This window comes from Panthera pardus, unplaced genomic scaffold (genome assembly GCF_024362965.1).
Source record: "Panthera pardus isolate Hobbes unplaced genomic scaffold, ASM2436296v1 HiC_scaffold_23, whole genome shotgun sequence".
Classification (NCBI taxonomy): domain Eukaryota; kingdom Metazoa; phylum Chordata; class Mammalia; order Carnivora; family Felidae; genus Panthera; species Panthera pardus.
In genome coordinates, this window is record NW_026526799.1 from 292,600 (window position 1) to 423,467 (window position 130,868).

The window sequence follows — 130,868 nt, forward strand, 5'->3', positions numbered from 1 at the left end:
CTTTACGGGCCCTTCAACACACGGCCAGTCAGCCTTCTCCGTGTCCTTACCAACCGTCATCCTGCCAGCCTCCACCGTTTTTGCCCCCCTGGGAGGGGGGCTGTTCCCACTGGGGGCAGGCCAAGCATGGGGACAGGCATCGCGCATCGCACGTCTCAGAGAGGAAGAGGCTGAGAGTCAATGGGTCCACGAGAACAGCCACGTGTGACCTCGAACATCACACTCAGGTTAAAAGTCGACGAATTGTTTAACGAGCCCTCATAGTAATTCACCTTAGCCAGTGAAACACAAAGTGCTCTTAAAGCAAAGCGGTCACATCGACCGCTGCGATGAAAGCAGTTTCCGGCGGATTCCATAACTGTGGTCCGCAGCCTGCCCAGCAGGTCCCTGCGGGTTGCCTTGGCGACGGAGTAACAGTGAACCCCGGGGGTCTGCCGTCCTCTACGTGGCGCTGCCTATGGGGGAGGGCAGGTGGGCGACGGCCTGCATCCCAGCCCACTGGGAAGAAGCCAGGCTTGGCCCTGTTTCGGGACAGCCTCCTGCCCTGGGTCTTTCAGACCTTCCTGGCTCACTGCCCCCCACCCCAGAGTCACAAAGGTTGGGGCTGGTTCCACCCCTGGTCCAGGATCTGGCTGGGGGCCAGATGCCTCCTGAGGTTGGTGTCGGGGCAGGACCTTGCAAACTATCAAGTGCTGTAGGCGGCAGGTTAGGTGGGGGGCAGTGTGGCTCAGTGGGGGAGGCTCCAGTCTGGCTGTTCAGTGGCCTAGTCTCCCCCACTTAACCAGCTGGGTAACTTCAGGAAGTCTCCTCCGGCTCTGGGCCTCAGTCTCGCCATCTGTGAATTGGAGCTTTGGACTTGACTGGCATTCCTAAACCGTGTCCACAGAGGCTCAGCATGCTCCACGGCAAAAGGGCTCCGTTGCCCACGCCCGGGAGACCCTGAACATGGACACCCATATGGCCCTGGAGGCCCCATCAAAGGTAGCATTTAAGGGTTCTGAGCCACCTTGCAGGAAAGACCCTCGGTATTTCCCAAACATCTTTGGCTTTGGAACCCTTTTTCTGTGGAATGAATACCATTTTAACATCTCCGAAATCAAGGATACGTCTCACAATTGATGTATCTTAGCGGCTTTGAAACACGGTTTAATAACAGCTAATGTATGTCAGCTAATGTAGATGCTGGTACAAAATATTTAACATGTTTTTATTTACTATTCCCAGGGATCCTGTCAGTTAGGGACTACCGTTATCCCCGCTTTGCAAACGGGGAAACGGAGTCACAGTTAAGCGGCTCACGCAGAACCACATAGCTAATAAATCGTGGAGTTGGGCCTAAGCCCTGGGGACCCTGAACACTTAAACACAGGTAACCCTGCCCTCTCAGGTCCCTTTAGAATCAGGCTGTGATTCAGTGCCCACGAGGGACATAAGGCCTGGGAAGTACCCTGTCCTATTAGAAAGGGCAGAACCGTATGCGGGTACTTGTATCGCAAGGCAGGACAGCAGGCCCATGAGGCCCTCAGGTTAGTGTCTGAGTAGAAGGAGCAGAAAACATGGCGGTGGCGGGGGGGACCCCGATGGGGCCTCCCAGCGAGGGGCGACATGAGGTGACCTCGCAGGGCGGAGGCATCAGGCACCTGGCCTACGTGACTCGAGGATCGCATCCTACGCTGTGTCCCGCTCTGAGCCGGCAAACTGCTTCCCACCCTGATGGTCCTAAACGCACGCCCACGAGGGAGCGGGCAGGATTACCGTCACCCACGAGAGGTTGCTGGGCCCCAGGGAGACAGAAACTCAGAAGTACCTTCTTGCCACTGTAGTCCAGGGGCGCCTGCGGGACCCTGTTCTCCGGAGTCTGCAGAGAAAGCGCGGGTGGTACTTCACCTTGGGAAGACAGGGCCGACCCGTCCGTGAAGACGGCCATTGCAAGGGCACACACTTCCCTTCCTCTCTCTCTCTCGCTGTCTTGTGTCGCGGTGGAAGCTGGTGACTGCCACTGGGGTCCTCACACCCTGCTTCCCGGAAAGGACCCGAGAAGGGCCTCCGACTCAGATCAGCTGTGTTCCTCACGTGAGGGGGAACCCGCGGCCCGTGGTGTGCGTACCAATCCTGCAGGCCTTGTTAAGATGCAGAGTCTGAGTTTGTAAATCTGGGTGAAGCCAGAGATTTCTGCACAGCAAGCTCTCAAATGATGCTGAGGCGGCTGGTCCCGTACTCTGAGTAGCAAAGGTGTAACGCCGGCCGGAGAGCCTGGCGTCGATGGCGGCCTCTTCCTTCCCCTCAGCTGACTTTGGAGAGCCACCCGCTTCTAGCCTTACTTTTTCCACCTGTAGAATAGTAAATATCTATCAGTGTTCAGTAAATACCAAAATATTAGTGGAAACCTAAAACGGCAGTACCTACCTAAAGGAATTGTGGGATGAATTCAATGAAAACGCACATACGGGGCACTCAGCCCGGAGCCCCGCACATATCGACCCTCACAGACAAATACCAATCCGAGGCCCCTGTTAAAGGGGGTGGAAAGGCCAGTCTGGTAGAATCCCCAGCTTGGAGGGGGATGGGGACGAAAGAGATTCCCTCTGGTGTCGTGAGGGTGAGACGTTCCTATCTGCTGGGACACCTCTCCTGTAATTCATCTCCGCTGTTCTGCTGAATGGGACCCTGGGTCACCCTGGGCACACCTGACGACGGGTCGGGCCGCCCGTCTCTGCAGCTTTGTCTCCTCATGAGCGTCTCCGCAGGGGGCACTCCGGCCTGCCCAGCGCCCCCTTAAATCACCCCGTGGTGAGGGCTGAGAGCAGCCCCCCCAGCCGGCCCAGCTGGCCCCGTGGAAGGGGAGTAGCACCCGTTGGGCTGTTTGTCTTACCGCGACCTGCTTTCTGCACAGCGTCTGCATTGGGCATCTTTGCAGGCTCAGAAGCCATCAGGGTTTTTGGTTGTTGTTGGTGGTGGGGGGGGGGGGGGGCGGTTTGGTGACCCTTTCTGGGAGTGAACTGGATTCATGAAGATCCGAGGACAGCTCTCGCCTGCGTCTGGAGAGGCATGGTCTCCTTCTCGTTCATCCTCGTGTTCCTGTCTCTCAGACCCAGTCACGCTCAGACCAAGGAAGCCCAGGGCCAGAGCTCAGGGGCGGGCCTTGTCCGACCAGAAGGCACATGCAAACGCCCTGAGGTCTTGTCAAACTGCAGAGTCTGATTCAGTAGGTCTGGGGCCAGGCCTGGGATCCTGCATTTCCAACAAGCTCTCGGGTGGTCTGACGTTGCTGGTCTGTGGCCCACACTGTGAATCGTCCGTCGGTTCTCCAACGTTATCGCATGTCAGCATCACCTGCTGGTCTGTGTGAAACACGTATCGCTGGGTCCCACCCTCAGAATTTCTCATTCTGTAAGCCTCAGGTGGGGCCAGGGAATCTGCATTTTTACTAATGCTGTGGAGCCGGTACTGGGATTCGCCGAGCTCTGTGACTTTTCCCAGAGGCCTCCAGTCTCAACTACCTGCCATGGTTCAGTCCTGCCGGGAGCCTCTGTTCCGTCGTCTGTGATGCTGGCAGGGCCCCAAATTTGGCCAAACACACCCTTGTGTCCCTTACACTCTGGCTTGACTTGCCTCACACCCTGAAAGTTGCTGGCCTCCTTTTCCCACGCGCAGCCTCTCCTGGTCCTGACCCGGGCCCACCACACACCTCCCGCTCGGGTCTTCGGATCTGTGTCACCGCTCTGCTGGCCCCAGACTCCCGGCCATGGCTGCCCTGGGCGAGCAGTCCAGTCCTGCCTGCATGCTGGCCCACTGCCCTGGGGGACCCTCCTCTTTTCCTGGTTCCTCTAAGGGCACCAGGCAGCTGCCGGGCGCCTGGCATGCACGGCTATACCCGAGGGAGGCAGTGGCCATGGAACTAATTAAACCCACATGGACACAGGGTCCCGGAACTCAGGGGCCTGCCCGCTCCTGCCGCCCCCAAGTAGAGCTCCCGAGCTGGAAGGAATTAGTTTGACCCACTCGACTGAGGCAGTTAGTGAGCCGGTTGTGTAATGCTTTGTTTAGCACGATTGGCTTCTGGCCCCGGCCCAAGGCCCCGCTGGACTCCGGCCCCAGCCCGCCCGTTCCTTGAGCCTCACGCTGGCCAGGGCCCCCTGGACGCCCCAGGCTGGCACCTTGTCGCCAGCTGCCCCGAACTCCTTCGCCTCCCCTGACAAACCCAGGGGCAATCCCTCGGACCTTCCTCTGGAGCCCCATCTCTGAGAAGCTTTCTGTTTTACAAACTGGGTCTTCCTGCCCGGAGACTCTGTTTGTATAGTTTGAGCAGAAAGGAGCAGGCTTTTCAGGGCCCTGCCCAGCAAGATGAAGGGACCGCCTGAGGGCCTGGTGGCCATACTTCTGTGACTAAGAGGAAGCTTTGCCTCAAAGACGCAATATTCTCCCATCCTTGCTAGAGTTCCCAAAGTTCCTCCTAACCTTGTACGACAACTCCTGCCTCAACTGTCCCGCATCACCTTCCCCGAGCCCCGCACGCTGGGAGGGCTGAGGCTTGGGTGTCTGGCTGGCCTGGGTACAGATCACAGCTCCACTGCTTTCTAGCTTTGTTACTTTGGGCAAGTGACTTAACGTCTCTGAGCCACAGTTGCCTCACCTGCAAAATAAAGAACACGGTTCCTAGGACTAGTCTAGGGGGTGAGAGGTAATGGCCCCAGGACAGTGACCGCACTTAGGGCTCTTACCGGTTACCCCCACCTGACCCAACACCCAGCAAGGGGCTTCGGATGGCTCAGCTCTTGAGATGGGGAGTGAGCGCGTGGGGTTCCAGGCTGGCTTAGTTCTCTCGTCACTCTAATCTGAGGGGGTGGCAGGGGGCCTGAGACCTAGGCCTGGCCGAGTCCCCCCCAGCCTGTGTGACACCAGGCAGCCCACCCTCCCTTTCTCTGCCCTGGTGGTCGCACCAGTAAGAGACAGCTTGACTGTGACGCTCAGGTTCTCTACAGCCCTCTGGTTTTAGAGCAGACACCTGATTGACTCAGTAAGCACAGCGGGGCTGCTGCGGCCTGTGGAGGCCCCTGAGTCCCTGCCCTCCCCGCCCCCCTTCCCGCCTGCCCCCGTAAGGGCCCAACAGGTCTCACCCCAGGGCCACCGAGTCTCCATCACACGACTCCCCGGCCTGACCCATCTCACCCCAGGGCCACTGTTCCTGCCCCGTCTCCATCACACAACTCTCTGGCCCTACACTTCTGAACTGGGCTATTTCGGAATCTGTGCTTTTCCTCTTTCTCTTCTAAGTGCAGCTTCCTGGTGAGCCCCACGAAGTCAGAGCAGCCACGCCTTCCAGAACCGGTAGGTGGTCCCTCCCCAGTGGGCTTTTAATCACTTCCCGGATTCCAAAGGCTCATTATGTGAAATCCAAGCTGGAGGGCCCAGCGGGTTTTCTTCCCCTATCTGGGCTGTCAGCGGGGGCTTGAATTGTTCTGGGGCTGGGAGGCCTGAGGCCTCTCCCCATCCTGCCCCGCTGGGGTCTGCCCTCTGGTGCACCTGCCAGCCTCCCGGCTACAGGGTGGAGAGTTTGACTTGGGCCTGACCCTCCCATTGTGGGTGGGGACTGTGGGGCAGAAGAGGGGATCCATCCCGGGAGGACTAGTTAACAGCTTGCTCACAGGACCAGAAATGAACTTGAAATGGGTGTAGACAGCATCCCACCATCCCTTCTAGAAAGAAACACCAAACAGCTCCTGCAAACACAGAAGAGGTCTGTGGGGGGTTCAAAGAATCCCGCCCATAAAGAAAGACAACCTAGAGAGGTTGGCAAATGTCATCCTCTGTTCCTTCCCTCTGTTCCCTCTGTCCTGGCTCCGAGCCCCTCCTCCTGCCCTCAAGTTCTGGATAGAAATGGGTATCTGGTGGGGGGGGGGCACGTGGGAGGGCTGAGGCTGAGGAGGGCTGTCGTGCTCCTACTCCCTCCTGCAGGCTGGTGCTCACGGATGGGAAACACAGCCTCCGCCCTGGGGCCACACAAGGCCCAGCACACAACTGTGAGGGTCTTTGCTAAGTGCCCCCCCAAGGTACGGAGCACCAAGCAGGGGCTCGTCCCTCCCGGTGAGGGTACCAAGGGTCCTCCCCAGAAGCCCCAGGGTGCCTGGAAGGGTGGAGGTTTCTGCAGCTGGAGATCAAAAGGAGGGAAGGATAGGTAGTGACAATGCGAGGGAACAGGATGTGATCAAGGAACAAGTTCGATACGAATTAACCAGGACAGATTCTCCTTTTCTTAATAGCTGTGTGGTCTTGGGCAAGTCGCTTAAGTTCTCTGGGCTTTCTTGCTTCGGGTTTACAACGCAAAGAAGGCAGAAAGCCCCTGCGAGGTCCTGCATTCGTAGAGCAGTGAACAAGACAAAGTCCCTGCTCTTGGGGGACCTCAACCCTCACCCTAAGGAAGGGAGAGGAGACAGTTTAAAACAGGAGATCGGGGAAGGCCTCACTGCTAAGATGACAAGTGAGCCAAGACCTGAAGGAGGTAGACGTGGAGCCATGCAGGTACCTGGGGGAAGGGCCGTCTGCACAGAAGGACTAGGGAGTGCAAAGGCCCCGGGGTGCTTGCGAGCATGGTGTGTTCAAGGCGCAGTGAGGAGAACCACATGGCTGGAATGGAAAGGAAGAGCAGGGGGTCTCCATGGAAACTGGCTCCAGAAGGATATATGAAGCTGGCCTTTCCGCCAGGGCTGAGTCCCATTGTGTGACCAGAAACAGCTTGATTAGGCTGCTTAGCAGGAAGCACATTCAATGCCGCCATCAGCGTCTGGCCGAGGGCCTAGGGTGCCGGGTGCACCTGCGGGCAGTGCTTGGCTGGAGCAGCTGGCTAAGCCTGAGAGCATGCTTCCTGACACACCGTGGGGGTTCTCAGGTGCCCCTGCCTCTGACCCAGAGGGCTCTGCCGGTGTCTCTGGGGTGGGCGGGGTGGGTGGGGGCTGTAGCCCTCATACCTCTATTCCCGTGACCAGGCCCCCACCCTGGGGTCGAATCCTCAGCAAGGTGGCGCGACAGCGTGCGGGGAGAACATCAGACATCTTAACTGGGTCCCCGTGTCCCCCGTTCCCGACATTTCCTTCTGCCCCTCGACCCCCACTCCGTTCCACCGCGGACAGGATGTGTCCTGTGCTGCTCCAGGGGAGAGATGACGCACCAGAGCCCTGGGGACAAAGAGGGCGAGACCCCGGGGGGGTGACTGAGGGGTGGTCTCAGCTCCCCCGAGGAGAAAAGACATCACGGCAGCGGGGTGGGTGGGGGGCAGAGGGAAATGAAAACTGGGCACTGGGGGCCCACGGACGGGAGCCCGTGCTCTGCCCCTTCCAGGTCAAGTGCCCAGCAGGGACTGGGTGCGTCCCGACTGGGGTCCGGGAGAGCCTTCCCCACACTCTCTGCGGCCACCGCCCCACTGTCCCGCGTGCCTACAGGTGACCTGAACAGGACCTGGCGTCTGGGAACCGAAAGGCCAGGCCGCTGGGAAAGGGTGCAGGTGGGGGTGACCCCATCAAACCCGGGCACACAGAGGAGTGAGTGTGGGTCACACGCAGCATTTGTCCCGAAGCACTGCACGCGCAGCGGCTCGTCGAGCCCTCGCAGCAGCCCGGTCGGGCAGACGCGACTGCTAACCCTCTTACAGACGAGGAAACTGAGCCTGTAGGAGGCTAACTTACTCGCTCAAGGTCCCAGGGCCAGGAAGGGGACGCTGGGAGCCGAACCCAGGCAGCCTGGCTTCAGGACCCGCTCTCCTCCCCACCCTGCTTCCCGCCGTGTTGCCAAGGCCAGGCTGCCACGGAGATGATGCCCACGCGGACCCTCGACCGCCCTGAGGGCCACACTGCGTGTTGCACCCCAGCCCCGTGGCTCTCCAGACGCTTCCTCTGCTTCGGTGCGGTCGGACAACACAGGGACGGGAGATCCCAAACTGACCGAGATTACGCTTCCATCGCCTGCCAGAAGGAGGCTCCTCAGTGAAATTTAGTTCGGCTGTAGATTAATGAAGAGTTGGTACACTAAGGGTCATTCCTGTTGAAACAGCCACCCAGTACTTACGTGCTACTTCCTGCTATGCTGCTGCTCCCACCACAGTCACCACCATCGGGCCACTCATCCTGGCCATGAGACGTGCCAGGAAAGTGCGTCACCGTCCAGGGGTGAAGAACAAAGATGGACCCACGACTGGGCACGTGGCTTCCTCTTCCCCAGTCAAGGGTTTCCAGTTCCTGGATTGAGCCATTCCCGTGGGTAAGGCCCCGTCAGAACGGCTGCGGGCATCAACACCCTGCTCGCTGACCCAGCCCGGCCTGTCGTACGCTCTCATCTGGAAGGAATGAAGGCAGCAGAGAACTCAGGTCGCCTGATGCAAACCCTTTGTGCAGTCAGAAGGAAACGGGCATGACTTTTATGGACATTCCACTTCTCGTGCAAGAGGCCAGTGGCCAGTCTGGAGAGAGCAGATCATTTGCAGAAAAGGGGCATTTCCGCGCAGGCGGGATTCATTCATTCTCCCGTCACCATCCCTGGACCTCCCCGGGACCCTCAGCTCCCTGCAGATGGGCTGTGTGTGTCAGCTCAGTGGTTTTAGAAATTCCAACGGGATGACTTGGATGCCACCTTCATTCCTTTTTTCTTTTTCTTTTTTTAATGTTTATGTTTGAGAGGGAGAGAGCGTGAGCAGGGGAGGGGCAGAGACAGGGAGACACAGAATTGGAAGCAGGCTCCAGGCTCCAAGCCGTCAGTGCAGAGCCTGACGCGGGGCTTGAACCCAAGAACTGTGAGATCATGACCTGAGCTGAGGTTGGACGCTTAACCGACTGAGCCCCCCAGGAGCCCCAGCCATATTTATTTCTTACAGGGCACGGCCACAGACGCAAGGACACATGTGACACATCAAGGAATATTGGAAGGGAACTTTGACAGTTACCACCCTGTTTCAGTAGGTGTGAACTCCCAGAGGCAGGGGCATTGAGCGTTGGCCTCCACCATGTAGCACAGGGGCATCGGGGGCAGACACACAGTCTCCCCTCATCTCCCTTCCTTCTCTGTGCCCCTGACTCTGCCATTCAGCCACCCTGGTCCTTCCTCTGCCCCCGTGGACTGCCAAGTACTGTCCTGCCACAGGATCTTTGCACACGCTGTTCCCTCAGCTTAGCTGGTCTTCCCTCCTCCTGCGTTTGCCTGGTTAACTTCTCAGCCCAGTCAGCACATCCCTTGGGGAAGTGGGCCCTCCCTGACTCATCAGCCCCAGGACAGATTCTCATTATTCTCCAAAGCTCTCCTTGTTTCCTCTGTCACAGTGGTCATTTCATACTTTTTCATGTGAATGTCTGTCCCCCTCTGCACACTGTCAGCACCACTGCCTTACAAGTATGGAGCCGGGGGACTGACGTTCATCGGGCACCTGCTACTGTGTACCAAACGCTGAACCACCCTGAAAAATAGGCATGATCCTCCTTTGGCAGTCAACTGAGGCCCAGAGAGGAGAGGAGCCTTGCTCAAAGCCACAGGGCTTTGAGAGTGGTAAGGGCCAGAGTCAGGCTCTTCTGACGTGGGCACCAGCTGCATACCTACTGGTTAGTGGAAGGGTTAACCTTACTGTGGGGAACAGACGGCATGGACCTTGCACGGGAATCCACAGACATCAGGCTCTTGTGCCAATGTGTCTGCAGAGTCTCCGCCCGCCCGAGAAAGGAGGCTGCCAGTCTGCAGCCTCAGGCCAGCCCCTCACTGCTCAGCCGGACAGGGAGGGGCCCTGAGCTCTGAGGCGGCCAGGAGGGAGCTTCCTGGGCCCTGGGCTCCGTGCGGGTTCCGTGCCTCTCCCCGTGATTGCTACAGCCGGCCCCACGTTCGCCAACTGCACGTTGGGAAATCGCCCCGGGTCCTGGTTCACAGAACTGCCGGGAAAACGACAGCTCCGGGTCCACATGAAAGGCATTCTTGGAAAACCTCCCCACCCTCCCTCCTTCCCCTGCCGGAGCTCTTTGTGCTGTGCAGGGTTCGTGGGGAGGAGGGGGCCGGGGTTCTCTGCTTTATTTGTCCAATGTGTGCAGAATCAACTCTGAAGAAGAATTTCCCTTCTCCCCACCTCCTCGGGAATTAAGATGGTCAGAGCAGTGGAAGCAGCAGACAAAGGGCCTGCGAGCTCCCCTCCATATTTCCAGACCCCCTAGCAAAAGAGAGGGGGAGGGGAAGGCGGTCGCATCCCCACACACTGCTTCCCCCCCCCCTTGCCTCCCACACTTCCCACCGGCACAACTCAGCAAGATGCACATACAGCAGTGAGCCTGGCCTCGCGGAAGAGGAATAAACCCGCGCAAGACCGAGGACTCCACCTGCACAGAACACACATGGTCCTCAAGCATTTGCTGCCTCGCAGAGTTTTGTCTGCCCTCGACCACTGCAGGGGAGCTGGGACCGAACACACCACACTTCGGGGGTTAGATTCCCACACCTTCACCCTGGACAGCAGCGCTCCACGAAGCTTCCTGGGATGATGTTCTGGACCCATGTTCCCTCTGCCACAGACCCTGGCCACACGTGGCTGCTGAGCCCTGGAAATGTGGCCAGTGCTACTGAGGAACGGAATTTTTTATTTCATTTAATGTATTTAAAAATGTTAAGTTTACTTAATTATTTTGAGAGAGACAGAGCGAGAGCAGGGGAGGGGCAGAGAGGGAGACACAGAATCCGAAGCAGGCTCCAGGCTCCGAGCTGTCAGCGCAGAGCCCGATGTGCGGCTCGAACTCACTGAGAGATCAGGACAGGAGCCCAAATCGAGAGTCAGACGCTTAACTTGGCTGAGCCATCCTGGTGCCCCTAATTTAATTTAAATACCCACCAGTAGCTAGTGGCTGTCGTGTTGGACAGGGCAGTTCTGCAGTTACTCGAGGTGTGGTCCCGGGACCACAAATCAGCATCCCCCCCCCCCCGCCCCCAGAACCCCAGACCTATTGAATTAGAAGTGCAGTTTAACAAGGTCCCAGGTGATTGCTATGCAGATTTTAACCTTTGAGAAGTGATCTCTGGAGTACAGCCAAGAACAAAGGAGGGAGGGAAGGGAGGGAAGGGAGGCAAGGAGCCAGCTGGTGGGGGGGGGGGGGGTTGTGGGAAACAGCTCTCCTGAGCCCTCCAACCTCACGGAGGAGGTCTGTCGGGCTTGCAGGTACTTACTGTGGACCCAATTCCAGCTGCTTTGGCTGCGGGACTGGCTTCCAGCCTGCAGACTGAAAGCAGCTGGATGCAGATGAGAGCGTCTGATGGCACTTATTCAATCAGCACGAAGTGCCACGTGAAGTAAAAACGTGGCTGCCAGGACCACTTTGGAAGGTGAGGTCCAGAGCCTGTCTCCAAGGCCGCGCTGGAGTCTCCTTGTGGGAATTCTGCAAGCCAGGGCAGCGTTCCAGAATTCCGATTTTAAGGACGCGTCGGTGTCTGCTATAATGAAACACACGCTACAGACCGATGAAATTTAACGTTCGAGCTGAACGATAGAAGGTTTTATTTATGGGCAAATTTTACGTCTCCCTGCAGAGATGAGTTAGCACACAAGCCCTTCCCACTCCTGCAGGTCTGACATCGCAGGGGACGAATGGGGACGAGGGAGGTGTTCGTCTCTCAGCCTGTGGCAGGCTAGCAGAGAAGGGAGTTAAACAGGACCAGCTCCTGAGGTTGACTGATGGGGAGGGCAGCATTCGAGAATTTTTTTTGGAACTGTCAAGAGACCACGGGCAGGTCTGGCTGTGCTGGGGAGGGTGCCCAGTGCTCACAAACGTATCCTTCACTGATAAACTTGCTCCATTAATTCAGGAGCCCGTCGGCAAACAACGGTTGAGCTCTGTGTGCTGGGCATTGTTCTAGGTGCTGGGGGTTGAAAAGTACAAACCAAATCGGAGGGCTTGCCCTCAAGGAGCCTGGGTCCCAGCGGGGCTTAAAACTGCACACTAGGAACTTCCAGAGTGAGCAGAGAGGTGTGGCAGTGGTCAGAGAGGGCTTCCTGGAGGAGTGACATGAGTGAGTGAGGAGGCAGGTCCTGAAGGCCCCAGGAAGGAATTCCAAGGAGAAGCAGGGGGCTGGCGTGGTGGGGTGGTGGGGTTTTATTCCAAGCGAAGCAGGAAACCAGTGAACGCTCGTGTCTCCTGAAGAGGGGTCTTTTCCAAGGCTCACTCTGGCCGCCACGCGGAGGAAGGACAGCAGCTTTGGGGAGGAGGCTGTGGTCTCCCAGAGGCCGGACGATGGAGGCAGGGAGGGGGTCAGAGGGGAGGTAAGAGAGGGAGCGGACACGAATGCGCGGGCAGAAGCGGAGCTCTGTTGTTGGAGCCACCGGTGACCCGTGAAGGAGGAGGGTCAGGGCCGGGCAGGCTGAAGGAGATTTAGCAGTATTTCTGTAATCGGTATTTCTGCAAGTTGGAGATGCCGCTTCAGTAGGCAAGACGAACATCATTTAGGAAGGTGGGTAGGGTCCGGAGTTCTTGGACTGGAGTTCTGCAAAGGTGGTCATCAGCACATCGGCACACGGAGGGTGTTTGGGGGCTGCAGGGATAAGACTGACGACGGCGGTGGCACAGCCACTGCTGAGTCTTTGAGAAAGCTGGCCTTCGGCCCCACGGAGGCCACAGTTTGGGCATCTGGTTACGGCACCGATTCAGAACGCTGCAGCTGGTCCAGGACGGAGTGGGCGGTAAAACACAAGAGCGGGGACATCAAATCTAGATGAGCTCTGGGGACGTTTTGCTGGGAGAGGGGAGACAAATGGCTTGATGTGGCGTCGAGGAGAGCAGCCCGGCCGAGATGGGAAATGGTAGTGCAGGATGAGAGCGGACAGTTGCGGGACGGCGGGACGGGAGCCAGGAGGCGGCTCATCTCGGGGGCAGGAGCGCCTGTGGGAGAAGACGCTGGGGGGGGGTCGGGAGGAAGGAACGTGTGACGGGCGTCCAGGGAGCTGCAGATGTCCTAGGGCCGCAGGGAAACGTTTACTTGGTGACACTGAGGGCCCGCTGGACATCTGGGGTCACAAGACTGAAGTGTGATTACTGGGGGAGAGGGCGGCTCTGGGAGAAAGGGAGGTGGTCGCTTCTCTCTCTTGGGCCCGCCTGCACGTGGGGGTCTGCCCCGATTCTTCTTCAGCAGAGAGAGCGCGTGACCCGTGCTCCTTTGGCTCCTGGGTGCTGGTGGTGGTGAGGGTTGGGAGGACGGAGACGCGTAGGTGGGACAGAGCTGCAACTACCAGGCATTTAGAGCAGCACCTGGTAGCAAAGGCCTGGCTGGTTCTCGGAGGAGCTGCTGGTGATGGGGTGATGGGACGGATGTGGATTTGGGGTGCTGGCTTCAGACGTTGGCACTGGTTGGCAGTGAGAGCAGGTGGGTGTTGGGCGTTGGCACCGGGCTGTTGAAGGGCCAGGGGTTGCTAGGGGTGCGCAGAGCGTGAGTGGCCCTGAGGGACAAGAGGGCTCGCACTGTGAGGAACCACCCAGACTGGGTGATTAGAGGGGCACAGTGAAGCCGGGCTTCACCGCAGAGACACGACAGACCAGTGCTTGCCCGGGCTAGCGGTGGGACTGGGGATTAGGAGCAACCTCGCCCTTTGGGGTCACAGAAGTGTCCCCAAAGGCGATGGTTCTATAACTCAATATATTAAAAACCACTGAATTGTATTCCTGAAGTGGACAAATCTTATGATATGGAAATTATGCCTCAATAAAATTGCAGGGAAAATGAAAGAATGACCTAGCGTCAGGCCCGGCACATAGCAAATCCTCAATAAATAATTGGTAAGTGAATAGTCTCCTTGCCAACCAGGCGGGCCCTGAAACACCAGGCACGGTTTGTACCATGAGCATGCACCACCCTCCAACGGGAAGAACACAGGCTTCCGAAGTGGTGTCCTGCCTCAGTCCTCTGTCCTTGTCATTCCCAGTATCGTTCCTAAACCTGATGTTTCCACTTTACCAGTCGGCTGCCAACGCCACACAGCCAGCTCCTCTGCGGCCCGCTGGTCCCCCGGCCTGGGGTCCTGTGCCCCCATCACCTGCCAGGGGCCCCGACCGCCCTGTGGTCCAGCCAGCATCCTGGGGGCACCCCGCCCCCCCCCCCCCCCCCACTGCATCCACCCACCCCCAGGTCCTGACCTCCTCTTCCTCCCCACCCCCCACCACCCTCCTTGGTCTGTGGCTCCCCGTCTCCGCCCTTCCCCTAACCCTGCCTCCACCCCCTCCACGCTGCAGCCAGAGTGACCATCCCAAAATGTAACACTGGTCACCTGACACTCCTTCAATGTCTCTGAGCCTCACAGTTTCCAGGATAAAGTCCAAATTCGCAGCACAGGCCCTTGAAGGTTCTCTGCCCATCTCTGTTCACTGCTCTCTGGATCCCCCCGCACGCAGCCTGGACACCTCCAGCCCCTTGGGTCTGCTGTTCCTTCTGCCTGGACCGCCCTCAGGCTTCCCCTGGAAAACCACCCCTTCTTCAGGGCTCAGCCCACCTGGGTGAGGCATGATTCCTCGGGGCTCCCTCAGCAGGGTGTACCTACCCCACCCCCCATCTCCCGGGCGGGGGCCCTGCCTGTGCAGCCCCAGCACCCAGCACTGGGCCTGGCACAGAGCTGAACTCCTACTTGTTGGCAACCTGCCTGGGGTGTCCACAGCTGGGCCTGCCCAGAGGCTCGATTGAGAGAGGACATGTGGCCTTCGAGGGGGCCCTGACCGGGCCCTTGTGGGCACAGACCATATCCTCTTGTTCTGTGCTGTCTCCTTGCCCAGCGCAGGGCCTGGTGTGGTAGGGGCTCAGTAAGTACTTGCTGAGGGGCCAGAGAAGTGCAGGTGTGAAAAAATGAACCCAGAGGCAGAAGAGGCCCAGGGATAGCAGGGCCCAACCCAGGCCACCCACATGTGCCCCAGCAACTCACAAAGGAAGAGGCTGACCCCAAGGAGAAACTGCAGCCTCTTACCCACAAAGACTATTAACCAGGTGTCCCCGCTGGGTCCCAAAACCCACAAAGACTGTTAACCAGGTGTCCCCGCTGGGTCCCAAAACCCACAAAGACTATTAACCAGGTGTCCCCGCTGGGTCCCAAAACCCACAAAGACTAGTAACCAGGTGTCCCCGCTGGGTCCCAAAACCCACAAAGACTGTTAACCAGGTGTCCCCGCTGGGTCCCAAAACCCACAAAGACTAGTAACCAGGTGTCCCCGCTGGGTCCCAAAACCCACAAAGACTAGTAACCAGGTGTCCCCGCTGGATCCCAAAACCCACAAAGACTAGTAACCAGGTGTCCCCGCTGGGTCCCAAAACCCACAAAGACTAGTAACCAGGTGTCCCCGCTGGGTCCCAAAACCCACAAAGACTAGTAACCAGGTGTCCCCGCTGGATCCCAAAACCCACAAAGACTAGTAACCAGGTGTCCCCACTGGATCCCAAAACCCACAAAGACTAGTAACCAGGTGTCCCCGCTGGGTCTCCATCCAAAACCCACAAAGGCAAAGGCCTCCAGGAGCAGGTGGGCTTGTCACTAACGCCACCCCAGCCTGAGCACGCGCGGTGTGGCAGCTGGGCACTGTGGGTTCTCCTGCACCCAGCCAGGCAGTCCTATGCCAGCCCTGGAAGGAGGCGTGGTTGTCACCTCATCTTACAGCCGATGAGATGGGACCAGAGCTCCTGGAGGGACGGGGTGGCGAACCCCGATCCACCCTGACCCCAGCACTGGTACTCTGAACCACATGCCCTGCACCAGGACGGCTTGGAAAGGAGTGCCTGGTGGGGGTGGGGGGCTGAGCTGTGTGTCCCACGTTGGGGAGAAGGCCCCCTCTAGGCCCCGGCCTGGCCTCTGGCTCCGGGGGTGGAGCTGAAGAAGGGGCCTCCCCTGCTGACGCCTTCTCCAGCCCTGCCTCTGCTGGTCTCCAAACTGCGGTGGATTTCAAGGGGGTTGAGTCTGAAGGACGCCCATTTGGTGCAGAAGACGTGGGCTCCGAGGCATCGGCCCCTGCGGAGAGCTTACCGCTATCTACCCCAACCCCCACGTCCCAGTAACTACGCTGGGTGACTGTCCTCCGTGTCGGGTGTCAGAGAGACCAGGGTTTTTGTGCTGAAAATAGCAGGATATTCAGGACCCACGGAGTCAGGAGAAAGACTTCAAGCCTGGAAGCGTACCACAGGGCAAGTGTGGACATCCCTCTGCCACGCAGCCAGGCCACGGCCGCTTCACTGGCAGACAGTCTGCCCTCTGGGCTGCAGCTGCACTCACCATGCAGTAAGCTGTTAGAAAGAAAAAATACCCATCTGCTGTTTTTGAAAAGTCATCTCTGTGGATAATAGGAATGAGATGGTCGCAGTCATGTCCCCATTATGGTCTAAGAGCTATGAGAGCCCATTACAGAACAGAAGGCTCATTTCCCACCCTCCGGCTGAACGTGGCCTGTTTGCAAGGGCAGGCAGGGACACCGTGCACACTATAAAAAGGCACGCTTTCCGCAGCCCTGTGCCAAGCGGAATGGCTCGACGGAGGCTGGACACCGGCGAGTGGGGTCGGGAGGCCAGATCCCTTTGAACACTGACAACATGCGCATCCGTACACCGTGGCCCTGCTTTCCCAGAAGCATCTGTATCCTCCCGTCTGTGTGAATTCACTTCACGAGAGGCCAGTGTTCACCTGCTCTCACTCAGGCCCCACAACAACCCTGTGAGACGGGCCACAGCGCACTGTTGTCCTGTTGTGGAAGTGAGAACACTGAGGGGGCGCCTGAAGGGCTCAGTCAGTTGAGCCTCCGACTTCGGCTCAGGTCATGATCTCACAGTTCGTGGGTTTGGACCCCATGTCAGGCTCTGTGCTGACAGCTGGGAGCCTGGAGCCTGCTTCGGATTCTGTGTCTGCCTCTCTCTCTGCCCCTCCCCCGCTCACACCCTGTCTGTGTGTCTCTCAAAAGTAAATAAAGGGTAAAAAAAAATTTTTTTTAAAGTGAGAACACCGAGGCTGAAAGACGTGAATGATTTCCTAGTGTCACTGCCTAGTAGGTGATGGGGCTGGAGGGAGACATGTCCTTCTCATGACACTGCTCAGAGCAAGGTGGCCCTGGGGGGATGGGCATGCGCTTCAGCCAGCAAGGGCACCTGCAGCCACCCTCAGGACTCTGCCTCTTCTGTCCCTTGTGAAGACACTCAGCAAATACTCCCACCCCCTAATTACACAGCTTCTGAGTTACAGCTCAGGGCAGACAGGCCACGATCAGGATCAAGTACTTAGAGGAGTGAAGGAGTTAGCACACCCTGAATGGATTCTGCCCTTAATTTACAGCCAGTGCCTTTGCTGTGGGCCTAGACTGAGGGCCGTCCCCCCAGGGCGGGAAATAGCCGGCCTTTCATGGAGCATCAGAGCCAGAAGTACAGGAGGCTCAACCCCCAGCAGGAGGAACAGGCATTCCCTCTGGATGATCTGGAAAACAATACGGTGCCTCACTTGGGTGTAACTGGGAAACATGGGCTCCGTCTGTGCTGCTCAGCGGTGCCCTAGGCTCCACTTGCTCCCCAGAGGCCCCTGGACATCCCGCCCACTCCTTGTTTGTAAACCTGCCCTCAGGCCAGCAGCAGAACCCACCTGGAGATTTACGGAAAGACACATGCTAGACCAAGGGATCCACAAGGCCAAGGGACCCACTGGCTTCCTGGAGGTCACTGACAGGAGCAGGGATTCGCAGACAGAATTTTGGGGGGGGGGGTGTGGACTTAGATCACAACAAACAAGGACGCCTTTATCTCCCTGAACCTCTAGACGAATTGAGCATTTCCCTTCATTATGAACGCGGCCAACAAGCCAGCCGCACTAGCAGCCCTGGGTTCTGTCCCCACAGAAATCACTGAGGGTTCGTATCATGCTACAGTTGCTGTAGGTACCTTAAGATACGGCTTCTGCTCTTTGCGGCTTCACCACGATGGTAGCTGTCAGACGCGCTGCCGGACCTCAGCTGATGGGCTAATAAAGAGATACCACATTGCAATTAAAAAAATAATGCCGATAACCGTATTTCAAAATAATGATTTTGGGGCGCCTGGGTGGCGCAGTCGGTTAAGCGTCCGACTTCAGCCAGGTCACGATCTCGCAGTCCGTGAGTTCGAGCCCCGCGTCAGGCTCTGGGCTGATGGCTCGGAGCCTGGAGCCTGTTTCCGATTCTGTGTCTCCCTCTCTCTCTGCCCCTCCCCCGTTCATGCTCTGTCTCTCTCTGTCCCAAAAATAAATAAAAAACGTTGAAAAAAAAAAATTCAAAATAATGATTTCATCCATAACCCATATATTTCACATATTTACGAACATTCTGAGAAGGTGTCTATAACACCAAGAAAGTAACAACGTGAAGATCTCAGACACCCACAGTAACCTTCACAGCGGGCGGAAGTGACAGGTCATGCCCCCCGGGCGGGCGCAGAGGGATTTGTAGTTTTGAACTACAGGTTCCGGGGCCTCGTCACAGGGTAGCCTGCTCTACGATGGAGTGCAGGGAAGTGCCTTTGGGATCAGTACTCGTGGAAGAGCCAGGAGGGAATCAGGGTTGGGCAGAGGGCGAAGACTGAGCTCCGCGGAGGCCTCCCTGACCCCATGTGCCATTCTGAGCTGTCCCGAGTTGGCATAGGGGGGCCAGGTCCCCTTGGCGTAATGGGGTCCACCCCATGTGGGCTGGTTAGTGGGTGCAATCAGCCCAGGAAAGGGACATGACCTTGGGCAGGGCTGCTCTCTCCAGCAGAGCTATTTCCCATATTGGGCCAACGGCGGCGCACCGCACCTCCCAGCAGCTGGGGGAGAGTCACTTGTCCCTGCCGTGGCTCAGGGTGGTGGCTCACAGTCACCACAGCTCCCACCCTGGGCCTACTGCAGCTGAATCCCTGGATGGAGTCCAGGGTCCGTCATCTTTAAAGCTCTCCCAATGATTCTGATGCTCTGCCAGGCGTGGAAGCCGTGATCCCAGGTGGTAGGAGGGGGAGGGTCTCCAAGATCATGGAATCCAAGGGACTTTGGTCGAGGCTATCCAGGCTGTCGGTGGCAGAGCCGCCCGTGGCACTTCTCCATGTACTGATTTCACGTGACAAGTATTCGAGACACTTACACACCAGGGGCTCACAAATCTCTCAACGCAGGCCTGCTCGGGCTGGCACGTCGCCTGGGGGGGCTGTGCGTGCACACGGTTTTTCTGCGGGGCAAGCTAAGCTGGCATCTGTCAAAATCCCAAATGTGCCCACTCAGCACTTCTACTCCTAGATATGTGTCCTGAGGAGAGACCTCCGCACGGATGACATGACTTGTGCCCAAGGATGTTCACCCAGAAGTTATTTTTAATAGCAACACCTAGAAAAAGTCTCCATGTTCATCATGGGGACTGCTCAAACAAAAGGAACCCTATGTGGCCATTAAAAAACACAGGGAGCTCTGTCTATGTTGATACAAAAAAGTAACAACAACCCCACAAGGTGCATCAATAAGCACAGAAGGAAGATGCAGAACCATGTTTAAAAGTCACAATTTGGGTGGAAAAAAAGGGAAATACTTAGGTGAATCTGTGAGAGTTCGCAGTTAACCGGGAGCTTTAAGAAAGGGGGAATCGGTCTGATTAGAAAAACAGATTCCATTCAAGGTTTTTCGGGCTGAGAGAATTTAATTCAGGAAACTGGGTTGGGCAAGTGGTACCAGAGTTGAGGAGGCAAGCCGGGGGTGAGGGGCAGCCCTGGCACGGGCCACAGAGGAAGCCGCTGTACCCTAAACGGAGGACAAAGCAGAACGAGGCTGCTGGCAGAGCTGAGGGGCTGCAGAGCCGTCCCCCATCCCTGGAGGACACACAGCTGCGGGTGGAGAGGCCACCCAACGCGGAGAGAAGGGGAAGTGAGGGCTTTTCCCCCCTACCCCAGACCTCCCGCTGTGCCTTGCCTCCGCTGAGCCCGAGCCCAAGCCCAAGCGGCTGCCCCAGGACCCTGGGAAACGGGGGCCTGTAAGGACCGGCCTCTTGGGGTATGGAGAAGAGCAGGAGGGGGCACGGAGTGCAGCTGGGAGGCAGCACGACCGACCGACCTTGCGGCATGACAAGTGTCTTCAGGAAATGCAAAGAACCTCCCCGGGGCCACATAAGAGGTGCTAACAGGGCTTGCTTCCAGGAGTCAGGGATCTGGAGGGAGACCTAGTTTATGTTAGGGACCCCTTGGGGCTTTTAAATTTTGCACCATGAGCACATACGGCCTATTTGAAGCAAGATGCTTGCCTGACATTCACAGTGGGTCCACTGGAAAGGGCAAGGCTGTTGTATTTTCTCACTGGAAAATATCCCGCCCGCTAAATCTCCCCCCACACTTCCCGTAACGGCCCCCGGGGGACAGCGCAGCAGTTCTTGTGGCCTCTTCCGCCAGTGTCCTCCTCAAACCGCCCCTCTCCCTGCCGGGCTGGGTGAGGGCAGAGCGGGGAGCACGAGCTGGAGGGGACGCATCCTGCCCCACCATCTCACAGCCCGTTTCACAGAGACCTGCTCGCAGCCCAGAGCCTCGGGTGGCCCGCAGACACGCTCTGTATTCACCACTCCGCATGGGGGGCAGTGGAAGGTCCACCTGAAACCCTTGTTTACCGGATGGGCTCTGGGAGCGCCACAGAGTCAGGCTCACCCAGGTCTCTCACTGGGGGACAGGAGCAGCAGGGCCACCGGCCCAGGGGTCTCTGCCCATCCACACTGCCCACCCCCCCCCCGCCCCGCAGGGGACCCCAAATGGACTGCAGCACCCCTTACTGAAACCCCGTCCACCGCAGCTTGGTTGGCTACAAGGCAGGACCGCGAATATCTCATCAGTTGCAATGAGGGTTAAGTGTCGACAACTGTAAAACAGCTTCTGGCTCAAATACGAGTCCCCTCTTCCTCGTCTTCAAGTGTCCCCGTCCTGAAACCTCACCGGCCACTCAAGGCTCCAATGAGGGCGCCCACGTGTCTGGCCAGGGCCGGCCTGGGACGTGGGCTCCGCGGGGCCAGCCCTTCTGTCTCGAGATCCGGGTGGAGACCTGCCTGGCCAGCTCCCTCCGAACTCAAGGCAGGTGCGCAGTGGGGTGAACCGTCCGCTACCACGTTCACGGGACTCCTTTCCGGCTAAATTCCGAGTGCGCGTCCGGAGAGAAGAAACTGACAAGCTCCCTGGGCCTGAGCCTGCAGCTCCTTCGAGGCGGGGCTCTCCAGTCTGTCGGCAGATGAGCTGTTGGCACAGCCTCTGCTCAGCAGTCCAGTCACTGGGTGCCCTGCAGGATCACGACAACCAGATCCACGACCGAATGGTGCCCCTCATGCCTTTGTTTCTAAGGGGAGTCCAGGAGATGACCCAGGCAGGGCTCCTGGCCCCAGATCTCTCCTCACCACATGCCGGAGGCCACTCCACCCCCGTGGGGCTGATGCCGCCCACGGTCGTGCAGACGGGAGCCTGCGGCTGGCGCTTACCTCGCTGGCTTCAGGTTATCCTGCCGTGGGCCTCACCGTGACCCCCAGTACAGAGTGTCACCTCTAGGTGCCGGTAGGGTCCCGTAGCGCTCCCCTGCCTGCGTGTGTCCTGCTGCCTGGGTCGGCGGGGCCTGCACAGAGCTTCCCCAAGCCACCCTGTCTCCCTCTCCCTCTGCTAGTGCTTCCTAAGTGCAGCCCCCGGGCATGGAGACGGACACACGTGCCTACCTCCTATCCCCTGGTCCCTGACCTCCTTGGGACTTCGCGGTCCAGCAGAAGAGACAGGCACGTAATGAAACAATTGCAGCTGATGTGGTCAAGGCTCTGCCAGAGCAACGCGTGAGGAACTCCGGGGAGAGAAGAAAAACCGAGGAAAACACACTGAAGTTTTCCTGGACGAGTCAAGGCTCAAGTTCCAGTCACCTCTTGCTCCAGAGCAGCCTCCGTGTGCTTGCAGATTCTGTGGCTTAGGAATCCGGACCGGGCGCCGTGGGGCTGTGCCCACCCTGCTCTGTGATGTCTGGGCAAGATGAGGCTGTGTGAAGAGTGGGCCCGGCTGCAAGTGTCAACCACAGGGCCCCGTGTGGGCTCCTCAGCATGGTCTCAGGCTTCGGACATAGCGTCTCCGGGACTCCAGAACAAGTGCCCCGAGTGAGCACGGTGGTTGCCGCATGGCCTTTACGGACTTAGCCTCAGGAGACACAGCATCACCTCGCACACTTAGGAGCGGTCAAAGTCAGTGTCAGAAGACCAACCCGACCAAGGCATGAGGACATACGCACGCCTCCTGACGGGAGGAGGCTGGCAGTTTGCACCCGCGGTTTCACACTGCCCCAGGTGTCCCTCAAGCTGAATTTCGAAGGCAGACTAGAGGTCTGTCAGATGACAAAGCGGGGAAGGTGTCCCAGGCGGAGGGATGGGCACATACAAAGGCCCCGGGGCATGAGAGTGGACTGCCTTACACGAAACGAGAGCATCAGATTTCCCAGGAGCTCACCAAACACCGTCTTCCTGCTGACTCACTAGGCAGCTGTCTGCCCCTGGTCCTCCCCAGACACCGGGGCCCTGCTGCGCCCCAAGCTCAGACACCAGCCCCTCAGCTGAGGCTCAGCCCCATCGTGGGTGGAGAAGCCAGCCCACGTCCCAGCTGCCTGCCCCCCTCCCCTGGCTCTGGGGCGGCAGTGAGCGCACAGGGAGTCGCCACCTGGGCAGGGCTGTGAGTGGAGCCCCATCCGGTCCCCACCCCTATGTTCTCATCCCCGGCTCTCAACGTAGAAAGCCTCGAGGCCCCCAGCCAGAGCTTTCTTGGTTTGGGTTTTCAAAGCACTAAAGGCTCTGGGTCCACTGGCTTGAATCCCAGCAAAGCTTTCCATAATGGTTAGTTCTTCTGATTGTAGGCATAAAAACTCAAACTAGATTAAACAAAAAAGAGAAATTACTGGTTCTTGTAACTGGAATGTTCTAGGAGCTAGTTTAAAGAGTATCAAACAATACCAGAATTCTCTCTTTCTCTCAGTTTCTCAGCTGTGTATTTTTCTGTGTTGGCTTCATTCTCAGACAGCGTCTCCCCAAAAGTAACACCCGACGGCTCGAAAGCTCCAGGCTTAACTAACACACAGAGCCGGCAAACCAAAAAAGTCAAAAGAGGGCATCTCTTTCCTGAAGGCTTGGACTGCAGCCCCAAAGAGGGTTCTAATTGGCCTAACTTAGATCACATGCCCTTCCCAGAACCAGTCACCTCGCCCATGAAGATGCGGTATTCTGACTGACTTTGACGGGATCAAATGCTGACCCCAGGTCGGGGTTAAGAGTTAGCCTCACTGTAGCCACACAGAATCACTTCATTTAAAAAAAAGGGGGGGGGGGGGATTCCACAACCAGAAGGGGAAAAGAAAACGTGAGAGGAAGACAAAATTTAGCTGTCATGGCCCAGTTGCACACTTCGCACACTGCACAGTCAGGGGACGGGATGCCTTCTGTGTCTGCCCAGAAGGGGCCCCTCTATCTAATTCAAGTGGAGGCGGCCGTGTGGACTACTGCTGGGGTGCCACCAAGTCTACCACACTTCCCTTGACCTGGCGCTCCAGTACTGCGTGAACCCTCCTTACCCTTTATCTCCTAGTTCAAACGCCTACTTCTCCGTGAACTGGCGGCCATACGTCAGAAGTTATTCGTGTGCCCACAGGTTCACGGCTTCTGCCTCAGACACGGCCACACAGCTGTCCCGATGTGATTCCTCGTCTGTGTCATCCGGCCCGAGACAGACTCCACCAGAGCAGCAGGTCTGGCCAAGCTGCCCTTCCAGGCTGGCGGAGGACGTGCAGGGGGGAGCACAACAGTGCGACGATCCCAGAGGAGTGTGAGCCCTCCGTTTTGGTCACGGGAGGCTGTCGGCCGGATCCCCTGGATCTTCTGTCCGCGTCCCTTTGCCCAGCCGCTGGAGACACTGCCCAGAGGAAGGGGCCTTGAACGGCGCCTCCAGAGGGCCACTCCCCGAGGCCAAAGCTCTTTCCCCAGGAGACCTCTGGGGACGAGGAGGTGGCTGGGCTCCATCTGGGCCTCACCGAGGACAACCGCGCTAGGGCTCGGCTGCAGCTCCTGATTAAAACCAGATCCCGGAGCTGGGGGCCTTTGGAGAAACTGGATACCTATCATCGTAGGCAAAGGAAATCCACCACGAGAGGGAGGGAGGCTGGCTCGCGTCCCGGCACGGCTGAGCCGGGCGGTAAGGCTGCGCTTTCCTGCACGAAGGCCCCCGGGACTCCTTGCTGTGTGGGGCGATGACAGCCCCGAGACACAGGCGCCCCCGTGGAGCCTGAGGAACGTTTCCACTTTCCCTTCTCCCCACCTCCCTGCTCTTGGCTTGCCTTCAGCTGATAGACCTGGGTTCAGTCCCACTACCAACTTTTATTCAGTTAGGGCAAAGTTATTTAATCTGAGCCTCAGTTTGGCCGTCTGTAAAATGGGGGTGAAAACAGTACCTTCCTGGCTGCCTACTGTAGGATTAAAAGGGATGCTATGAAAAGCGCTTAGCACAGGACCTGGAACACAGAGAGCCCTTAGTAAACGTCAGTTGTGCTATGCCTTCTTCCTCCCTCCTTTCCCCCCTTTTCCCATCGATACCATTAAACCACAAACGCAATCCTCGATGACCATAGTAAGGAAAATATTTCACGTCCCTGATGGCGGATGCAGTGGAAAACGCACTGGCTCCAGGGCCAGACAGCCTGAGGTTGTAAATGGTCGCCATTTATCAGCTGGGCGACTTAACCACTCTGAGCCTGAGTGTCTTCATGCAAACGGGGACACCGGTAATGCCTGTCCTGCCCCAGGACTGCTGTGTGTGTCACACGGGGCACCTGTGTGAAGGGGGCGCTGGAAACGGGGAGTCGAAACAGTGCTGTCATTGTTCGTGCTTCCAATACTATGCCTTCTGTCTTGCTGTCTCCTTTTCTTGTTTGGTCCTTCTCTTCCTATTTCCAAGGTCACAAGTCAAATGAACTTGGGGGGGCGGGGGTCAAGTCTTGGAGCTGCAAGAGAACTCCAGGAGATTGGTTCAGTCGTTCTATCTGAAATCACTTAGAAAACAAAAAATTCATAAAAATTCAGATTCACGGGTTCCAACCCACACGTAGAGGGTCCGACTCTCTCACTTTTTAAATGAAAAATGTGTTTAAAATTTCAAAAGTGATACATGCCCATTCTAAATGAATTCCAATGATACAGAAATAATGAGTAAAAAAGGCCAGTCCTCCGAGGTAACTGCTATTAACGGTTTGGTGTGTCTCATCTAGGGTTTTGTTTTTCCTGGAAAGGGCTAAGCATATAGTTTTTATTTTTTCCCATAAAGCTAGATCATCACTCATTTTCTTCTTAAACTTAACATAGCTTGGACATCTTTCCACACCAGCACACATATGACTACCTCATTCTGTTTAACAGCTGGAGAGAATTCCATGATTGGGCTTATCGTGGTCGACTTAACCATTTCCTTATGGGTGGACACCGCGGGCTCTCGGTGGCGGATCCCACGCGGCCAGTCCAGCCTCTGTCCTCTGTATGGCACAGAGGGGCAGTCGGAGGCCCAAGGAGGGATGTGGACCGGCCAGGATCACGCAGCAGGTCAGTGAGCCGGGTTTACAGCTCTGGTCCCTGATGTGCTCTTGGCATTGAATCACACCACTGGTTTATTTTTTTTTAAAATGGTCCCAGGGAACTTAGTATTTTTCTGAAGCTACTCCTGATGCTAGGGAAGAGAAAAAAAACAACAACCAATGTTAACATTATTCCATGTATCTTTGAGAATTGAATTTTTGCTCGAACTTTCTCAGAGTTTTCATTTTTCATTATATTCCTTGCAAGAGTTCGTGAGTCAATAAATATTTCCCAGACATTGTTTCTGAAGCTAATTTTTTTTTATGCTGGCATCCCGAAATCCCCCTTCCGCTGAGTGTGACTGTTCTGAGACCGAGCCAAAGTCCACTTCAGGAACACCCCAAGTCCCTGCCCTTCATTCACCGTAAGTGAGGAGTTTCCTCTCTTGTGGAACAAATGGAATTAAAAAGTTGTGACTGTCATCTATTTTTTCATTATGTAAATTTCTCCAAGTCCTGTCGGTATCTTTTCCAGAAAGATAAATTACCCAGCTGGCAGAGATAGAACACATAATGTTCGCAGAATTCTTGTGCGAATTTGCTCTTTGCCCAGAAATTGTGCTCAATATTCCCAGCAAGAAATGGAACAGTAAGCCCACCGCCCATGAGGGAGAGAGTTTGATTGGAAGCGACCACTGTCGGTCAAGTCACACCCTCTGACGCAACTGCCCTCAGAGCTCGGTGCTGAGCCGCCTGCAAATGTGTCCAAGTCTCCTGCCTCCACCCCATCCCGTCACAGAGGGGCTGCTCAGAAACCGCTCAGATTTCTGAGTAAAAAGGAAAGGAGCTGGCCGGCCAGTGTTGTAACATCTGAATGTTGTTTAGCATCGTCCTGGGCAAAAGACAAAGGGAACAGAGGACTATGGAGTGGCTCTTTTGTTGGTGAGCTGCCTCTTGGGTCCTAAAACTCTGGCTTCTGTCTTAGAATCAAAAGTAGACCCCTCTCCTGGTCCCTCGATTGTGCCTCCTAAAAGCAGGGCTCCTAGGACAAATGGCTGGTACCAGGTCCGAAGCAGGAAACGTACCAGATGAACTCGGGGCATCTTGTCACTCAAGTGGCAAGGAAGTCATCAAAGACAACTACGGTCCTACCAGAAGGCTGAAGAGTGAATTCGAAGAGGCTCCCACTGGCCAATACGGACCACCTCTCACACCCACTAGGATAATAACTGTAGTGAAGTGAATTGTGTCAGGTAGGTTTCAACCTACAAATTCATAGTGATATCCAAAGAAAAAGATTAAAAATAAAACCCAAAACACATTGGTCACCTGTGAAGAATGCCAGGAGAACCAACTTATTACTTTGAAAACCAGTCGATACAGGAAAGAATCAAACATCTATTGTGCTTTTCTTATTAAACTACACTTCAGGATTACCACACAGTAGATGAGGGTGAGTAACTTCTTATGGAAGTATTCTAGCTCATAAATGAAGAAATGATAGAATATCCCCATGTTTTAACCTCTAGCAAGCACATGGATCTACTCTCCAGCGGCTGCTAACATCATAGAAAGAGAGGAGCTGGACATACGGTCCTCCAAGGAAACATAGCACACCAGTCCTGCTATACTCTTGCCGGAAAAATCCAACCTGAATCTGACTGGACTTCTAGACCTAACTATCAATTTACAAAAATACAGTGAACAACACTGTGGAAATGTAATCATCAAGATCCGACTACAAGCAACTCTATGGGACAACCAGTCTCTCTAAAAATATACATAAAAAACAAAATGAGGGAGAGGGGGACTTATACACCAAAAGAGACTTAAAAGGAAAATCAACTGATCACAAAATATGGTTATTTCCAATCTTGATTTGAATAATCAGGCAAAGGAAGTTATGAGACAATCAGGAAGATTTGAATATTGACAGGATATTTGATGACATTAGGAATTATTTTTAATCTTTAAGGTGTGATCATTGTAATTTTTAAAAATTTTTTTTAACGTTTATTTATTTTTGAGACAGAGAGAGACAGAGCATGAATGGGGGAGGGTCAGAGAGAGAGAGAGAAAGACACAGAATCTGAAGAGGCTCCAGGCTCTGAGCTATCAGCACAGAGCCAGACGCAGGGCTAGAACTCACGGACCGCCAGATCACGACCTGAGCGGAAGTTGGATGCTTAACCGACTGAACCACCCAGGCGCCCCTCGTTATAGTTATTTTTAAGGTAATTATCAACATCTAGAGACATACGCTGAAACATTTCTGGGTGAAATCATAAAATGTCTAGGATTTGCTTCAAAATAACTCAAGAGAGGAAAGAGTGAAACAAGATTGGCCTTGAAGGTTGTTGAAGCTGAGTGGTGGGTGCATAGGGAATCATTCTATGATTCTCTCTACTGTTACATATGCTCGAAGTTTTCTAGGAGTTAAAAGAAATGATAATAATAATAAAAAGACAGGGCAGTGCAGGGGGGACACCACGGATCTTGATAAGCACCCGAAACGACCCTGGGTGATTCAATTCCTGGGTTCCCTCTCTCCACACCTGAGATGCTTAAACGCAGAGGGGCTCTGATGGATGGGGAGAAGCACAGCTGTCTGTCCAATTTAGGAGTCTGCAGTCAAAGGGGATTCCAAACGCACTCTGGGCTGCATGTTATGAACTCTTTGCGGACTTCACGAAGACTCATTTTCACCAAGGACATACTGCATTTCCTTCACCCTGGGGCACGTGTTTCCTCGACAGTAGGGAGGGCAGACATAGGTGCAAGGGATGTTTTTGACAGAACTGAGGGCTTTGCTGTCTACGCGGTTACGGTAACAGTGCCACGGAGGCAGGAAAATCCCTGGAGAGCAATCGTACAGGGCTGATGTCTCTGAAAGGTGTGGTGGGCTAGGTTGGCAGTGTGAAGGCTGCATTTCCAGGCTTGTTTCCCCACATTTTCTCCGATCACATCCTTGTTTACTCCCACACGCTGGCGATTATGGTGATAAGAGGCTGAAGTAAGAGGGGACTGAGAAAGATGTCACAAAATGAAGTGGATCTTGCATAAAATGTTTCAACATTACTTTTTCCTTTGAGCAGGAGGGCACATTGTGCCGGTGTTCCGTCGCACTGGTCGTCATCATGAAGACAAGGTTTCCTAGAAATCTGCAAGCAAGACAGGCCTCTGTCCTTCTTTCCATGACTCGGTTTATTAGTTAGGAACACTTTTACTTTCAAGAATGGAAGCCACTGCATAACTGGCTTAAACAAAGAAGGGCTTTTTTTCTTTCTTTCTTTTTAATTTTTTTTTTTTTTAATGTTTATTTATTTTTGAGACAGAGAGAGGCAGAGCATGAGCAGGGAAGGGGCAGAGAGAGGGAGACACAGAATGTGAAGCAGGCTCCAGGCTCTGAGCTGTCAGCACAGAGCCTGATGCGGGGCTCGAACTCACGAACTGTGAGATCATGACCTGAGCTGAAGTCGGACGCTCAACCGACTGAGCCACCCAGGCGCCCCTTTCTTTCTTTTTAATCACAGCAATACCTCCACAGAGAGGTAGGGACTGTATCATCCCAACGACTTTGGGTTGGCATCTCCGAGATTCTCTTGGCCGTTTCCTCATGGGTACAAGATGGCTGCATCAGCTCCAGGCATTGAGATCTCACACCAGGCTCAGAGGCAGTAAGCAGCAGGTAGCTTCTGGGGCTCTCCTCTCTTATCAGGAAGAAAACATTTTTCCCAGAAAATCTCACTGGCCGAAATACTGTGGCATGGTCAACTCTAGTTACAGAGCAGCTTGGAAAAACAAGCCTGGACTTTCTGGGGCCTCTCCTGGGGGAGGCGGGCAAGGGAGAGGGGCTAGGAAGAGACCCGGCAGGCAACATTTTCACTTTTCTTTTAAATGGGGCTTGGAATCCCTGCCCGACTGCCTTGGAGACCGAATACTAACGGCGCGCCGTGCCCACCTGAAGGGCTAGCCTTGTTGTCAAAGACGTGCTCCCCCACGTCTGCCTTGCCTTGAGGACATCCGTTCAGGGAGGCCTGGATGTTGCAGAAAATTCCGACTTCCCATCAGTCAGATAATCAGCACGTGTTTACAGAGCACCCCCATCGCCAAGCGCTGCAGGAACGCAGAGATGGTTCAGCAGCCGTCCTGGCCTCGGGGACCACACAGGCGGGCAGAACAGGACAGAGACCCCGGCAACGTGCAGTGACGGCACAGGACCACCGCAGGAGCCCTGTGAGCACCAGGAGGGCCATAACGGCGAGGCCGGCGCGGGGCCGGGACAGCGAGGTGAGGCCCCGAGGGCGGCCATCGCGGACACTAAAACCGGAACGGTGCGAGAGGCCCAGGCGCGGGAGGGGGTTGGGACCCTGGCGGCTGCAGGGCTAGGCTCACTGGTGTAGGTAAAGCCCTCGGCCCCCCGCGAACCTCCACTGACCTAACCTTCACCCCAACCAGCCCAGGCAGGCTTCCCGTCCGCCCCAGGGGAGAACCTACCCAAGGTCCGGCCAACTTCGGCCCACTTGCCGCTGCCTTCCGGCCTCCCCGACAGACTCGGCCCCGCCTGGCGCGGTCACATGACGCGGCCTGGCCAATCGCCCCGCCCCGCCTCCAGCGGTGATTGGTCCACGCGGTCATGTGACCGGAACCGCTAGCAGAAAGCCAAAAGGGAGCTGGCTTCGCGGTGTGCCCCGCCTGCTCGGCGTCTTCGACGTCTGGGCAGAGCACGTTCCTTTCTGCTGAGACTGGCTGCAGGGGGGTTTCTGGCACTTGCGAACTGAAGGTGTGCCCAGGAGGCGGCCCTTGTGTTTTCTATTTTACCGGGTGAGGCCAAATCGGGGAAGGCCTTGAATGCCGGGCAGCTGTTTGACCCGGGGATTGCCGAGCAGCGGAGTGTCACGTGCAGTGTTTTTTTTTTAGTGAGATGAGTCCGCTGACAGTGATCTTTGTGTGGGTTTTCATCCTACACGTGTGTAAACTCTGTATCCTACGCAAGGTGTGCACACGCTTAAGAATGCAGCAACAATTCCCGGATTGCGTTCCCTGGAACACCAGTGTCCCCTCAGGGTGTGCCAAGAGGGAATGAGAAACGCTGTGCCTTTTTTTCCCGGAAAATGAGAAAGGAACAGGACTTAGGAGAAAGAGGCTACAGCGATGTTCTGAGTGAACCACTGGTGCTGTGACCGCACGTCGTCACCCGGACGGACGTGCCCTCGTGCCTGTGGGCTGACGTGGGGGGTTACAGCTGGTAGCCTCCGTCACTGTACCTGTGCTTCACCTCCCGAAAAGACAAATCAGAAGGAAACACACGTGCCCTATGGGACGTGTCCTAAAGAACAGGACGGAAATGGATGCTCCCGTCAACCAGGACGCGGGACGGGCACCGAACGGCGGGGGCAGTGTCCCTCATGCAGCAAATCCAGGTCTGGAGAAGCCGGTGCTGCAGCAGGAGCCAGGAAGTGTGTGTACCAGGATGTCAGGCCTTGCTCAGTCCGCCCGTAGGGAGGAGCACTCAGTACCTGCTGGTGGAGTCCAGACGGGCCAGCCCTTGTCCGTGCCGCCAGCTTGGTCCCCTCGCTTCCCTGGAGTCTAGCACCCTCGCAGGCGGGTTGGCCCTCCACGTGGCCTTCCTCTCCACTGCTTACCAATTCCGGCACCCTCCCCACCCTCACAGGCCCCACTCCAGACCTCTTTCCACAAGAAGCCATCGAGCAACGTCTCTAGTGCTTGCTCTCTGCCACAGGACACTGTGTTGTGCAGGGTACTGAGTGTGCGCTTGGCTGTCTCTAGCAAGTGCTTAAGCCCCAAAGAGCAAAATGGAAGGAGTGTCCTGGCGTCTGTATCCACTGTCGAGGGGGCACTGGGGCTGTTTTCATGAAGGGCTTTGAGAAGTTCTGGGGACATGCAGAGGTGGCTTCGGGTCCCAGGAGTGTGTACGGCCCAGTGTCAGTCTTTCTCCTCTGACCCCAGCCCAGCCCTTGCTCTGATACTTCAGGGCCTGGGAAGCAGGGCTGTTAATGGAGCCACTGGTGCTTTCGTGGAGGGCAGCACGACAGAGGAAGTCCACAGAGGGCCAACAGGCAGGCTGCGGATGTGAGCTCCATCGAGCCCTCCCGACACAGTTCCGTGTCAGCAGCAGAGTATTAGGGAGGGGCTAAGCTCCCCTGTTGCAAAGTGGGGCCCTGGACTTCCGAGGTGTGAGGTTTTAGGTAAATTTGTCCTCATTTACACTCAGGTAGTGGCCCCTGGGCCTCAGGGTCTGCCTCATGAGAACGTCAGCTCTTTGGGGGTCACCTTCTGGCCTCGCCCATACCTGTGCCCTGTTGGCCAGCTAACTCTAGCCTGGCTCCACCAAGACCCACATACCTAGGACAGCAAGGAGAGATGCCCAAGAAGCCAGGAAAACAAAGTAACTGAGGGCAGGGACGACGATGGCAGGGTCCGTGGAGTGGTGGACTGTACAAGTTCCACTTAAAAGGGGGGGGGGAGTTGTCAGCTGTGACCCTGCGGGAATGTTGGTTCCGGAATGTCAGGCTTTCCCAAATTTCTCTTCAGGAAATAGAAATCCAGAGTTTTATGTGAAATCTGATTTTACAATGTAAGAGTTGGCAACTGTGGAGTGCTGTCCACCTACATATCCTGACTCTGTCCTGGGAGGGGGGAACAGCCCCTCAGCACCCCTAGGCTCCACTTGTGTTTGGCCAGTGGGTAGCATAGGCAGATCAGAGACTGAAAGCTGGGAGGTCAGGATACTTAACCCCCTAGCTCCGAGCCAAGCTGAACCCTCCACCCTCCATCCCCCACCCCCATACATGGGGGCCATGGTTGGGCAGTGACTACATTCTTCTGTGCACTGCCACAGCTCCCACATGGTGGTCTCCCTTCCAGGCTATAGCTCTTCTGGTCTGGGACCCCTCTGTCCCAGGCGCAAGGGAGTAATGGCTCCCCCAGTTCCAATCTCAGTGCTGCCCTGTCCTTTGTCGATTCCCTTCATCCTGTCCTTGTAGATGCCTGTGTAAACAGTCCCTTTATTCTGAGCTCCCCTCAATTAACCTTTTGAATGTGCTCCCCCTTTCCTGCTGGGAACCACCAGTATACAGACTAATCCAATTAGAAAACAATGCCATGAGGTCCCAGCACACCTGGACCTGTAGTCCGGACCCAGGTGGAGGGGGCCCAGCTTCCACCCCTGCCGTATGCACCCGGCACGGGACTAGGTGGCAGGCCGAGGCTGCAACCACGACACAGAACACGTAGTGCTAAGACAGCAGGTACACGGTAACCCCGTGCTGAAACTGAAGAGGCAGTTCAGAGACAGGAAAAGCCTTGAAATGTGGCCAACCAGTTTAATGACTGACAAACCATGCGATGCCAGACTACGGAGCGCCAGGGACTCAGAGGTACAGAGGCCTCGGGGTCGGGGGGGAAACACTACCACACTGTCGCAGGGAACATGGGGTCACCTAACGTTGATATGGGGTAAGGGAAGGTCCACTGGCAGCTCAGACCTATGACATTTCTCAGGGAACATGCACCCCACCCCCAAAGCCGCAGGAAGCCGGCCACCTTCACTCCCGAACGTAAATCCTCGTGCAGACCACGTCATCGGCGCCAAAAGTCTGCAGAAAAGGAAAAACCATCAGAACAGATGCCTGTGAAAAACTGTTTAAAGCATATCGCTAATAAGGCCACTTACTGCCCTGTTAAAAACTCTTGGTAACAGACATTCAATTTCCTGTGCCATGTGCTCATGCTAACGGCCAAGGTCTTTTTTTTCTTCTGTTTTTCTCTCTTAAGCTCCATGCTGGCAGAGAGGCAGCTGGGGAGCAGAATTGTGCGCAGTTTTCCTTTGTTTCTGAAGCCTGTGAATGCTGACTTAAGAAATGTTTTGGTTTTAAAAATTAAACTGAAAGCGGGGAGAAGTCATATTGGACGTTTCAGGGGTGGTTCCGTCTTCTCAGGAGAGCAAGGGGCCAGGACAGCTGTAGCCAGTGGGGGGGTGGGGGGGAGACGGGGGACAGCCGGGCAGGACAGCATTGGAGGGTATAAAGAAGCTTCCAGGAAGTGGCTGCCCACACTCAGTCACCTGCAAGCTAGAGAACTGGTCTGAGCAGCAGCGGATTCCAGACCCCGCTCTGCAGCACATGGCTGGGAAAGCCGGGCACGCACGTCCCTGCCTCCCTTGCTGGTTTGGAGTGGGAGGGGTGGAATAGAACAAGACGACCCCAGAGGCTCTTTCCAGCTAAAATTCTATGGTTCTTTGTTTATCTGTTTGCTATGGGGAGGGCACAAATCGCTCCACAGACAGAGATTTTCCTTCTGGGCCCTGAGATGGTATCACCCATAAGTTAAGTTTATCTTAACTCTCCCCCAAAGTAGCAGTTATTCACAGGCCTGCCTCCTGGGCTCTCACAAGCGGTCAGAACAGGGAAAGCAGTATGTTTTAACAAAGAAAACCAAAAAACAAAATTCTCCAGTCTGAAGACCTGATGTGGGCATGTCTGCAGACATACTCTTTTGGGGGGGGGGGCTCCTATCTCTCAGATTCTCAGAGGGGCCTGAGGCCCCAGAGAGGCTGAGAGCCTGGATAAACCTGGGCCTTCAGGTCTGGGCCCATCAGCTGACTGTGAGATGGCTCTCAGGGAACATGTGCTAGGACATTATCTTGATGTGCGTTTCAGGGAAATACCAGTTATGAGTGACACTAAGGAAGCAAATGCCCATCACCAACTTCTTTTCCAAGTAGGGGCTCCTGGTCACACGGGCACAGCTGTCCTGTGCTCCCTGCTCTGGACACCTCCTCTGTCTGCAGACAATTCTCTGTCCGGGGAAGGAGGGCAGGGGGCCCACCGAAATTCACCTCTACATGTGCCGACCTTTCAGCTCTACGGCCACGGAGTGGTTGGGGGTTTGACTCTTTCCGCGTGCTGTGACCACCCTAGCATCTGACACCTCACCCAGGCCAACAAGTGGCTTCATGATTCAAGAAGCAAATTACATTTCCAATCACATCTGGGATGTCTTTCTCAGCCTGCAGCCATGCTGAAAGGTTCCTGAAAGAAACTCTAGAATGTTCCGGAGTGGTCTGAGGGAAGATACTGTTTCACAGAAGGCGGCTTACAGCCCCAGGGGACAATTTGCTGTTGGCACTGGAAAAGCTTATTTCAACTTAACTAGGATAATTTGCCTCTTGTTAAAGAGACAGCATCTCCCTGCATTTTGGTTTATTAATGATAACAAGCCTTGAAACAAAAGCCCGTATTTCAGGTCTCAGATGCCAAGAATTCATGCTCCCTCTGAGGCTCATGGTCGTCGGCTGAGCCAGAGAAGGACGCACAGCGGAACGGGGCGGGGGTGGGAGTGCTGGAGTCCTTCCAGCAGACCGTGCTCTGGCCGCTGGGATGTTACAAGGTTGATAAAATCACACTTTCTTGTACAGCAAACCGGCCGGCCCTCAGCCATGCTCCAGAACTCTGGAGGTCTTTGCTGGCTCTGGTACCGGTGACGCTTTTGTTTCTTCTCCTAAACTCCCATGTGTCAGCCTCAGATTGCTCCCCCAACCCCATCAAGTATTCCTTCCCTGGAAACAGCATTAACCAGGTTGCAAAAGAAGCCAGTGCCTTCTCCATAAAAGCAGAAAGTACTTGGATCATTGCGGGGGAAGGACAGGAGAAGCCAGCTCAAGCAGCCTCAATGAAAGTAGCAGAGACAAGATCAACATGCAATTTCAGGGCTGAGGGCGACACCGGGGTCACGTGTTAGTGTAAGGCCTCATTCTACAGCTTGGGAAGGGAAGGACCACGCCCAGGTCACACAGGGTGGCTGTCCCACTCTGCTGGCTCCCTACCCAAGACTACAGGGTGACATTTGCTAAGACGGGCCGAGGAGCCGAGCCGTCTTAGAGGGGAGATGGTAACAATATGCATGATAGAGAACAAAGGAGGGGGGGTGTGAGGTAGTGGGGGGTGGAGTTATTTCAGGGAAAGCTTGGTCTCTTCTGAAACATAAAGAGACAGTGACATGAGCATTGCCCTGTCCTCCCTGTCTTCCTTTGCCCCCAACACCGAAAGTTAAGGAGAAGGAGGTGTGTGATTAAACTACAGGGGTTTCTAACTTGGCCTCACCAGGTACATTTTGTGTGGCCAGGAATGTTTAAATTGTTTTAATCTGAATACTTTAAGTTGAGCCCACCTTTTCCAGTTCTAAAGCCCCACCGCCACACTGTGTCACACTTACACTCGGCCACTCCCCGAATTAGCATTACGTGCGGGGGCTCCCTAAGGCCAATGCAGTTTGTGAGTAAGTCTAGGGGTAAAAATGCTCTCAAAGGCTCCCAGTGCTGACGTATTAAAATTCCTGAAATCTTTCTCCGGCAGCAAAATGGGGGATGAGGAGGGGGAAGGAAAGAAAAAAAAACAACTCTTCTGCAGAGCGAAACACCCTGCGACCTCCCAGAGCCCAAGCACTCTGGCTCAGAGCGAGCCACCGCGTCGCCATGGGGATGCACAGCGCGGCCACTGCAGCCCGCCTCTGGCCCTGCTCTGCCTCTGCACTGTGCGCCTCCCACACGTAACAATGATTTCCTCTGACTTAAACTGTCACCTCAAGCCTTCCGCTCCAATGTTAACCCAGGGCAAACGGAGTCCCTCTGGGTGAGGGAGGACCGCGTTCTCACGGCCCGCTGTGGGCGTCATCTGGGGACTGCGGGCTCGATCTAGGGCCCAAGCGCCTCACCAGGATGAGCTCGTCGTTGGCCAGCTCGCGGGTCCAGTAGGTTTTCGGGCCGTCGCCCTCGAGGAGAGTTTGCGTGCAGTGGATCTTGTTTTCATTCTCCCAAGTGGCCAAACTCTGCGGGTGGGAAAACCATTAGTGACATTAATTATGGTCTTGGCAGCGGGAGCAGAGACAACAATGAACACCAGAGTCACTGCTGTGGAGAAAAGCAACACATGGTCCCTGTCAGCGGGGCACACAGCCCTGTGCTGCACCCTGTGGAGTCCAGATCCAGAGGGCTGGTCACGGATTTTATGGGGTATAAATATACCTTGTATCCCACCCCTGCACTCACACTCACACGCCACTGACCCATGCTTTACATCTCCAGGAATAAAATTAGAGGATGCAGGGTTTCATTTGTGTCAAAATGGACTAGCCCTTCAAGCAATTGGGATATTAAGGACAAGAACCTTCACATCCGAACTATACAATTTTAGAACTGCCGAGACACCATATTTATAACCACACCCAGAACGAACAGGCCAGGTGCTCCTCCCTGCACGGTTCTGGGATAACATCTTCTTTTCTGTTTGCCCTCAGATCGCTCTGATAAACCCGGGGATCTCCGGCTCTGAGGGTAAAACGCTGCCACTTTCCAGGTTACATCCCTCTAGGAACATGGAATCATGTTGGAGGTGGGAGGTGAAAGGGGCATGCCCTGCAGTTTCCCCAGTATCTGCACAAAGCAAAATGCTCTACAGCCGGGTAGGGCAGGGGTGGGGGGGGGGGGGGGGATATGGAATGTGCTCACTTTCTATACTCTTTCACATACTTTCTATACACTTTCACATACTCACTTTCTAACTAGCATCTGGGGAACAAAAAGCCCCAACTTTCCAGGCTGTTGCGTGAGCCTTTGAGGTTTTTTTGTTTTTTTGTTTTTTTTTTTTTTCAACGTTTTTTATTTATTTTTGGGACAGAGAGAGACAGAGCATGAACGGGGGAGGGGCAGAGAGAGAGGGAGACACAGAATCAGAAACAGGCTCCAGGCTCCGAGCCATCAGCCCAGAGCCTGACGCGGGGCTCGAACTCACGGACCGCGAGATCGTGACCTGGCTGAAGTCGGACGCTTAACCGACTGCGCCACCCAGGCGCCCCTGAGCCTTTGAGTTTTTATAGGAATCACTGTCACTGGCAGTAGCCACCACCGATGTCCCCAGCTGAGCCCTGCTGACTGCCAGGCTGTCTCCCAGTGACTCCCAGACCTTCACTGTTACTACCTCTACCCACTCTTTTGTTTTTTACAAACGGTACAGTGACTAGAGGCTCAGATCCTGGCAGCTCCAACCCCGGACATCATTTTCTGGCCCCGCCAATTCTGTGGGCCAAATATTGTCACGTGGGTCACCTCCTGGGGACTGCGCCTCTGTGTCCTCTCAAACCCAGTGCCCAGAGAGTCCCACTCTGCAGATGAAATAGGCAACACTCAGGAAAAGTGAAAATCAATTTCTCACTTTCTCCCAACTTTTTTTTTGTTGTTAACACTGTAATAGGAGGGAGACTTTTTAAAGAAAAGGTAGCAGCAGCGATTTTTTTTTTCCATCTGTCCCCCCACTCTATTCCAGAGATTAATGATACGCAATTTTTGCCCATCTAAAAAAGGAATGTACAACCGCTAGCTTCAGTCCGCTGGTTCATCCTTGGGGCCGATATACGTAGAAATACAAAAGTCTTGCTCTTGAGGATTAAGAAAGCCCTTCTCCCCGCCAGAATCTGCCTTGCTTTTGGAAGGATTCCGCCTTTCCTTTAAGACAGCAAGCTGAGGGCCGGAGGGAGAGGTGCCTGCCCAAAAGGCTGCCTAAGCTGGATCCGGAGCGTCCCCGGGGGGCCCGGGGCCCGGGGGGGGGGGGGGGGGGGGCGCCGGAGGCGAGCGCTGCAGCTCCACCTGCGACAGGAGACGTGGCGGCGGCGCAACCCGCCCCTGCGGCCCCTGCAGCTACCTCCGCACCGCAGCGCCAGCGCCTGGGCACGCACCCGCACACGCACCCGCTGCGGGCGCCGCCGCCCGGGGTCTCCGGCAGCTCCCGCGCGGCTGCGAGCGCGGCGGGGCGGGGTGGGGTGGCGTGGCGTGGCGTGGCGGGGTGAGGGCAGACCCTCTCCCCAGCCCAGGGCAACCCACTCGCACAAATCCTCCCTGCAAACAGCCTGTGCGCGCGCTGCAAGGAAAGCGCGCCACAGGCTGCGGCGGCCCGGGGGTGGGGGTAGGGGTGGGGGTGGGGATGGGGGGATCCGGAACGCCGCCCGGCTGCGGGGCCTCACCCTGCACTTGCGTCCGTCCACAGTCTCCTCCTCGAAGCCTTCTCCGACCTTGAAGTTGATCTCGGTGGTGCGCACCGTGGTGGAAGTCTTGATGTAGAACTGATCCCCGTCCTGGCGGATCTCCACGTGCGGCTTGGACGCGGCCGCCACCGCCACTTTCCGCAGCATGGCGTTCACACCTGCGCGGGACCGGAGGGCCGCGCCGCGGGCTCAGGTCCCAGGGCCGGCCCGGCACTCTCCAAACCCTCCGACCACAGACAGGGACCTCAGGACGGACCCACTCCTCTCCCGACCCTCGCCCGGATTTCCGAGATGAGACGCTGAGGCTCGGGGTGGGGGGTGGGGTGGGGTAAGCGGCTTTTCCCGAGCAGCACGGTGAACTCGAGTCTCCCAGTGTAAAGGCCCGGACCCGTCCCGGACTCCGGCGAGGATCCCCCCCTTGCGCGGCTCCAGCACGAGACGAGGCCGAACCGTCGGGGAAGGCGCCCAGCCTCCAGCGCTCGTCCGCGGGGCGCGCGGCTCCCGGGCTGCCCTCGCCAGAGCTCCCACGGGGTGGCCCTGGGACGCTCCCCTCGCCCTCGCCCTCGCCCCGGGGGCTCCCCGCTGCCCGGGCCGGTCCCGGAGCCCACCCCCGCGGGTCCGGGGCGCCTCGGGGCCGCTCGCCCTCGCAGGCGCGCACCGACCGCGGCGGCTTACCCAGCGCCTTGAGGAGCTCGTCGAAATTCTCGCTGCTGCGCATCTTCCAGGTGCCGGCGAAGTTGGGCATGGCGCGGGCTGCGGGCGGCTGCGGACGGCTGCGGGCGGCTGCGGGCGGCGACGGCGCGGCGGGCTCGCTCCAGCTGCAGGGCGGAGACTGACGCTCTGCGCCCAGCCCGCGCGCCCGAAGTCCCGGGGAGGGCGCCCCCCGCCCCGCCCCCGCCCCGCCCCCTGCCCCGCCCCCGCCCCCCGCCGCCCTACCCGCTACCCCGCTCCCAGCCCGCGGGGCCTCGCGCCGCGGTCGGCATCCCGGTCTCGGTGCTGCGCCCCCGGAGCCCGCTCTCCTGCAGCCGGGGGTGGGCCCTGGGGGCGCGTCGGACGCTACAGCACTGGCCCCGGAGCGGACAGTTGCCGCAGCGGGGCGGTGGGGACGTGGGGGAAGCATTGCATCAGCCTCTGTACTTGTGTGCATGCTTGAGAGTAACTATGATACAAAGTTGAAATAAAGTGCGTGGTAGGGCTGTCTGGGTTGGGAGCCGCGCCCTCCCCACTCCCGGTCGTGCCTTCGGGGTGTGCGCAGCCGGTTTCCTACCGCTCCAGTGCGGGGTCCTATTCCGCACCCCCCCACCCCCACCCCACCCCCACACAACACTGGCGCAGGACCAATGGGAGCGAGTGGCGGGAAAGGCCCGGCCCCGCGCGGCCCAGGCCCTGCGCGGAACCCGGGGTCCCGCGGGGTTGCTGGCCCTCACCGTCGGCGTGCCCAGGGCAGGAGGCGGCTCAGGCCGCAGCGCCACCGGACTGCGGTCGCCAGGGCTGGACACAATGACCCCGGAGCCCTAGGCAGGAGCAGGCTGTTCTGCCCAGAAGTGTGGCTCTGCACAGTACAAAGGAAGTCCCCCTTCTCCCTTTGCTCCCAAATACACACCAACCACGTCTAAGTCCCCGTAGTGTCTCCAGCAAGGGGCACAGACACTCCACCAGCTCTGTGAGCCTCCACGCCAGACGCCGAGGTTTCCTTCCGGTCTCTGTCCGCTGTTCCTTGGTGCCTGTGCCTCAGCCAGCCTGCACGACTCGGGGTTCTAGAAGCCGCCATGCCTCTGCTCCTGAACCCTGTCCCGGAAATGCCCTTCTCCTCTCCTCTCCTCTCCAGGTCACTAAAATCCATCCTCGTGCCGTCTCTTTTGTGATATTCACGTTCCCAATCAGATGTGATGATTTTTCTCTCAACCCACAGGATCCTCGTTTGGCTTTGCTCTTGTTCAGGTTCATCCCGCCATAAACTGAGCTCGTGCGGTGCAGTGACCGAGTGTTCGTTCATCAACCTGTCCTCTCTCGCTCAAGCTCAGCCAGGTGGGGCTCCATAAATAAGCATTGGTTGGAAGAGGGTGTAAGTGTTGTATAGCCCTGAGGAAGTGGGGAGGGGGCCCCCAGAGGGCTGCAGGAATCTGTGCCCACTCCCTGCTTGAACAGGCTCTGGACCTCTGGAGGTGGCTGGGGTTGGGCTCCTGCCCTGAGGCCCCGAGGCCCTGAGGCCCTGAGCCCCTGAGGCCCTGAGGCCTTGAGGAGCTGTCCTAGAAACCCACTGAGGGTAGGACAGGGGAAAGAGACCATCCCCGCTGGCAAGAGATGTGGGCAGGGCTGGCCTTACCAGTGTGAGGCATGTGCAGTCACACAGGCCCCTGTCCTCAGGGGGGCTTGGTGGTTGGTTCAATGCTCTGCAATGCAATTGCCATCTTGAAATCCTTAATCATTTTTGAACAATGTGTCCTGCATTTTTATTTTGCAATGGGATCCACAAATTATGTAGCTGATCCTGAGTGTGGGAGGCAGAGGATAGGCTTGCTACACACTCAAACTCACTTCACAGAGTCTCTGCTGTCTCTACAGTGAGGGAGAAAAACGGGGGTGCCATCCAGCTAATGCAAGCCTCCACCCCCACCCGACACTGCTCCCCAGCAAGTTTTTTCAAATATGTTTTTAAAGTTTATTTGTTTTGAGAGAGAGCGTGAGCAGTGGAGGGGCAGAGAGAGAAAAGAGAGAGAGAGAATCCCAAGCAGGCTCCGTGCTGTCAACACAGAGCCTGATGTGGGGCTCAAACGCACAGGCTGTGAGATCGTGACCTGAGCCAAGATCAACAGTTGGACGCTCAACCGACTGAGCCACCCAGGCGCCCCTAGGCTTTTGCCATCTTAAGACCAGGGCTGGGGAGGGGCTGGGGAGGAGCTGGAGGGGCTGGAGGGCAGCAGAGTTGGGAGTCAGGACCATAGGGAAAGCCCCTGAGGACAGTCAAGGCTGTGGGTGAAGCGTGCACGTGACTGGCAGGTCTTGAAGCAGAGGCAGTGGGTAGGCAGAGGGGGAGAGGAGAAGAGGAGGGAGGAGGTCGTGGTAATAGAATGGAGGGATGGGGCGAGAGGGACCCCGTGAAGTCGTCCACCCTCCAGCTGGGGCTGCCGTGACGGGAAGACAGTGGTTGGTGCATTGTCCAAGCACCAAGGGTGGGATCAGGGTCCAGGAATGGGGAGGGCACAGCCAGTTCGGCATTTCTGGGGGAAGTGGGCCTGGGTCCTTGTGAGCCTATGGTGCTTAGTCATGACGTTTGAAGGTGGCCCGGCCACACAAAAGGGGCTAGGGCTTCTTAGGAGCCCCAAATCTCATCAGGGGGCAAAGGGAGGGGAGGGCAGGCTCCTGTCACTGGGCCTGGGGGGCCCAGAGTGAAGAGGGCAGAGAAAACGCTGCCACCGTGGTGCCTCTGTGGACCTAGCCTCAGGATCCATTGCACGGTCCCTGCTGGGTAGGGATCCAGCTCAGGCCTGGGCCTCAAACAGGTTGGCAGAATCGCCCTACCCCTCTGAGCCTTCCTGCCATCCCTCATTCCTTATCCAGTTTGACTCTTCTGTTCACCAACTCCTGCCAACCACCTTTCTGAGCTGGGAACTGGGCTCAGATCCGGGAGCAGTGACCACTGAAGGTCCAGGTCCTGTCTCGAGGGTCCAAATGTTTAACCAGGGCGGGGGATCCTAAGCCATCTGTGATCACTGCTGATCGGGCTGCTGGCGCCCAAGAGGCAGGCGGTCGGCCTGACTTGGGTCAGGATGCAGAGCCCATCCAGAGGGGCGTGATCAGAAAGAACCACGTGTGTTGAGATGGGAGCTGTGAAACAGTGCCTGTGTTTGGGGGACCACATGTCTTCCTGCGTGGCTGGAGTGCACAGCCTGAAGGGGGTTCACAGGGGGTGACGGGAGGTGAGCAGAAGCACACGGGGCCACGAAGCAGTGTTCCCGGAGTGGAGGCCCGTGGAAGGGTTTTGAGCAGAGGTGAGCTGTGGTCCTGTTGTCCGTTTGCGAAGCTGCCCCAGCCTCAGTGTCGGGAACGCATGGGAGGGTAACACTACCAGGGCGCCGGGAGGAAGCCCACGCCACAGCTCCCGGACCCCAGCACGCAGAGGGGAGGCGGGAGGGCACGGTGGCAGATGTGCGAGCCAACAGACGGACGCAGGGAGACAGAGAGGACAACAGACAGTGGGGGCCAGGGTCTGGGGCCTGCGCATCCTGTGAGGTTGGAGAGCGTGTGCCCTGGGGCTGCTGGGGCGGCAGGGAGGCAGGCAGAGATGAAGACTGCCATTGAGGAGAATGAGGGAGGCCTGCAGGTGCTGATACACATCAGGAATCTCCGAGGGGCCCTCGGGGTGCGCATCTGCCTCCGGTGCTTGAAGCCCGCATCCGTGGAGCCTCCTGCAGAAGCCGCTTTGGTCGATTCCACAGGAGGTATTGTAAGAAGCGACTTGGTCAGATTGCGTCTTGCACCCGTCCCTCTGGCGGCCTGTAAGGAGGACGGACGGAGGCTGGCGGAGAGCCCAGGCGCTGGCCTGTGAGGAGCTGGATGCAGGTCCAGGCCGAAGATAAATGGGCTGAGCTCGGGGAGGGCCGGCTCGAGCAGTGCCTAGACGGGAAATCGGGAGATCGGGAAATTGGCAGGGCCCCTCATGGCTCCCACGGGGGCAAGTCCGTGAGCTCTCTGCGGACACCTCAGGGTCAGGCACCTTGGGATCCAGGGACCCCAGAGTCCAGGCCAAGGCGGCTGTCTTCAGCTGGCCGCTGTTGCCTCTGGGGTAAGGCCAATTCCTGGAGTTTCCTCCCCTGAGGCAGATTTCTCAGAAGCAGGAGCTGGGGCCTGGGCCCTCTCTCCAAGACCCCTTTGTTCTCTGCCTTTGCAGACCCCTTGTTTCCAGCTCCCCCCAGGCCACTGACCTGCCTCCATCCTGGCCTTTTTGCTGAGCTTTGCTACTTTTGCCTGGAGGCAGGCCAGAGCCCCAGCCTCCCAGGGGCCCGTTGGCCTGGCCCCATGCCCTCAGGCAGGCCGAATTCATGCCGGAAGAATGGGGGTCAGAGTTCAGTCCCTGAAAGCTGGGGGCTCTGGAGAGGGTCCCAGTGGGGGTCTTCAGGACAGCTCTGTGTGTGTGTGTGTGTGGGGGGAGGGCTGGGGACACTGCTGGGACAATCTGGGAGTCAGCAGAACAGGACAAAGAAGACCTGGATTGTGGGGCAAGGCCGGGGTAGGCGCCCACCTGCCCTTCTGGGCGAGCTTCTTCCAGGTTAACGGAGTGCAAGGAGCACTGGATGGCGGGCGTCACCAGGCCGGTGCTGGTCCTGGCGACCACGGAGTCCCACAGAGGAACAAGCACAAGTCCTTAACAGTTCTTGGCTTTTACTAAGTATCAGGCATGGGAGCAAGTGCTCCATGAATACTCACACACGCAGCTATGGGTTCATCCCTCCTACACCGCTGTCCCGTGAGTACTCACACGCGTACACGTGCATTCATTCATCCTATCCCGCTGTCCCGTGAGTGGCACTCAGTCATTGGTGAGGAGACTGCAGCACAGGAGGTCATCAGCTGGTTGGGACAGATCTGGGCAGTGAGCCCAGGAGGGCTGGCCCCAGATGTGAGCTCTTACCACCCCACTCTGCTGGCTCATCATGCACATGGAGGGGGCTTCTGGGCCCGGGCCAAGCGATGAAGCGGAGTGGGGCCCTCATCCCTGGCTGCCGGCCCCAGGCATCAGGCTTGTGGCGATCTCCAGGACATGGGATTTCTGACCTTTGAACCTACAGAGAACAACTCTGCTTAAAACCCGGAGCCGGAGGAAGGGGTGTGGCAGGTCCAACTCTGTCAACCTGGGCATTAGTCCAAGACTGCCATCGAGAGCCCATTCCCTGTGGAGCAAGTCAAAGCACGGTGAGCCTCAGTGTCCTCCTCTGTGACGTGGAAACGAAAATCCCAGCCATGTCTGCCCTGAGAGGTAAAAGGAACTCATGAAAACCAAGGGCGGTGCACCCCTCTCAGTCCTGGCTCGTCCACCAGCCCCCATTGGAGCTCTGGCTTGTCCTTGGAGCGATGGTTTCACTCATCCATCAAATATTTATGAAGCACCTACTTTGTCCAAGGGCCTGCAATTCTCAAACTAACCCAAGGGGGTTGTTATTACACCCACTTTATAGATTTGGAAACTGGGGGTTAGAGGTTAAGTGACTCGCTCAAGGTCAAAGAAGTCAGGGTGTGCCATCCAGGGTCTGAGGCTCCTAAAAGCTGAGGGGTGAGGCTGGTCCCCAAATTCCATGAGGTGGAGGGGAAGAGGGAAGTCGAGTAGCAAGCCAGCCCCTAGTAAGAGGGACAGGCCCAGGGACAGAGGGACACGGGAGCATCCACGTGATGCAGGAGCAGGAAGGAAGGACTGTGCCAGGGTCAGGCCGGGAGCCTTCAGGGAAGGAGACACCTAGGGAAGCTGGAGGGCTCTGAGTTTGCCGGGTGAACATCTCGGACCGAGGCAGCAGCAAGAGCACAGCCTGATGGCTCGAAAGGCAGGGAAAGGTAAGGGGATGTCCCGTAGGCTGCAGCAGGAGAGCAGGGGTCTGAGAGCTGGGAGCCAGCCTGAGGGTGTCACGGAGGAGCTGGGAAGGCTGCCTCTCCTGCTGGAGGACACCCTGTCAGGGACACAGCTGTCAGGGACACCGCCTGTCAGGGACACCGCCTGAGAGGAACACTGACTGCCTGTCGGGGACACCGCCTGAGAGGGACACTGACTGCCTGTCGGGGACACCGCCTGTCGGGGACACCGCCTGAGAGGGACACTGACTGCCTGTCGGGGACACCGCCTGTCGGGGACACCGCCTGAGAGGGACACTGACTGCCTGTCGGGGACACCGCCTGAGAGGAACACTGACTGCCTGTCGGGGACACCGCCTGTCGGGGACACCGCCTGAGAGGGACACTGACTGCCTGTCGGGGACACCGCCTGTCGGGGACACCGCCTGAGAGGGACACTGACTGCCTGTCGGGGACACCGCCTGTCGGGGACACCGCCTGAGAGGGACACTGACTGCCTGTCGGGGACACCGCCTGTCGGGGACACCGCCTGAGAGGGACACTGACTGCCTGTCGGGGACACCACTGAAGGACAAGCACTACATGCAGGTGTCGGGTGTCTACAGCGTGGTGTGGGGCCCGCCGCGGTTGCTCGCTCCTGTTCCTCCAGCCCTGAAGCGTGTCCGTGACATCAGAGCAGGGACCATGTCCCACTGGCCACTGATGCGACGGCTGATTTCCCCCTTTCTAAGATGTGCTTGGCTTTTGTTTCAGTGGTGTAGGTGTAGGTGTGTGCACGTGTGTATGTGCACGTGTGTGCGTCCCAGCCTTTACGTGCCCATCCCTGGGTGTGTGCGGGTGTGAGCTTGGTCTCTGTTCTGTGTGCGACTCAGTGTGTCAGGCCACGTGTGTCTGCGTGTCTCCGATTTGGGGTCACCAGCGGTCCTGGTTTGCCTGGGACCGAGGGGTTCCCGGGACCCGGGAGCTTCGGAGGTGAAGTGAGAAAGTCGTGGACAGACCGGGATGAACGGGTCACCCTGCTGTGGTCTGTCCGGATGCACCGGCTCCGTGACTGTGTTTTCTGCGCTTCGTATGCTGTGTTTCCCCAGCTGCAGACTGTGTGCGTCCACGGCGTGTTCCGATCTGTACTCTTGGCACCTGTGTGCTCTGGGGAGTTCTCTCTGCGTGGGCCATGTCTGCTCGGGTCCCCGAATCCTCCCTCCACCTGTGAGCCTGTGTCTGAGGGGGATGCTGCGCTCCGGGGTGGACGCTGGGCCCTTTCCAGGTGACCCACCCGGCCGTGTGTGTCTCTGCTGTGGGCCTGCTGCCCAGCCGGCCCCTCCTGTGGCTCAGCTGCCTTCTCTCCAGCCCCAAAGCCCACTGATGCTTCTTCCCAGGCTAGGCCCCAGGCCTGAGCCACCGCAACAGACAGTTTAGCGTCCCAGCCCCTGGTCCTGCAGGCGGTGCTGGGACCAGCCCTCTGAGCTCCTCGTGGCTGGTACAGTTCCCAGCTCTTCTCTCAGCACCCTGCACCCTCCATGAGCCCTTCCTCTGTCTCCTTGCCTTCCAGGTGCCCCTGTTTCTCCCCTACACCCCATGCCCTTACAACCCCCGCTCTTCCCCAGACCGTATTCTTTTTAAAAATTTTTAAATGTTTTTATTTATTTTTGAGAGACAGAGTGCGAGGAGCCAAGGGGCAGAGAGACGGGGAGACACAGAATCTGAAGCAGGCTCCAGGCTCTGAGCTGTCAGCACAGAACCCACGATGTGGGCCTGAATCCACAAACAGCAAGATCCTGACCTGAGCCAGAGTCAGACGTTCAACTGGCTGAGCCACCCAAGCGCCCCCCTCAGCCCCTATTCTTGAAGTCATACCCCTCGTCTCCCGCTGGCACTTCCTTCCCTGTCCACCCCAGGTGGAGTCCAGCATCCCTCCTCTGCCTCCCACGGTCCAGGGTGGGCTCGCCACAGGCAGCGGGGGCAGAGGAGAAAGAGGGAACTCACCATCTACTGGGCCCCCAGGTGCCAGGCACCGGGCTTGGCCCTGTGCTACATGGACACGTAATTCCTACCACCGTCCTGGGAGCTAGGTGTCCTCGTGGCTCCTTTTCAGGTAAAGGAACCAAGACTCAGAGGGGCTGAGCCCCCGGCCCAAATCACACAGGAGGTGACGGAGCTGGGTCCAGAGTCCAGGCTCCTTCCAGCAGGCCCCCTTGGCACCTGTCATGCGTGCTGGTGTGTCTGTCCAGCCTGCTTGCAGGCCGAGACCACGCCGGTCTTACAGTCAGCAGAGGCCCGGGCACCTAGCGGGCACTCCGTGAAGGTTTGCTGAATGAATGAATGCCCTGCTCTTGAAAATGACAGCCTCAGCTTTCACCAGTCTGATTTATACGAGTGCTGGGATCCTCCGGGCTGCAGGGCCGGGGGCCGGCGGCTATAATTTATCAGGAAACACGGCAACGGTCCCAGCCTCCCGTTCAGTGCAAAAGGAGAGGGTAAATTGATGGCCAGCAGCCCCGCACCGGCGAGGGTCCCGGCCTTGCTAACAGGGTAGAGCAGGCGACAGAGAGGCCCTCCGACCGTCCGCCACGTGGGCCCATCCACCTGCTGCCTGGAGGTGGCCACAGGGCGGTCAGCTGCCTCTCATCGATCGCCCGCTCAGGATGCCAAATGGTGCCTTTGAAAGTCCATAAAGAAAGAGACACCCATTCGTCCCTGATCAATCACCTCTCGCTGCCCCTCGTGCGGCACGTGCAAGCACAGCACAATGCCTGCTCCTCACGGGGGCTCAATCACCGGCTCGGGATTAATGGTTTTTCAGACGAGAGCGACGCCCACCTCCTCCTCCCCCGGGTCTCCGGGACAATGCTGCCGTGGCTGGAGAGCCTCCCCCATTCCCGCGGCCCTCCTTAATCGAGACTGACGGATGTGGGGCGTGTGGGTCCTCAGAAGCCCCCGGGCTCCTGCAGCTGCCTCAGCCTCCCCACATGTCCGGGGGCTTCTGTCCAATCAATGAGGCAGCTGGGTGCGCTCCGCGAGCCCCACCTGAGGGGCCGCGGCCTCCGGCCTCTGCCAGCCTAGGTCTGCAGGCCCGATGGCCCCTCTGGGGAAGGCGGGCGCTGGGGCGCTGGCTTCCTTCTCCCCTCCCCCCCAGCGACAAGGCCCCTCTTCCTCCGAGGCCGCCCCAGCCTGGGCTGTGAGTGATGAAGAGGGCTTTCCTGGCCTGTGATGGTGATTGCATTACTGCTGATAACTCGAAATTAATCACTGTAATAAGACCCGCCAGGCTGCTGAAGGAGCCCCAGGACAGCCTGCATTCCGGCAGCACCACACTTCCTGCCGGGCACAATCATGTCCTCATCCTCAGGGCTCCCTGAGGCCCTGCAGGATGTGAATATTTAATTAACGTCCCTCCCCTGCTCACTGGAGTGTTTGTAAATATGATTCATGGGCTGTATTGTTACCTCAGCTGAGCATTCCCAGCCCCCCTCGGCCTGCCAGCATCTCCCGGGCAGAGCCAGCCGCCTGGCAGCTCGACCCCTCCCAGCGCCGCCCATGTCCCGGTGCCCACGCAGGATGGGGCATCGTCCCAGGGGGCCCTGGGCACAGCCCACCTCCCCTTCCCCGGAGCCCAGGCCAGAAATCACAGGCCACGTTGTTTGGACCCGCAGTTAGTTGAGGGGCCTCTGAGGATTGGCCCCCCCAGGGGCAGAGGCCTGACCAGGCTGGCTGTTCCAGGGAGCAGGGAAGGACCCCAAGGGAAGGCATGACTCCGCCCCACCCCCCACTTGGAAACAAATACGCACACGAAAACCGGACAACTGCTGGGCACCTTCCCACCAGGGTGAACGAGGCGGATACCATCGCTCTGACAGGGGCAGATGTGGGAACAGGAGACCGGGGTCCTTTTCCAGGCTCTGACGTGTGCTCGCTGACCTTGGCCGGGTCATTGGTCAGTTTTAGCGTCCGTCTTGTGCACATGGTAATTGCTCACAGCTTGAATGTGGTTGTATGCGCAGGGGGAGGTGGGACGCGGTCAGAGCTGGGAACTCTGTCCCTGCGCAGGTGGGGAACCAACACCCCGAGGGAAAGGGACTTGCCCAGCAGCAGTGGAGGCTGGCAGGTACGGTGCACCTGCCGACCCTGAGCTACGGCCTTTTTCTGCCGCAGGGTTTGGAAACGAACCACTTGACTCGTTCAGCTCCGTTCCCTGGTTTGCTTGAGGGGATTATTAGTGTGGGAACGAAGGGAGGGCACTTCTCCGTAGCCCCCCTCCCCCCCCCCGCCCCGCCCCCACCACTGGCTGCCGGGATGCTGCAGCCATGGCTGCTGGCCACGTGGTGGGGAGCGGGGACAGCTCTCCAGCACATCCTCAGTCCGGGGGTCTACCTGGAGCACCGTCAGAAGCTGCCCCTGCACCCTCACCAGGGCCCAGGCTGACCTTGTGGGGCACCACCCGACACACAGACACGGGCTCCGGGGAGAGGACGGGCCTTCCCTGCCCTCACGGGACTGGCACCCGTGTCCCCTCAGCTGCTGCCCCGGTGGCCTCATCCTCATTCTCAGCAAGCAGCCTCCGCACCCTGAAACCGCTCCTCAGTGCCCCAGCCTCAGAGTCTGCCCTGGCCCTGGCCCCAAGGGCCTTCGTGACCCTGCATCCCGCCTGGCCTCAGGTCCCCCACGGCCGCCCCCTGAAACCACGTGCCCCTTCCACGCTTTGTGCTGATCTCCCTTCTGTCTGCCTGGCAAACCCCTCATGGTTCAGACCCGGCTCACAGGCCCCCAACTCCGGAAGCTTCCCGACACTTGCCTCTGGCCCTCCCCACAGCCCCTGGCAGACCCGAGCGCTCGCCCTATTTATTTATACGTCCACCTTGCCCGCAGTCTGCGAGCAGTCTCTGGGCCCAGAGCCCAGCCGGGCCTGCTACAGAAGGGACCTCAGTGACGGCCAGCGATGCGGTTCTCAGGCTGGTTGCACACGCTCGCTCGCCTCTATAGCAGCTGTTCTGGGGGCTGCGTACTTCCCTCCCTCCCCAGGCCTTTGTCTGCCCTGTTCCTCACCGGGGTGGGGGCGGGGGGTGGGTAGAGGAGGGAGAAGGGGAGGTGGAGGCCTGGATGCTGTGCGTCTGCAGCCTGGTCCCAATCCACGCTGCTTCTCGGGAGCCCGGGCCCCGTGGGAGGCCTTGGGGTCTGAACAGCCTAGCAGAGGCCTCATCTGTCCCCTTCCTGGGATGGGCAGGTGGTAATGATGGTCAAGGGGCCTTTGTCTGAGGCTTTGGATCAGTCTGTGCGTCCTGCCTTTCCGTGGTGGAAAGAAGCAAAATCATAGTCCCAGGAAGTTCTGCGGGGAAGTGCCTGGTTTTGCAAGGTGAGGGAGGCACTCAGGGTGGGGTTCCTGCCTCCACCCAAAGAGGGGCCCTTGCCTGCCTCCTTCCCCTCTTGAAGTGATTGATTCTGCCTTTGGCTTGTTCCTAATGAGGCTCTGATATTTCTGTTCTCCCCCAGCATGCATGCCTCAGAGACGGGGAGAGTGGACCTTAGGAGATGGGGTGGGTGTCCCTGCCACAGTCATTTTGGGGGCACAGATGAAGGATGGTGTGGTTGGACTGTCCATCTTCAGGGAGGCCGGGCCCAGCGGTCATTAGAGCCACCCGCCCCCCAGCCCATGATGGGGACTCTGACCGGCTCATTAAGGACGACCCATCCATCTTGTCTCTGCCCTGACACATCCATCGCCCCTGAGGGCTGACACAGCGGTCCTGGAGGCTTTACCTTGTGTGTGGGGTGGGGGTTGTGGTGGGAGAACCGTGTCCGCCTGGGAAACGTCTTTATTGTTCCAAGCACTTCAAAACTGCAGAACGCCGTGGGGTCGGGGATGAAGCCTGGGGGAGGCCTGGTTGGACGCGGGCTGCGTGGCTCTCCTGCCACGTGGCTTTGAGCAGGTCACCACCCCGCCTCGAGCTGCCCCAGGGTCCCCTCTGTGCAGCTTGGCGACCAGCCCCTCCCCCGATCAGGTGTTTGCAGTCTGTGAGACCAGGATGGTCACCAGCACTGTTAACCTGGAAACAGCCACGCAAGGGGCCAGCCTGACCTGGAGGTTCACATCGCAGGCCACGAGGTCTTGTGTGCGATTTGTGAAGGGGCGGGAGGAGGTCAGGAGTCCACGAGCGACTTCATGTCCCCTGTGGTCTGCCGTCCCCCTCCCTGGACGGGGCTCTGCTCTCAGGGAGCTGTGGCCGCTCTCTGAGTCCACTCGGCCTGGCCCCATCCCCCAAGGCAGCCCTCGGGGGCAAGTCCCACGGGCTCCGCGTCACACAGGCACAGAGGGGCTTCTCAGCTCCGTGCTGGAACCTCAGAGCCACAGGGTTCCAGGCTGGACCGGACCCACCAGGCGCGCCGGCTGCCAGCATCCTTCCTCAGCCTGCTCTCCCTTTGGGGGATATGCCAAGGTTTGTCAGTGTCCCCCTTTTAACAAATATGTCTACATATTTTAAACACTAAAATATTCTATTTTCCCCTTCGTTATAGCGTAAGCAGTTATGCCATATGGTGTCCTCGTCACTTTGTTGTTGATTTTCAGAACTAATACTACGATGACTCAATCCATAGATTGGTTCTCTCGCAACAACACGCTGCAAATTCAACTGGAGCCCAACCCAAATCCTAACAGGATCTTTGGCAGGTTGGCTCTACAACTCATATGGAAGAATGAAATACCAGGATGAGCGAGACGGCTTCGAAAAGGAAGGGCAGAGAGGAGGGGCTGTCCCGCCAGGTGCAAAAGGTGAGCGTAAGGCGGCCTCCTGAGACCACGGAACCTGACGGGGGAGGAGCCAGCAGGTCGGCCTCGCCCCTGCAGCTGTGCAACCACAGCACGAGCAACCTGGCGCTTCAGGCCCAGTGCAGCCGTAACACCGACCACTCTAGAGCCAACACGTCCCCGCCGCTGTCCCCGCCGGCTTGGGGTCCCCCGCGTGAACGCCAGCAGGACGCATATCTGTTTACTTACAGTGAGACCTTCCATTGGACACTTAGCGCTCGCCCACTGCTAACGGCATGAGGGGCGCTGGGTGGCACATCCGTGTCTCAGAGGGTTTTTCCTTCTGCGATTTGGGTTGTTTCCTTAAGAAACTGTCCCAGGACGGAGATCGCTAGGACGGAGGGAAGCACCCCGTGAAGGTCCTCTGCAAGCACGCCAGAAGTGCGTCCCCAAAGCGTTGGGCCCTTGGTGGTTCGATTCCTCCCTCCCTTTGTTCACTGGGCACCTCCACCGGCGTGGGGACCGGGGAGCCGGTGAGGCGTGGGTGTGTGATCCAGTGGGAGGAGAGACATGGAAGGGGGGCTCTCAGAACCCGGGGAGTGAGGTCACCAGGGCTCAGCGCTGGGAACAGTGTGCGTGAGTCCAGAGGAATGGTCTCCAGCGGCTGGACCAGCTGCCCTCGCAAGGTGGGTATGGGAGGGGGGCAGAGGACGGTCACAGTGGGCCTCAGGAGCCAGGCCAAGGGGTCGGGACTGTGCCCTGCGACCATGGGGAGGCATGGAAGGTTGGTGACCACCGAGTAGGTCTCCACCCATGTTGTAGCAGCTCCCCGGTTTTGGGCCTCCACGTCCCCTCACTGTCGTGCGGCCAGCTCCGCCCAAATCTGTGAAACAAGACAGCTCCCTGCATCCACAGGCCAGCCCACCTTCAGGCTCAGCCCCTAACACCTCAGCGATGGGCAGGAGCCCCATTCTTGCTCCCAGAACCTTCTCTTCGAGCCGTCACCCGGTGGGGGAGGTGTCTGCATGTCCTGGCTCTGCTGCTGATTCCTGAAAAGATCTCAGGCCTGCCCCTGGCCTTCTCAGGCCTCGGTTTCCCCACCCCACCGTGAGGCATCTACGTCGGCCTGGACTGAGCACAAGACAGAGGGGACCCCCGGCTCCACAGGTTCCATCAGCTTCGGGGGGAATCCCGGCACAGGTGGGCAGAAGCCCCTCCTGACTCGTCCGGCTTTGCTGGCTTCCTCTTCATTCCCGCCCCCTTCAGCTATCTCTGCTCAAACCTGTTTGATCTGGTTCTGTCCACAGAAGTGAGCGCAGGCCACTTTCTACTCGACACCCAGCCCGAGGTCTGTCCCCGGCCCCTGATGTCCCCCAGGCGGCAGAGGCCTAGACAGGCCTCATTCATCTTCCCCACCACGCCTGAGACAAAGGGCCTCATGTGTGTGCAGATGGGCCGACCCCCATCACCCCCGCATCATCCCTCCCAACCCACACCGATAATGGGCCTCCAATGAGTCCCCTGTGGGCACCCGCTGACTGGGGGGGGGGGGGGCAATGACACACGCAAACACAGGGGCTAATGACAAAGCAAACCTCTCGGGGAGGGACTGGAGAGGGAGGCATGGCCGCAGCCCCATGGAGAATCCCATAACTCATTTCTGACGTGGACATATTATGCCTCTCAAAGACCACTTGCCCCGGACACCGAGCTGCCAAATTAACTGACAAGGGGTCTACTGAGGCGTCCGCTGCCGAGTGGCAACGCGGTCCCCAGAGGCCCAGGGAGCCACGTGAGGGCAGAATGATCTCTGGCCAGGCCAGGGCTCAGTGCCCTCTGGGTCAGAGCAGAGAGTCTGCGGACGTGTGGCCAAGGACACGGGGTCCCAGGGACAGCTGTGACACGCACACAGCAAGGTGGCAGCCCTCCCTCCTCCACCATCCCCCTCCCCCCCCACCCCCCCACCCCCCACCAGCCAGCCAGCCAGGGCCCGGAATCCCCTCTTGGGGCAGCAAATACGGAGTGGGGGGGGGGGGGGCCGGCCAGAGCTGGCCCCGCGACCTGCACTGGAGGGGGCAGAGGGCTGCACAAGGGGCATCGGGGCCCAGCTCACGCCCGCCTCTGCCGCCCCTGCGGGGTCCTCCGTCAGCCACGCCCTCTCTGTAGACCTCGGTTTGCCTTTCAGCAACATGGAAGATTGAGACAAGAACTGAAGAGTCAGCCGCCAGCAGCTCCTGTTTATAGGGACTCTCGGGGGCCACGACGGTGCCGGGTGTGACACAGCCACCTTATTAACCTTCGTAACAACCTGGGACCCATGAGACCACGGAAGTCTCTGAGAAGTGGCCAAGCCCGGGTTAGGACCCAGCCCTACACTGAGTGTGTGTCCCTACCCTGCGCTGCCTCTGGGCCCTGCTCTGGCTCAGGCACGCGGGTGGAGGGGGCCGGGGAACCAGGAGGGGCAGGAGGGCAGGTCAGGGTGGGCTCCAGAATGGGCAGACCCAGCGGCCGCCAGCCCCAGGCCCCCGAGAGAGGCACTGTGCAAAGGAACAGTGTGGCTTCCTGTCCTCAGCTGCCCAGGCCACCTGCCAGCAGGCCTCACTGAACGCCCCTGCATGTGGCTGCTACGTCTCTGCCTGTAGCCCCTCCTAGCAATCGGCTCCCCTCGATTGCCCCTCCTGCAATCCTCACCCTCCACCCCACTGTCAGCCTGGCTGTCATGGACATTTCAGAGCACTGGCCCTGCCCCCACTCTGTCCCTTCTGGCAACAGGCCCTGGGCCTAGGTTATGGAGCTCCGGTCCCTTGTTGGGCACGATCCCTACAGCCCAGGAGCCGCACTGGCTCATCACTGGACACGTCTAACCCTAGCGCTGCACCCCCTTCCTCCTTCCCTGTGGAACGGCTTTGTCTCTCTACTCCAGGACCTGCAGGAAAGGTGCAAAGGAACCTTCTGGGCCCCAGAGGGCCCCGTGCTGCACAGGGATTAGCAGACAGTGCTGAAGGGAGATGCGCCTGGTTGTAGGGACTGCCTGCAGGCCAGAGATGCAGGGCCGCACCCAGATGCCGGGCCCTGAATGCACGCTGGGAAGGGGGTGACTTTGCCTGGGTCTTAGGATTCTGCCAGCAAAGTCCCCAGGATCTGTTTGCTGGGGGCTCGGCAACGGGGGCATCGGGACTGGAAGGGAAGGGTGGGGGAGGGCCTGGGAGGCAGCACTGTGGTAGGGGGTGCACTCTGCCCCTGCATCCCGCTGCTCGGCCTTGGCTTGTGCGTCCCCTGGGAGGGGGCTCACCCCACTGAAGCAGCCCCTGTCCTGCAGAACAGTCCTGACTGTGAGACAGACCCCCCCCCATATGTCCAGACACCTGTGACCCATCCCCAAGTCAGAGCCCACATCCAGCCCTCGGGCCAGCACTGCTCAGCACCTCCCCGACCCCAGCCCTGACTCCCCCCCACACCCTGGCTTAAAGATGCTGTCACCCTTGAGCTGCTCCGTGGACACAGCCTCCTCACCCTTGTCCTCTGGAGGTCTTCGTTGGGCAGGTCCCACCTCATAACTGAGTGCTCAGGGTACATAGCTCCCCCTTGACCTGCCCTCCCTGATTCTCCAGTTGGAGGGCCTGGGTGAGTTTCTTTCCACCTACACCTGTGTCTGGAGAAGAACCCAGTTCTGCTGGCACAGGACACCCCCAGTAGCAACCAGCCCCTAACACCCACACGATGAGTGTTCACGGGCACCCCCGCTCACCGAGCACTGCCTCCCCACAGACCCCCCAACTCCCGGCAGGCACCCTGGCCCCAGACCTTCCAGCACCTGGTCCCCAGGGCTGAGCAGGGCCTAGCACTGTGGGACCTTCTGTAGAGCCTGATGATGGGTGTCTCAGGACTGTCCCTCAGGGACAAAAGCCACTTCCCATGGCTCCCATCCTCCCTTGTCCAGCCCCCCCCCCCAACAGGCCCTAATCTGCCACCCTTGGGGGTGAGTGTGCAGTGGCTCCCCAGGAGGGAAGACAGAGGCAGAGATTTGGGGTGGGGGGGGCTGTCACTGGGCCAAGCTGGTTGAAGCCCTGGCTGAATGGGACCCTGGGGTGGGGCTCCACTCAGTGGGGAAGCTGCCAACAGACCGACCTGTCACCTGTCACCTGTCACCTGTAACCACGCAGGAAGTTCGCCATGTGCTTTAACTCTTCTGCTCTCTTCCCTCTCTTGTCTCTGTCTCTGTCTCTGTCTCTGTCTCTGTCTCTGTCTCTCCTGGTTCAGGGGCAAGTGAGGAGGAAAGCAGACCCTAGCTCAGTCACCAGCATGCAGTTCAGGCTCTCGTCCAGCACGTGGCCTGGACCTCGGCGACCCCACTGATTTCGGGGTGTGGGAGGGCTGGGTTTCAGGCAGCCAGGCTGTCCCCATGGTCCTTCATGAGTGCATCCGGTACAGGACTCCCGGCGCCTCTGGCTTGGAGCTAGCACCTGCTTGGGCTGCAAGGACCTCCCAGACCCGCAGGGAAGGGTGTGCGGCATCCCCTGGAAAGCGCAAGGCAGTGAGTGCTCCTCTTGGAGCCCCGGGTTTTCCCCACAGCCCAGCCCGCTGTCAGCCCCCTGACTCCCCCAACCTGATGAAGAACCTGTATCCCCCAGCTCCTTCACAGTCCGTGACACCCTCCCAGCTGTCCCTAGAGGACACCCCTCCCGGCAGAGCCTCCAAGGGGGACACCACAGGGCGCATTCACCCCAAACACTGGGGCGGGGGGGCGGGGAAGGGCGACAGCCCTGGAGTGCTTCAGAGCTGGGGGCTCTGGACCGGCACGCAGCCAGTCCTCGTGTCCTCACTCCAACATGTGGACGTGTGCTCAGTGACACCAGGGCAGGAACTGGAAACCACCCACCACAGGAATCCACATCTGCTGTAAACCGGCTTTGACTCTCCCCCCTCTCCACCCCAGACCCTGTTATTAAACACTTACCAGCACGAAGCAAGAGCTCTGCTCCTCCTCCCTCTGCTCTTGGAGGCTGCTGGAGGCAGGGCTCTGTCCTGGTCCTTGTCCTCGGGTCAGGGAGGCAGGCTGCATGTGTCCTCAGGGGCCTGGGTTCTGGTCCCCACTCGGCCACGGCTTTATTGGGTGCTCTGGATTCACCCTGCGCTTTCTCGGGGCCAACGTCTCTCTTCCACAAAATGGGGACAAAATTTCTAGACTTCTGACTAGAAGACTGAGCCCTGCTGAGGAGGGTCTGGAGCCCTGGCTCCTTGGGGGCAGGGATTCCACGGGACCCTTTGTGAGCCCCAGCCCGGCTCCACACGGAACGAGTGGCGGACGCTGAGGCAGGAGGTGACAGCCAAACCGTGGCCAGCAGCGGAGGAATCAAGTCAAGGAGCCACCGGGGAAACACCGTGAATAGTTAAGTGCAGGAAAGCCAGACGCCCAGGCCGTGCCGCAGGCCACCGACCTTTGGCCAGGTGTGCGGAGGGGATGGGAGGGCCTCAGCCGCCCCCCACCCCGACCCAACTCTTGGGGGATCTCCCTGCCCGCACTTGCTGGGCTCACAGTTGGCAGTCCCACAGCTGGGTCTCCGGGGGCCCAACAGATGTGGGGTCCGCACGCTCCGCACCCCGGGCTTTGTGGGAACTGCCGTGGCTTTCCTTCTCTGTCCTCTCACTCGGTGGAGAGCAGTGGCTCTCGCACGCTGGCCTGCATCACAGTCACCCTGCAGGGCTGGTTGAAACACCCCAGGTCTGGGGTGGAGCCCGAGAAGTTTTCTGTCTGAACAAGTTTCCAGGTGATGCTGGGAACCAGAAGTCATGGTATTTTGACCCCCACCCCCACCCCGTTTGTTAGGGGGCGTACAAACGTGAGGCCATGTTTGTGTTCTGAGGAATGTTAGCCCTGAGAGGCCCCTGCTTGGGGTCCCATAATGACTCAGAGGAGCAACTGCTGCCTCCGGGGTCTGGAGGAACGGAGGAGGGCAGGGACGCCAAGTGGCCGTGGGTGGACAGCGACTGCCACCCTCTGGTCAGCAGCAGCAGCAGCAGCAGCAGGAAAGCCTCGGGCTGCTGGCTCAGCCACCTGGGCCCGCATCCCCCAGACTGGGGCCTGCCCAAGAACTTGGCTGCAGGTAGGAAGCCAGTCCCAGGGGGTCTCCTGGCTCAGCCTCCAGGGACCAGCTGGAGAAGGAGCGACCGGGGTCCCTGTGAGTTTGGATATGAACCCAGACTCCTGCCATTGGCGCCATAATAGTCCTGCTCCTCCCCGGTCATGCCCCCCCTTCCTGTGACCTCCTGTTCCCCTCTTTCACCTCTCCAAACACTGTGGGGTTGGGAGTGAACCAGGAAGGAGCCATCCCCAGTGGCCTGGGTTTCAGCCTCACTGTGCTGGCCGCATGACCCTGGGCCGAGGTCCATCTCCTCCTCTGCCCATCCCTGTAGGGATTAATCCCTGTGGTTTCAGGCTTAGGGTTAATCATCACAAGTACTCTGCACAGTATTGCTTCTCAGCACTGGGCTCACTCAGTCCATATCACTGCCACTATAGCTCTCCGAATGTTTAAAACCAAAACAAAATTTTGGAGGTGCTGGGGTCTCCAAAGTAGGATTCGTATACCCCAATGGTCAGCAAGACCGTCCACCGTGGTCGGGAAGAAAATACTAGACCTTCAGATAACTTTTACTTTTATCTCATCCTTTTAAAATCCTATTTTTGTATTTGTTTTATAACACACATGAGTATATTAACAGAATAGTACCTACACATCATTCATAAATGATATACACATATCAGGGCGCATGGTAAAGAATTTTTAATGATAGGTACACGGGGCTAAGTACTTTAAAGGAGAGAGAGTCTCCATAACTTTCTAGAAGTTTCCTTGTGAGGAAATGCCCAGAGTAGGTCATTTCCAGGTAATGCCCCGGAGTCTCCCTGGTTATTAGCTTCCGATGCAAATACCTGTAGGTGTTCAGGGAGCCAGTGAAAGAGGGGAACCCTGGGCTTTCAGGGCCTTCCCCAAAGGTAGGCTGTGTGTTTAGTAAGAAAAACAAGAACAGACATTTATTTCCCCACATCGGCCCTACAAGGAAGGTACTATGTGACATTATCCCCATTTTAGGGATGAGGAAATGAGGCCCAGAGAGGTTAGGCTGCAGAGTGCAGCAGCCAGGACCGAACCCAGGAGCCCTGGCACTGGAGCCCAGGTTGTTTAACCCCTATGCACCCACCCTGAAAACCAGAAGGGCCTGGTGCCTGTCCGTGGGGGCAAGGAGGACAGAAGGAACCACAGGCCCATCCAAGAGTGGGGGTCCTTGGGCAGAGTGAGGAAGGAGGAGCCCCAGAGAGATCCTGCAGCCCGGGGAGGGGAGGGCAGGAGATCAGCTGTGGGCCAGGGGGAGCCTGGGACGAACATTAGAAAGGGAGGTGGGGTTCCTGACATCAGACTTTGCCAGATAGGGCTCTGGGGAGGACCACAGAGAGCCCATCTGGAGTCCCTGAGAGCCCCAGGAAGGGCAGACACACAGCCCATGGAGCCCCTCTCCCTCTGCCTGTTCGAAGCAGAAAGTAGGACCTTCACCTGTGCCGCACTCTACACCCACTGATGGACTTGTTTTCTAGGAAGTCAACTAAGGCTTTTTGGAACTGGAACAGAGACAGCTCTTCCTCCTAATGAGGTGGTGGGCTTCCTGTCTTTGGAGGTATGCAAGCAAAAGCTGGATGATCCTGTGATGGTGTTGTGCAGAGGGAGATAGACGTGGGATAGATCTATAAGTCTCTTCCTTCCCCTTCCGAAATGCTCAGACGTGTGGCTCTGAGTGGAGAGGAGAGGTATAGAGCCTAAGTCCTGGGACACCGTGGCCTTGTATCATTCTTCCTGCCTCAGCCTCTCTCTGGGTCCAGGGCTGGGTAGGGAGGCAGGCAGCCACTCTCTGGGGACGGCTGTATTCCAGCCGCAGCCCTACGGGACTGGCCTCCCACCCTTGGCCTCCGTATGATCTGCAGAGCTTTTCCAGGTAGGCCATACACCTGAGTTATTTCCCAAGTAGCTTGGAGTTTTCGCTTGATTTTATGCTGAAATCCCTTCATCCCCTCCAGACTGCAAGACCACAACTTGTAATAGGTATTTAAATGGTATGCAGTCACACTGGCAATTCTCTCCAGATTTGCTCTGCAACGGGCATCAGGGGATCTGTGAAAATTGGTGGAAAATAATTACATCTTTATTTTCCTTAACCTCTAACTAGAATTTAATACTTCCTTTAATTATGAATGTAAAAGCAATAAACCCCAGCAGTATTAGCAGTACCAGTGACTTTGTCACCAATATAAATCACAGATGTTTTCCTATCACGTTGTAGCTGTTGTAGATAATTTGAAATATTACTTATGTTCATTGCTACTTTGAAATTACAGAAGTTCTCAGACCTGCTGCATTAATAAAGCAGCACCTACATTACTATTTCACAATTTTTCTAAATTTTTTAAATTTTTATTTATTTTTGAGGGAGATAGAGAGAGACAGTGCGAGTAGGGGAGGGGCAGAGAGAGAGAGGGAGACACAGAATCCAAAGCAGGCTCCAGGCTCCGAGCTGTCAGCACAGAACCCGATGCGGGGCCCGAACCCATGGACTGCGAGATCGTGACCTGAGCCAAAGTTGGACGCTCAACCGACTGAGCCACCCAGGCGCCCCTACAAATTTTTGATAACTTTTTTTTATATAATTGGTTTCTTTTGTAAACCAATGCATTTCACTTAAAATTTTTTTTTATTAATGTTTATTTTTGAGAGAGAGACAGAGCGCAAGTAGGGGAGGGACAGAGACAGAGAGGGAGACACAAAATCTGAAGCAGGCTCCAGGCTCTGAGCTGTCAGCACAGAGCCTGACATGGGGCTCGAACCCACGAACCATGAGATCATGACCTGAGCCGAAGTCGGATGCTCAACCGACCGAGCCACTCAGGGGTCCCTTATGCACTTAAATACATCGTAGTAAGACAGGATTCTTGGACTTCATGAGATGCCAAAGGTATCCCTGGTGCCATAAAAGCCAGTTATCCCTGTCTGACCATCCCAATGCTAAGGCCATGCCAATGACCCATGGAGGTGCTCTGGGGTCACAGGGGTGAAAGCTGGTACACAATATATCTTTTTTAAATGAATGATTTGGAATTCCAACACAATTATAGAATTATAGAGCTGGAAGGTCTTTAGAAAGCCTTTACTGCAATCGTTTTCAAACTTCTTAGCACAACTCATAGCAAGAAACATTTTCCTTTGCATTTCCTTTGCATATTTCCTTTCCATTATCTGAATATATGAAACACGTTTTGGTTCTTTTTTACATGACGTAACTTTACTATGCATGATGCACTCTTATATCTTCTATGTTATTTCTTTTTAATCTATTCTATTTCATTTTTAGAAGATGATGAATTGAATTTTTATTTAGAACAACTATAATGCCTGACAAAATTTGAGTTGATACCCAATTTACTTCCATTGGAACTGAAGACTGGCAGATTTGGAAGCAAGCAAATAGATGAGTGAAAGCCTTAGGAATCCGACAACAGATAAAATTAAGACGCGCAAAAGTGATCAGTGTACTTTTAGGATAATCTTGAAGTGGGGGATTTATAGTCAATGCACAGAAAAAGAAGAAATATCCACCTAAGCCCAAATCATACAGATTAAAGTTCACTTACTTATATAGTTAGAGGCACTTTTGATAGCCACAATTTTACCATTCTTAAAGTGGAAGTCTTCAAAGATACTTCTTTATATTTAAAAGCTAAAAGTCAAAGTAAAGGTGATCCCATTATCCTGGTTTGGGAGTGGTCACATAATAATCAGTCTATTTTCAAAAACCAGAGAAACCCACAAATTTTGCCGACAAAAACAAACACGCAGATTGGCCAAAACTAAGGCAACTGGTTGTCCAGAAGGCCAGAGGATTATTCATTTCACTGCTAACCACCAGTGCTTTGGGGGACTGATGTTAAGTCCTCTCTGCACTTTCAGAGCCTGGGTCCCAGCCATTGCAGGGCCAGTTTCTGTGTATTTGGCTTCATGGGATGTGTCTGAACAGGGTCCACTCAGCATTTGGTCGAGGTCATGGGAATTGCCTCCAATTCAAAGACACACTCCGCTGGCCTGAAGATGTAATTTGTACATTCTCTCTTAGCCTTAGGGGCAAATGTCCTGTGATCAAACATATCCAGAATGGTTACAGGAATAGCTTGGTTTTTAAGAGGCACCGAATAAGAATTTTAACAATCCAGGATGTCTGGAAGCCTGCTGGCTTTGACCCAAGCTTTCCAAACCAGTGACATGCAGGGGATCCACTGGGGCTGGATGGTTTCCATGGCGGAGGTGTCACTGAAGGAATTACTGAGGATCAGACAATGGGCCCTGGGAGACTTGTGTGTCTATTAAGCAATTTCAGGGCAACACAGCCTCCTCCAAAAGTCCCCAAAGATGAACTTCATGCCATTGTAAGAATAAACAGTTGTGCAGTCTAACAGTTTTCTGAAATCAATCATAGAATTGCAGTCCTGATAAACTAGATCCTGTGAAGCTCTAACTTCCAGGGAGACTTCAGGCGCACGCATTCACTGTGACCGCACTTCACTATCATCACCTACTAGACTCTTTTTTGGTTACAACCCCAGTTTTAATCTGGAGAGACTGCATCTGTCTCAGGGCTGGGCTTTCAGGGGCCGCCCCCAGACACACATCGCTTTCGCACCTTCCTCCATCCGGAGGGGGCACTTCTGTGGGACCGGCGACCCCCGCCTCTTCTCCATCGGAATGGGGGGGAGGGACTCCAGCCTCCACCTGGGTAGGGGGGCTCCCGCGGGAGTCCAACCCTGAGAAACGGAAGCCCACCGCCCCCACCCGCAGGTGGCAGAAACCTTCAGGGGCGGGGCCGGGAGCGTGAAGCCGCGTCGGTAGGCGGTGCCGCGTCGCGCGCCTGCGCCCTGGGGAGGGGGCGGGGCGACATGCTGCCACGCCCCCCTAAGCTCATCGGTGCGCGACGCCGTCGCTCCGAGCTCGCGTCACAAGTGCGGCGGGCAGCGCAGCCGGTGGGGCGGCGGTGAGTTGACGTGCTCGCCGGTTGGGGATGGCAGTGGCGGGGGCCGCGGGCCGGAGGAGCGAGGGGGGGGCCGGAGGCAGCCTCCGATCTGGTTTGCTCCGGGGTACTCCAGGCCGCGGGGCCCGAAGGTGGCTTCTGTGACTGTTTGCGTCCTGGCTGCCTCTCGGCGTGCGGGGCCCGAGAGGAGGGCCGTAGGTGGCCTCGTCTTGCATCCTGAGACTGTTCTGTGCAGCCTCGAGGTTAGGGCTGGTTTCTCGGGAGAAGTCTCTGTGACCGTAAACGGAAGTTTTCCGGGCCTTGGGCCACGCTGTCCTCTTGGGGAGCGGATAGGTGCGAGCACAGGCTGGGTCCCTGGGTTCTCGTCCCTTCGCGTGCCACCTAGCTTCGTGGGTTACGAACCTGCCTGTACAAGCTGCACAAATTGGCAGGCAGACTGTACAAACTGCACGTGCAGTGTGCTTTGGAAACAGCAACGAATTCCGCCTGGGAAATGGGGGGGAAGTTCCCTAAACAGAGGAGGTGGCAAAAGAGGTTCTGGGGGCCTCTCCGCTCTCAAATGACCTGTTAGGAGAGCATGGAGGAGGAGGTGATGTAGCTTGTGGCCCCCGTTTGCCCTCAGAACAATCTTCCGAGGCTTCCTTAAGCTCTGCAAGGTTACCAGGAAGGCGCATGTGGGACCACGAATACCTACTCACTGGGGTGCGAGGGTTCAGTGGGCCAGTCCCCGGGTGGAACCTGAAGCAGGGCCTGACTCATGGCCAGCCCTCAAATGTCACTCCTCCACAGAAGCTCCCCTTTGTCCTGGGGCAGGAGGGGGGCTCCTTGGAAGTTGGCGTCCTGCAGGTGTTCCTAATCCTTCTTGTTCCCCTGTTGCCAAGCATGAGATCCGGGTGGGAAGGGAGGAGGGCAGGCCTGGGCTTCATGGGGCAGCAGCCCTGGCTTGAGCTCCGTATCGTCATTCCTACCCTGGGCAGGACCCCGTTCTTGGGCCACGGATGAGTGAAGCACTACCAACCTGATTGAGATCTTCATAGACAAGGGTTATTTAGAAGTTGTTTGTTTTTCCTCTCATCCTTGGAAAACCTTCACGGTGGCCTTTTGGGATTTGCACATTTAAAGCGAGTAACCTGAATGCCTCAGTTGTGTGGTTTCTGCTGTCCCTGGGTAGAATTGAGGGGGGCCTGAAAGTGGATAAGAAAAGCCACATTTTTATGTCCTCTAATCTCTAACTGAAATTTAGCCTTTCCTCCAGTTATGAATGTAGGCAGCAAACCACAGTATTAACAGGGTGACTTTGTCACCAATAGAAATCACAGACGTTTCCATATCTTACGATATGTTCGTCACATATCCCCTGGACGTAAGTTCGTCACGACTTCAGAATTGTACTAGTTATTAGACTTGATGCTAAGTCATGCTCTGTGTTAATAGTCACGTATGGTATGCTATCAACAATTTAATATTTGTATTTTGATAACATTTTATTTCGGTTGATCCGTGCTTGTTATTCCAGATTCTGTACCTGCAAATTTGCCTACACACCGAAATTATTTGTGGCCCCAAAGTCAGTACTTGCGGTGCTTTCGTGGTCTGTCACAGACAAGTGCACGGTGGCAAAAAGTTTGGGTCGCCTGACACATTCTCAGCTACAGCTGACTGAGGCGACACTGCCTTCTTGTCTCAGCCCTCCTGTGTTAACAAGCGTTCTCGTTTCCAGGCTGTTTAGTGTCATGGCTTTTGCATTTTTATGCTTTTTGCCGGTGACATCACTGTTTAAAATGGCCCCTGAGCTCTGTGCTAAAGTGGCACGTTAGTGTTCTCAGCGCAAGAAGGCCGCGAGGTGCCTTACGGAGAAAACGCGTGCGTTGGATACGTTTCATTTGGGCTTGAGTGATGCTGCCGTCGGCAGTGAGTTGAAAACTGAGGAATTAGCAATACGTATCACGTAAGCGGCCTTTAACCAGAATCACACATAGCACGAGTTATGTGTTGGTCGGTTGACAAAAATGTTACAGGCGGCTTGCAGGGCCCTTGCCCATTTCTCCTGGGAGCAGTGGGGTCAGTCTTCGCTAATTGGGTGTCATGCACAACATGACAGCCTTGAATACCAAGAATTGACAGTGCTCGGTTTCCTTTCTAGTCCCGTGTATTTAAAAAGTCCCGAGAAGGGGTTTATAGGTTTTGCAGGGCTGCCGGAGGGGTCTGTGGCACACACACGTAATAACAAGGACAATTATAGCCTGAGAAATTCAATTTGTTCTTAAAGTAAGTTTGTGTTAGCTGAGCCAAGTCCTTGAAGACTCTGCTGCCTTTTGGGAGACGCGTGTCTGCAGCTGCTGACCTCATTCATGTGCTCGTGACCCCTTCAGAGGCTGTAACAGCTTTGTTCCCACATATTTGCTTGTTGAGTTTTGAATAAATAATATTTAAAAATAAAAGGGCCTGTGGTTTTGTCTCCCTGAAGAGCAACAAGGGAGGGAGGCTGGTCCCTGTCTATAGTCAGACTTGGGGAGAGGAACACCCGGCATGGGGTGGGTGTTACTGGGGTCCCTGGGCTCCAGGGGAGCTCACACCACCCGGCAGGGCTGGTGAAGGGGCCCCTGGGGCCAATCCATAGAAAAGGTCAGGGCAGCGCTGTGGCAGAGGGTTGCCTTTTTTTCTTGATAAGGGCAACCTCGTGTATCCCCCTCTGTCCTGATGACACCCCCTTACTGAAGCCCTGATGTTTCCGCAGAACTGTCTGGCCGTTAGCCCTTCATCCTTGGTCGAGGAGATGACCAACCAGGTAAGGCCTATGGTGGGGAGTAGAATCAGCTGGTCTCTGGCGGGTTGGGGCCCAGAATGTCGTCTGGGTGTGTGGTCAGGAAACTAGCCTCTGATTCCTGCTCTGCTCCTGAAGTGCGTGACCCAAAATGCACTAAGCCTGTACCTTAGTTTACGGACACGTTGAAAGAATTTGTACTCAGCGGGTGCCCGGCTGGCTCAGTGCGTAGAGCATGTGACTCTTGATCTCACGGTTGTGAGTTCAAGCTGCACGCTGGGCATAGAGTTTACTTAATAAAAAAATGAAAATTAAAAGAATTGGTACTTAAAAACCAGAAAGAAAAAAGTATTGGAAAGGGACAGCAGTCACAGGTTAAGCGGGCTGTGTGGTTTTATACAACTGCAGAAGTTAGGCTGGAAACTGGACCCAGAGCCTCCTGGTGACCAGAGCAGGGAATGCACGGAATTTATCAGTGTCCTAGGGGTGGGGGGAGGAGAGACCCCAGCTTCTGTAAGAGCTGATTTTTTCTGGTGTAGTCGACTGTGCAAGTCTTACATGAGCAGGAATCAGGGAGCCTGCAGGATGGTCAGGGTGGGGGCAGGGGACGTAGCTCACACGGGGAACCACATCTACCGGGGGGGGGATGGCCGGTGACTTGGGCGCCGGGGCGTTTTAGGGGAGGGAACGGGATACATCTGAAGTCTGACCGTTGGTCTAACGTGGCGTCTGTTCTTTTTCAGTACAGTATTCTCTTCAAACAGGAGCAAGGTAAGGGGCCTGCCTGTTCAGGCACACTCACCTGTGAGAACTGTGTCGTCCCCGAGTCTCTGGGCTGACCAGACGCGCAGTCCCCAGACGTGCTCTCTGCAGGAGAACTGGCAGAAGCAGCTGAAAACAAATACACTTAGAAACAAACTGCAGCAAAAGCCCCCAGACAACTAACTGAAAAGAAAAGACAAAGCAGGGGTCACATGATAGACTGAGGGAAACTTTCCCGCCTGAGGAAGGTGCAGCTCTGAGCCTCCCAGCTCCCAGGGTGAAACAGGAAACATTTGAGCCTCAGGACTCGCCTTGGGAGTCTTTACTGTGGTTCTTCCATTTCAGACAAGCGCGGGGACTTGCGCAGAGGCTTTGACCCTAATGAGAGTGGGGGAGGCTGGGGTGGGCTGGAGGCCAGAGTCCAGTCCGGGAGTGCAGCTTGCCAGGGATATTGGGCTCTGGGCACCTGTGAAGCACACCTGGACGGGTCAGGTGGCGCCTGGAGGAGTTTGCGGGAACGCCTAATAAAAGCCCTTCCGCTCTAAGTAGGGACGTTTCGGGAGCCTGAAGTGTAAGCCCAAAGCAGTCTTCCAAGTTAACTCGGGTGAATAACCAGCTAATGAGGCATGCCAGTCGGCTGCCTGGTGTGCAGCTCCTGCCGTCCGGGCAGCAGGCTGGCTTCGGGTGGGCGAGTCGTTGGAGCCACGGGGCCGTACGTGAGTCACAGCTGTTCGGCGCCCTTACGTTCACGTCTTGGGAAGGTGTTCCTTGACCACTGCTCCCGGGACGAATAAAGGCTCGGTCTGCAGACTTGACAGGCAGGCCCCCTGGCTATGCAGCTGGCGGACTTCACATTCAAGCTGCGCTTGAGTTGTTGGTAGTTTGGGTTGGAGTCCCAGTTTCACTCCTTGCCTTTTGACTTTGGGTGACTTACTTGGCTTCTCTCAGCCTCCGATTCCTTGTCTGTAAAATGAGCAGCTGCTTGATAGGGCTATTGTGATTGAGGTAATACTTATAAAAAGATTAATGTGGTAACTGACTCGTTAAGCATAATAGACATTTGATGGCAAGAGGCAACTCAGGTATGGAGGTATTTATTTCCGGACCTGTACTGTTTGCAGTTGAACTGCCTGTTGGTTTCTAAAGATCTCTAAGAGATAAGGCTTAATCAAGTGTAGGTCTTTGGTTGGGGGTGAAAGTTTCCCACCGGTTTCACTAGTTTTAACCGAGTGATAGCCGCTCCGGGCTGATGCACGCGGGCTGCGCCGGATCGTTCCAGTGCTCCCTCCCGCCAGGTGAACCTGTGATTAGGGGTAAGCGGCTTCTTCAGAACCTCGGCTGCTCATGTGTGCCTTCGCGGTTCTGATGGGAGCTGGTGGGAGGGCACTTTGCCTGTGGGGGCAGGTGGATGGACCTCAGAATCGTTGGAGCGGTATTTCCGCTTCAGTTCAGAACACTTTAGAAGTTGCATGAAGCCTTTGAAACGAACTGCTTTCCATTCTAGCCCATGATGATGCCATTTGGTCAGTCGCCTGGGGGACAAACAAGAAAGAAAACTCTGAGACAGTGGTCACGGGATCCCTGGATGACCTGGTGAAGGTCTGGAAATGGTGAGCGCTCTTTCCCCTGACAGCCTTGGAAAGTGAGGTTTAGGGTTTTGCTTCTGGACTCCCCCAAGTTGCAATCAGGAGAGTATTAACTGTTTTCTGAGCTACAAAGCGGTAGCATATACCGGTGGTATAAAAAGGCAGCTGATTTTTTCCTCACTTGTTTTCCTCTTCTTCAACGTTAAGGCCCTATAGTTTAAAAAAAAAAAAAAAAAAAAGTCCCACAGTTAAAACTTGGCCGCATTTGGTGTCCGTGGCTCTTCAGGTCCCCTCTGATTCTGCCTGTCACAGACCGCTGGTAGCGCACAGTCACGGGGGCCAGAATTTCCGATGGCAGGTACAGCGTGTTGTGTGTGAAGAAACCCATTTCTCTGTCCCCCGCTGAAGGCGTGATGAGAGGCTGGACCTACAGTGGAGTCTGGAGGGCCATCAACTGGGTGTGGTGTCCGTGGACATCAGCCACACGCTGCCCATTGCTGCATCCAGTTCTCTCGATGCTCACATTCGTCTCTGGGACTTGGAAAACGGCAAACAGATAAAGTCCATAGATGCAGGACCTGGTAAGAGTTGTGCTTTTAGGGAAGATAATAGACATTCACACTTCCTTCTCAAAACCTCTGGGGATAGGTACGTTTTACAGTTCAGGATTTTTTAATTTGTCTTTTTTTTCTTAAGTTTACTTATTTATTTTGAGAGAGGGGGTGTGGGAGGAGCAGAGAGAGAGAGAGAGAGAGAGAGAGGATCACAAGCAGGGTCTGAGCTGTCAGCATAGACCCTGACGCAGGGCTTGAACTTACCGTGAGATCGTGACCTGAGCCGAAATCAAGAATTAACCGACTGAGCCACCCAGGTTCAGAATTTTTTGGCTTGGAGAGGATAATGCGGGTGTGTGGGCTGTGGGTTATGTGATACCTTTTGTGGAGTTGGAGGGAGCATTGATATCTTAGCAACGAAACATGAGTGTGTGTGTCTGCGCAGGTGAGATTTCACTGCCAAATAAATTTTGGTATTAACCCTGTTTCAAAAACAGTTGTTCAGAAGCTTTAGATTTGGGGGTGTGGACCTGTATCCGGACGGTCCAGGGGTTCTGTTTGCCGTGCTCTAATTTGACATGTGCCCTGCCTGATAGCAGTCTCTCGTCCACAGTAGTGTGTCCTCTCAGGTCTGTATCATGGCAGTCTCTCCTATGATCTGTATCTGAGGGACAGGAAACTTCTGGAATAACATTCATTTTATCTAAAGCATCGTAGGACAGCATAGTCTTGTCCATCAGCCTTGATTAATGATTTCGGTGGGCCGGGTCATGTGGCACAAGCAGCGCGACATCTCAGGATCCCTTGTCCCCTCAACTTATAAATGTCTGTATGGCATTCGTGACCAGGGGCTGTTCGCCAGAATGGGTGATGGCCGCTAGAGAGCACAGGGAGCCACCTGCCTTGATCCCAGAGAAGCCGCTTAGCCGTTTCCCTGGCACACCTCCCTTGGTTGGAGCCCCGGGGAGGTTTGCCCCCTACTGGCTGTGCTCAGTAACCACGACCGGCTTTATATTGGAAAGAATAGTAGTCCCAGGGTTTGTAAGGAGGCTAGCTTGTCTGGAAACTGCGTGTATTTTCCCTCAGAAGCAAGGCTCCCCGGTCTGTGAGGCTCACCCCTGGAGCTTTTTAAAGGATATGCGTGCCCAGACCCTAGTTTGTTTCCACTGAAGCACAGTTATCAGGGTGTGTGGGCTGGATATGCATTTGGAAAAGGCTACGTATGGGGGACACTGTGATCGCCCCAGGTGGTTGTCTTGCCCCTGTCCTTATCTGCCGACGTCACTCACGGAGGACTTGGGGTCCCAGACTGGCCCCCAAATCTACAAAGACTGTTACAGAGCCAGGGAGAGGAGAAAGAGGCAGATCTCTTGCTGCCTTTTCACCTTGGGCACCCAGGCCTTCCCCAGACCTAGGACGCTGAGGTCACCGCATGGCTGTCGTGGTCACGGGCACGCTGCAGTTGAAGAAACGAGTGCTGGATTGGTTCCAGGGAAGAGGGTGGGTCTGCACGCAGCCGGCCTTCCCTGACCAGCAGTGCCGTCGACAGCCGGGCGCCTCGTCCGTGTGTGAGGCACGTGCCCGTTGGAAGGTTACTGTTAGGAAAGAAACAGGGTGCAGAGACTCGTCAAGGGGCTGGATTTCTCTTGGTTCAGGAGTCTGCACAGAACCGGACCCGGCCACCAAATGGCAGTTCCTTGGGTGACAGAGGAGCAGCTGAGTCGTCCGGACAATGAATAGGGGGACGTGGCCCCGAAGCTGTACCTGTCTGGGAAATATGCCTGGGGGATGTGGACTGACCACCACGGAAAAGGAAAGAAAGAAAATCACTGATCCTGAGGAAGGAAGTGAGGCTGAAGACACAGACGCTGCCCCCAGCACACTGGCGCTTGGGAAGACGAGTGGGAGCAGCCAGGGCCTCGCCCCCCCACGGCAGGACAGCCCGGACGGCAGGGGGCTGCCCTCCCATTGGGGAGGTGGGGCTTACGAGAGTAAATGTCTGTTATGCAGATATAAATCTTAGGGTGCAGGAATAAGGAATAAGAATTCCTTCAGTTGTGAGCATAAGGATATTTCGTACTAAAAATTCCATATTGTAAACCAGTTAATAGGGAATTGTAAAAATAATTCAGAAATGTTATTCTATTAAACTGCAAGGAATAAAAATCAGATTCTCTAAAAACTGTTATTCCAGTAAACAGCTAATTATAATAGGAACAAGAAAGCATAATCTTCTTATAGAGTAAATGCTAGTCATTTACAGATTAAAAAGTAGCTGTTGATTACAAAAGCTTTTTCAGATCTTGATTGAGCATTCTTTTTTTAAAAATTTTTTAATGTTTATTTTTGAGTGAGAAAGAGAGAGAGCGTGAGTGGGTGGGTGGGGCAGAGAGAGAGGGAGACACAGAATCTGAAGCAGGTTCCAGGCTCTGAGCTGTCAGCACACAGCCTGACACGGGGCCGAAGCCACAGACCGTGAGACCGTGACCTGAGCCGAAGTCGGACTCTTAACTGACTGAGCCACCCAGGTGCCCTGAAGTTAATTTCCTTTTTAAAACATTTCGTAAGAAAACCGATAGAGCTAAATTATTGATCACTCCTTTGAGTGTGTTAAAATTTGCAAGGGATTTTTGTCTTAAAACCCCTTGGAAGACACTGTTGACCCATCTGTGCTGGGACCCCTGTCTGCCAGGAGTCCAGCTCAGCAGCCTGTCCTCCGTCCCGTGGGCTGGGAAGGGCCTGCCCTCTCGAGCCCAGCCCAGGCGTGAGGAGAGCGACTTGGGAGGGAGTCTGTCTGTGCTTTTAACAAGCTGTGTCCTGTCAGGGGAGGGTGGCCAGACTTCGGGCACGTTCCTATACAAGAGTGCACGTGGGCCAGGGGACAGACAGGAGCCGGGCAACTAGATGACTCCCTGGCCTCCAGGCCCGGACCCCGAGGCCCCTGGAGCTCTGTGGGATGGCCTCGGAAGAGGTTCCCAGAGAGCCTAGAAAGGAAATGCTGAAATGCCACCAATGGTGTGTCCCCAGAGAGAGATGTGAAGCAAGTTGTTCACCCCGACTGCGCGTGAGTCTGCAGACCCTTGGGTCCGGCGGGAGGAGCACCGTGACGCGTCACATTTGAACGGAGCTCTTGAGATTAACTCCGTTGTATGGTGTGACTGAAAAAACAGGCGATCTTTAAAAAACGCAGTGTATCTTTCCAGTCCTTATTCCTTGTTAATTTTGGCAAACGCTTTGTCCTATCATGGCACAACAGAAGAGTGTTTATGGCAGTACGTGTTCCTTTATTCGCAGCTTTCTTGAGGCAAGCTTTCACTGCTGTGATTGCAGCATCAGGGTAACCCACGGTGAGTGTGCGGTTCACCGAGTTTTTGTAAATCTCTGGGGCCGTGCAGCCGGCTCTGCAGTTCAGTTTTAAAACACTCGCGCGCCTCAGAACGTCCCCTCAGGTCCACGTGCAGTCCGCGTGTGCCTCAGCCTCAGGCAGCCTCAGACCCACTGTGTCTGCAGTTTTGCCTTTGGAGAACTTCCATGTAGGTGGCGGGGGGGAGGGTGTTGTCTTCTACACCGTCTTTCTGCGGCGTAAGGTTTTCAGGGCTCATTCGTGGTGTAGCGTGTGCCGGCAGCTCCTTTTGGTTTCTGGACAGTGTTCCCTTACCACGTTGCAGAATATTTTGTCCTCCCACCCAGCACTTGATGGACATTTGGATTCTCTCCAGGTTTTTACCGTTATGGGCGGTGCTGTGAACACCACTGCCCAAGTCTGTGTGGACACGTGTTTTCATTTCTCTCGGGTGGATATCCAGGACTGCAACTGCCAGATGTTGTGGTACTTGTTTGCATTTAAGAAATTGTCAAACTGGGGGCACCTTAGTGGCTCAGTCGGTTAAGCGGCCGACTTCAGTTCAGGTCGTAATCTCACGGCTCGTGAGTTCGAGCCCCGCGTCGGGCTCTGTGCTGACAGCTCAGAGCCTGGAGCCTGCTTCAAATTCTGTGTCTCCGTCTCTCTCTGCCCCTTCCCTGCTTGTGCTCTCTCGCTCTCAAAAATAACCATTTTTAAAAAATAAAAATAATTGTCAGACTGTTAAGAGAACAATCCCATTTACAACTGCACTAAAAACAATAAGATACCTGTGAGTAAACCCACCCGAAAAGGTGAAAGGCCTGTACTTTGAAAACTATAAAACACTGATGAAAGAAATTGAAGAGGAAGCAAAGAAATGGGTTTCATTCCATGCTCATTGACTGAGAGAACAAACATTGTTAAGATGTCTATGCTACCCAAAGCAGTCTACACATTTAATGCACTCTCTATCAAAATACCACCAGCATTCTTCACAGAGCTAGAACAAACAATCCTAAAATGTGTGTGGTACCACAGAAGACCCCAAATAGCCAAAGTAATCTTGAAAAAGCAAAACAAAGCTGGAGGCATCACGATTCCAGATTTCAAGCTATACTACAAAGCTGTAATCACCAAGACAGTATGATTCTGGCATAAAAATAGGCACATAGATCAGTAGAACACAATAGAAAACCCAGAAATGGACACAACTGTATGGTCAACTAATCTTCAACAAAGCAGGAGAGAATGTCCAATGGGAAACAATCTCTTCCACAAACGGTGTTGGGAAAATTGGGCCACTCTCTTACGCCGTACACAAGAATAAATTGAAAATGGACTAAAGACCTAAATGTGAGGCCTGAAACCATAGTAATCCTAGAGGAGAATACAGGCAGTAACGTCTTTGCCATTGGCTGCAGCAGCTTCCTTCTAGATACGTCTCCTGAGGCAAGGGGAACAAAAGCAAAAATAGACTACTGGGACTTTCTCAAGATAAAGCTTCTGCACAGTGAAGGAAACAACAAAACTAAAAGGCAGCCACCGGAATGGGAGAACAAATTTGCAAATGACATATCAGATAAAGGGTTAGTATCCAAAATATATAAAGAACTTATACAAGCCAACACTCCCCAAAAATAATCCAGTTTAAAAATGAGCAGAAGAGGGGCGCCTGGGTGGCGCAGTCGGTTAAGCGTCCGACTTCAGCTCAGGTCACGATCTCGCGGTCTGTGAGTTCGAGCCCCGCGTCAGGCTCTGGGCTGATGGCTCGGAGCCTGGAGCCTGTTTCCGATTCTGTGTCTCCCTCTCTCTCTGCCCCTCCCCCGTTCATGCTCTGTCTCTCTCTGTCCCAAAAATAAATAAAAAAACGTTGAAAAAAAAAATTAAAAAAAAAAAAAATAAATAAAAATAAAAATGAGCAGAAGACATGGGGGCGCCTGGGTGGCTCAGTCGGTTGAGCATCCAACTTCAGCTCAGGTCATGATCTCACGGCTTGTGAGTTCGTTCGAGCCCCGTGTCAGGCTCTGTACTGACAGCTCAGAGCCTGGAGCCTGTCTTCAGATTCTGTGTCTTTCTCTCTTGTCTCTGCCCCTCCCTCGCTCACACTGTGTCTCTCTCTGTCTCTCAGAAATAAATAAAGGTTTTTAAAAAATTTAAAAATAAAAATGAGCAGAAGACATGAACAGACACTTTTCCAAAGAAGACATCCGGATGCCAACAGACACATGAAAGATCCTCAGTGTCACTCGTCATCGGGCAAACGCAAACCAGAACCACGATAGATACTACCGCACACCTGTCAGAACGGCTAAAATCAACATAAGTAACGAGTGTTGGCGAGGATACGGAGAAAGGGGAACCTCTTGCATTGGTGGGGATGCTGGTGCAGCCACTGTGGAGGAGAGTGTGGCGGTTCCTCAGAAAGTTAAAAATAGAACTATCCTGTGATCCAGCAATTGCACTACTAAGTGTTTACCTGAAGGATACAAAGCACTGACTCAAAGGCATAGATGTACCCATATGTTTACAGCAGTATTATGTACAAGAGCCAAGATCTGGAAGCAGCTCCAGTGTCCACTGACTGGTGGATAGATACAGATGATGTGATACGTATACAGTGGAATATTAGTCATAAGAATGAGATCTTGCCATTTGCAATGACATGGATGGACCTAGGAAGAGTATCATGTTCAGTGAAATGAGTCAGAGGAGGATAAATACCATGTGATCTCACTTGTATGTGGAATTTAAGAAACAAATGAGCAGATGGGGGGGGGGGTGGGGAACAGACAAGCCAAGAAACAGACTCTTAACTATAGAGAACACACTGCTGGTCACCAGAGGGGAGGGAGGTGGAGGGTGGGTTAAATAGGTGATGGGATGAAGGGGTGCGCTTATGATGAGCCCCCAGTGATTAAAATTAAAAACAAAAACTTGAAATGTTTTTCAGAGTGGTCACACCAGTGTATCAGGATTTGGGTTTCTCGATATCCTTGTTGACACTTGTCCGTCCTGTTTTTATTAAAATTTAAGTAGATCTGTACTAAGTTGGTAAAGAATTAACACCTTTACACATAGGTTTTTGAATCAGGACATGATTTCTAATCTTTTAAAAATGTATCTTTTGGTAAAACTTTAAAAGTTTTTAAAATTGGGGCGCCTGGGTGGCTCAGTCGCTTGAGCGTCCGACTTCGGCTCAGGTCATGATCTCACGGTCCGTGAGTTCGAGCCCCACGTCGGGCTCTGTGCTGACAGCTCAGAGCCTGGAGCCCGTTTCAGATTCTGTGTGTCCCCCTCTCTCTGCCCCTCCCCTGCTCATGCTCTGTCTCTCTCTGTCTCAGAAATAAAAACATTTAAAAAAAAGTTTTTAAAATTAAGGTCACATCTTTTCTCATTGTGTTTTTTTTTTCTTTCTTTCTGTTCAGTGGATGCCTGGACTTTGGCCTTTTCCCCTGATTCCCAGTATCTGGCCACAGGAACTCATGTGGGAAAAGTGAACATTTTTGGTGTGGAAAGTGGGAAAAAGGAATATTCTTTGGACACCAGAGGAAAGTTCATTCTTAGTATTGCATATGTAAGGAAACCTTGCTCTCTTCTCGGTCTCCCACTGTTTGCAGTCTGTGCCTCCGGCCTGTGGCCGTGCTGGGGGCAGGCAGCTGTCTGGCGGGCGTGGGGTGTGGCGAGCAGGGGATTTGCCGACGTTTGCTGGCCATGGCCTAACAACACGGAGTCTCAGGTGCTCTCCGCGTGTTCTCCACAGAGTCCTGATGGGAAGTACCTGGCCAGTGGAGCCATAGACGGAATCATCAATATTTTCGATATTGCAACTGGAAAACTCCTGCACACGCTGGAAGGTATGGCTCATTTTCTTTTGTGCAAACGGGGTTATCCGACCACAGAGGAAGAATTGTTCTTTTATTAAAATGCTACTAAATGACAAACGAGCTTTATACTATCTCAGTTGGAAGTCCGAGGCGCCTCCAAGTCTTAGTGTGCGGTCGGAGTTGTACCCCTGTTGAGCGCTTGTTTTGGTGAACAGGCTTACTCACTTTTTGTGTTAGTATATCTCAGCTGTATGAGAATTTCGTTTCTGTCTTGTTTGGTTCTACAGAAAGTCGTGATTAAAAACCAGTTTTGTCAAGAATCTGACGGTGGGTGAAAGCGCCCTGCCTGCCCTCTGCTCTGCTGGCCTCAGGGTGTGGGTGCGAGCCCTGTCAAGCATGGTGGATGGGACAGAGGCTTCTAGCCTGTGCTGTTTTACATCTTTATTTATTTTGAGAGAGAGAGAATCCAAAACCGGTTCCATGCTGTCGGCACAGAGCCGACACGTGTGAAATCGTGACCTGAGCTGAAACCAGGAGTCGGATGCTGAACGCGCCTCTGCCCTGTGCTCTTTTGTACTAGTTTGAATTCTGAATTCTCTCCTATGCCTCCTCACCCACGCACTACTTACCTGCCAGAAGAAATTTAAAGTCACAGAGCCCCAAAAGAGGCAGGATGGCTGAGAAAAGGCAAGAAGGACCCCATCCTGGCAGGCACATGCATACGTTACCTCCTCAGTTTATTGTTTACAACACAGGATTTGGTAGGGAAACCGCGTCCTGTTTGTTCATACAGATCAGAAGCAATGTGTGTTTCCTTATTTGTCCATATTTGTAGTAGAGGAGTTTTTCCCAAGCCATGTGTGCTGAGGTCCAGCTGGTGAGGAAGGGAACTGAGGAGAGGTGGCTCCAGGAGGATGGGGCCTGGATTGCATGGATGTTTCCAGAACATTAGGAGGAGGGGTGCGTCCAGTCATTCCCCTCCCTCTCTGACGAAAAGCACCTGGGCAGTGCGGCTCAGATACTTGTGGTCGTTAAAAGGGACGCTGTCAGTGGGGAGCCCGTGGGGGGAGACTAATGGGGCCTTTGTGAATTTCAGGCCATGCTATGCCCATCCGCTCCTTGACCTTCTCCCCGGATTCTCAGCTGCTCGTCACTGCCTCAGATGACGGCTACATCAAGATCTATGATGTGTAAGTTGCCACGGAGACTCGGGCTTCTCGCCCAGTACCGGTGTCCGTCTTGTCTCCCACTGCTTGGAGGAGTCCTGTCGAGTATGCAGCCCTTCTCCCGGGTCCCTTGGGGGCTTGTGTGCAGAGCCTCAGGCCTTCCTCCCCCATCACACCCCGGTCCTTGAACTGGGAATGTCCGGGAGGGAGATGTGCACCATCTGCCTGCCAGGGTGGGGTCTTTCTTGCCTTTTCTCAGCTGTCCTGCCTCTTGTGGGGCTCTCTGACTTTAAATTTCTTCTGGCAGGTGAGTAATGTGCGGGTGAGGAGGCATAAGAGAGAGTGATCGCTCTCTTCAGGTCGTGGCCGTCTGTCACCGTCAGCTTGTGCAAGGCCCCTTTCTCCTGGGCTTTTCCCCATCCTGTTCCCCCCACAAGTCTCCCCTGAGAGGTGTTTGTGTGCTTGACACTTTGACTCAGTACTGAGACCTGTGTGCTTCTGGTTCACGGCTTCCGAATGTGGTGTCCTGATCCCCTGGGGCCACACGTCACACTTCTCCGTGCCCTAGCGATGAATGGGTGCTAAGATTGCTGCCATCTGTCTGTTCCACAACCCTGACCGTCTGTGTGCGAGCCCACACCTGGGCCTGTGAGGGTTTTTCGGGAGCTGCTGGGCAGTAGGAGTACTTCTAGCAGCTTTTGGAAGACAAAAAATGGTCAGCAAGGCTGATCTTGGGGCTGTGGCTTCTGACGAGCTGACTGGGGGTGTTAGGACGCGGGGCGTGCCTCTGTCCAGTGTGCTGGCTTGTTAGACTCGGGGGGCACCTCTATCCAGTGTGCTGGCTTGTTAGATTCAGGGGGCGCCTCTATCCAGTGTGCTGGCTTGTTAGGACTCGGGGCTGGTGCTTTCAGTGTGGCGTCTGCTTGGGATTCTCTCTCTCTCTTTCTCTCTGCTCCTCCTCTGCTTGCCCATGGGCTTTTCTGTCAAAAACAAACTTTACAAGAGAATGGCGTATGCAGGCCACGTCTGTTGTGGAGTGGATGTGGACACCTCCCTTGGATATGGTGGAAACGGTGCGGTCGGGGTCAGAGCCTGCTGCTGTCCGAGGTGGCCTGCCTGCCCCTGGCGGCCCTCAGGTCCTGTCTCCGGAGTCATCTTGCTGAGCTGCTAGAATGTGGTTCCTTTATTTTGAGCTTTTAAGCTCTCAGCTTCAATAGTACTCTTTGCTGTCGGGGGAAATTCACACATTTTGTGCTAATGCCGCCATACAGACTTGTTCCCTCTCCATTTTGATTGAAACTTCCCCATTTCAGACAACACGCCAACTTGGCTGGAACACTGAGTGGCCACGCGTCGTGGGTGCTGAATGTCGCCTTTTGTCCTGACGACACTCACTTTGTTTCCAGGTACTTTCGATTCTTGGCACTTCCTTAAATGCTGGGAAGATGTAGATGGTCTTTTAGGAATCACCTTAAAATTTGAAGATGGTCTGACCCTTTTTTGTAGACGGGTTTCCTCACTGGTTTTGGGTTTTGTTTGAAGCTGTGAAGGCAGTTGTCCTTGGCGGGATCGAAGGTGGACTGTTTTCAGTCTAGGCTTCCGCACGTAGTTACTTTAGGAGTGGATGCCTGTATTCCGATCGTAACTTAAAATACGTAGGTCTGTTTGCAGAATGTTGTGCTTTGAGAGCCCAGTGTTATTCCAGCCCGGGACGGCCAGGACAGGTGAAAGATTTGAGACAGACAGTTTAATAACAGTGCTCAGAGGCTACGGAAGCCTCTTCCTGCAGGAGCGAGCCTCCATTTGGAGGCTGTGACAGGCCACTTCAATCCGGAAACAGACACAGGTGTCTGAGACTCCTGCTGAGGGCACTTGCACGAGGGCGGGGCAGACGAGAACTTCAGGGAAATGGCTGCTCCGTGCGTGGGGGAAGCCACGGAGATGCTGGCACCGGGACCCCCACCCCCCACCCCCGGGGCCCAGGCTGGCCACTGAGTACAGGTAGGCAGAGTGTAGGTGACAGGAGGGTGGGATTTCCGGTCACATTGCTTCGACTTTAAAACCGGGATGAAGGGGCGCCTGGGTGGCTCAGTCGGTTGAGCGTCTGACTTCGGCTCAGGTCATGATCTCACAGCTCGTGAGTTCGTGCCCCGCGTCGGGCTCTGTGCTGACTGCTCAGAGCCTGGAGCCTGTTTCGGATTCTGTGTCTCCCTCTCTCTCTGACCCTCCCCTGTTCATGCTCTGTCTCTCTCTGTCTCAAAAATAAATAAACGTTAAAAAAAAAAAATTAAAAAAAAAAAAAAAAAACCGGGATGAAAACTGTTCTGATACTAATGTTCCCTTTTTTAAAACAGTTCATCTGACAAAAGTGTGAAAGTTTGGGACGTTGGAACGAGGACTTGCGTTCACACCTTCTTTGATCACCAGGATCAGGTATGGCCCAGTTCCTTCGTGTCCGCTGGCGTTGCCTGAGCACTGCACCTGCCCCCACCTTTCCCCGACCTGCTGCCGGGGCCTTGGGGCTCCCTGCTCAGTGTCTAGCCAGCCAGCATCCTGTGTCCTGTCTAGGCTGCGGGTGCTGCCGATGTGCTGGCAGCCTAGCGAGCCGAGAGGCGTGAGAACGTGGCGGTAGCCACACAGCCGTCCGGGGGCCCGCCGGGAGCGCTGTTCCAGGTGTGGCCTGCCGTGCAGCTCGGGAAGGGCCTTCCCCACAAGTCGGCACTTGTCGTTTTTGGAGCTGCCCACAGAAGTGATGAAGCGATGTGATCTTTTTCTTTTCTTGTTCTTTCCTCCTTTTTTTTTTTTTTTTTTTTTTTTTTTTTTTTTTTTAAACATACTCAAAGCCACGATTTCTTATGGGTTGTTTGGCTTTATCGATATAACTTTTGCATCAGTGTTTAAATGAGGAAAAGGGGGCTTTCTTTTCCTGGGGGCCTTGTTGTCTCTGCCAGTGTGGAGGTGAGTGGAGGCTCCGGTGGAAGGCAGAGGCCCACTCAGTAGGTCTGGCGTGGGGCCTGGGGCTCTGCATTCTACCCGGCTCCCCATGAGGCCAGTGCTGCCGGCCCCAGCCATTTAGACTAGCAAGTCTTGGGAAACTGGTTAGTGTAAAAAATAAAATGCCCAAGGCAGTAAAAAAGTTGACTTTCAATACATAGTAGTTTTTATGATGATGCTTTTTTTAAATTTTATATTTGTTTAAATAATCTGTATATAGGCCCAACATTGAGGCTTGAACTCACAACCCCAATATCAAGAGTTACAGGCTCCACCAGCTGAGCCAGCCAGGCGCCCCGTGTCCCCTTTGGAATGCAGCTTAAAGTTAACATAATTGTTCATGCTTTTTTCCGTTTGATCTTAAATCAGTGCTAACAGAGTTGAGGGAATTCAGTCTTGATACTTCACTTCTGGATTTAAACATTCTGCCGTGGGAGTAAACCCCCCTGGCTGGCCGCGTTTCCCCGTGCGAGAGGCTGAGTGGGGTGGTCTCGGAGGTGGTGTTTGGGTGGCAGTGAGGCCATCAGCCCACCCGGTGGCAACGCTGAGATCGCGGCTGGACCCCCCCGCCCCACTTGGGGTCAGAGGGACAGGCTGACCTGAGGGAACTCCAGCCGCGTGTTTTGTCGGGAAGGCAGTGTGACTGTGCACTTGAACACGCAGCGAGTAAAATCAGTGCCCCGTGACATCTAGTTTTCCAGCTTGAGGCCTCTAGTCACAGGGGAGAATCGTTGGCTGGGGGGCAGGGGGCACAGCGTTAGGTGAGGTGCCCCTGAGGTCATGCCCTGGGGATGGTCCTGGGGCCTTTTTCTTTCAAACGCAAGCCCATGCCCGTCCCCTGTGGGTTCCGTCTTCACGACATTAGGTCCTTCCTCGGGTTCTGAATCTTGAAAGGTTTGTAGGTACACAGATTTGTGTTTAGAAATGAGATATGACGAGTATGGGAGGTGAGGGAATGATGATGACAGGAGCAATGCCAGATAATCCCGTTAAAGAAAACGCCCCATTCTTGCTGGTTCAGAAAACACGGAACACCGTCCTTTGGGTGTTTTTCTAGATTTGGTACGATGAGAATAGAGGAGGATGTTTGTTCATAAAGAATAAAGACATGACAACTTTGTTTTTTCTTTTTATTGGATTTACAGGTCTGGGGAGTAAAATACAATGGAAATGGCTCAAAAATTGTGTCTGTCGGTGACGACCAGGAAATTCACATCTATGATTGCCCAGTGTGAACACCAGTCTCCCAGACTAATGCTGCAAAGAGAATGTATACATTGATCGTGACATTCCTTACCTTCCTAGCTTAACAAAATAGAGCATTTATTGTAGCAGAAACTTAAATTTTGTAGATACAATATAAATCTTTTCATGTTTTATTGGAAATGCTGTTCATACTTTAACAGTGTTCGTGACCCAGACACCGGTGTTCTTGAACATACTTCTTCTGTGCACCCTGCGGCCGGCAGGAGAGCGGGGGGAGGTCGGCATCGCGCGAAAGCAGGTAACTGCCCCAGAGATGAAGGGACCCAGGCACTTAATGAACTTGCAGTTTAGAGGCACAGGCTCCCTCCTCCAGGGTGCCGAGTCACACAGAAGCGGTTTGATAAAACTGATGGGTTTCAGAACGGGGTCCTGAAGGGTTAGGATATTTGGCCGGGTGAGAATGTTCAGAGTCCTACCTTCCTGGGCATCTACTTGGTGTTTTGAAAACGTCCGCTGCTGCACTGTGCACTGTATTAACTTTAGAGAGGCTGCCTTGACAGCATCTGTGGGCTCCAGCTCTGCCTCGGTTTCCCCGGAGGACCAGCACTAAGGTTCTCTCGGCAGCCACTTGAACTTGGTTGGCATGGAAATGGCTAGCACTCTGAAGCTTGCTGCTGTTTATTAAGAACCTCGTGTGCCTAAGTCCGGTCGTGGCTTTTTCCCAAACCCCCATCACCTCCCTCTCCTGCCTCTCGACGTTGGTCGCCCTCCTGTAACCACAGAGCCCTTGACGTTTCCTCTGCCTGTAGCGCCCCCACACCCACAGGGGGCGCTTTTATGGCTGCCCCCTCCTTTCCACAGCCGTCGCCCATAGCTGACGCTTGCCCTTCTCACTCCAATCACAAGCTCCAGGACAGTGGAGGCCGACCCATCAGATCTCCATGTGAGGCTCTTAACACCCCTCGTTTGAGCTCGAGATCATTTAAAAAACCAGAAGCATCTCTCATACCAGCTCAGTTTTAATTGTAAAGTGACAAGTGTACAGGTGGAGTACGTTTTAAGCAACACCTTCCAGATCCCACGGATGCGCCAAGGAAGGGGCTGGACGTAGTTGTGCCCCATCAACAGCAGTTCTCGATGGCAGGGGGAGTCACAGCACGGAAACAACACCCTGGAACCGTGGTCCATTTGTGAATGGATTTCCACACAGGCTGAGTTGGAAAAGGAGGCTTTAGGTCTGTCCTGACCAGTGGTCAAAGCAGGCCTGGGGTGAGGGGGGCTCACTCTCTCCTTATTTTGAGCAAGTTATGCCCAACACCCCCGCCGCCCCCCCGCCCCCCAGCCAGCAATGCCTGGTCCCCCCAGCCGCTCGCCCTGACTGCCACAGGCCTCCTGTGTCCTTCGACCCTGCTGGGGGCGGCCCCGGGTCTGCGGCGAACTCCGCTTCTGCCGAACCAAGGAGGGTGGAACATACGAGCGGCCTCGGCTTTAGCCCGCCCAGCGGCCTAGGGAGCAGTTTCTCCTGACCGCCATGGAAGGACCGGGCCAGGAACAGCTAGAGCCTGAGGCAACCCTAAACATGAGCTGCGGTCGGCCTGCTGGGAGTGAAGCAATAGCTGTTGTCCCTCGGAGCAGGCCAGCATTTACAGCGGTGGCCCATGCCGCAGGCACGGCAGAGCCCGTCCACGCGCTTCTCGCCAAAGCAGCATCACGGGAGCAGGAAGCCCTCCGCCACGCAGCCGACAAGAGCAGGGAGCCGGGTCTGGGAAGAGGCGACCGGGCCGTGGCGCCCAGGCCGGCCCACCAGGCTTCCCCCACCGCTGCTGCCGGAGGATGTGGGGCCCTCGGGAGGGCTTCCTTCTCTTTACAGAAAGCACTTTGGTGGGAGCATAGCAAAGACGGTCGACAAAAAATCATTAAAATCACAGAGAACAAGGTGTGGGGTCACAAGCAAACAGCTATGGTGGTGTTTCATTTGGAACACGGACCCCACAAGGCCAGGAAGCTTCCAGGAGAGACGGCCATACTCGCACCCCATTCCAGCCACGGGACAGTAGCCACCACGCTGGCCCCACAGCCCACGCGGCGTGAGCCTGGCCCGAGAGCCCAGTCCAGCCCACGGACGTGCCTTTGTTCTTGAGGGCCCTCAAGAATCTAGATCTGGAGATGTCACAGGGGCAGCCCCAGACGAGGCCCCTGGTGCCTGCCCTGCGAGGGGGGCCGGGCGCCGGCACCGGGGCAAGGCCCCCAGAAGCACAAAGTGTCAGTGCGGCCAACCGGCATCTCAAAAGTCTCCTGAAAATGGAAATGAACAGATCCCGTATGCAGACCAGAGGTAATTCACACTCAGAACATTTAAATATAAATTAAGCTATAACTTAAGTTACAACCGAAAGAACAACAGAACCAAGACGACACTCGGCAGCTGAGGATGCTGGACACACACACGGACACGCCACACACGGGGCCGGGAGGTGATGCCGTTTTCATTGTGCCAACTTTACACTCAGGGCGCCGCTCACGCCGTCTGGCACTGCACCCCGGCCCGCGGCCCGTCGTCGTCATCCTCGTAGGCCTCCCGGTGCTGGCGCCAGCCCTGCTCGCTGGGGTCGAACTCCTTCAGCTCCACCTGGTCCATGTCGTCCGTGACCCTCACCTTGTGTCGAGGGGGCAGGAGGGCCTCCAGCTGGGGGAGCTTGTCGGGAGGCAGCCAGTGTTTCTCGGGGAAGGTGACCTGTAGAGGGGAGGCCGGAGGGAGCGGCGCTGGTTCCCGCCCGGCTCCCCCCCACCCCCCAACACCTCCAGGACAGGCCCGGAGGACAGGCGGGAACTTACCAAGAACTGGATGATCAGAGTCCCCTTCTCCAGGGGCGCTTTGTAGATCGGCATCCCCTCGTCATGCACACACTTCAGGTCCCCGTGCTTTATCACCTCCCCTGCCGCACAAAAGGCTCCATTAGGAAGCAGGAAGATGGGGGTGGCCTTGGGGGGGGGCCCTAGCACCCAGGTGGCACTACAGCCTCGCGGCACCCCCCCCCATCATAAGGGGTCAGTTTAAAAGTGAAGCGGGAGCCAGAACACCCAAGTCTGAGGGGGCGCCTGTGTCCGCAGCCCGACCCGCCCACCTGCCTCTGGGGTCTCACGGCTACTTTTCCAGAAGGCACCGCGGGCGTTGAGGCCCCCCGAGCCTCGCGCGGCGTCTCCCGCCTGACGCGAAGGAAGGAAGGAGCTGGGTCCCCACAGAAGCGAGCTCCTCAGCTCAGTAACACAAATGCACAAACAAGGAGTAACGGGGGCGGAGGAGACGCCAAACGCTGTCAGCAGCCCGAGGAGGCCGCGTGCAGCGTGTCGCGGACCCCTCTGGGCCCTCCGGCGCGGGGCCTCCCATGGGCTTGTCTGGTGGCAAGTTCTTCTGTCTCCACTCCTCCCCTCTCGCTTCCGCCTCTAACTGGGGGCCGGGAAGCCACACACGGGAGGAGGCAGACAGAGGACAAGTGGGCCGCTCCCGGGGCACCTTCCTCGCGGATCCTAGCGTCTGCACTCCGGCAACAGGAGGAGGAGAAAGCAGCGAAGCCACAAGAAATAAGCCCAAACAAGGAGAGACGGTAAAAGAAAAAAGGACAGGACGCAGAAAAGAAGAAACATGCAAAAAGAAATAAGAGAAGTCTCTAGCAGATGGCTCTCCGGAGCCCCGGCCCTTCCTTGTAACTAAGCAAGGTGGCGGGGGTGGGGGGAGTCTTCCCTGGGCCTGGTCCCATGTCACCCACCCCCGACCCTGTGGCCCAGGACGAGCTTTCCCGGAGGTGACACAGCCACCAGCCCAGCAGCACCGCCATCAGCTGGGGGCCCTGTGAGCAGGTCATGAACCCGCACCTGCTCACCGCTGCTAGCCGGGGGCCCTGGGAGCCTCAGCCTCCCCGCCAAGCCAAGCCAGGGGGAACGCGACCTGGGGAGGAGTCGCAAGTGTCACCTTACGCCGTGGGGCTTGATTATGTGCAGACACACACACAACAAACGATCAAACGGTCAAATGCTAACAATGGGCAAATCACGTAGGGGGTCCTTGTACTGTTTTTACTTTTACGACTTGTGGTTGGTTTGAAATTGTTTCCAAACACAAAGTTCAGAAAGAAGAAACTCTGATGGCTTGGCTATCTAATTCCATACGCTTCTATGACAGAAGGGGGACGCAGAGCAGGAGGAGGAAAGCGACAGAAACAGAACAAGGCCACAGAGGGAAGCGAGCGAGAGCCGGCAGAGGGGAGACCGGCAGGGAGCTCTGGGGTCCACTCTCTACACCGCACCTTAGGGTCTCAGTGCCGGCTGCCACCGCCCTTGGACAGGCAGGTCCCAGCCCAGCCCCAGCCTGGCCCTGCAGCCCTAAACCCCAGATGCCACTCTGCTCACGGCCCGAGAGGGGGTGGAGGGAGCCTGGGTGTGTTGGCCACACCTGTGCACACGTGCTCTGACACGGATGGTCCCCGGCCCAGCCCCTCCCCTGCCGTCCTCCCATGGCCCTTCCTGCGAGGCGCCCTGCTGCCCACCCGGATGTGGCCCAGAGGAGCCTGCTGTCCGTATGCGAGCTGGGGGCCCGGGCCCTGCAGGACCCTCGTGGTCCCGTGGTCCTGGGAGGGCCCCCTGTGTGTGCAGACGGGCAGGTCTGTGGGAGCATCCGTGGCTAAGCTGACAGGCAACGTCTTTTTCTCGGGAAATTTCTACTTTAAAACGTCTCCCACTTGTAGTCAACAGTGCGGCGGCTATGGGGACACGTGATGAGCCAGCCACAGCATGTTATCAGCTGTTTTCTTACCAAACTAATTTTTAAAAGCTTAAGTTGGCAGGTCCCAGTTACAGTGCTGGACCTCAAGATTCCTGTTTGAGGCTCCTCCCCCCGACTGTTTCCTTCTAGGGGAGTATTTTAAAAATTCACAAAATTCCCAAGTCGTTGGCGAGAACTTTGACCTTAGGGAAAATGAAGTCACGCTAACTTGCGTGACGGAAGTCCCCCACCCCCAGCGTGAAGCCAGGCTAGCGGCCAGCAATGTCATACGCAGTCAGCACAGCAGGGACGGACACACGTCCGAAACATTACCTGCCTTGGACGTAATAACGAGCACGCGATCGTCCAGCGTTTTTATCATCTTCTTGAAGCCACAGAGGGCTTCAGAAAGCTGAATTTTCATTTTCATGATCAAGTCGTGGCCTCGCCTCTGAAAGACACTATGATCCTTCTGATCAAGCACAATTATGACATCGCCAGGCTCCAGCTCAGGCTCCTGATCTCCTTCTCCGTGAAACAGTATCTTTTGACCGTCTTTCATACCTGTGAGACATCATCCTTACTGATTAGCACTTCTCTTAAAAACCATGCTTCCTACAGAGCTGTGAAGGTGGCACAGAGCCCTCTCGGGGTTTTACTCAACAAACCTCCCAACTTGGAGGGAACCAGAGCGGTGGCTGGGATCACGCCCCCCACCCCACCACATGGCGCAGCGGGAATGCCCTCCACCACCGCGCACACGCGGCCTTCTCGCTGCACGCGTGGGGCGCGGCTCCGGGGCCGCGTGCACGTGGACACAGGGTTCAGGATGCTTAAACAGAAGTCCTTTAAGAACATCTGTCAGTCTGGGTATTGAGTTGTGCGTTTTGGTCCCATCTCTCATGTAGCATATATTCACCGGATTAGGAATCCACAGAATAATCCACGGAGAACCGCTAACCGTGAAAAAGGCCTTCTAACGATGGCGCAGGCACAACAGACGGCAGGGGAAGGCGGGGGCGAGGAGGATCCGAGGCAGCAGAGGGACACGTGCAGAAGGAGCAAGTGGCCCCACGCGCACGAGCTCTGCGGCCCACGTTCGCCAGGATCCTCCCAGTGACTCTAAAGGAATCGCTAGAGGACGGCGGGAGGACAACCGACCAAAATCAAGGTCCAGTGACTCTCAGAGCGCTGGAAAGCCCTAGAGAGGGGGTTGTTTTGGTCTCGAGGGAGCAGACCTCAGCAAGCAAACAGGCAGGTGAACGGGACGGCGGGGGGACGTGGGGGGACGAGCGGGGGCAAGAGGGTTCCGGGCACATCCGGGGCCCCTCGAGTATCTGCAGCATCACAGACCTCCCTTCCCGACGCCAGCACGCGCCCGCGGTCGGCACCGAGAAGCGCCTCCAGCCGGCGAGCGGCGCTGGGCGGCCTCACCTTTTTCAATGTGTACCTCGATGATCTTCTTCTCACGGGTCACCTTGGCGCCACCGCAGATCTCACAGCGGTCCCTGGGGCTGATGCGCTCGCCCTGGCCCTTGCACTCGACGCACACGGTCTGGATCTGCTGCACCACGCCCGGCCCGACCTGCTGGATGTGCACCTGCATCCCGCGGCCCTTGCACAGGGGACACTTCTCCACAGAGCCCTTCTTCCCGCCAACACCTGGGGGGGGGGGCAGGAAGCAGAGCTGGGCACCAGGGCACGGGGGGACTGGACTGTTTACAGTCACGGAGAGCAATGCGGGAAAGTCTGGGCGATTCTAACCGAGCGGGTAGCATCCAGACATAAACGTGGGGTCGCAAAGGTTCGCGGTCCCGGCCACACCAAGCCAATTCATCCCTCGGGCTTCCTCAGCCGTGTCTTCTTCTGCCCCTGCCCACAGGTGGCCGAGTGGGCCCGGCTGCGAGAACTGGAGGGGTGGCTCCCCAGCTCGGCCGACTCAGGACAACGTGCGTCCGAGGTCACTAGATACTATTTTTCTTGAAAAATCCTGTTTTTAAAACTTGTGTTCGTGGGGCGCCTGGGTGGCTCAGTGAGTTGAGCGTCCGACTTCAGCTCAGGTCATGGTCTCACGGTTCGTGAGTTCGAGCCCCGTATCGGGCTCTGTGCTGACAGCCGGGAGCCTGGAGCCTGCTTCGGACTCTCTGTCTCCTCCTCTCTCTGCCCCTCCCCTGCTCCCGCTCTCTCGCTCTCAAAAATAAACATTAAAAAATAAAAAAAACAACTCAAGATGCGGTGAACTATGCCCAGCTGCCTGGTTTTACAAAGCTTCACTGGAACACGGGCACGTCTGCTCATTTATGCCAACGGCTGCTGGCGCACTGAGAGTTGAATGGTCCTCAGAGACCATGCGGCCCACAAGCCTGAAACACTTACTATCTAGCCCTTTACAGAAAAAGTTTGCTGACCCCTAAGTTAGGTGAATCATCTTGACTTTAATTTTTTTTTTTTTTTTTTTTTTTAATTAGCCTCCACACTCAGCATGGAGCCCAGCTCAGGGCTTGGACTCAACCCCGAGATCAAGACCCAGGCTGACGTCAAGCTTCGAATGCTTAGCCGACTGAACTACCCAGGCACCCAACTTTTAAATTTTTTAAATTAACACGTTAAAAAAAAAAGTCACTCCATATAAAAAGCGTACAGGGCAGAGTAACACAGATTTGGCCCTTAGGCTACCAGTTTGCAATCTGTTTGACCCTTATGTTTGAAAAAATCAAGTGTTTTCCTCTGAACTGTAAACCAGAACTGTTTCGTCCTCTAAGGGATCAAACCTATGTGACTCATTCAAACGTTAATTTTTACCTTCACATTTTTCACAAATTACGTTTTTCTGGAGGGCCAGCTTCTTTGTGACTCCGTTATATAAATCTTCGAGAGTTACAGACAGCTGATGTACAACATTCTTGCCTTAGGAGAGGGAGAAAGAACACCTGGGAATATGGTATTAGACGTGCCCACGGGACCCCCGATGCGGGCACCTCCAGAGCCCAGAGCCACACCCATCACTCATTCTGTCGGTGCTCCCATCTCACCGGCCCAGCCTCCGGGCCTCTGCCAGCCGGAACCAATTCTGGCCAGCGACTGATAGATGTGGACAAAACAACTTCCCGTCTTTGTTTTCTCAGCACCCCCCTGAGGACGGAGCGATCGCTGGGGGACCCGGCCTGGGGTCGCTGCTGTTCCCCACGACAGGGCCCCTCCCGCACAGGGGAGGCAGGACCAGCAGTCTAGGCACTTTAACTGGAATTCTACTCTCCCCCGAGCGTAATGCTCTCTACTCTTTGAGCCCTTCTGTCGTCTGTGGCCAAGTGGGAACTCTCCCCTGCATCTTTGGGGTGGGAGTCTATGGTGACTCACAGGGTCGGAACCTCCCCCCCACCGTGGGACCCTCACGCTCCCCAAGACAAGACCCCGCTCCCCTGCTGCCCGTGGGACCCTCACAATCCCCAAGACAAGCTGCCGTTGCCTGGCCGTCAACTTTGAGACACAACTTGATTCAGGGCGTGAAGTGGTTCATCTCGGGGCAGTGAGGGCACCCACGGTTTTAATCGTGTCCATAACGTCACTGACGGGAGCGGCTACACACCCAGACCACGGGGGGAGACTTTCCTAACCTCCGCGTGATTTTCGGCTCCCTGTGTTCAAGACTTGACAGCCAAGCTTCTGAAGCTCAGGGTCTGTCATAATGTAAAAACAAAACCCCCTTATTCCCCCAGGGCCTCTTGCCGACCCAAACCATCCCTCTTAAACTCCAAGGCAGAGCTTGCTTCTTCCGATTTTACCCAGGATTTTAACAAGCTTGGCTATCTATCTGGTTTCAGGGTCCAAAGCAGATCATCGACAGGGAACCAGAAGGGGGAAGGGGCAATTCGAGACCACGGCTAACAGAGGCGGCAGAGGACACAGCCTGGTGGGAGGGACGAGGTGGAAAAGCAAATCCCAGAATCAGAAACAGCAGCCTGGGGCCACTCAGCCAAGGCCGGTCCCTCCTGCAGCCCCCGGGGATGAAGCTGCTAACCCACAACACGTTCCAGAGAGAAGGGGGTGAATCGTGTCACCTGAAAAATTGGAGCGGGCTGAGAAAACAAGGCCACACTGCAGAGTGCCAGCCACACAGAGCGCAGGGCCCCTGGCCAGACAAGGGGCAGAGACAGCAGGTGCCATTATGTCCCTCAGGGCACTCAGAGGCCTGACCCCAAGGACAGAGAAGCAGAGGGCAAGATGAACCTCCTTCCTGGCCGCCAGTGCGCTTGCTCCCTTTCAGGTCGTGTCTGGAGGGTGTCAGGTCAGTGGTACGCGTGCTGAGACATTCCAGGTGCCTGGATACCCGCTAAGGGGTGAACCATTTAAAGCTAGCGACCCCCAAACATGACGTGTGTGCCCTGTTAAGGCATAACCCGTCTTGATTCCATTAACACGTATGATCTGAAAACTATAAAATTTGCCGAACGTCTTCAACAAGTATTTACCTCTTCTCTCTCTTGCCATCCGTCCCCCGCCACCAAAGAACATGTCAAATATGTCCATGGGTGACGAGAAGCTGGGGCTGCCCGAGCCTCCTTCCTTAATCGCCTGTTCACCACCCTGGTCATAAATGTCCCTTTTCTTTGGATCCGAAAGCACTTCATATGCCTGGGATATGAGCTTAAACTTTAAGATGAAACGAGAGAGACAGAGAGAGAGAGAGAGAGAGAGAGAGAGATTACAATGAGAGAGAGGACGTTTGAGGACTTTGTGAGGCACACCCACCATCACAGACCTCACGGCAGACACATTCTGCACCTGGTCCCCCGACGCCAGCAGCCTGCGCCCTCCGGAACCTGGCTTCTCCGGGAAACGGGGCCAACCGAGTGAGGGGCTGGTGGCAGGGCCTCTCGGGAGAGCGAGGGGAGCTCCTCCAGCCTCGGCCGCCCGGGGCTCCACCTACCACCAGATAGCACCCTGGCTCCCGACCCCCCGGCCCCCGGGTGCAGCCGCCTCCCAGCTCAGGAGCAGCTTCCCTGCTTCCCTAGCACGAAACTCAGTTACAGACGTCCGTGCGTGCACCCGTGCCCACGCGCAGCTGTCCCCACACGTACCTGTCCCCATGCATCTGTCCTCCTGACCTTGCCCTCGGGCTCCCCATCTCGCCTCCCGCCAGCACCAAAACCTCTCTCCTCACATCTCATCTGCCTCCCAATGTTTACATCCAAGGCCCCAAAGTGGACGAAACACCCCACGCGTCGCCCTCCTGCCGAAACTGTGTCACTGGCAACCAGTTATTAAAAAAAATGTCAGAAAACCCCAACTGAAAGACATTCTAGAAAACTAAATGCAACTGTGACCCTGGACTGGGGAACGATGGCTAGAGAAGACACTGGGACAAGTGGAGACATGTGAATTTGTTCCTCGGGGGAGAGGCGTACGGCTGATCCGTGCGGGGATGTGGGTGTTCCTCGGCGAGACCTGCCAAGTTTCTGGGCCGAGAGCTCACGCGGCTGCAGCTTCGGGTAACCGTGAAGAGACAGGTAGAGCAGACACAGTGACACGTTTACAGTGCGAGAAGCTGGTGAAGGAAACGCGCGTGTTCACACTCCTACCTCCATCTTTCCGTCCGTGTGTGCAAGCTTTCAACATAAAATTAGGACAATATAAAGTATCTCCAGGGCATCCGTGCTCGCCACACCCCAGGCCCGCTCCGCAGAGGCGACCGCCGCGACCTCGCCCGTGTCCCGCCTCTCGTGCTCATGCCGGCTGCCGGCGCCCCAGTGAGTCGGCCCGGGCCGCGGGGCGCCAAGGCCAGACCGCACGTATCCTCCGACCGAACCCCCACTGCAGCTGGGACAGCTTCGTCCCCTGCTGGGACCCAGAGGGACGCGTGGCGTGTGGAAGGCACTTGGTACTCGTTAGATGCACGGCTTGATTCTGGTGGGGCTTCAGAAATGCACACGGGACGCGGGGTCCCGGCCCTCCAGGGGCACTCCCCGGTCTGAGACAAGGCTCTACGTGAAAATCCCGTAAGGCAGCTGCCTCCGTAAAACACACAGAAAAGAAAACGTGCTATGAAGCCACAAGCACGGGGGCGCCTGGGGGGCTCGGCCGGTCGAGTGTCGGACTCGATTTCGGCTCAGGTCACGATCTCACGGTTCGTGGGTTCGACCCCGAGTCGGGCTCTGTGCTGACAGCGCGCAGCCTGCCTGGGACTCTCGCTCTCTCTGCCCCCGCCCTGCTTGCACATGAGTGTGTGTGCACCTTCTCTAAATAAACTTAAAATACACACGCCTGTAAATCTTGATAGAAGTACTACATTTCCTCTTGTGTTACAGATGCCGGGTAGAGATCTAACACGTACCTAATCAACAAATGACAGCTAGTAACTAGGTAATTTTAAAAATTAAGTCTTCAAGGGACATCAGATCCTACTCCAGGCAGCCAGACCTTCTGCCAAGTTAATTCTCCACATTTCTGCAAAGCAGCAGGCACCAGTCACGACCACCGCTCTGCACAGCAGAGTGTGGGGATTAGGTGCCCGGGACGTTAGCTCTGACAGCAGGGAGACCAGGCGCCCCCCCCACCCGAGTTCCTGGGCCTGTGTGTCAGGGACTAGGTATGCTCCCTGAGAATTTCCACAGGAAGCACTCACCAAATATCCTGGATGCCTGAAAGGCACCCAGACTTAACTGACCCCATGATTAGTCTGAGGAAGCAGAAGCGACGGCCTGTCCGGGAGGCCGTGTCCCACGTGGGAGGGGGCTCCCACTTCTACCAGCCCGTCACCGCCCCCCCCCCGCCCCCCCCCGAGCTGCAGCACTCTAGACCCCAGTTCAGGTTCGCCTCACCGCTGGACACTCGGGCTCCGACCGGCTCACCTTTCAGTCTGCGATCATTCGCCACCCACCTTAAGGAGATTACTGTGCAGCGAGGAAAAAATGGCTCTGGAATGATGTCTCAACTTGGAAAAGTACTTTTGATAAAATACCATGTAGCGAGAAAAAAATGTACCAGGATGACCACGTCTGATCCCCCCGGAAAGAGCTGCCTGCAAAGAGGCACCGTCACGGCAGTTAGGGTGACGTGTACTAGGTGGTTTTTCTCTACATTCTGGTATTTCCTGTACTGTTATGCTGTCTTTTATGATTTTTCAACTTGAAAATCTACAATCCAAACTAAAATTTACGGTGCAATGGGCCAAAAGACGGGATGCATCTCAAGCTGATCAGGGTAGCAGTCCAGACGCCCCCAGCTCTGCCCGAGAGGGACTGGCTTACTGGTCCCGCCAGAAGGGCCCATGGAAAGCTGGCGGGACGAGGGGACTGCGGACTCCACAGGGCACCTGACGACAAACACGGCCGCCCGGTGCTTAGCAACACAGGACAACAGGGCCCAAAACAAAGGCCAACGGCCATCTTAGCGGTCTCCCTGCAGGGCGGAAAGACCGGCTTCATCTATTTTTCAAGAGACATTAATAATACAGCGACAAACCTGGGAAGGAAATAAAGACTCTACCTGTGACAAATCAAGTAGGTGAGAACTGCACACAGACTTGAGCAGACAACACAAGGTCTACACAGTGTGCCCAGCACACAAGAGGCCCAGGAAGGAAGCATCTGGTGAAGAATGAGTGAGTCTAGGGAACCCTATGGCACAGAGTTTCTATGAATTGTGTCCAGTCTCCTCGCCCCCTGTGATCTCCGACCCAATTTTCACGGAGTGCCCGATGCCCCCTCCACTGCAAAACCTTCCCTCCGGAACCGCCCCCTACAGGGCATGCACACCCCCCCCCCCCCCCATCCATCCACCCACAGCCAGACACCGGGCCCGTGACTGTGCAATGGCGAGCACAGGTGCAGGAGACCAGCCCGGTGACTCGGAGTTTGGGTCAGAGGCAGCCCACCAGAGCTTCAGCCAACAACCAAACTGAAGGGTTGTATCCCCGTATCCCCCTCATGGAAGGCGGGGACGGGGGACATCACGGAACCCCTGCTCCAGACAGAGAGGAACGTACCAGACTTCACCATCAAGAGACTCATTTACGGGACACCCATGTGGTGCCTCAAAATAAGCTGTGGGACGGGTTTCTACAGGACAACGCCTACGGGAACGTGGGACAGCTCGGGTCCAGTTTAAAACAGCTTCGGGACAGCAATGGCACAGTCAGTCCAGCTGTGCGCACACGGTCATGAACTCACTCCTGGAAAGTGCCAGGAGACCTGACCTGAAACTGGGGTCAGGAGGCTTTCCCCCAGGCTGCCTCTAGCCAGCCCTCTGAAACATCGAGTGAGAAGCCCGGCTACGCTCTCATTAAGGGAGAGTCTCAGAAACGGGCCACGGCAAACTTGGGAGCACGTCTATGAGACACCAACGCCGTGCAGAAAGCCGGTGACTTTCAAAGCTACAGTAAGCCATCTAAATATAGAGGAAAGAATTCGAGTGAGTGACAAGACAAAACGGTCTTGCAGGAAAGCATGTTAAGCTTGTGACAGCCACATTCGGCACATGTGGCTAAATATAAATATTCTATCACTGTTGCCACCGGCCAACCTTCCTGAAGGAGCCTCCTCCTGCACGGGGCAGGGAACACAGGCGGGCACTCACACTAGCCACGGTGCCACAGGTCCAAGTGCTGGATGGGTGCCTGCGGCCTCAAGGGTGACAGCCCGTGCTGCCAGCGACTACAAAAGTCCACCTCCCAACGTCATCGGACACAAAGTTTCCTAAGAAAGTGGCAGAAAGTGGAGGGAGGAGTGGCCAGGCCAACAGACTGTCCCAAGGATCCACGCGTGGTCCTTCCAGTCCCCGGTCAGGTGCATAGTGAGCCCAAGGAGGCCGGCTCTGTTCCCAGGAACAGCAAACAGTTGAATTCAGGTGCCTATTACAGAATTCTCCAGCCTATTATCGACACTTGGAATCAACTGTGGGTCATCTGTCACAGAAAACCTGGAATATTCCCGCAAAATGATGTATCTGGGCAGAGATCTCTCGGTTCCTGCTTAGTAGATGTGATTATTCAATGCCTGACAGGACAGAGGCACACAGACCAAATCTGGCCAGCGGTTCAGCTGACTGACACCGGGTTTGTCTCAGGTCCTAGCGAGAAACTCACCCCTGGGGTTTGTGCGTCAAGGGATCAGCAGGGAACAGTTCAACCCAGTTGCTCCTGGCGAGCGCGCAAACTTCTGGTGCCGTGTGCCTCAGTTCACTGGGTTGCTGGCTACCCTTCTACAGAACTTCCCTCCAGCGGTGTGCCCACCAGGCTTCCCTGCCACCAACCCTGACCCCAGCCCAGCCACAGCCTGGGCCCCCACCCCCTATGCGCGGCAGGACCCCAGCTGCAGCCCCTGAGCCCCAACCCCGACTCCAGCCTCCACAGCAGCCCGCAGCCCGTGGCCAGGTGCCTGTCCCCAACCCCAGCCCAGGGCCCTAGCAACCTGTCACGGACCCCAGCCCCCCCCCCCCCCCCCCCCCCCCCCCCCCCATGGCCTGTCGCCGAGCCCGCCCCCACCCCCGCCGTACCCCGGGCCCCAGCCACCTATGCCCGCCCCGACCCCAGCCTCTGGGCCCCAACCCCAGTCCGGGACCCCACCGCCTGTCCCCGACCCCGGCCCCAGCCTCGATGCAGCCTTAGTCCTGCACCCGACCCGACCCGACCCCGACGGAAGCCCAGGCCCGCCGCAGCTCGGACCCCCGCCGCCCATCCCCGGGCCCCGACCGCGACCGCGGCCCCAGCCCCAGCCCCCGACCCGGCCCCCAGCCCCCGGCCCCAGCCCCGGCCCACAACCCCAGCCCCCGGACCCCGACCCGGCCCCGCCGACGACCGCCGCCAGTGCCCGGCCCCAGCCCGCCGCACCTTCTCGCCCTCATCCGGGTTCTTGTCCGGGTGGTACTTGAGCGCCAGCTTCCGGTAGGCCTTCTTGATCTCCTCCGGGGACGCGCTGGGCTTCACCCCCAGGATGTCGTAGTACTGGGTCTCCTTCACCATCTTGGCTCTGCGGGCGGGGCGGGGCGGGCGAGGCCGGTCAGCGCCCCCCGGACGACCCGCCGCCCGCCCGCGCGTCCCGCTCCGGCTCCCGCTCCCGCTCCGGCTCCCGCCGCCGCTGCCGCCGCCGCCGCCCTGGGCTCCCGCCGCCCGCCGCCCGGGGCCGCCGCACTCGGCCTCCGGCGCCTCCGCCGCGGGTTTTATTCGGCGCCGGCGGAAGGTTCCGCGAGGAGACGGTGACGCCACAAAGGCCCAGAACCTTCGCGGAGGTTCCGGCGGCGCCCGGGCGGGCGGGGCAGCGGGCGCGCGGCCGGGACCCCGACCCCGACCCCGACCCCCGACGGCCGACTCACTGGTGCTCTGCCACCGCGCCCGGCTCGCCCCGCCCCCGAAGCCCTCGGCTCGCCCGGAGCTGGACGCCGGATCCCCGACGGCCGACTCACCCGGTGCTCAGCGCCCGCGCCCGGCTCGTTCGGCCCCTGACCCCCGACGTCTGTGTCACCCAGCCTCCGGCTGCGGATCCCCCGCTCACCCGGAGCTGGACTGGACACCTGACTCCCGACGCCCCCCGCCCCGGGCTCGCCCTGCCCCACCCCACCCCACCCCGCGAGACCCCGCCGGCCCACCTGCTGTTCTGGGCGGTCCGCTCCTCCGGCTGCCCGTCCGACTCCCTGGGACGCCAGCTCTGATCGCCGCCCCGGGCCATGTCTGGGGGCTGGGAAGGGGGCTTGGGCGTCCGGGGCCGCCGCCTTGCCCTGCGGAAGACCAGACAGCCCGAGGGGTCGCGCCGGCGGGAACCGTGCCCCGAGGGGTGGGACTGAGCCAGCTTCGTCCCGGGCTCCGCGCCCTGCCGCGCCCAGGGGTGTGGCCGCCCTCTGTGCGGTAAAGGCAGGGGGGCGCGCAGCGGCCAGAGGTGGGCTGCGGCGTCTTTGAGGGGGTTGGAGCGGACTGGGGGCCGCCGCCGTGGGGGGGTGGGGTGCAGTTCCCGAGACCCTACGGCTGCCGGCACCCCCTCCCTTACCCCCCCCCCCCCCCCCCCGTGGGGCATTTGCAAGGCAGGGGCGAGCGTGAGGCCTGACGGATATGTGTGGTGCTGCTTTGCTGGCCCCCGCTGTGCACCGTGGCCTCCCCACTGCGCACACCTGGGAACTCCTGAAATCCTCCAAGGGCGAGCAGTGACACCCCACAGATGTGGGCAGTGACGCCCCTCAGGTGTGAGTAACCACGTTTCCAGGTCTCCCAAGAGAGGGCAGTGTCTTGCATCCACTAAGGCCGGACTGCTCAGGGACCCAGTGTTGTGCACGTTGGGGGTGGGGGTGGCCCTGGAGCCTGTGTCCGGCCCCTCAGGGGGCTCGGTGGCCCAGGGCCCTGTGTGGAAGGGTACGGTAACAAGTCTCTGTCTGACCTGCCCGGGCTGTGCCCAGCTCTCTGTAGGCGCCTGGTAGCCAGATGGCCACCCTCGGGCAGAAACAGGCCCAGAAGGAGGGCTATCCGAGAACAGGCCTGCTCCAGCCGCCTTGGCTCCCACTGTGGAACACTCTGTCGGGGCAGGGAGGGCTCTCCTCTCTGGGGTCCCCTGGTCTTGTGTGGGGTCCTGTGGCTGAGGCAGGCCCTCTGCCCTCCTCCACGTGATCGGTGGTGGAGTGGAATGACTTTTAACATCCAAGCAAAATTAAACTGTCGTCTCCGGTTTGGGAGACATTGCCTTTTCCTCTCAATTAGTCCCCTTGAGAGCAGTAACCTTCGGACGGAGAACGCAGAGCTGGAGGTCAGGGGGCCTGGCCCCCCAGCAGATATTATTTGCGATGTGAAGCTTAGCCTCTCTCTGAGCTGGTTTACTCATCCGCAGGCCACGGTCATTGCCACCTGCTCGCCTGCCTTCCTCGAGGGGCTCTCCAGGGGTCAGATGGGATGATAACCGTGAAGGCTTCGAGCACAGTGGGTCTCGCTCCCAGCAGCTCTCACAGGGATCACGTGGGAGCTTCTGAAGATCCCTGCGTCCAGGCTGCACTGCGGACCAGTTCCATCAGAACTTTTAAGGCTCCCCAGGTGACTCCAGTGTGCCAGCAGAGCTGAGAGCCACTGCCCAGTGCCACATGCCTCCCAGACACGTACCCTGGGCCAGCCAGGGTCACGTCATGATGGCCATATGCGGGAGGCCAGAGCCGCTGGAAATCGTGAGGCCTAAGTTCAGATCCCAGCTTTGTTACTTCTGGCTGCGTGATCTTGGGCAGGGCGTCAACCTTTCCGAGCCTTAAATTCCTTGATTTTTTGGTGGGGATCATTTTCAAAGTATCCGCCTCACAATTTTGTAAAGCACCTGGTACGTAGTTTCAACACGTTGATGCGTTTTGTTTTCCTTTTTCCTTTTGTCTACACAAAATCGGCCGACAAAGATTCTTTCCTTTACGGACTCTACCAAAGCTCTCCGAGCCCTCTTCGCAGCTGGGCCTCAACCTTGGCCTATAAAGACTTGAGTAAACACTAAGGCCGTATCCCTGAGATGACACTGACCCTCAAAGCGCCTGCGTGAGAGAGCTCAAGGCTGCCCAAACTTGTTACTGTTTATCCCCCCCCAACACCTGAGGGCAGGGCCTGCGTCTCCCAGTCTCTGAGGCGAGTAGGGTCCTCACTTCAGGAACTGCCAGCCGGCAGATGTGGCCGGCCTGAGTGTGTCCACACTGGCCCTTTGTAAGGGCCTGCCCCTGCCCCTGCCCCTGCCCCCTCCCTCCCTCTGGAGCACCAGTCAGTTCTGCCTATTGTCGCGCCGTTAAAATCCGTACTCCTTTGAACAGGGTCTCTGTTTACCTTTGACAAAGCCTCTGATGAGATAGCAGGTTGTTTCCCGTAGTTAGTCATGGGAGGATTTGAGACTTTACACGTTTAAAATTTATCGGTTACGCTTTTATTTTCACGGTTACTTTTATCACAGCAACTGTTGTGAGTGACGTTGGTTTTCCAGTCGCAGTAAGCAACTTAAAGTTTCCTTTACGTTTAAATTAAAAAAAAAAAAGAGTAAGGACTTCTTGTAGGTCTATGAGATTACAGGTGGCGTTTGATTGACTGAAATTTGGGAAACGCGGATCCAATTCCGCACCTCCTCTTACAGCCAAGGAGACTTTTAGACGCAGAGGCGACAGTGAGAGGCACAGAACGGGCCTTGCCCCGACTCACGGTGCCGGGCTCCCTCGTGGCCCAGGTGGGAGAAGAGTCCAAGCGGGCACAGAAACCGCTCTTCCAAAGTCAACCGGGAACGGGTTCCCCCAAAGGGTGCAGAAACCTCTTGAGGAGGTGGGGGGAGGAAAAGCAACTGTTGGAGAGCGAGAGCGGGAAGAGAAGCAGGAGTGTGGACAGGAGCCAAGACCACAGAAGGCCAGAGGGGCCAGGCGGCAGGGGCCCAGGGGTTGCAGGGCCAGGGCCCCGAGGGGCGGCCACGGCGTCTCTCCAACGGCAGGATGTTAATTTGTTGGCCCCAAAATAGCAGGTGTTCTCCAGGCCCCTGTTTCAGTATCTGCTTCCCTACCTCTCTCTGGCTGTGTGACTTTGGGCAGATGCCCTCTCTCCAAGCCTCGGTTTCCCCTTCTGCACGGGGGGCAAGAACGCCAACCTCGTGGGGTTCTTGTAAAGATTGATGGGGGGGGCACGCGTCAAGTGCTGAGTGTGTGCCCAGCAGATGGCCGGGCTCATGGGATGGAATTTATTGATTTCCATCAAATAATGGATGGGCGGCGTGCACCTCCGTGAGCCAGAGCCGCGTGGGGCAGCGGCAGCACCCAGCTGCATGAAGGGAGTGCCTGCCCCGGAGGAGCCCACGGACCGGCCACGCCTGAGCACCCGGCTCTAACCCTCTGGGTAACCCCCGGCGTGGGCCATTTTGCCAGCGTGCCAGCCCCGGGGATTCGTATCGAAATAACCACCGCTGCCTCGCTTTAACGGACCAAACCCAAGCTTCTGATGTTTCTGTGGGTTACAGTTTCCAAGAGCCCACGTACTCCTGGGACTCCGGCCTCACCCACAGCTGCTGCCCCCAGGAACGGGGTGGGGGTGTGGGGGTCTGTTTCAGGAGGAAAAACTAAGAAAGTAAGGGAACGGTCTCCCTGGCGTATTGTTGTGCTTTGCAGATGATGTCCTGAGGTCCTCCCATCAGACCGGCGTCCCGTGAGGCCGCACGGCTGCAGAGAAGGCGGCCACCGACCATCTCTGCCTGTCTGTCCGGCACCGAGGGAGGCCCACGGGGAACAGCCCAACTCTAGCCTGCGTGGGGCTCACAGCAGCCAGCAGGGAGACCAGCCCCTAGCCACACGGTGTGGTGACAGCCACGAAGGAGACGTGCGGGCACACCCTGCACCCGCCCTGCTGCGCCCTGCAGATACCGCCTTCTTCCACCCGAAGGTCTGGGGTGACCCCGCGCTGAGCGCGTCTCCACTGCTCCCACCGGACCTCCCTCGGTGTCTGTGCCACAGTCTGGTAATTCTCCCAGCATTGCAGACATTTCCATTACTATTCCATTTGTCACGGTGAGATGTGACCGGTGATCTTCGATGTTAGTATTGTCCTCGTCTTAGGGGCACCGGAACGGGGCCCGTGCGAGACGCAAACTTAGCGATAAATGTTGGCTGTGCTCTGACTGCGCCCACCGCCGGCTGCCCAGCCCTCTCCCCCCTCCGCAGACCTCTCTCTTCCCTGAGACGCAACAGTGTTGAAATCGGGCCAGTTAGTAACCCTACAGTGGCCTCTAAGTGTCCAAGTAAAGGGCAAGCATCACACGTCCCTCACTTTAAATCTAGAAAAGGTTAAGTTTAGCGAGGAAGGGCCTTACGTGCCAGCGAACCACGTCATGACAGCAAAGGCAGAGTTCTCGACAGAAATGAAAGGGCTCCACCGGTGGCTATGGATGATAAGAAAGGGAAAAGGCCTTATTGCCGATGCAGAGAGAGTTCGAGTGGTCGGGACAGAAGGTCCAGCCGGCCACGATGTTCCCTTCAGCTGAAGCCTCATCCAGAGCAAGGCCTGAGGCTCTTCGACTCTGTGAAGGCCAAGAGAGGGCGGGAGCTACAGGAGGACCAGTCTGAAGCCGGCAGAGGCTGGTTCCTGAGGTGCAAGGACGGACACCGTCCCCACGACAGGTGAAGCAGTGATCCGGGGGATCCAGCCAAGATCGTGACCGAAGGTGGCTCCTCTGTCACATTTCCAGCGTGGATGAAACAGCCTTCTGTCAGATAGCTGGAGACGAGAAGCCAGTGCCCGGCTCCAAAGCCTCAAACGACAGGCTGACTCTCTTGTTAGGGGCTAACGTAGCTGGTGGCTTGAAATGGAGGCCAGCGCCCGCTGGCTCCCCTGGGGCCCGGGAGACGATGCTTCGCCCGCCCGGCCCGAGCTCTGTGACGGAACGACGAAAGCTGGGTGACCGCACGTCCGTTTACAACATGGTCTACTGAATGTCTTAATCCCACCGCTGAGACCTCCTGCTCAGAAAAAAGGGAGCCCTTTCCGAATGTGGCTGCTCACTGCTGACGTGGGGCGCCCAGGGGCTCTGCCGGAGGCGAGCGATGAGACCGATGTGGTTGTCGTGCTGCTCACACGACATCCACCCCGCAGCCCGTGGCTGAAGCAGTCGCTTCGACTTTCCAGTCCTGTTACTCGAGAAAGGCACTTCGCAAGGCTGTAGCCGCCCGGGACAGTGATTCCTCTGAGGACGTGGGCACACCAAGTGGAAAACTTCTGGAAAGGGTTCACCTCCTAGATGCCGTTGCTGGTGCACGGGAAGAAGACAAAATAACACAAACAGGAGTTTGGCAGAAGCTGATCGCAGCCCTCACGGAGGGCTCTGAGGGGTTCAGCACTTTGGGGAGGAAGTCAGTGCAGATGTGCTGGAAGCAGCCGGGGAACCAGGGGCAGAAGTGGGGCCCGAGGACGCGCCTGACTTGCTGCACCTCAGGATGAAACTCGGACAGGCACGTAGCTGCTTTTTATTTTTTTTTATTTTTTTAAAATTTTTTTAGCGTTTATTTATTATTGAGAGACAGAGAGAGAGAGCATGAGCAGGGGAGGGGCAGAGAGAGAGGGAGACACAGAGTCTGAAGCAGGCTCCAGGCTCCGAGCTGTCAGCACAGAGCCCGACACGGGGCTTGAACCCACCAACCGCGAGATCGTGACCTGAGCGGGAGTCGGATGCTTAACCGACTGAGCCACTCAGGCGCCCCCAGGCACGTAGCTTCTTACGGATGAGCATGGAACGTGGTTTCTTGAGCTGGAATCCAGTCCCGGTGAGGTTGCCTTGAGGACCGTTGTTGAAATGACAGTGAAGAAAGGAGAATATCACAGGAACGGAGTTGAGAAAGCAGCCTCAGAGGACTAACTCGTTTCCAGAGAAGTTTGGGGGGTAAAATTCTGTCAGCATCTCCTGCTACAGAGAAACGGTTCACGCAGCAAACCTCAGTGGTGGTACTTTAAGCCAACAGGCTCCAGGCTCCGAGCTGTCAGCACAGAGCCCGACACGGGGCTCGAACTCATGGACCATGAGATCATGACCTGAGCCGAAGTCGGACGCTCAACTGACTGAGCCACCTGGGCGCCCCTGATTAGCATTTCTCTTAGCAACAAAGCGTTTTTAGATGAAGGTATGTACATTCTGGGTTTTTAAAAAAAAAATTTTTTTTTAACGTTTTATTTATTTTTGAGACAGAGAGAGACAGAGCATGAATGGGGGAGGGGCAGAGAGAGAGGGAGACACAGAATCGGAAGCAGGCTCCAGGCTCTGAGCCATCAGCCCAGAGCCCGACGCGGGGCTCGAACTCACGGACCGTGAGATCGTGACCTGAGCTGAAGTCGGACACTTAACCGACTGAGCCACCCAGGCGCCCCCATTCTGGGTTTTTTTTAACGTTTCTTTATTTTGAGAGAGAGAGAGAGAGAGAGAGAATGATCTGGGGAGGGGCAGAGAGAGAGGAGAGAGGGAGAGAGGGAGAATCCCAAGCAGGCTCCTTGCTGTCAGCGCAGAGCCTGAAGCGGGGGCTCGAACTCACAAACCGTTGAGATCATGACCTGAGCCGAAATCGAGAGTCAGAGACGCTCAACCGACCGAGCCACCAGGCGCCCCAAGGGGTGTACGTTGCTCTTTATATGCAATGCCCTCGCACACTTCATAGGCTATAGTGTAGTGCAAACGAAACACTGACACGCATCATTGCGAAAGCCGCGTCGCTGCGGTGGCGTGGAACTAGACCCAAGCCGTCTCCCGGGCATGCCTGCGTCCTGTTGAGCTCTGGGTGGGCGGGCAGGCCAGACAGGCTTTACGCAGCGCGCTTTAAAAAAATTGGTACACGTTCACATAGACGTTTGTTTTCTGCTTTATTTCAGGAGAACCACTATCTTGTTATAAACCGTGCTTTCGCATACTTTTCTATTTTCAGGAATGCCAGATTATAAAATGTGTCTTGAGCCACTGCAGCTCTTAGCTTTAATCTGGAGGCACTCCGCTCTTGTGAGCAACAGCCAAGTTCTCGAAGCAGTGCTAAGATTCAGAAATGAATCATGAATTTTATGCAGCGTGCTCAAACATTGTAATGGGGTCACATAAGGTAAATGCTAGTCACTGTAGAAATATTACAAAGATTTAAATCTCCTGTAAGTACTATCAGTTTTTTAAACAGCTTTATTGATGTATCACTGACATACGGCGCGGTGCCCGTGTTTAAAGCGTGTCTTTTGGGGGCACCTGGGGGCTCAGTAGGTTAAACGTCTGACTTCAGCTCAGGTCTTAATCTCGCAGTCCGTGAGTTCGAGCGCCACGTCGGGCTCCGTGCTGACAGCTCAGAGTCTGGAGCCTGCTTCGGATTCCGTGTCTCCCTGTCTGTCTCTCTCAAAAACAAATAAACATTAAAAATTCAAATAAATAAATAGACATTAAAAAAATGAAAGTGTGCCATCCACGTACAAACATGGGAAACCATCACCTCGAGCAAGGTAGTGCGCAAACCCATGGCTCCCCAGAGTGTCCCGTGAGGGGTGTGCATTTAAAAGATGACCTAGACAAGCTCGTCAGGGTCAGCGGTGGGGGCTGGGGCCAGAGGGCTATCCCACTGTGTCCTCGTTTCGTTCTTTCCGGGAAGTAGACCCCTCAGTCCCACCGGGTATGCTGCTGGTTCTGCCCTTCCCAGCTGTGCGACCTTGGGCGAGCTACTTTGCTTCTCTGCCTCAGTCCTCTCTGTGAAAGTACCCACCTCACGGGGGCTGTGGGGAGTACATAAGAGCATATGTGTGATCGCACACACACCCGTGCATGCACAGGAATATGTAAGTTATACGATAGAAAACCCTCAGGACTGGACTGCCCACAACATGCAGTAAATGCTGACCCGTTGTCACTTGATGCAAAAAACTCCATGAATGTGTTTGCTGCGAGTACCACGTCCGGAAATACAAAAAGCCCGTGCCCCTCCCTCCTCCAGCGGTCCTGAGCGAGACCCTGGCCCGGCTGGGAGCCCTGCTGGAGGGTAGCCTGTGTGTCTGCTTAATGCTATGCTGGTTTCAAGTTTCCTCGGACCTTCCCGTGGCCTTGGCCGGCCCCATCTCAGCTGTAATGGCCTGTGTCAAGTATGGTCCCAAGCAGATGACAGACTATTCCGGACCAGGAGAGAGGAGTTGGCTTCCCCCTAGACAGCCGGGGCCGTCATCCCCTCCTCTGTCAATCCTCCCCATCACCGACGGCTGTCCCTCAGAAATGTCGCCCGATCCTAGAGTCCCTCTCCTGCCAGCTGCCTGTGCAACAGCCAGACAAGATTTCCAGAAGATTCCTGGTTCTGTCCAAATCACAGCCCTGCTCTGAAAGCTTTGGGGGGCCCCAGAATAGAATAATCAAATCCATACCCTCCCTTGGCATTGAAGCTGCCCCACGGTCTGGACCCGGCTCACCCCGCTTGGCCTCGGGTCCAGCCAGGACCCTTGTGTGCTCTGTGCCGAACAGCGCAGTGTGGCTGGCCAGCCCGGGAGGGCCAGGGAACGAGTCTGGAGCCGGTTCAGGAGCAGAGACACCGCACTTCGTTAGGGTGCTGGCGAAGGAGCGTCTAAAATGTGTGGTAGCTAGCTTTGAGTTGTTCTCACGGTCGGAAAAACACATCGATCAGCAGTTTAGAGAGGAGTTTGTGACTCTAAGGACAGGGTTCTTTGCAGACGGCACCTCTGTAGCCTGGCAGGCCCCCAGAGGACAAAGGAGAGTGGGAGGCCAAGGGAAGGGGGAGAGCGGACACACGAGAGCCGGGCGAGGCGACTGGCAGCTGTCCGTCTCCTCACCTCCACCTGCCAGCCTGCGTCGGCTGAACACAGGGACACGGGTGTGGGTGAGTGTGCGCACTCGCGGGTGTGTGCAGGGCAGGGACACGGATGTGAGTGTGTGCACTCGCGGGTGTGTGCAGGGCAGGGTGGGTCCGGAAGGGGACCCTGAGAACACTCAGAGGAAGCCACGGGGATGCCCCGGCCTCTGGAAAGGCATAGAAGCCGTGGGGGAGCTTGGATTTGAGGCTGTCGGATTTGAGGGATTTGACCCGATTTTACCTACTCTGACGATCATCTGATTCTGTTGTCACCGTCGTTACAAAAAGAAACACCCGCAGAAGGGACCCCTCCCAGGAGAAGCACAGAAGAGAGGAGCACAATCTCGCAGGGAAAAGTAAAAATCCCTTCGGAAACCCTTGCTTGGCAGACGTTTGTCTTTCCTTTCTGGGTAGCGGACAAGCGGTTTGCGGAACGGGCCCTAGAAGACGTCAGGCCCTGAACAGAGAAATGAAAATGGTCAGTGATCACGCTTTAGAAGTTCCCCGTCACTACGGACCAGAGCAATGCAGGTTAAAACAGCAGCGCCATGTTACTCTTTGCCAGTGAGGACGGGGGGTGGGGGGGTGGGGGGGCGGGCGTGGCGAGGCCACCAGGGAGGCCACAGGTCACCGTGCAGCAGAGACCGCCCCGTGCTCACCTGCCGAGGGCTCGCGGAGGAGGCAGGACCAGTGAGACCGGCTGACCCCATCCTGAGCTTGGGTCCGAGGTCCCCCTCCACCCGCCTCCGGGCCCGTGGATCCCCGACCCGCCCAGCAGCCGAGGTGGGGACCACAGTCAGAAAAGCCCCAGCATTCACCAGAAAGGGATCACAGATTCTCACGGTACTTCATTAGAGTATAAATCACATGCGGTCAAAGGCACAGCACAAGCGGTTGGCTCGATGACCCCTGGCACATGTAGCCAGGTGACCGCCACCCACGTCAAGACGGAGAGCATTTCCATCGCCCACGAGTTTGCCCCTCCTGAGCTCCGTCCCCACGGGGAGGGTCTGCCTGCCTTGAACCCACGTCTGGTGGACCCCCGCGAATGCGTCCCTTCAGCCCGGCTGCTTCTGCTCACCGTGTTTCTGAGGTCTGTCCGTGGCTGTGTGGGGGGCAGTGGTTCCTTTGCGTTGACGAGAGGTGTTCTGTCGTGCGAGCAGACGGCAGTTTGTTCGTCCCTGATCCTGATGAGGGGACGTGCCATTGTTCCCGGCTCCCGCCTGTCAGAACAAAGCCGCGTGCAATCTTCGTGCGAACACAGGGCTTCTCTGCTCATCAGCAAATGCCTGCGAGGGGCGCCGCAGGGTCACAGAAGAGCTCACACCAGCCACTCACGGAATAATTGTTCAGCGGCCATCGCGCAGCCCCGCCATGAGCGGTGCGGGAGTTGCAGCGGCTCTGCGGCCTCCCCCGACACCAGCTGTCACCGGTCTTGTCCACTGGAGTCACATCTCGTGAAGGGAGTCACGGGCTCAAGGCTTCAGTCGGCATTTCCCTGAGGACCAACCGTGTCGAGCATCTCGTTACGTACTTATTTTTTCAAATGCCAACTGGGGTATGTCAGGGACCCAGGAACTCACAGAGGGAGGTCCCCCAAAGACAACTCACCTCCAGACTGGGAACGAGAGGTGAATTCTGCCTTTGTGGCCCTCCTTCCCTTCCCCTCCCGCTGCTTTCCGTGGGCTGGTCACCGCTGTGGCAACGGGAGGACTGGGGACGTCTTCTTGTTTACATGGGGGCGTAACACGGAAACTTTGGTGACACGTGGCCCAAGCTGAGCCACCTTGGACTCCATGTGGCTACTTTCCATGAGGCCTCTGGGCAGTTCCGCTGACCAGATTGGCCTTGACGTCCCTCCATCCTGTAGAAACCCTGGGGCGGCTGTGGCCTCTGGGATGGTGGGGGGAGGCCCAGGGGAGTGGGACCGGCCAAAGGACAGGGTCCAGGCCCAGCAACACAGAGCAGGGAAGTGCACAATATGAAAGACGGTTATTTGAGTGTCCAGCGCTGATCTCCTGTCCCCAGTAGCCCCTTCAGAGAGTGGTCTCTCCCTGGAGAGAGAGTGGGGCGACCCCAGGCGGAGGGCAGAGCCTTCCTCCCTGCACCGGGGTTACTGGAAGGCCAGGGACGTGGTAGGATTCGGGCTTGACCACCAATGCTCTGGTCTGAGACGCTGAACCCTGCGGGAGGGGGCCCAGAGCCTGGGAAGGGTTCTTGGCAGCTGCAGTGGCCGGTCTCCGTGACTACAGACGGATGCCCTTTTTATGCCTCCCGCTCCATGGCTCCCAGGGCACCTTGAGGGACGCTGGCCCTCAAAGCTGGAGCCTCAGCCTCCTGGCAGGTGGCCATGGGTCCGAATTCGGCTAACGGAGAGCAAAGGGATGGTCTGGATGCCACGCCCGGAGACCCCTCCTGCACCAGCTGTCTTCCTCTGCCCGTGGCTGCGTGTGGACGGGGGACCCGAGACCCAGAACCACCTTCGGCCTGGGCGTCTGGGTGGCTGAGTGAAACCAGGCGGCCCCCACACCCTCCACCTGCTGGAACAGCTGTGTGGGGCCTCTCAGCAGAAAATAAATGTGCACTGTGTGAAGCTGTGGCAGTCTGGGAATTTTCCCGATCCAGCAAAGTGTGCTTTAATTAATACAGATAGCCGGAGTCAGCTTCTGCCACCGGCCACCAAAGAGTCTAACTAATAAAATATATCTGGTCACGAGGCACCTAAATCTGAAGGGCGTGCACAACTCCTGTCTCCAGAGGATGAAATTATGGGTGATTTTTATTTTCTTACTTTTGCTTTTCTACGTGTTTCTTTTCTTTTTCTTTTTCTTGCATGAGCATCTATATAAAATATAATTAGGAAAACGTCATTAAAAATAAGCAGATTCGGATTCTCTGACACAGGCTGGGAGAAGCACCAGCCTCCACGCAGAAGGCCAGAAGTTCAGAGCCCCCTGGCTTGCAGCACTGGGAACCCTAGGCCCGTAGAAAATTCTCTGTGCTGCAGCGCCCAGCCAGCAGTCTTCATGGCTGTCCCTCGTGGGTCAGGACCCCCGTCCCCCCGCCGAGTCCTGTTTGCTCCACAGAGTGCGGCCCCCACCCGAGCAGAATTCAGGGAGGCGTCTCCAGCCCTGCGGTTACTGGCACGTCCACAAGGCCCTGGGAGCGTCCCACGGGGAGCGAAGGCAGGCCCCTAGGACACCAGCATCTACCTTTCTGTCTCCTCTGCTCCTTCCAGGGCTCGTGGGCTGGCAAGGGGAGACCCTCATGCCACGGCCTCTGCCCTACAAGGGGCCCCGGCCACTTCTACCCTCTTTGTCTAGTTTGGATCAACAAACTGTCAGACTGATCAGATGTCATCCTTAGGATCCTCCCCACCCTGCTGAGAGTCCTCCCCACCCGGCCGAGGGTCCTCCCCAGCTGTAGGGGAAGCATGGCATCTACCTGAGCTTTGCACCTGCCCAGTGGAATGGATGCCATCACACTCACTTCACCAGTGAGGAAACAAACAGAGGTTAAGTAGCTAACCCAAGGTCACACAAAACTCCAGCCCGTCTGAAGGATCCCAATGCCCACCACCTTCTCTCCAGACGCCCACACACCTGTCTCTGTGGCCAAGGTTAGCAGTGGAGCCAAATCTTCACATGACCACCAACAGGACACAGGAAAACACGTCCAGCCCCAACCAAGGCCGGGAGGATACGGATTAGCTGCAGTTCGAATATTTTGCTTAGTTTCTACAAAAATCATAGAACTCACATGCACACCCTTCCAATTTTTGGATGAAGTTGAGACCCAAAAATGGGCCACAGTTTTCCCAGGGTCACGTAGCATCTCAGTGCAGGCAGGTTCGTGTCAGAGCCTGTGCGTCCTGAGTTCCAGACAATGACCTCTGTATCGCAGAGCCCACAAAATACCCTAATCACTGGCATATGCTCAGTTATTTTTTATTTTATTTTACTTTGTTTCATTTTACTTTATTTTATTGTAAATTCTAGTGTGGTTAACATACAGCATTATATTAGTTTCATCCAGTGCTTATCACAAAGTGTATGCTCAGTGATTTTAAAAATAAACTTCTTGGGGTGACTGGGTGTCTTAGTTAAGCGTTGGACCTTGGCTTAGGTCACGATCTTGGGGTTTGTGAGTTCGAGCCCCGTGTCAGGCTCTGTGCTGACAGTACGAAACCTGCTGGGGATTCTCTCTCTCCCCCTCCCCGCCTTGGGCTTGCTCGCTCTCTCAAAAATAAATAAATATTTAAATAAAAATAAAAAGGAACTTAATAACACCAGCATTCTTCACAGAGCTAGAACAAATAATCCTAAAATGTGTATGGAAACAGAAAAGACCCCAAATAGCCAAAGCGATCTTGAAAAAGAAAACCAAAGCAGGAGGCATCACAATCCCAGACTTCAAGCTGTATTACAAAGCTGTAATCATCAAGACAGTATGGTACTGGCACAAGAACAGACACTCAGATCAATGGAACAGAATAGAGAACCCAGAAATGGACCCACAAATGTATGGCCACCTAATCTTTGACAAAACAGGAAAGAATATCCAATGGAATAAAGATAGTCTCCTCAGCAAATGGTGCTGGGAAAACTGGACAGCGACAGGCAGAAAAGTGAACCTGGACCACTTTCTTACACCATACACAAAAATAAACTCAAAATGGATGAAAGACCTAAATGTAAGACTGGAAACGATCAAAATCCTCCAGGAGAAAACAGGCAAAAACCTCTTTGATCTTGCCCACAGCAACTTCTTACTCAACACGTCTCCAGAGGCAAGGGAAACAAAAGCAAAAAGGAGCTACTGGGACCTCATCAAAATAAAAAGCGTCTGCACAGCGAAGGAAACAATCAGCAAAACTAAAAGGCAACTGACAGAATGGGAGAAGATATTTGCAAATGACATATCAGATAAAGGGTTAGTATCCAAAATGTATAAAGAACTTATCAAAGTCAACACCCAAAAACCAAATAATCCAGTGAAGAAATGGGCAAAATACATGAACAGACACTTCGCCAAAGAAGACATCCAGATGGCCAACTGACTCATGAGAAAATGCTCCACATCACTCATCGTCAGGGAAATACAAATCAAAACCACAGTGAGATACCACCTCACACCTGTCAGAATGGCTCACATGAACAACTCAGGTAACAACAGATGTTGGCGAGGATGCGGAGAAAGAGGATTCCTTTTGCATTGTTGGTGGGAATGCAAGTTGGTGCAGCCACTCTGGAAAACAGTATGGAAGTTCCTCCAAAAACTAAAAATAGAACTACCCTATGACCCAGCAGTCGCACTACTAGGCATTTATCCATGGGATACAGGTGTGCTGTTTTGAAGGGACACATGCACCCCCATGTTTATAGCAGCACTATCGACAATAGCCAAAGTATGGAAAGAGCCCAGATGTCCATCTAGGGATGAATTGATAAAGAAGATGTGGTGTATATATATACATATATATATATATATATGTATATATATACACACACCATGGAGTATTACTCGGCAATCAAAAAGAATGAAATCTTGCCATTTGCAACTACGCGGATGGAGCTGGAGGGTATTATGCTAAGTGAAATTAGAGAAAGACAAAAATCATATGACTTCACTCATATGAGGACTTCACGAGACACAAAACAGGTGAACGTAAGGGAAGGGAAACAAAAATAATATAAAAACAGGGAAGGGGGCAAAACATAAGAGACTCATTAAATATGGAGAACAAACTGAGGGTTCCTGGAGAGGGTGTGGGAGGGGGGATGGGCTAAATGGGGAAGGGGCATTAAGGAATCTACTCCTGAAATCATTGTGGCACTATATGCTAATTTGGATGTAAATTAAAAAAAAAATAATAATAAAATTAAAATTCAAAAAATAAAAAATAAAAATAAAAATGAACTTCTGGGGCACCTGGGTGGCTCAGTCAGTTAAGCGGCCAACCCTTGATGTCAACTCAGGTCATGATCTCACAGTTTGTGAGTTCGAGCCCCACATCAGGCTCTGTGCTCACAGCACAGAGCCTGCTTCAGATTCTCTGTCTCCCTCTCTCTCTCTCTCTCTCAAAAATAAATAAATGTTTTTAAAAAATGACCATATTTAAAAAATAAAATTAAACAAAAAATAAAATAAAATAAAAATGAACTTCTTACCGCAATATAAGGCGCGCTCAGAAAAGACACTGTCCGTGAGTACACCGCTCAGCGGACTGTCACCAGTTCTCCCGAAGCCCAGCGCCCCCAGTCACGCCCGGCCGGGCAGCCCCACCTGACGTCCAACACGCAGATTGGTGTTTCCTCCTTGTGAACACTGCATGAGCGGGGTCGTGCAAGAGGTTCTCTCTGGCTCGGTGTGAGCCTGATGAGAATTAGCAGATGTTTTCGGGGCCGTTCTACTGCCCCACGGAGCGAGAAGGCGGCCCCCGAGCCGCCCTGCGGATGGCCTGAGGGTCGTTTCCAGTTCGGGGCCAGTGTAGCCGCGGACGTGCCGGGCGGTGTTCGGGCACTTGTGTGTCGGCGCCGGTGCTGACCCCTCGTGCCTCCCCGCAGGCCCGTGGAGACCCCCACTCGGCGCGGTGAGGACCCCCCGCGGGGCGTGTGGGCAGCAGTGGGCACCGCCTCGCCCCTGCAGAGCCTGGCCCCACCGTCCAGATAAGCCCCTTTCCGATAAACAGAGGCCCTGCGTGCAGCCAGGGAGCGGGCTCTGTCGGCTGCCACTTACTGATAACCTGCTCTGCTCGAGGGGCCCCTAGCTCAGCGGGCCCGGGGCGGTGTCCCCCTGGCCACCGTGTCCCCGAGACCCATCACAGGGCCCGGAAGACGGAAGGTAGGACTGAATCTGGCTTTCTGAAGGGCGGTGCTGTCCCGAGCCCCGTGGCTGCTCCGGCCGCTGCCGTTGGAACACACACGTGTTCTCTCCCAGTGCTGGAGGCCAGCAGTCCAGAGTGGGCCCCGCGGGGCGAAAGTCAAGGCGTTGGCCGGGCTGCGTTCTGCCTGGAGGCTCCAGAGGGAACCCCTTTCCTTGCCTTTCCCAGCTTCCCCGGAAGCCACTTGGGTTCCTCGGCGCGTGGCCTCTCCTCCATCGGTGGTGTGACGGCTTCCGCTCTCTCTCTGACTTTTGTCCCTTGTCACATCTCCCCTCACTCGGACCCTCCTGTCTCCCTCCTATAAGGACCCTTGGGACCACCTGGGACCACCCGGATAATCCGGGATGATCTTGAGATCCTTAACTTGAACAAATTGGCCAAGTCCCTTTTGACGTGGGAGTTAACGTAGTCACAGGTTGGGTCAGGACATGGACATTTGGGGGGCCATAATTCTGCCCCAAACCCTTAGCCTGCAATCACTCCCTCAAACGCGGGAACTAGGGGTCAGTCCACACCCACCCTCCTGTCCCCGCCCGCATGCCCCCCCCTTCTCCAGGAAGCCACCCCTCGCCTGCCTCCACCCCTGAGCCGCACACGTGGAGGATGGCTCTGACAGGTGGCCCTTTGGGGCTCAAAGTAGGGCTCTGGCATGTGCTGCCCGTGTGACCTCAGCAGCTTAATGTCTGTGTGTCTTAGTGTCCTCATCTATAACATAATGATAATCATGGCAGTTTTAGAAGGTTACACGAGGGTTAAATTGGAGAATGTGCGTAACATGCTTTAGCATAGAGCCTGGAAAACAGCAGCTTGATTTACACATTGGTCCTTTCTCCACTGTTCCTGACGTCCAAGGCTCCCTTCCCAGCAGGGCCGGAACCCCATAGAAGCAGACCCGTGCTCCTCATCCCTGCACTGCGTGTGGTCAGGCCTCAGGGCCACCAGGAAGAGCAGGCCCCAGACGAGCAGAGGGGGCAGGGAGGAAGTCTCCATGGAAGATGCCAGGAAAGTTCGGAGAATACAGGGGCATCCGGGAAGGCTTCCCAGAGGAGGTGAGTGTGGGAAGCCTGGGGTGAGGGAGACAGCCTCTCTACCTGGGCTCTCCCCACTTTCTGCAACTTCACCTCAACTCTTCAGGCCCCCACGGCCCCGTGGAGCGAATGCTCTTTCCAAACCGTGGCAAAACCCGAGAGGACTCAATTCCGAATGCTGAGACGGTCCCGGGGGTGATGGGGCTCCTCGGTAATGCAGGTCCTCAGAAAGGGCTGACTGAAGGTGGCTCCAGAGGCCCCAGTAGGCTCCGATGAGGGCTCTCTCCCCCTGGGGCTCCACTCCGCCGTGTTGAGGGCTGGGGGTTCAAGGTCTGTCTCAGTCCCGCCCCAGGACAGCCTCCGTAAAGAGTGAAGTTCTTGAAGTCCGACCAGTCTATCGAGGCAATCAGATTCTCAGTTGGAAAAAGAAAAAAAAAAGGTTTTTAGACGCCTGGGCGGCATTCATTCCACTGTGACTGTGCCCTGTGCTGAGCTCCACAGGCGCCTGGAGCTCGAGAAGGGAAGACCCGTCCCCTGGGTCCGTGGGCCTCCTCTGAGCCCCCACCCACCGTTCGCGGAGCCCTGGGTGCCCGCTAAGCTGCGTGTCTGGAAGTCACTGGAATCAGAGGGCTGAAAACCAGCAGGCGAAGCGGGGAAGGGAAGTGACAAAGGCAAGGGAGGAGTGGGTTTGGTTTTGCAGAACAACAGCTCCAGGCCGGGGCCAGGCCCCCAGTGTGAGCACGAGCTAAGGGCCGGCACAACAGCCCCCGGCTGGACGTTACCTTTAGCTCATTACAACCCGCAGTGTCCCTGCTGTGGGTGGAGTTTTCTACCATCTTTCGGACCTACAGGATACACACCGTGTGCATGCACACCGACGTGTGTCCACAGTCGACCTGCTTACTCAAGCTCCCTGCCCCTGCCCCCAGCCCCCCAGTGAGAGCTTCCTGCGCTGACCCCACGGGGAGCCGGTGCTTTGAGAGCGATCTCCCTGTCTCTTCGCTTGGAACAAGTAACACAAAGTTCTTTGCTTGCAACACACCCTCGGGTTGTGTTCACTTTGACACACCCTGGGGGATAAAGCCCTTGAGTTCGGTCACATCCGCTCTGCACACCCCGGCCTGGGTTGGACACCTGGGTCTGGCTGGCTGGCTGTGACGCTGGCATGTCTCATCCTCCCAAAGTGTCCCCATCCGTACGATGATGGGGCCGTCCTGACACACACCAGCCTTGGATATGGATGCTCTGGGCACGAGGGGCCCCAGTGTAACCCTGCTCCCCTCTCCTGTTTTGGGAGGCCAGGCTGCTGGCACTCACATCTGAGTGTGAGCTTACCTGGGCGTGTCATTTGGTCCCAGCTAGTGCCACCCGGACATCAAGGAGCAGGCCTGGAATAGGAAAGGGTCAGCTAGAACCTGAGGGGACCCCAGCCTGACTCTGCTAAAGACACTCCTCTGTTTCACCCCACTGCCTGGTCTTAGAGGTTTGTCATTAAGTAGGACACAGGGTTTAGGCAGAGAGCAAACTCCACACCTGGATGTTCAGCCCCCATGGTGACCGGTGCTGGCCTACTGCTGCCTCAGCCCTGGCTCCTGGCTGTCTGGGCCACTCACCAGGACTTTGAGGCCTTGGCGGGGGCGCCCATGCTTCCTGTTCCCGGCCATCCCCTGGAGAGGCCACAGACACAACCGACCCAGGCAGAAGCCACAGGGTCCCCAGGCCCTGCCCCCTGGCTCCCTGATGTTGGGGGGGATCTGTTCCAGAGGGGTCTATGCTAGGCTGGGGATGGGACCTGTGTGCCTCCTCCCCCAATATACTCCTTGTCTCTGCCCGTTCCCTCGAGTTGGCCAGGTTACTTCCTCTCTCTGGGCCTCAGTTTCCTCAATTGTAAAATTAGAGCCATGGGCACTTGGATGGCTCAGTCGGTTAAACGTCAGACTCTTGATTTCCGCTCAGGTCATGATCTGAAGGATTGTGAGTTCAAGCCCCACGTTGGGCTCTGTGCTGTCAGTGTAAGAGCCTACTTGGGATTCTCTCTCTCTCTGCCCCGCCCCTGCTCACTCTTGTTCTCTCTCAAAATAAATAAAAACAAACTTAAAAAGTAAAAATAAAAAAAGAAAGCTTCCCCAGCTCCCGGTGCCTTCTGTATGTTTAACTCAGTGTAACCCATGACTCCGTTTTTCAGATGAGAGAATTGAAGCACAGAGAGATTAAGCAAGTATCCAAGGTCACACAGCTTATGAGCAGCTATCTCATCCCAGGTTCTCTAGGAAACAGACCCCAAGGCAAAGCTTCTGCTGTAAGACTCTGTTAGTTCTGTATTCCTAGGGCACAGCGGTTGGGGCGGGGGGGTGGGGAATGAGGCACGAAAGCAAATACAAGGTAGTGAGCTGCCCACCGTTGCACAAGGAAACAGCTCTTTGTCACATCCCGTGTGACATCCAGACAGGCCCTGTGCTCTGCACTTGGAACCTTTCTGCTGAGAGGCACCGGGCGGGAACACACCGCCGGCTCCTTCCAGGGTCCTATGTGTCCACACTAGGGAGCCGGTGCAGAGCCAGAGACGAGGCGTCAGGGACAGACAGGGAACCGGCTGGGGAGGCGTGAGGCCCAGGCTGCCCCCCTCAGCCTGCCTCATGCCCTGTCAGCCCTGCCCTGGAGTGCAACATTTTGTTGTCCTTTTATCGCAGGCTGGCTTCAGTTGGGGCTTCTGCCCCTTGCAACCAAGAGTCCCCCTTTTATAGATGAAGAAACAGACTCGGGTGGGGCTGGCTCGTCCCAGGTCACGTAGCTAATCCCACACCGGTGTCCGGCCTCTGCCCTGGGCCGCCCGGCCCCGGAAGACACAGGCTGTGCGGCCCTCCGTCTGGGCCTTGCCGGTGAGGGAAGGAGGTGTCTCCTCCTGCACAGAGGCCGTGCGGGCCTCTGGCTTCACCCACTTCCTTCCCATCCGTCCCAACTTCCTTCCTCAAAGGGCTTGCTCTTGGCAGCCCTGTGCCCCTGGTCGGAAGCCCAACACACCTCGCTCTTGCCTCCCTGCTTCAGGAAAGCTCTGCCCTGGGGGTGAGTCTTGAGAGCCTGAGGCCCTGGGAGAGGAGTCGGAACCTCGGGAGCCCTGGGTTCTGTCCAGAGCTGGAGGAAAGCCCGCTCTGAGCCCGGGACCCCACCTGTCCAGTGCGGAGAGGGACCCCTGGGACACTGACGCAGCCCTGGCCACAGAGCCCTCAGGTGCACAGGGCCCTGACGCTGGGCTTCCGGACCCAATGTCTAGGGCACAGCAGGGCGGCTGACGGAACATCCTGCCGGGGTGGACGTGTTCTTGGAAAATGGGCGGTGGGAGCCGCTGGGCCCGCGACTCTAGTTCTCCTGACTTGCTGAGGTTTTGCTTGGACTTGGGCCCAGAGCCTTCCACCCAGGGATCAGCATTTGGAAATTAAAAACAGAAAACAAAAACCATGCCCTAGTAATACACATGCCTGGTAACAGAAAAGTAGCCCAGGGCAGCGGATGCCGACGGGGCCCTGGAGGCCTGCGTGGGTTTCATTTATCCATTTTTAACCATTTCTGTTCGCAACACCTCTTTCTTGATAAAGTTCCACAGGTTTATCTCTCGAGGTCTTGGTTTTTCAGCAGTAAGCTACACACGGTGACTTAGCTCATAACACTTAGCTCCCTCCAGCCTCCTGGCAATGCTCGGGCACTGTGTTCTGAGTTTTGGCTCGATCATCTGCTTCCGCACCTTTAAAAACACGATTATGCCTCCACCTTGCAGTCCAGCCACATGCACGGAACCCGAAAGTCCCCAGTGTAACATGGGGGTCCCAAGCACCCCACTCCCACTCACCCACTGGAATCTTCCTGGCAGGCATTCCTTGATGTTGGCGTTGTTAAAATGAAAAACAATTACAATCCTCATTGAAATGGAACCAATTTCCCCAGCCTTTTCCGTAGCAGATCCCAAAAGTGTCCCATGGTCAGATATTACAGATGGATACAAACATGTTTTGCAAGTCTTATATTAATTTTTTTCAATGTTTTTTTTTTTTTAATTTTTTTTATTTTTTTATTTTTGGGACAGAGAGAGACAGAGCATGAACGGGGGAGGGGCAGAGAGAGAGGGAGACACAGAATCGGAAACAGGCTCCAGGCTCCGAGCCATCAGCCCAGAGCCTGACGCGGGGCTCGAACTCACGGACCGCGAGATCGTGACCTGGCTGAAGTCGGACGCTTAACCGACTGCGCCACCCAGGCGCCCCTAGTCTTATATTAATTTTAACATGCACTGGGAAACGTGTGTGTCAAGGTGAGTCCTTGGCTTTCTGACTTCACGGATCTTCACTGGCTTACGATGAAACCAGACGCAATTTCTAAATTTTGAAAGTGGGTCGGGGAAAGCGAGAGTATTTAAGGCTGCCAGATGCCAGAGGTGTGCACGCTGTGACAGGGCTCTGGGATGGCCTGGGAAACTGGCCTTCATCGTCCAGACAGCTTACCCCACAGACGGGCTGCACCCCTGGAGCCCCCCGCGGAGGATCAGGGACTAGCTGTTCTCTACAATGTTGCCAATTCATACTTGCCCCAGGTTTACCTCTGCAAGTTGTTTCTTGGTGTTCCAAATCACCTTTTGTTTTCTTTCCTGTAATCATCAAACAGCACACCTTCAGGCTGAGTCATTGCGTCTGCCCCTTTCTAGGGGGAGACACCCAGGAGCTAGATCCAAAAGGAGCTCTTTATTATGCCCCGTGGCCAGGGGCCACAGCTATCCACATTTACACTCATGGGGCACAGGTCACTCGTTTGCCAAATATTTACTGAGCACCTGTTGTCTGCCAGGCACCGTTTGTGAGTACCGTGGTAGAAGAGGGAAAAAAGAAATCTCTGCCTGCTGGGAATGTGCATCCTAGTGGACAGGTAAATGATAAAAACCACAGTATCCCAGAATTAGGTGATGGCAGGAGCACAGAAAGGGGGTGGGGAGCGCTGGGTGGGCCTGCCTTTCCAGCTGGAGTGGTTGGGGAAGGCCTCCTGGGAAGGTGACACCAGAGCAAGGCTGAGGGAGGTGAAACAGCCGGCTGGTGTATGGGACGGTGTGTTGTTCCCGGCCAAGGGAAGGCCGTGCACAGGCCCTAGGGCGGCGGGAACAGCCAGGAGGCCCGTGTGGCTGGTGGGGCAAAGCGCTTGTAGGAGGTGATGGCAGATGGTGGGGGCCAGATCACAGCGGGCCTGCTGGCCCAGGGTAAAGACCGTGATTTTATTCTGACAAGGGAGGTTTTGCGGTGGGTCTGGCAGAGGAGCAACGCGCCCTCAGACTTCAGCCGTAACGGGGCCTGCGTGGGTCGGAGACCCCTCTGTGCTCAGGAAGGCTCACTCTCAGGTGCACTCGTCCACCTCTGCTGTCTGCTGAGGAAGGGTCTCCGCTCCTCCTTCCCCCCCCCCCCCCCCCCCCCCCCGCAGTGCGTGCCCCAGGGTCCCTTCCAGGACCCCTCCCTCTGGCAACCCTGACCCACCCCAACCCCGCCCCTTCCTCCCCTCCCTCCCCCCACTCCCCGCAACCCTGCCCCCGCCCCCGCATTCCCCGAAGCCCCACTTCCATTCCCGAAACCCCCACCCCCTCAGCACTGACACCCCCATCCCTTTGGACCCGCCCCCTCCCCTCCCCTCCCCTTCCCCAAGCCCGGTTGCCTCTAATCTCTGGGGAGGAGGAGGGGCTCTGTGTGCACCTTCTCACCTCCTGTTCCAGGTCAGCAGCATCTGGGAACCTTTGCCACTGGGGCGGGGGCGGGGCGGGGACATCGTCCTCCTCGGGGAACTAAGGACGCAGAGACCAGGCTATTGGCACAACGGGCTCCGTGCTGGGCCCCTTCCCAAACTTGTGGTTCTCTCCTCACCCACGACTCTCACCGAGTGGAGTCGCGATTACGAGCCCACCCACCGCGGCAGGGCTGGGGGGTGCGGTCCCTTCCCAAGGTTGCCCAGCCCCTGAACCGAAGATCACAAGCTGAAGCCAGATCTGTGTAAAGCTTGGGGGCTCACTGTCCGGTAGTCTCGGGGTCTACTAAGGGCTGGGAGTCCTCTCCCTAGAAAGCTGCAGACAAATGCGGACACACACACGTGGCCTGTGACCTCAGGGACTTCCCTCCCACACTCCAACCGAGAATACCCACCCCATCCGCAGCCCCCTCTTCCCGCACCGGGCCCGCAGCATCCTGGAGACCCCGTCCTGCAGACACCTGTTGGCGGGCGGCAAGCCCTCCCCACCCCACCCTGCGCCCCAGGTGCCCGGTTGGCGAGGCGGGCCCTCCGGCTGGTGCCGAATGCACAGCTTCCCTGGCCACAAACTCACATTTCTCTCTCTGTAACTTGGTGAAAATGTTTTAAAACCTTTGCCCCAGTTCCTCCTAGTGGCGGAATTTCCAATGTGTCCGCGGCACGAAAACTTGTTTTTAACTGCAAGTCAAACCCCAGCAGCTCTGCTTGCGGGAACTTGTTCTGGGGCTCAGTGCAGACGCTGTTCGTCCGAAAAGAGCCCTCCAGAAAGTATTGTCAAGTGCAGGAAGCAAGGTGCCGGTGTGCACGCCGTGTGCTCCACCTTGTCCGCGTCCAGGACACCCGCACCCTGATGCAAGAGAGAGAGGGGAAGGGGGGAGGGGCGGGGAAGGGGGGGTACCGTTCACCGCGAGCCCTCTGCACCTTTCATTGAGGTGAGGGTCCCATAAAGTGAACCATTTTGAACTGCACAATCCAGCGGCGTTTAGTGCATTCACAATGTTGTGCAACCACTGCCTCTACTTCCAGAACATTCCACCACCCCTACAGGAAACCCTGTCCCCACTCGACAATCTGCCCCCTTCGTATGTTTTACGTGTCCTACTACATCAGGCAAGTAAGATACAGCCGCTCAAAGGGCGCTTGGAGACTTTCATGAGGGGTGGATCAGAGAGGTGAGGGCAGGTGACGGGACCCCAGGGGACAGGGGGCAGCCGAGAGCCAGACTTGGCCTGTGGCCACAGATCAGGGCAGGGCAGCCCTACCCTGGGCTGCTGGGGGCCACGTACAGGAGCCAGCCCCCAGCCACTCCCTCCACCCTGTGTCCCCCGGTGTCGGCCTAACTCAACCCCAGTGACACGCACACAGCTCAGGGACTCTGAGGGGCAGAGCAGAATAACCAGCATACCATCACCGCTGCCCTTCCCAGTGGGACAGGCTGACTGTCCATTCAGCTAAACCAGCCTGGGCTGCTCCCCACCCCTCCCTTCAGCGCCGAGCCCGGCACCGATCCCCTGCATAGCATGTGCCTGTGGTCCTGACACCCCATGGGGCACCAGCAGCATCTCTTGCCAGCCCCCAACTCTGCCCCCTCCCCAGTCGGGCCCCTGGTCCACTGCCTGCTCCGAGGAGAGGGCTGCCCAGGCCCCTCCCTGCACCCCTTCCTAGGACCCCTAAGAACCTGAGGGAGGAGGAGGGGGACGCACCTGCCAGGCCTGCTCACACGGCCTTCCAAACCCTTCCAGGCCTTCGTCTTAGCCAAGGATTCCACAGCTTTCTTCTCTGACCCCGTTGCCCCTTGGCTGGGGCCTCCCAGGTCACGCCAGGCACAGTCTTGCTGCCACACCCACCCAGGAACGCAGGCCCCCGTCACCTTCCGTGTCCAGGCGGCCAGTCTCAGGCCTTCACCCAAAGTCACAGGGGAGGGGGCGTGGGGGAAGATTCAGGCCTCCTGTCCTGCATACCTTCGGCAGCACTGGAGGCAGCCCCCCAAGGCCTGAGGCTGAGGCCCAAATATCCCTGGAGACAGCCAGACTCCTTCTCAGCTGCACTCAGCCACCTGCCACCACCAGTGCAGACGGCAATCCCGGGGGCCCAGCTGAACCCTCTGACCCCTCTGGGGACACCTCACAGGAATCTCCACCGACACCTCCTGTAGATAGTTACCGCTGGGTTGAATCAGTCCCCAGAACTCACGCCCACCGGAGCCTCGGAATGTGACCTTACTTGGAGGTAGGGTCTCTGCCGATGGGGTTAATTAAGATGACACCATCTGGGATTAGGTGGCCCCTGGCCTAATGACCGCTGTCCCTGTAAAAGGAGACAAGGAGGGATGTGGGCACAAGGAAGGAAGCCAGTCACAGCAGAGATGGGGGTGGGACACGCACGAGCCAGGCCATCAAGGGCAGCTAGCCACCTGTTCCGTGTAAAATCCCCGTGTGGCTTGTGCGTTCCTGCCCAGAACTGCACGTGCACACCCACGGGGGGCTTAGTTGGCTTGTGCTCTGTATCCGACCTCAGGGTCAGAACGGGCCCTTCTGTTCCCGACATCAAGAGGGATTAATGTGCCTGAGTTCCTCCTTGAGCTGGACGGGCATGCGCCCCTGGGATGGATCGGGGAGGGAACAGGAGCACACAGATTCCAGGCTGCTAAGATCGCGATGCGATAAGGGAGCCAAAGAAACAGAAAACCAGCTGGCTGGGGTCTGCACTTAGACAAACTCCGTGACTGACCACTGATCACACACAGGCGGTGTATATGTTGACCTGGCAGGAATAGTCGGAAGCCTTACCCGAGGGGAGGACGCTTTGCCCAGGACCCTCAGTCAGGACCCCAACAGGACCGTTCACCGCAGGGCTCCCCCAGCCGGGAGGGGGAATGTTCTGAGTACCTGACCTGACGTACGGACCCTTCTCTGTTCTCTGAACTCTCTCCCTCTTTACGTTTATTCTAATTCTTTACTTCCTTATATTCCCTTCCCCGATGATTAATAAAGTCTTCCTCCACGAAACCCAAAGCGTGGCTATCTTGAATCACTGTCATTCAGAACAGCCCCCCCAGCAGCTGGAAGAGGAGAAGGACACTCGCCTAGAGCCCGGGAGGGAGCCCGGGGTGCTCGTGCCCAGACCGCACACTTCTGGTTTCCAGACTGTGAGGCAATAAACCTCTGTGTGTTGAGCCCCCCATTCTGTGGTGCTCTGTCCCGGCCGCCTTCAGAAAGCAATACACAGTCAAAGTGCGGAGGGGTGGGGGGGGTCTGGTATTCGGACAAAGCCCTCTATCCTCGCTGACCCACGTGCATCTATTCATGGCTGCCTGCACACCCCCGTTGACACCCTTCTATGCTTTAACTGAGGGGGCAGCGTCCCTGCACGGTCACGGTCGTGTCTGCTTGTACTGCAGATGCTTGTAGGACAGGACAGTTGTCAGGGTTGGGAATGTCTCTCTTTCCCCCAGATGGGGCTCCTTGCGGGCTGGAGCTGCCGCTCCCAGGGCTGGGCAGGTGGCCGGAGGTGAGAGCCCCTCCCGGGGCTGTGTCTGCAGGCAGAGGGTGAGGTCGCAGGGCGTGGGTGCTTGGGATGGCCTCGGCGGCCCGGTGCACTCAGGTGCTGAGCTCTTGTGCTCCGGTGTGGCCCATATGGCCAGGGAGGACGTTCTCTGGGGGCCGAGACCTCTGGAAGCCCCAACCCTTTGCCCAGTCTTCCTGGGAAAGCCTGAGCAGATTTGCATCAAAAAGAACAGTGGCTTCATTGAGATTCCCCTAATCTCCAGTGAAACAAAACCTCCAAGAAAAGGAAAGTTTTCTCCTGAGCAACGTCACCACTGAGGAGCAGTTTGAGCTTCTAAAAAGAGAGAGGGAAGGGCCCGGTTGGGCCGCTGCACCCGCCTCCTGCCCGGGCCCGCCCCCACTGCCCACTCAAGGCCAGCCCTCACCCAGGGGGACACTGGGCTCCCACGCAGGTGCCCGCAGCTGATGCCACGCAGCTCTGAAGCCGGACGCGGCTGCCCCCGAGGACCCCAGCATGCCGGACAGTGGAGATGCCCCACAGGCGGGCCGGGCCCCCCGGGAAAGCTCAGCAGCCAGGTGAGCTGGCGGTCAGGCCTGTGTCTGGGGTCGGGGCTCTTCCTCATGGACCTGGGCAAGCGGCTCTGCTCTCCGAGCCTCAGTTTCCTCATCTGGGAAATGGAGGGAAGGGTCTGGATGACCTCTGGAAGGAGCACTGGGCTGGGACGTGAGTCGTTGGAGCTGCTATTGTGTCTGCTCCCCTGTGTGGCCAACGGGGGCTCAACCGAAAAGTGAGTTGCCCCCTAGGGGCTTGGGCGAGGGGCTGCTGTTGGATGGGGGGAGGGTCACTCGGTCCACAAGAACACAGGGGCCCTCTGGCCCGTGGAGTTGATAATGGACAAGGAAGGGAGAGCCAGAGGGCTCAGCAGTCGCTGGCTGTGTGGCCTTGGCAGGGCCCTGTCCCTCTCTGGGCCGCAGCTTCCCCAAAGTCCTTCCACTGTGCATGTTCTACCAACTTGTGAGTCAGAGGAAGCAGGTTCAAGCAGTCAGACACGGTGTCTGCTCTGGCCCAGGCTCTGACCATCCACGGAGCAGGGGCTCCTGTGAAGAGGGGACCCGGCCCAGGGGCAGGGGAACGGCAGACACCCCCCAGAGTCCAGACAGCCGTGCTCTGTGCCCAGAAGGGGTGCTGGCCAAGGGGTAGGGAGAGATGCTTCTAACCGGGGGCACTGGCTCCGGGTCACGTGTGACCAAGAGGGCAGGACACTGGGAAAGGAGAGGACAGACCTGCAGGCAGAGGGACGACATGGCACTGGGCAGCCTGTGACAGAAGTCTGGGGATTCCGAGGTGGGGGAGGTCCAGGGCCTGGAGGGCGAACCGGAAGAAGGCCAGGGTAATCGCCAGCTCTGAGGCCACGGAGGCCACTGTTCCGATGCGGAGTGGGCGTGAGAGGGGGAGGAATGAACACCAACGGGCCTCAGGCACATAGGCCCCTCCAAGGGCCGGGAGCTGGGTCTCCAGAAGCAGGGGCTCCTTGCCTGCAGGGCCTCGAGGGCATGGGGTCCAGCCCCTCCCTGGACATGGGCCACACAGGGAGGATCACTAGGCCCCTTGAGGAAAGCCGGCCAGGACTCCCTCACCCAGGGGCAGTTTCTGGACTGCTCTGGACACCGGTGGCCCTGCCACGTCCACTCCTTCCTGGGGGCAAAGCACTCACAGGCCCCAAAACCTCAGCCCTTGGCCGGAAGAAGCTATCTCTGCAGTTTCTCGAGGGTTCCCTGTCCCCGTGAGTGAAGGGTCAAGGTGGGGGTCAGGACCCTAGGGTATTTTGAGGTGACGAGGGTGGCAGAGGGGTCCTGTGCCTGGCTCAGGCCTGGCTGCTTTGGAGGGGCTGAGCACCAGGGCCCGCACAGGCTGAGCCCGCTTTGCAGACACCAGGAAAGGGAGGACGTCAAATGGGGCAGAGTGCCCGTTGGGGAAAAGGGGGCTGGAGACCCAGAGCTGGGGGGACAGCCCCTCTGCTCTCATGCTTGGGGGCTTTGGGTTAGCTACTGATCTTCTCTGAGCCTCACCATCACCCTCTGTGCAAGGGAAGACAGGACACTGACCCCCACTGACCTTGCAGGAGACGATTCGCTGTTAGCAGGGGTGGATGGCACCCGCTTTCAGAAGCAGGCCAGCCTCCTGGGCATGGTAAGCATCCTGGCAAGGCCGGGAACTCTCCGAGCAGCCCTGGGCCGTGCTGGGCTCGTGCCTGGGGTTCCCATCCAGCTCTGCTCCGGACCTACTCTGACCCCGGGCAAGATGGCCTCCCTGAGCCTCAGTTTCCCCATCTGTCAACCGGGGAAGACATTCCTGCTCTGCCAGCCTCGTGCAGCTGAGAGGAGAGAACTCTGTTCTAAAGTCAAAAGTGGCTACGGCTGCTGCAAGACTCGTCTCTGATCTCTGCCCTGCAGGCCCAGCACCAAAGGCCTCCACCGAGGCCTGCCCGTCTTCTGTCTTGGCTTGTAACCACCGCCCTGAAGATGGCGGGCCTGCATTCCTCCAACAGCCAGAGACAGACATATCTTCCCAGCGTTGCAGAGGGGAGGCTGGAGGTGGAGGGGGAGGCAGGAACTGGGACACAGAGGAAGTCTGCCCAGCGGCCTGACCCCCGTGGAGCTGAGCGGCATGGGCAGTGTCTGGAGGGAAGGAGCCAGGCCAGGGCCAGAGAGGTGGGACCCGTGGAGCTGCAGGTGGGGCTGGCCTGTGCCCTTCGAGGCTGTGGCGGCGGGCCATGCCATCCATCAGGGGCGCCGCTGCGTATGTCCAGAGCTCCTGTTCGATTCTCCCCCAGCTTGGAGGAGGCCTTCACAGGAACCAGAGAGAGGGGTGCTTCCTTCTAGGTTTGGAAGGTTGTGGATTCCCTGGGTGGCAGGCAAGGGCACCATGAGGACCGAAGGTGTGGGTGTGGAGGGGTTACGGGTGCCATCAGACCGGTCAGGCAGGGACCAGGCTAACTTCTAGGTCTGGACAGGCCGGCGTGGCCAGACTGGGGGCGGCCAGGACCAGAGGAAGAAACAAGGAGCCCCTGGGGGCATAGAAGCAGCAGCGGCAGAGGAGAGCCTAGTTTTCGGGGAGATGAAGCCGGAAGGGGGGTCTGGAGGCAGGAGACTGGAGCCTGGAGGGTGGAGTCTGGCCCAGGGAAGGGTGGTGAAGGGACCACACTTCCCCTGGGCTCCCAGCTGCCTCTCCCAGCACCGCCCACCCAAAGACTGGGTGCAGAGAGGAGGCCCCTCGGGGCCAGGGACGTGGAGCAAGTTCAGGAGCTGCTGGGAGCCCAGGGGGAAGCTGCTCCCTCAGCTTTCCAAGGGCAACAAGGGGTAAGCTCCCCATCTCTGGGGTATGCAAGCCTGGGAGGAGCAAGCGGTCAGAATGTAAATGCTATGGCAAGAAAATGGAATATCCAGTGCCTTCTGGTTCTTGCCAACCTCCTCCCCATACTTCCCCATCGTATGAAACCCAGCTGTGGCAGTTCGTTGTTTTTTATATTTGGGTATCTTTATTGTCTTTCTCTGTTTTCGTAAATATACACCCGTTTACTCGGAATTATTTATTGTTGAATCTGCCCAGCACTGCGCTAAGCACTGGAAAATACCATGGAAAACAAGGCAAGCTTCTGACCTGAGGAGTCCGCATACTTTCAGGGAAGACCGACAGTGAATATTAAGTGTATGGTAACCTATTAAATCGTGGTGTGACCGGTGCCACGAGGGAGTTAAGAAAAAGAAGGATGGAATGTGATCAATGCCACCAAATTGCAACTTTCTTTAGGGGCACCTGGGTGGCTCAGTTGGTGAAGCTTCCAACTTCAGCTCAGGTCGTGATCTCACGGCTCATGGGTTTGAGCCCCGCGTCGGGCTCTGTGCTGACAGCTGGGAGCCTGGAGCCTGCCCCTCCCCTGCTCACACTCTGTCTCTCTCTCTCCCTCAAAAATAAATAAAGATTTTTAAAAAATGTTTTTTTTTTTAATCTTTAGAATGTCGGTAAATTTTTTTTTCTTTAAATAATGGACAGAATGTAACAGATGTCCCACCCTAGTCTTGGGGGTTGAGGAAGGCTTCTTTAGGGGAAGCAACATTTAAGCTGAGACCTAATAGATGAGTAGGTGATTAGGGGAAGAGCTTTCTAGGAAAAGGGCACAACACGTGCAAAGGCCCTGGGGTAGGAAGGAACTCATAATGTTTGAGACTCTGAAAGGCCAGTGGGCACAGGGCAGAGAACTTGGGAGTATAAGTGCCAGAGGAAGGCAAGGTGCCAGTGTCAGGAGTGCCCAGACAAAGGGCAGGGCACATCTCGGATGTCACAGTCCCTGGTCCCAGACATCCAAATACAGATCAGGACGCCTTCAGGATGCAGGTCAGCCCAGGCCAGCCCTGGTTCCTTGCAGGGGATGCCCAGTTGTTGCCTGGGGACCATACAGCCTAAGCTGGCCTGGAGTCAGGACGCTGGGCCCAAAGCTGACTCACTCTGTCCCCAGGCAAGCCCCTGAATGACACTCTCAGGCCAGTGGGGTTTTTTAGGTCACTAACCCACTCTGTCACAACATTCACATATGATCGACCTACCCTCGGCTTGAATACCTACAGGGATGAGGAACTCACTACTTACCTCTTTGTCTCTGCAAAGACATGGCTTCGTCTAGGGATAGAGTGCTAGGAGAAAGCTCCACGTCACCCTGGGTCCTGGCTCTAGTCCCTCCTCCCAGCAGCACTGGCTCCTTGCAGGGGCACTTGTGAGGGACACCTAAGATCTGGGAAGGTGCTTCGGAAACAAGGTCGTGACCACGTGAAGGACATGTAGGACCTGGCTTGGACCCTAGCCACAGGAAGCATACGACTAGATTCTTGCAGAATCTAATAGTTGTGTGTTTTGTTTTTTATCAATGGAAACACATTTTTCATACAGTGCAATGTACAGAGATGAGTGGAATGTGGTGACTTTTGACAAAAAGCATGCACTTCTGTAATCAACAACGCTGTAGAAATACAGACGTTTCATCAGCCCGGAACCTTCTTTGCTCCCTTACAGGCAACCCTCGCCCCCTCTTGTGTAAGCAGCCTGTTTTGACAGACACTGTTGTGGCTGTTCCTGAACATCTTGTAATGGGGATCGCACAGCAATACCTGGTAACGTCTGGCTTCCTTCACTCGTTACCTCCGTGTTAAGTGTTTTAGCAGCTCGTGCCCATGTGCTGTTGATGGACGCTGCTGTGCGGCTGGCCCACAGTCCCATTATCCGGTCTTCTGTTGAGGGCCTTTGGGTCGCTTCCAGTTTGGGGACTTGATGAATATTCTTGTGTGAAGTTTTTTGCATACGTGCATATTTCACTTTCTTGGATAAATCCCTGGGGTTACCATTGCTGGATCAATGCGTTTGAAGAAGTCACCAGAAGTTTTCCCACATGGTTGTACTGTCCTCACTAGCATTTTGGGGAGCCCCGCATCCTCGTCAGTGCTGGTATTGTTATTCTTTTTAACTTTAGCCATTCCAGTGGGTGAATGGTGGGATCTCATGGTGCTTTCAATTTTAATTTCCCTGATAACGATGTTGACTGTATCTTCAGGTGCTTACTGGCCATTTCTTATATTCTTTTGTGAAGTGTCTATTCAAGCCTTTAGCCCATTTTGTAACTGGGTTCTTAGTCGTTTTGTTATTGTTTGTAGGGATTCCTCATACATTCTGGACATCTGTCCCCCATTAAATATATGTATTGCAGGGGTGCCTGGGTGGCTCAGTCGGTTGAGCGTCGAACTTTGGCTCAGGTCATAATCTCCTGGTCTGTGGGTTCGAGCCCCGCATCAGGCTCTGTGCTGACAGCTCAGAGCCTGGAGCCTGCTTCGGATTCTGTGTCTCCCTCTCTCTCTCTCTCTCTCTCTCTCTCTCTGCCCCTCCCCCACTCATGCTCTGTCTCTCTCAAAAATAAACATAAACATTAAATTAAAAAAAAAACAAAAAACAAAGCCAGAGGGGTCTAAAAAGTGGCATTAATTTTCAGGATGTCCAGAGGAGAGTGTGGATTTCTCTAAATCCATAATGAGATATTCTTTTTCCTTTAGAAATGATCCTGCAATTCTCAATTTAGCTTCTTGATCTTCTGGGGCCATACACTGAATCAATCATTTCTGCTAGGCGTCAGATTTTTCCTAATTAGGGAAGAAGGATCGACACTAAATGCTAAGAAGGAAGCAGGGACATTTTCTTCTTCTGCAGAGAATCTCAAAAGCCTTGAGACCAACAATCTAACCAGACAAGTGGAGGCTCCAGGATCTGAATTGGAGCCATAGGTGGGATATTTCCCATGTGCATTTATTTAACAGAATGGACTTAATCATTAAAGTAGAATTAGTCAAGGGGCATCTGGGTGGCTCAGTAGGTTCAGCGTCCAACTTCGGCTCAGGTCATGATTTCACAGCTCATGGGTTTGAGCCCCACACCACGCTTTGTGCTAACAGCTCGGAGCCTGGAGCCTGCTTCGGATTCTGTGTCTCCCTCTTTCTCTGCCCCTCCCCTGCTCATGCTCTATCTCTCTCTCAAAAATAAATTAACATTAAAAAAATAAATACATAAAACCTTTAAAAATATATATATATATTGCAAATATTTTCTTCCAGTGCGTAAATTATCTTCACTTTCTTACTTGTGTCTTGATGAACAAACATCTTTTATTTGATAAAATCCAATTTACCTGCTTTTTTCTTTAATGGTTACTGACACATGTCCTCTCTAAGAAATCTGCCTACACCAAGGTCAGAAAGATACTTAAAAAAATTTTTTAATGTTTATTTATTCTTATTCTTATTCTTATTTATTCTTTGATTGCCGTCCCTCACTTTCCTGCTGGCTCCAAGTGAGAGGCCCATGGGGCAAGGGCCGAGGGAGACCTCCAGCCAACAGCCAGAGAAATTCAGTCCAACAATTCACTTCTGGAGAATTCAGTCCAACGACCACCGGCAGCCACACGAGTAAGCTTGGAGGCAGGTCCTCCCCGGGTTGGGGCTGCAGGTGGAATGCGGCCTGGCTGACGGTTTGCGGCCCCGTGGGAGACTCTGAGCCACAGGCACCAGCTAAGCCCCACCTGGAGTCCCAACCCACAGCAACTGCATCGTGGGACACTTGTTACGCAACAGCGAGTGACTGATACACTCACTCCTTTGCGTTTCCGTGCAGCATTTAGAATCATCTTGTCAGTTTCTACAAGAGACTGTTGGAATCTTGACTGGGAATGAACAGACTCTATATTTCAAGTCAGGGAGAATCTTCTGGTCCACGAACATAGTCGTATTTTCATTTATTGAGATATTTGATTTCTCTCATCTGTGATTTATAGTTGTCATCGCAGACGCCTTACACGTCTTTTCTTAAATTTGTTTCTAGGAATTGCATGGGTTTTGATGCTACGTAAATGTATTTTGCACTTAATTTTCTAACATTTGTTGTTTGGTATATAGTAATACAACTGATTTTTTAAATGACCGACCTTGCATCCTGTGATCTTAATAAAGTCTGTTATTAGTTCTAGTAACTTTTTTTGGAGACCCCCCCCCCAAGCTTTCATATTTGCACAGTTTTATTATCTATCAATAAGGATAGATCTACTTCTTTGTTCCCAGTCATTTTGCCTTTAAATTCTTCCTGCCTTATGGCACTGGCTAGCACCTCCAATATCACGCTGAATGAGAAGGAACATCCTTACCTGTTCCTGATACAGTTGGCATTTCCAGTGATCTGCATTCCTTTCTGTAGATTCATGTTTCCTTCTGATGCAATCCTGTCAGCCTGAAAATTCCTGTAGCATTTCTTGCAGGGCAAGTGTCCTAATGATCCTGTGCCTTAAGAAATCACTCAAGGGGCACCTGGGTGGCTCAGTCGGTTGAGCGTCCGACTTCGGCTCAGGTCACGATCTCGCGGTCCGTGAGTTCGAGCCCCGCGTCGGGCTGTGGGCTGACGGCGCGGAGCCTGGAGCCTGCTTCCGATTCTGTGTCTCCCTCTCTCTCTGCCCCTCCCCCGTTCGTGCTCTGTCTCTCTCTGTCTCAAAAATAAATCAACGTTACAAAAAATAAACAAAAAAAAAATCACTCAAAAGTGTGGTGCCTCAAACCGGTAACGATCGTTGATTATTTCTCACGGGTCAATAATCTACGGGCACCTTAGCTGAGTAATTCTGGCTCAGGGTCTCTTGAGGCGGCAGTCAAGGTGTCATCCAGAACCGGAGCTTTTGAGCTCCCTTACAGCTGTATTAGGTTCCCGTGGCCGCTGTGACGCATCACCACAAACCCGGTGGCCTATGACAGCAGGTACGTATTCTTTCGCGGTCCTGGAGGCCATACTCTCCCTGGGCTCTCAAGGTGTCAGCAAGGCCCTCGGGGAGAGTCCGTCCCTCTGTCCCGTTTCCGGCATTCGCCCCGGACCCGTGGCCGCACCACTCCCGTCCCCGTCTCTGTGGTCGCTCTCCCCTCCTGTG

The 130,868-nt window shown here is 56.1% G+C and overlaps 3 protein-coding genes and 2 long non-coding RNA genes across 8 annotated transcripts; 1 reads left to right on the forward strand and 4 right to left on the reverse strand.

The window, feature by feature from the left end:
- Positions 1-1,121: 1,121 nt before the first annotated feature.
- LOC109273593 (uncharacterized) lies at positions 1,122-30,090 on the reverse strand. The gene is made up of 4 exons (XR_002083149.2): positions 30,032-30,090; positions 17,884-17,962; positions 11,176-12,735; positions 1,122-2,330 (listed from the first exon to the last, which is right to left on the reverse strand). It is a non-coding gene; the product is annotated as an uncharacterized LOC109273593 (long non-coding RNA).
- A 2,776-nt stretch (positions 30,091-32,866) lies between these two features.
- Positions 32,867-39,398, reverse strand: CRABP1 (cellular retinoic acid binding protein 1). The gene is made up of 4 exons (XM_019460512.2): positions 39,266-39,398; positions 38,570-38,748; positions 36,269-36,382; positions 32,867-33,153 (listed from the first exon to the last, which is right to left on the reverse strand). The coding sequence occupies exons 1-4, from the start codon at positions 39,333-39,335 to the stop codon at positions 33,103-33,105; spliced, it is 414 nt and encodes a 137-aa protein (XP_019316057.1). The 5' UTR covers positions 39,336-39,398; the 3' UTR covers positions 32,867-33,102.
- A 23,482-nt stretch (positions 39,399-62,880) lies between these two features.
- SKIC8 (SKI8 subunit of superkiller complex) lies at positions 62,881-81,371 on the forward strand. 4 transcript variants are annotated; one of them, XM_019460507.2, is made up of 11 exons: positions 62,883-62,960; positions 65,695-65,745; positions 66,465-66,492; positions 67,988-68,093; positions 68,478-68,650; positions 75,392-75,540; positions 75,727-75,820; positions 76,887-76,980; positions 78,270-78,362; positions 79,311-79,389; positions 81,096-81,371. In XM_019460507.2, the coding sequence occupies exons 2-11, from the start codon at positions 65,734-65,736 to the stop codon at positions 81,183-81,185; spliced, it is 918 nt and encodes a 305-aa protein (XP_019316052.1). In that variant the 5' UTR covers positions 62,883-62,960; positions 65,695-65,733; the 3' UTR covers positions 81,186-81,371. The 4 variants fall into 4 exon arrangements, with proteins under 4 accessions (XP_019316054.1, XP_019316052.1, XP_019316055.1 ...); XM_019460508.2 differs by lacking the exon at positions 62,883-62,960 and adding an exon at positions 63,030-63,199; XM_019460509.2 differs by lacking the exons at positions 67,988-68,093; positions 68,478-68,650 and having other exon boundaries at positions 62,881-62,960.
- A 786-nt stretch (positions 81,372-82,157) lies between these two features.
- On the reverse strand, positions 82,158-96,687 carry DNAJA4 (DnaJ heat shock protein family (Hsp40) member A4). The gene is made up of 8 exons (XM_053888590.1): positions 96,497-96,687; positions 95,742-95,880; positions 90,385-90,565; positions 88,718-88,822; positions 87,350-87,577; positions 86,249-86,479; positions 83,992-84,092; positions 82,158-83,890 (listed from the first exon to the last, which is right to left on the reverse strand). Exons 1-8 carry the CDS (start codon positions 96,574-96,576, stop codon positions 83,675-83,677), a joined length of 1,281 nt encoding a protein of 426 aa, XP_053744565.1. The 5' UTR covers positions 96,577-96,687; the 3' UTR covers positions 82,158-83,674.
- Positions 96,688-106,009: 9,322 nt separating this feature from the next.
- On the reverse strand, positions 106,010-107,182 carry LOC109273589 (uncharacterized). Its single transcript, XR_002083147.2, has 2 exons — positions 106,793-107,182; positions 106,010-106,679 (listed from the first exon to the last, which is right to left on the reverse strand). It is a non-coding gene; the product is annotated as an uncharacterized LOC109273589 (long non-coding RNA).
- Between the last annotated feature and the right edge of the window lie 23,686 nt (positions 107,183-130,868).

Bases quoted from the DNA above. Each gene is read 5' to 3' on its own strand.
- CRABP1 (XM_019460512.2), bottom strand. From the start codon at position 39,335: ATGCCCAACTTCGCCGGCACCTGGAAGATGCGCAGCAGCGAGAATTTC. The intron at 38,749-39,265 runs GTAAGCCGCCGC...GGTCCCGCGCAG, and splicing joins CGAGCTCCTCAAGGCGCTGG to GTGTGAACGCCATGCTGCGG. The intron at 36,383-38,569 runs GTGAGGCCCCGC...TCCCACCCGCAG, and splicing joins TGGACGGACGCAAGTGCAGG to AGTTTGGCCACTTGGGAGAA.
- SKIC8 (XM_019460507.2), top strand. The intron at 68,651-75,391 runs GTAAGAGTTGTG...CTTTCTGTTCAG, and splicing joins GTCCATAGATGCAGGACCTG to TGGATGCCTGGACTTTGGCC. The intron at 75,821-76,886 runs GTATGGCTCATT...TGTGAATTTCAG, and splicing joins ACTCCTGCACACGCTGGAAG to GCCATGCTATGCCCATCCGC.
- DNAJA4 (XM_053888590.1), bottom strand. From the start codon at position 96,576: ATGGCCCGGGGCGGCGATCAGAGCTGGCGTCCCAGGGAGTCGGACGGG. The intron at 90,566-95,741 runs GTGCGGCGGGCT...TTCATCTTAAAG, and splicing joins ACCCGGATGAGGGCGAGAAG to TTTAAGCTCATATCCCAGGC. The intron at 87,578-88,717 runs GTAAAAATTAAC...CCCCCCCCCCAG, and splicing joins AATTTGTGAAAAATGTGAAG to GTGTTGGCGGGAAGAAGGGC.